The sequence below is a fragment of the Hydractinia symbiolongicarpus genome, chromosome 4 (genome assembly GCF_029227915.1).
Source record: "Hydractinia symbiolongicarpus strain clone_291-10 chromosome 4, HSymV2.1, whole genome shotgun sequence".
NCBI classification, from domain to species: Eukaryota; Metazoa; Cnidaria; class Hydrozoa; order Anthoathecata; family Hydractiniidae; genus Hydractinia; species Hydractinia symbiolongicarpus.
Window position 1 is genome coordinate 17696241 of NC_079878.1, and position 144179 is coordinate 17840419.

Sequence of the window (144179 nt, forward strand, 5' to 3'; positions counted from 1 at the left end):
TTTATTTTACTTTAATTCGGTTAATGCTACGGTATCATCTGTCCGCCGTATCTCTTATGTGTAGGGTAACCGTTGTCTTCATACCACCCCATATAACCTTACCATTTTGACAATTGACTCTCATGGTGAGTGATTGAAGTAAACCTTTCTTTAGTTTCTTATATTGCGGATTTTTCGGTTCAATATATGTAAAATCACCACCATACTCGGATATATGATATGTCATCAGGTTGTTGCTATATTCACCATCTTTAAGATTTAATGAATTATCCAATTCATTAAGATTAAAATGTAGTTCCGTTATACCCCCTAGATTGAATATTTTACCCAACTTAAAGTTTCTAGCTAGTGGTGTTGATTTTACATCACCTCTCACGATTGAATTCAACTCCCTCCCCGTGTAGTGCTGACCCTGTGGTAACCTAACCGTGGTAACTCCATCAGCCAACGGTATATCTATTGGAGCCGTAGCTACATATGTGACATTATCCGAAAACGTCTCCACGATCGCAACCTCCTTTGTACCATGTGAGTTGTCTATCGGTTGATACAAATAGATTTTCTTCTCGCTATTTACGTCCTTTATTGTGATATACATTATTATATTAGAGATTGTGAATATATTTAAATCAAAGAATGGATGACATTTTCAGATATAACCCGAATGCGACATATAAACCAAATGGAGGTCTGGATCTTCAAATATTGAGCGCTAGGGATCTGTACAAACAGGCTATTATTGTGTCCGAAAGTGGTTCTTTCCCCGCTTCCTTTCCTAATATTTTTACCAATTATGAACTTAGTCAGAACGCGCAACGTATGAGAATTTGGAATGAACAACCTTTTAGATTATGGCAAACCCAGCTAAATTTCGCCACTTGGTGCGCTTCAAGTGCCTGTGGGGCAAGTTCCGAACACCTGAAGGATGGTAGATCTATGGTCGGGTCGATATATCGTTTTTATGTGTATTATCACATTAGACGAATCATTAAGCGCCTACAGACACCTCTACCCTTTGAGGATAGTTTTAATCAATATGATAATCCTTATTCAAATGAGGAATTTCTAAAAATCTGTGGTGAGTATGATGTTGATTCCAACCCCATGAAATACAGAGGTCAGTACTTTTTCAGTTCATATCAAAAAAGACGTAAAGACTATCCAACTCCCGGGTTGAGTTATTTCACTAACGACTCAATGACGCGGTGGATTGTGGAAAAATCCGATGGATTTACAAAAACGGGCCTTGTGAAGATCTCAAGCAGTGTTAGGGCCTATGCCTATCTTGTTCTTAGTTCTCAGGCCTCAGCACGCTCCTCCATCCTTGGTAATGATTCAAGTGCTCTGACCGCCCAAAGAGTTTTTATGAATAACCTTGAAGACATTGTTAACCGTAGGGTTGATATTCAGGAGGACATTAAACGTTATCAGGATACGTTAAACTACGCTTCAAGTAAGGTTGATTATTCGGTTGGATAAGGTATTTATATGTTACCTAGTGACATGAATCTCAAAATTAAAACAGGGGTGGTAGGTTACAACAACAAGATTTTGATATCGGGTGAAGATCTGACCATTGGGATTAATCTAAAGGTTAATGTTATTGAAAAAACAGCTGAATCACATAAAAAGATTCCTGATAGGACATCCAGTCCTATTCCTATTCCTGGGACCTCCGGTCCTGATAAACACATTACTGATAAACATATTACTGATAAACACATTACTGCACCTTACCACAAAGATACTCCTCCTACACACGAAGATGAGAAGATCGCTCTTGTGATTGTTATGACAACAGGTTATTTCATATGGTATTTGTTTAGATAAAGAATGACGTCAATTAAATGTCAATCAAGCCAGAATAACAATAGAGAAACAATGCATTCCTTACATACCAAATATCCTTAGCAACGGCTACTTTCGTTTTGACTTTTTTCTTATGTAAACAACTTTCTGGTATGTAAAATCCTATTGTTATAAGCGTTTGATTGACAGATGGTTTTACAAGATAACAAAAACTGCTTGCGTGTTGTTATTTATTTATGTTTTATTATCATTGATGGTATTACCACACTGGCAAGAGGACATTATAGACACACATATCACTATAATTTATAGGACACGACAGGTGAGGGTGGGGAGGGACCCATGGGACGGGGAGGGGGCCCGGGGGACACGGCGGGGGAGGGGGTTTTGGACGGATATTATAGAGCATGCCCGCTTATTTAACGTAAAGTGGTAAAGTGCACATGGATTTATTGACTCCTCTATCGTTGATTTAACGTGGATGATCTATAATTTAACGTGGAATGGTAAAGTGCTAAGGGGTGGTATGGACCTTTTTACGTTGATTTAACGGATATGCCCGCTTATTTGACATGATTGCACTAACATCCGCCTTTTCCTATCTCTCCTCTACGTGTCTACGACCCAGCAAATTTCCGTGGCCTTCCCACAGTTCACCAAGTACTCCATTAAAGTTCCCACTAACCTGTTGAACAATCCTGTGAGTGTAAATTGGGAGGGGCAAGCCTTGGACTATTGGAACATCCAGGTGAATTTCGCTTGTCATTGCGCGACAACGGCGTTGGGGATCTCTGCCAAGCACATGAGTGGCTCCGTACCCCTCGTTCAATCCATTTTCAAATTCACGTGTACTACAACATGAGACGTATTCTCGCGAGAATGAAGATACCTATGCCCTACGAAAGAGGCTTTTCCCAGTACGAGAACCCCTACTCCACCTCGGATGCGCAAATATGTCGTGAGTACGGTGCGGACCCCAATGCTTTGTACAAGTTCAAAGCTCTGGTATCATTGTTGACAAATGGTAGATGGTGGCCGCAGGTTAATGGGGATTGGGCCAAGTTTATCATCCCCACTAGCCAGGGTCTGACATCAGAGGGCCTGATGAAGCTTAGCGAGAGTATTCGCGTTTACGTAATCTTGCTACTAGGATCCCAAGCGAGTGCCAAAGCCTCAATCCTAGGCTCTACCGCCGATAACTTCACGGCTAGACAGATCCTCCTGCAGAAATTCGAGGCCATGGTTCAACGTGAGGAAAACGTAGGTCAAGACATCACCGAGCTTCAAAAGGTGCTCCAGTATGCACGGACTCCAGTAAACTTCGCCGTGATGTCCAGCGTGTACATGCTCCCTTTCAACATGGACCTTCGCATTGGAAAGATTGTGGGGTATAACAAAAACGTTCTAATCACGCCCTCTAACATAGGTGTAGGTGTGGAGCTAGATCTGAACACCAAAGCCATGGGCCATGCTGTCAAGCATGAGGCATCCTTCACCACACCTCCTAGACAGACTATTAAGTCGAAGAAAACCACACCTCGCAGTGATATCACGGGGCATGCGTCCGACGCACCCCTTCTCAAGGAAGCTCCCGAGAGACACGAGGATACCAAGGCTACCGTTATCATGGTGGGAGTAGGATTGATACTATCGTACATATGGTTTAAGTAAGTCTAGTGTTTTAAACAATACACTAGACTCTCTACGATCTCTTACTACCCTTCCTCCCGACGTAAGTCACAACAATACCCACATCAGCAGCCATGGCCATGTACAAGTGCTTTGCCGCGAACTCGACGACTCTCGCTGCAACTCTGAAGAAGAACGAAACCACGCTGCCAATAATCCCTGGTAACGCTGCACCTGCTTTGCCTGCTAGGTACTTCAAAAATCTCCCGAGTTTTTCAAGCTGTTTTTGAACGAAACCCTTGCCACCAGTACTTTCTCCAGTTGTAGCAGCTCCTCCGCCACCTCCACCTCCAGTAACAGCGAGCATGATGGTTGAAATCAGGAGACCAACAGCCGAGACGATACTCGCTATCGTCAAGCCTTGTTCCTTGAAGAGAATTTTGAGCTTTTCCACGAGTGACGTGTCATTCCCCGCGATTTTCATCAGAGTGTCTTTAATGCGCTTCATTTGGCTGTGGTTATTTGAGGAAATTAAACCGTGCGCTTTTCGTGCTTCTTCCTTCCGATCACGGAGTCCCTCTATCTCTTCTCTGGCCTTCGCGATGTGTTCATTCCAAATGGCTAGCTGCTCCTCGGATACTCCAGGTGTGACCTTATTGCTCTCGAGCCACTTCGCCTTGGCTTTTGCTTTATCGATCTCACTGTCGTAGAAGACCATCTTGCCTTTCAAGTGCTTGAGGTTACCCCTTAGCGTTTGAAGCTCGCGGTTTAACCCTTTTCTTTCAGGCTCTGTGATATCCCGGCCAAAGGAAATATCTTCGATGAGGCTTTCCGTCTCGTCTAGAACATTCTCGACTAGCGGCAACATTTCGATGTCATCAGCCCTTTCCTCGATATGGTTCAATTCATTCATAGGTTTCTGGGCCGTTGCCTTACTATCCTTGTTTGGTGTCTAATAGTCATCAAACCCTATCGCTTTCATGCGTGTACTACCCAACAACTTCCGCAGCTGTCCAATAGTTGGAAAATTACCATCTTACAACGTAAGTACTACTTCCGGTAGTGATCTTTTTCCCGTCTACTACAAGCTGGTCATCCTCTCTTAATCTGAACCTATCATAATGTATCGCATCAGGCATAAGCCCAAGCCCATCCCTAAGATTCATGTACAGGCTATCAAACTTTGATTTAAAAAGTAGGGTCTCGGTTGACTCCGTACTCAACTCCAATCGCGGATATGCCCGCTTATTTGACATGATTGCACTAACATCCGCCTTTTCCTATCTCTCCTCTACGTGTCTACGACCCAGCAAATTTCCGTGGCCTTCCCACAGTTCACCAAGTACTCCATTAAAGTTCCCACTAACCTGTTGAACAATCCTGTGAGTGTAAATTGGGAGGGGCAAGCCTTGGACTATTGGAACATCCAGGTGAATTTCGCTTGTCATTGCGCGACAACGGCGTTGGGGATCTCTGCCAAGCACATGAGTGGCTCCGTACCCCTCGTTCAATCCATTTTCAAATTCACGTGTACTACAACATGAGACGTATTCTCGCGAGAATGAAGATACCTATGCCCTACGAAAGAGGCTTTTCCCAGTACGAGAACCCCTACTCCACCTCGGATGCGCAAATATGTCGTGAGTACGGTGCGGACCCCAATGCTTTGTACAAGTTCAAAGCTCTGGTATCATTGTTGACAAATGGTAGATGGTGGCCGCAGGTTAATGGGGATTGGGCCAAGTTTATCATCCCCACTAGCCAGGGTCTGACATCAGAGGGCCTGATGAAGCTTAGCGAGAGTATTCGCGTTTACGTAATCTTGCTACTAGGATCCCAAGCGAGTGCCAAAGCCTCAATCCTAGGCTCTACCGCCGATAACTTCACGGCTAGACAGATCCTCCTGCAGAAATTCGAGGCCATGGTTCAACGTGAGGAAAACGTAGGTCAAGACATCACCGAGCTTCAAAAGGTGCTCCAGTATGCACGGACTCCAGTAAACTTCGCCGTGATGTCCAGCGTGTACATGCTCCCTTTCAACATGGACCTTCGCATTGGAAAGATTGTGGGGTATAACAAAAACGTTCTAATCACGCCCTCTAACATAGGTGTAGGTGTGGAGCTAGATCTGAACACCAAAGCCATGGGCCATGCTGTCAAGCATGAGGCATCCTTCACCACACCTCCTAGACAGACTATTAAGTCGAAGAAAACCACACCTCGCAGTGATATCACGGGGCATGCGTCCGACGCACCCCTTCTCAAGGAAGCTCCCGAGAGACACGAGGATACCAAGGCTACCGTTATCATGGTGGGAGTAGGATTGATACTATCGTACATATGGTTTAAGTAAGTCTAGTGTTTTAAACAATACACTAGACTCTCTACGATCTCTTACTACCCTTCCTCCCGACGTAAGTCACAACAATACCCACATCAGCAGCCATGGCCATGTACAAGTGCTTTGCCGCGAACTCGACGACTCTCGCTGCAACTCTGAAGAAGAACGAAACCACGCTGCCAATAATCCCTGGTAACGCTGCACCTGCTTTGCCTGCTAGGTACTTCAAAAATCTCCCGAGTTTTTCAAGCTGTTTTTGAACGAAACCCTTGCCACCAGTACTTTCTCCAGTTGTAGCAGCTCCTCCGCCACCTCCACCTCCAGTAACAGCGAGCATGATGGTTGAAATCAGGAGACCAACAGCCGAGACGATACTCGCTATCGTCAAGCCTTGTTCCTTGAAGAGAATTTTGAGCTTTTCCACGAGTGACGTGTCATTCCCCGCGATTTTCATCAGAGTGTCTTTAATGCGCTTCATTTGGCTGTGGTTATTTGAGGAAATTAAACCGTGCGCTTTTCGTGCTTCTTCCTTCCGATCACGGAGTCCCTCTATCTCTTCTCTGGCCTTCGCGATGTGTTCATTCCAAATGGCTAGCTGCTCCTCGGATACTCCAGGTGTGACCTTATTGCTCTCGAGCCACTTCGCCTTGGCTTTTGCTTTATCGATCTCACTGTCGTAGAAGACCATCTTGCCTTTCAAGTGCTTGAGGTTACCCCTTAGCGTTTGAAGCTCGCGGTTTAACCCTTTTCTTTCAGGCTCTGTGATATCCCGGCCAAAGGAAATATCTTCGATGAGGCTTTCCGTCTCGTCTAGAACATTCTCGACTAGCGGCAACATTTCGATGTCATCAGCCCTTTCCTCGATATGGTTCAATTCATTCATAGGTTTCTGGGCCGTTGCCTTACTATCCTTGTTTGGTGTCTAATAGTCATCAAACCCTATCGCTTTCATGCGTGTACTACCCAACAACTTCCGCAGCTGTCCAATAGTTGGAAAATTACCATCTTACAACGTAAGTACTACTTCCGGTAGTGATCTTTTTCCCGTCTACTACAAGCTGGTCATCCTCTCTTAATCTGAACCTATCATAATGTATCGCATCAGGCATAAGCCCAAGCCCATCCCTAAGATTCATGTACAGGCTATCAAACTTTGATTTAAAAAGTAGGGTCTCGGTTGACTCCGTACTCAACTCCAATCGCCTACGCGCACCTCCCTGCTCTTCTGGTACTATGCTGGTATCAAGCTGAATGCCCTCGGGCCGAAAGATCTCGCTACTGAACTCCTCAGGCTCGTCCGGAATGTCTCCCTTTGGCGTAAAGTCATCTCCTTCGTATATTGGATTAATCGGCATTTATTCAACCCGGAATTGCCTACTAATAAATGTACGGAATTAAGCTAAATCCGCATAAGGAATTAGAGACAATGCTTGCCATGAAAGGCAAGAAACAGCGTGTTAAAGTCTCCCACAACCCCAGCACGATCAATCAGAACGAAGATTTGTACGTGGACATACCTAATTTGGGTAAAGATGATGTAATTTTCCCAGGTTCTCTTAAACTCCTCTTTGACTTGGAGCTTACTGGTACAAATACCAAACGCACCATCGTTAGCAATATCGGCAAAGCCCTGGTTCAAAACAATCAGCTTAAACGGTCACGAAGTGCAAAACATCTCGGACTACAACATCCTGGCAGTGTAACGGGATCTGTGGCTCCCCAAATTTGAGCGTGAGAACAACCTAATTCTAGAAGGTATCAATCCCAATGATGGTACCATCAGAGCTCTACAGGTGAAGGCTAGCGACCATGTATGAAATGATGAAGAAAAAGCGATCGTGGCAGCTTACGGCAACACCTTTTGCATCCCTATCGGTAAAATGTTCAAATTCACGAGGGATATGCCATTCTATCAAGCAGGCTTACACGACAGGCTGCAGTTTGTAATACAATTTGCACAGCATAGCGACGTAGTTAAAGATGCTGGTACGGCAGCATCAGGGTCTACCCGCTTGTCGGGTCTTTATCTGCTTGGCGCCGCGCATCCGCAATCTCTTCCGGGAACCACGCAAATGGTTTACCCCTTGAATACTTGAGTAGCTGGTAACAGGCCGTGACTACTAACCCACGCTCCAGACACCACTTGAGCAGGTCTGTACATAGCAGGGTCTTCTCCGCTTTCATCAGCCCCAGGAGCTTCCTAGTGCCGGGGATACGTTTCCGCCCGGTCTTGGTCATATACTCCTGCATGTGCTGAGGTATTTGGCTATCAGGGATCTCCTTCAACACAAATAACGGGGCCATTTCGCTGAACTTGTCGTACAGCTCGGCAGGCACTTCTATATCAACTTGGGCAAAACCAAAGAACGATCCATCCCGAACACCTTGGACCAGAGACTCCAATCCTTGAATGGGGTCTGCCATCTTTATCACCTTCTCCTTCCCACAAGAGAAGTCCTGCAGCAGGGTGCTAGGGTAGAGCATGTTAGCGTCATAACCTAGTATGGTCTTGCACTTGTGTGGGCTGTCATGGATGTGAGATCTTATGGCTGTCACATTTCGTTCATGATACCTACAGAAGACGATAGCGGGGCCACCTACCATGCGTGTTTGCAGAAGATCATAAGCCTCGTTCTTGGTACACTCGTCGCACGCTTTTTTAACCTCTATGCAGGCCTTACACCGGGCTTTGACGCAATTGTCTTGATATTTGTGCGTGCAGGGGTCCCCCGGTGCATAAAACTCTATTTGGGGGTTCAAGCGCAGAGACTTGTTCAAGACGTATAGCATCGATATACCTGGTATACCCACGAAGTCTCTCAAAACGTCAATCTCATCTTCATAGTACAGCTTCGACAAAGGGTACCACGTCCGCCAGGTTGTACTCGGCCAACCAGTCCATCATAGTAACACAACGCTTGGTAATCTTCGGACGAGAGGGTGTGTTTACCGCTAAGGTTGCTATAGAAGACCTCATGATCGACGGGGCCGATATGATTCAGTTTATATCTCGACAACCACTCGTATGGGAACACGAGCTTTTTGAGGTTGCAATCCAACGACTTGCACCAAGCTTCATAGCTCATCCCGGGCGCTAGAAAGTTTTTAATGTCTAGGAATTTGAACTTTGAAGTGGTGAGGAACATGTTGTCGTTATCCTTTTTGGTAACTTTGATCTTATCATCGTCATCATCCGCAATTCGCTCGACAAAGTACCGCTTGATCAGGTTGATGTCATACTTACCACTGTTAAAACCTATCAACGTCACTTGGTTCACCCACTCATTCCAGGCGTCCAGGTATCTGTATGGCAGCATGTCAAAATCGTCGGGCCTTGGGTACACTCTCTCAACTTCTTCAACGATGAGGGCCTGCCTTTTCTCCAGCTCCTTAACGAACTGTTTAACCAAAATCTTGGGATCGTGGTGCTCGATGAATGTTGGATTTTCGTTGAGACTGTCGTGAACAGCCACACTTACTGAGATATGCAGGGATAGATATGTTAGATCTGCTGTTTGTCGCTGATTCAATGGTGCTAGGAGGGCCTCAAAGTCGAACACGATGTAGTGGGGGTAGGGTCGAAATCCTTTCTTGAAGCATCTCTTGATTTTGGCTGGGTTCTCGCACTCCCATGCTGTGACAAGGTTATACCCTGATCCCACTATGAAGTCTTCCTTCCACTTAGTTGCAATGTAAAAATTCTTGTCTGCATTGGATCTATTGGGTTGGCAAAGACATCCGTGCCACTTGCAGCCGTCGTATTCGTAGACTGTCTTCGAAATTGGCTCATAACTGTCAACTTTATACACCTCGCGCTTTAGATCATCTCGCAGCACTCGTTCACTTCCATGTCCACAGCGCGCGTGATGTATGTGTCTACCTGTTTGCTCAGCCATCGCTTCCATCTTCTATGGCGACTCGTTTATGGTCGAAAGCAGTGCAAAAAGGGTTTAGACACTATCAATCTTGGTATGCTGGACGGGCACTGTTTTTACATCAAGGATTTAGATGTGCTGACCCAACACTGGGAATGCGAGGTATGTAAACAGAAGTTTAATTACGCCTTTTCAGGAGGTACTTTCAGAAGGAGTTCAGACCATATCCTCACTACTTGGTATTTGATTTCGAAGCTCTTCTATCACCTTTAAATTACCGACAAACCTCTGATCAGACGTATCTTTCAAGACATGTCCCGGTAAGTGTTGGTATTGCCGATAGTTTGAATAGCCACCCGACGTTCATTGAGCACGAAAATCTCAGGGTTTGGAGGAGCTGGAAAAGAGGCATGCCCTCATTGTGAAAGAGGTTGAGAGAATGTACCCGAAGCCCGACGACTTTGACATGCTCTCAAAAGAAACAAGGAGTTGTACGATGAGTGGGTAAATCAAGTAGCTGTAATAGGGTTTAATTCCGGCAAGTACGACATCAACCTGATCAAGCGGTATTTTGTTGAAGAGATCGCGCGGGGCGATAAGATCAAGGTGGCGAAAAAGGATAAGGACTACATGTTCCTCACTACCTCAAGATTTAAATTTCTAGATGTTAAAGATTTCCTTGCCCCCGGCCTAAGCTATGACGGTTGGTGCAAGTCGTTGGAATGTAAGCTCGAAAAGCCCATGTTTTCACGACGAGCCACGAGAAGCTGAACCATGTTGGGCCTGTGGCTCACGAGGACTTTTATAGCCGTCTAAGTGGGAAAAACCTATCCGGCGAAGAGCACGAGACATTACGCTTCGATTTTTACAGGCGAGGCTGTGTCACCATGATAGACTGGTTGCGCGAGTACAACTTAGCCGATGTGGAACCGTTCATTGAAGCCGAGAACAAGACGAGTTTGCAATATTACGATGATGAAATCGATATTTTGAAGGACGCGGTCAGTGTCGATGCGCTACGTATTGAACATGTCTCTACAGCTGAACCCAAAGCTAGAGCTATACGCTCCGGGAGACCCGTGCAGGCATAGGTGTAAGGAATATAGCAAGACTTGTAAAGCCTGGAAGGAGGTACGGAAAACATGTAAAAAATGTACGAGGAATGAGGCCTACGACCTTTTGCGGACAGGGATGGTGGGCGGTCCCGCGATCGTATTCTGTAGATACCACGAACGAGACGTTACGGGTATCAGATCTCACATGTACGGCAAACCCCACAAGTTCAAGACCATTCTAGGGTATGATGCAAACATGCTGTACCCAAGTACCCTTATGCAGGACTTTCCTTGTGGAAAGGAACAATTGATCAAGGTGGCCACACTGACATCGGCACATAACTTAGAGCTACTGGCGCGGGGTGTGATGGATGGATCGTTGTTTGGGTTTACCCAGGTTGATATCGAGGTACTCGAAAATCTGCGCGAAAGGTTTAGTGAAATGGCTCCCCTGTTTGTCGTCAAGGACAAATCTGATGATCAAAAAATAACATCAAAACATTTAACATGTCTGTATGTTATTTACCCTCGCAAGCCCCTGTCAACTATGTTTGAAAAATATTTTAATACTGTAAAATCTTTAGGAAAGTTTTAGTAACTATAGGCCAATTCTAAAGATTCTCATGTAAAAAGCAACATACATACAAACCCTACTCATAATCATAAGTAAACATGACATTTTCATTAGTTTACAGTCTGTAACAGAGCGATCTTAAACATACAATTCTTGTTTCGATCTGTATTGTTTTATGTGAAAATCATTTCTATGATTTACTTGAATATTCACAAGTTATTTTGATTGATTTTTTCACCAATTTTGTTGATTATACCAGATATATATCCATTGTTTACAGTTTTCCAATATATATTATAAGGATTCAGAACAAATCTTCTGTGTTCTTTAATTGATGGTGATTTTCGTTGTCAGAAGAATATTCATCATAGGTACTAGGGCGACATCAAAATATCTTATCCTAAAACAAAATTATATACGTTGTATTGCTCAACAAGATGAGAATAAGAAATATTATAAAACAAACTTGGACTATTCTTAGATTAGGTATTGCTTCATTCTTTTGTTTTTAGCAATTTTATTACAATTAAAAGTAACATGGAAAAGTTAAAGAGATCTTCTCATGTTCTTAAATGTTTTGAAATGAGCAGTGGGATGTTGTATATAAAATGCACTGTTTAAAAGTTCCCACAAAGTCAAAGTTCTTAGGGACAATCACAATAAAAAAGTATATGCTAAACGTATAAATTTGGCGGTGGGACGAAGTAGAATCCTTTGACGTTTAAGTATATCTCATACTGTATACATCGATTTCTTAGAGAACAGAAAGTTTTTCACTCACACCTTTAGGTTGGTGAGTGTTTCAAAGGCAACTTCGGGAACGAAAAGTTTTTAGATGGCGCGCCGTTTTTACATTTTTGCGCAATGCGCGCTTCTATTGCGCCCACAGGTCCAGACCTCCGCACATGTTGGATCTGCCTAAAGTTTGGCTGGTAAGCTCTGCCATTTTGAAACTCATTGCACGTTGTTGAAGTTGGTTTGGTTTTTATATACTTTGTTGTGGATTTTTGGTATGTGTTAGTCTTTCAACTATGGTTTCAGATTGATTATCACGTCATTTTTAAAACATTTTGATCACATCATTTTATCATATTTTATCAGCTTTCGAACAAAAATCATCATTTTTGACTTTGGCTAGCGTTTGAAAATTGACATCATCTGTCTTTTCAAGCTGCTCCCTCAGCACTGTTCAGCTTTATTCAGCCTTCTATGATAAAGTTTGTCAGCCTTCCATGGTAAACTTTGTAAACAAAATATTTTATGCTCTATTATGGCAACTTCCCTATCTGCTGACCCTTCTCCTATCCAAATAAAAACTACATCAGGTTCATTTCATCAAGGTGATCAAAAATTTGGGTCCACTGCAGGTATTCAATGTATGTGTAACTCATTATTGTCAATATGTTGGTCAGCAATTAAGCGAACATCTTCTTGGAAATCATTTGACCTTGATTATGTTTGGAGTGTGGTGATGATAACTTTAAAAATGTTAAAATATACCGGCCTCTCAGTGTTGAAGAATTACCGTCTGTTGTAAACATTGAACAACGGTGTGTAGCTGTAGTGTTAGGGGATAAGTTCACAGGTTTTTTAGGTGATGTTAGATATTTTGCGCAGCTAAATGCCATGAACTCTGCCTCTGTTGGAAACAGTCTAATTTTTATAGCTGGTGGATATAGTGTTTCGATTATTTGGGAAAAAATGTCCATTTATCTATTTGACCCACACAGTAGAGATAGTCATGGAAGTTTCAGCCCCGATGGTTCACCCATATTACTGAAATTCAAGTCGCTTTGTGATGTACAAAGTCGTATTAAAAAAAATTATCGACAAAATCTTGCAGACTTTGAGAATTGCCCATTTGAAGTTCAATATGTTCAAAAGTTGATGACGAAGCCAGGGCAGACATTAAAAAGGCAGTCGATAAGCAACGTGCAAGTTCTAGAAAACAGAAATATATATATATCAAAAAACTTTTTGCGTAAAGAACAATATAATGAAAAACGACGTGAAATACAGGGAAGAAAAACAAAACAACATAGTTGTTTATATATTTCACATAGTATATAGTTTCATGTATATATTTATCGTTTATATAATAACATTTATGAGTATCGAGTCTGAACTGTCAGCTCCTTTTCGCTTCAGTTTTTACATTGATTGTTGTGTTAAAAGTGCTTGTGACTTTTGAGGATTCAAACCTGAAGTACCAGTTTTCAACTCTTTTTGTTACTACTTTTGTTGTGTTACGTTTGCAAGATTTCGAGAAATTTCGAACAGGCAAGTTCCTAGTTTTTGTAAATCCTTCCCTTTCATAAGTGATATTTTCGTTGTTGTTTCTTTCATTAAAATTTGTGTACATTCATGTTTACTTCGTGAATTTTAAGTCGAAGCAAAAGTATTCATTGATTGATAGATTGATAGATTCGCACGCATAATGAACACATGATGGACTTTAGTATCGTTTTTTTTTATTACTATTTTTTTCAGTATTCCATTTTTTCGCTCAATCTGTGTTTTTATATTAGTATTATTATACTCGATTTGGGTATTCTTCTGTTATTTATGGTTTTAGTTTGTCGAAAAACAAAAGAAAATGTTGAAGTTGTTTTTTATTTTGTCTTTTATTTCCATTCAGTCTATTGCCCTCTAAATGCAAGCACTGTTGCTGCCCCCTTACGATAAAACTCTCACTAAGCTCAGAAAAATCTAAAAAAAATCCTCTTTCAACTGCCAGAATGTCATAGTCTACCCTTAAACCATTTCTCTGCGTTCTCGTGGTCTACTAAGTCTGATAGCAAACCCTTGTACGAACCGCGCTTCGAATAGAGAACTGGGAATAAAAACATTGAGAGAGCGCCATCACCCATGCCCATATGTATACGTTCTTATGCGCTTGCGTCGATCCTTAACATCTTCAGAATTTATAGAAGGAAAATTGACAATAGACCCAGAGGAACGCAGTAAGTCCGGGGCGATGAGTAGGCTAGAATGTCAGGGTCAAAAGCGTGTGAGTGTTCAAACCACCCCGGTTTCTTGTTTGAACTTGTAATGTGTACCTGCTTAACAGGGATACATGGCCGAGTGCTTATGATTTCAAGGAGTGACAACATTTAAATATTACCTTTTTTGATTTTGATGTTTAGGGGAGTGAAAGGGGATCTGCAGATCTATGAACATTTAGCTTGGACTCATGAAAGAGCTGTCTCTTAGTTATCTTACAAGAATGTTTTCTCTCCCAAACAGCAACAAAGACACACAGTTGCATAAACGTCTACACAAAGCCTACACGAAGCCTGTGACCTTAAGACGGTAAACAAAAAAACTAACAAAATTCAAACTAATACACATACAGGTAGGTAGCTAGTAATACACTATACCAAATTTAACATACACACCAAAACATCTTTTGACCGCCAAGACAGTGTTTACATAAATTGCCTCAGTTATCTCGTTTAGCATTGGGCTTTTATAAACAAACAATACATTTGATCGAGGTCAAGTTAAAACTTTTTGTTTTGATAAGAAAAAGATTTTAATCACATGTTTTGTAAGAACATCTGGTGGTTTACCACTTTTAAGAATAGTTCTTGACAAAAAAGTGCCTAAAATTCAGGAGCAGCTAAAACTAAAATAAGTATTACTTACTTTAAAGCAATGAATTCATTGTCTCTTGCAGAGGCAGATGAAGGTTTGGTTTGAGACAACAACATGGCACACGTGGCTAAAATATTTCCCTCCAGCATTTCCAATCCTTTCAATATCTGAAAGGGTTTCCAAATTCAAAACTTCTTCATTTAACTTAGGTAGCATACAATTGCTTTGATATTCTTGACATTTAAAGAGCTCCCTGCAATTGGACCTGACCCAGGTAAACCATGTTGAAAAAGAAACATCCACTTGTCCATGTAACCATACCCGTGGTCGTTTTAGGCGTTTAAACTTTTTAACCCACGGACGTTTTAGGCGTTTTTTCTCCACATTCCAGAATTTCATTCATTGGAACTTGAAAACCCGAGGAAATCTTAGGCGTTTTTTCTTCCATCTGTGATTTTCATTCATTCGGAACTTTATAACCCGCGGACGTTTTAGGCGAATCGACACTTTGCCTAAGATCGTCCGGGGTTTGCTTACTTGAGTAAAATATAAAAAATCGATAAAACGCTGCACCGTCATGAAGTCGAAATCGGCGGATGCCAAAAATAAATTTATAAAAATAATTTAGTTTTTTTATAGATTATTCTATCTATAGAATTTTTTTTTCTCTAGTAGGTCACAAAATTAGGCTTTAGGCAATTGCCTAGGCTGCCTAACCCTAGATCCGCCCCTGGTTATTGCGTATTTTACTATCGTCACCTAAATAGGCGCCATTAATTTAATTCTCTCGGATACGGGTTAACAATATCAAATTTTGAAAAAGAAAACAAGGAACTTTTGAGTTTTCAAAAATGCCACTCAAAAATGAGTGGCATTTTTGAATTTATCAGCAAAAATTATATAACATAGGAAATTTAGAATACCAAAAGATTAATAGCACAGGATTTATTGTAATTTAAAGTTTTTAAATTTTACAAGAAGCCCTGGGGGCTCTAAGAATTTCCGCTCGCTACCAAAATATTTGATGACAACCTGCTAATTCGTTGTGTTATCGTGCGAAACATTCGAAGAGGTTTGGTGCTTGAAGCTCTGAAGATAAAACACACAAGTGACATTACATCTTACAACAAACGCAAACAAAACGAAACGTGTCATAATAAACTCACACTTTAAAAAAAATTGCGAACAAAAATTATAGCCTAACATACATGGTTGAAAGTCTTCCGATTGAAACGTTTATGGTCTTAAACGGCATTTAGTTGACAAAAAAACAAAATTTTGATGCCACCATCATGTTCAGCATACTTTTTTTATTAACTGTGCCAAATTTTGTCGAAAATAAAGTAGTTTAAATTTTTGGACCAATTTTGGCCTAAAATGACATTTCAGGTGGCAAAAAATCAAAATTGTGATGTCACCATCATGTTCAGCATATTTTTTTTTTGTGATCTGTGCGAAATTTTGTCGAAAATAAAGTAGTTTTAATTTTTGGACCAATTTTGGCCTAAAATGACGTTTAAAGTGGCCAAAAATAGAAATTTTGATGTCACCATCATGTTCAGCATATTTTTTTTGTGATCTGTGCGAAATTTTGTCGAAAATAAAGTAGTTTTAATTTTTGGACCAATTTTGGCCTAAAATGACATTTAAAGTGGCCAAAAATAGAAATTTTGATGTCACCATCATGTTCAGCATACTTTTTTGTTAACTGTGCGAAATTTTGTGAAAAATAAGGTAGTTTTAATTTTTGGACCAATTTTGGCCTAAAATGACATTTAAGGTGGCCAAAAATCAAAATTTTGATGTCACCATCATGTTCAGCATACTTTTTTGTTAACTGTGCCAAATATTGTGGAAATTAAAGTAGTTCTAATTTTTGGACCAATTTTGGCCTAAAATGACATTTAAGGTGGCCAAAAATCGAAATTTTGATGTCACCATCATGTTCAATATACTTTTTTGTTAACTGTGCCAAATATTGTGGAAAATAAAGTAGTTTTAATTTTTGAACCAATTTTGGCCTAAAATGACATTTAGGTAACAAAAAATCTGAGGAACGTGAAATCCCAGGGTCGATTTTTTCTCAAAAAATGCTCCAAAAGAAAAAACGACGGTTTTAAAGAATTTCCTACGCCTTCGGGCGCGGAAATTCAATAAGAGTTTGACCATAATATCTAACTGCAGTGAAAAATTTTTTACTGCAGTTAATTTGTCGAAGTGGCTACAAGTACGTGACCGTATTTTAATTTTTTTTGCTACAAGTACGTATATGCGTAAAATGCTGGTCAGCGTACATAAAATCACCGCTGAGGCCCTTTGTGCGTGGCGTGGAGAATATTGCAGAAGGTGCGAAATAGCATTCCTCGTGAGTTATTTACAAGTGAAAGAATTGCTGTTGATTAAAAAAATTAATTTATTGAAAATGAATGGTATGTTGGTAGTATAAATTTTAGAACTTTCAAAATGGGATATACATACCTTATCAAAGTGAGGGTAAAAAGTTCTGGACAAAAACTGTATGTGAAATTAATTACAGGAGAACATAATCATCCTGTAACTAAAGTAAGTCACCTTGATTGTATGCACAGAAAAAAATCCGACCGTATATCATACTTGCGGCGAGTCAAATATTCCGTTTTTTCTTACAGGAATGTTTTGATGAAAACCTTTCGCTGCAGGCATCACAAATGTTAAAACTGAAAGCCAAAAAAATTTATTTAAAACCATATTTCCATTCTGTGTGGGAAAAATGTTATCTTGAAAGACCTTCATAACATGAGCTCAAAAACAACGAGAGTGGCCGAAATAATGTACAACAGCTACTCGAAGAAATGAAAAGTGTGCCAGGTAAATTTGAATGAAAGTGAGTGTAGTTACTATTCTTCCATAATAAAAAATTCCGATGCGAAAATAAATGTAAGATAATAACTAACAAATTTTCTTTAGAGGCAACTGTGGTTGCTGGAGACATAATATCTTTATTTCAATCGTCACAGCGACGAAACAAATAAAAAAAGAGATAGGAAATGCCTATGTTAGTGCAATCATGTCAAATAAGCGGGCATATCCGTTAAATCAACATAAATAGGTCCATAAAATCCCTTAGCACTTTACCATTTTACGTCAGAAGAATAGATCATGCCCGTTAAATCAACGATAGAAGAGTCCCCCAATCCCCCCCGGGCCCCAACCCCCAACCCCCCATTACAGTGATAGGATTCAACTGTGTCTATAATGGCCTCTAGCGTACGTAGTAATACCATCAATGATAATAAAACATAAATAACAACACGCAAGCAGTTTTTGTTATCTTGTAAAACCATCTGTCAATCAAACGCTTATAACAATAGGATTTTACATACCAGAAAGTTGTTTACATAAGAAAAAGTCAAAACGAAAGTAGCCGTTGCTAAGGATATTTGGTATGTAAGGAATGCATTGTTCTCTATTGTTATTCTGGTTTGATTGACATTTAATTGACGTCATTATTTATCTAAACAAATACCATATGAAATAACCTGTTGTCATAGCAATCACAAGAGCGATCTTCTTATCTTCATGTGTAGGAGTATCTTTGTGGTAAGGTGCAGTAATGTGTTTATCAGTAGTACTAGTAGTAATAGTACTATGGATAGGAATAGGACTGAATGTCCTATCGGGGGTCTTTTTATCGGTAATAGGACCGGATGTCCTATCAGGAATCTTTTTATGTGATTCAGCTGTTTTTTCAATAACATTAACCTTTCGATTAATCCCAATCGTCAGATCTTCACCCGATATCAAAATCTTGTTGTTGTAACCTACCACCCCCGTTTTAATTTTGAGATTCATGTCACTAGGTAACATATAAATACCTTGTCCAACCGAATAATCAACCTTGCTTGAAGCGTAGTTTAACGTATCCTGATAACGTTTAATGTCCTCCTGAATATCAACTCTACGGTTAACAATGTCTTCAAGGTTGTTCATAAAAACTCTTTGAGCCGTCAAAGCGCTTGAATCATTACCTAAGATAGAAGAACGGGATGAGGCTTGCGAACTAAGAACAAGATAAGCATACGCCCTAACACTGCTTGAAATCTTTACAAGGCCTGTTTTTGTAAAGCCATTAGATTTTTCCACAATCCATCGTGTCATGGAGTCATTCGTGAAATAACTCAAGCCCGGAGTTGGATAGTTTTTACGTCTTTTTTGATATGAGCTGAAAAAGTATTGACCTCTGTATTTCATAGGATTAGAATCGACGTCATATTCACCACATATTTTTAGAAATTCTTCGTTTGAATAAGGATTGTCATATTGATTAAAACTATCTTCAAAAGGTAGAGGTGTCTGCAAGCGCTTAATGATTCGTCTAATGTGATAATACAGTTGACTCTCTCTATCTCGACTACCCTCTATCTCGAACCAAAGTCTCGGTCCCTTGGACATTTGTGTAGGCTCTAAGCTATTTTCCTCTCTTTATCTCGAACCTCTCTATCTTGAATACCTCTCTATCTCGAACCAAAATCTCGGTCCCGTCTGACTGTTTCTCTCTCTATCTCGAACTTTTCCGGATTTAAGAACCTATTTACACTAAAAATCGAATTAAAATGTTCCATTTTCGAACGAAAATGTTTGACGTTCGAATTCTAAAGTCACTCACAAAACATTGTTTACAGTGTTTTGAACCAGAAACCTTCTTGAGGTGAAGATTTCGGCTTTAAAAAGAAAACTCAATAACGTTTCTTTAATTCTTTAATTCAAAAATGTCAAATAATTCGGGAAATCGAGAAAGGAATGTCAAACAAGGAGGCAGCAGAAAAATACGGGATCCCCAAAAATACAATTTCAACTTGGATGAAAAAAAAAGTCTTGTGCATTGAATATTAACATTTTAACATCTCTCATTGACCTCTATCAACTCCCGATACACTGAAGGTTAAAAATACGTTTTTTACGAAAAAATCCAATTTTTGTCAATTTTTCTCTATCTCGAACTTTCTCTATCTCGAACAAATTTTCTGTTCCCTTGCGAGTTCGAGATAGAGAGAGTCAACTGTAGACATGAAAACGATATACCGATCTGATCATAAATCTACCTTCTTTTAGGTGTTCGGAACTGACTCCACAAGCACTTGAAGCACACTAAGTGGCAAAATTGAGTTGGGTTTGCCATAATTTAAACGGTTGTTCATTCCAAATTTTCATACGTTGTTCGTTTTGATTCAGTTCGTAATTGGTAAAAATATTAGGAAAGACAGCAGGAAAAGAGCCATTTTCAGAGACAATAATGGTCTGTTTGTATAGATCCTTCCCATCCAATATCTGAAGGTCCCGTCCTCCATTTGGCTTATAGGCCGCATTGGGATTGTATTTGAAAATGCTATCCATTCTTTTTGAATTAAATAATTCCACTCTCTAATATAAGAATGTATATCACAATAAATGACGTAAATAGTGAAAAGACAATCTATTTGTATCACCCAATCACCAACCCACATGGCACAAAAGAAGTTGCGATCATAGAGACGTTTTCGGACAATGTTACATATGAAATCACAGCTCCACTAAAAGTGTCCATTGGAAAAGACGAAAAGTTGCTACCGAAAGGAAAATACACCGGCAGGGAGTTGAACGCATCTTTAGCGGGTGATGTCACATCCACACCATTAATCAAAGACCCTCGAGTAATCAAAACAAATAAGCTAACCAATATAACAGAACTAGATTTCAATCTGAATGAATTGGATAATACATTAAATCTTAAAAATGGTAGATATAGCGATAACCTGCTAACATATCATATATCTGAGTATGGTGATGTTACACATATTGAGCCAAAAAACCCGCAATATAAGAAACTAAAGGGTGGTTACCTTCAATCAATTACTTTGAAAATAAATGATCAAAATGGAGATCTGGTAAAAGATAGTCTGGGAACAACAGTTGTCCTTCACATAAGAGAGATGGCAGACAATAGGTTTGAATAAAAGGTCATAGGTATAATGAAGTATACGCTAACTGAGATAAAAGTAAAAATAAAATAAAAGTAATAACAGACATGGAATACGGAAAAAGGTTAAATCCTGAACGTTCTCTTAGAACTGCTCATGGTGTAAAAGGATCACACCAAAAAGTAAATGTGACACACAATCCAAGTGAGATTGATCAAAACCAGTTACTTTTGATTAGGTTTCCTAATTTAGGTAGCGATGATGTTATTGTTCCAGGGACTTCAAAAATAAGTTTCGACGTTGAACTCGAGTCAAAAGCCGACACGAAAAGAACATTAGTCTCTAATATTGGAAGAGCTATTGTTAAAAAGTTAGCAATCAAGTTTGAGGGTACCGAGATTTTGAGCATTGATGACTTTGATCTTTTAGGATGCTACAGAGATTTATGGCTAACCAAGTATGAAAAGAGAAATGCAATCAGACAGGGCATCATATCCAATGATGGGTGTACGGAAAACTGTATGAAATTGAGGGTAAGCGCTTCGGATAAAGTCGCATCTGATGTCTCAGACAAAGCCATTGCTGATGCATACAAAAACAAGTTCACCATACCACTAGATTTTGAAATGTTAGATAACACGATCCCATATTATCAAGCTGGATTAGGTAATAGGTTATGTTATGAGATGACATTCAATAATTACGACAGGGTTGTATTATCAACTCCGGCCAAACCTTCCGGTTCTGCCACGGCACCGGCAACGGATGCTAGATACAAAATAACTAACATATCTCTCGAATATGAGATTGTGACACACCCAACCTTAGCCAGATTCATTTCAAATGAATATGAAAACATGGCTTTACTATACGACAGGTTTTTGAGACATAGACAAATTAGAGTGGATAAATCGGACACAACGTTGAATTGGTCATTCAATACACCTTGTAAATCTTTGAAGGGTATATTGGTTTTGTTTGAAGACGAACAAGCCTACAAACGAGATACCGGTAAGTTCTACAATCCGGAAATTAAAAAGGTATCCGCCATAGTTGAGGGTAAGCCTAACCAACTTTTTACTGAAGGGATGCAGCCGTTTGAACATTACAATGAAATTTGTAAGTATTTTGCCGAGGATAAACCAAAGGATGGCAATGCCAGCGAAATCAAAAAACATCTGCAATTACATGATGTAAAAGTCTCCGATTACTTAACAAACAAATATGCTCTATGGTTAGATTTCAGAACCATAGATGAAAACTCCCTGCATGGGACCGGTCGACGGATTGAAAATGCAAGTGAGGGGATCACCCTACAAATTGAAAAAACCGCCGAAACCGCAGGATCCTTAAACGCCTATATATATCTAATCATGGACGCTCAACTAAACATTCAAAACGGTGAAATTATTGATGTACTTTATTAAGATAGAATGGCGAAAAACACACTTTACATGAAAGAGCCCCACACAGCATTATTCGTTGGTCCCACGGGATGCGGAAAATCCAAACGTGTTGTAAAATTATTAGAGAATGAATACTTTCATCACTTCGATTTCATCGTGATTATATGCCCAACATTAAGGTGGAATAAGACATATAGGGACCGAAAATGGTTTTGGAACGACGAATATGTGATTCTAATTGAGCCGGGAGGTATCTTATATCAATGGATTCGAAAGATGACGGATTTCTGTGCCGGATACAAAACCTTATTCCTGATCGACGATATCATCGCAGATGAGAAACTAGACAAAAAGAGACAGCCATTGCTAGAGTTGGCCATTAGCGGACGACATCGAAACCACACTATGTGGCTACTCACACAATCATACACCGCTATACCAAAAAATTTACGAAGGCAAGCTAAAATGTTATATGTGTGGTATCCAAAAGACAGACAAGATCTCGCAACTATTCATGAAGAGAATGATGTCATTGAATCACGATCAGAGATCCAGACGGTTAAGGAAAGGCTAAAAGATGGTAAATACACACATTTAGTCATGAGAATGGAACATCCAAGAACTTACGAGATTTGCTAGATTGGACGTTTTTTGTTACAAGAGTCTTGTAACAAAAGTATAAGAAGAATCTAACAGATCTATAGGACTCCTATAGACTCCTATAGATTTCTTGAAATCTCCTATAGATTTCTTGAAATCTCCTATAAGACTCTCCTATAAGACTCTCCTATAAGACTCCTATAAGAGTCCTATAAGACTCCTATAAGACTCCTATAAGACCACAACAAAATGATAGAATATATCAATTTCATAATACTAGTAGTACTAGTACTAGTACTAGTAGTACTACTAGTAGTACTTAGTTTTTGCTATTTTTGTGTTAAAAAATACCTATCGCTATTGAAAATGGCTGAAACGGCAATTGATAACTTAATTGCTCCTCCGGGTCCTCCATCCGAGGATGGTAAGAGGCAAAAATTGCTGGAGTGTGTGTTAACCGGAAATAGCAAGCTATACCTGGGTAAAATGTATACGGACGATCAAATTCAAAAGCTCAAAGATGATGAGGTGAAGAAACTATTTAGTATATATGAAGCTAAACTATCAGGTCAAATGGTAAAGTCCTTGGGACAATCAATCATTCACATGTATTCCATGGGGGCCTGTACAGTCTTGGGAATAAATTCTCAAAATGCATTGAGCAATGACCTGGAAAATGACCCTTTCCTAAATTCCGCCCTTCAAAGGTTCACATGTGACTTATATTATAAATTCGGCTCATTGTTAGCACCACTCAGTGTTGGTCTCATTACGGGTAGACATTATATCGCCGGAAGAAATTTAAACGCAAATAATAATACTACTAGTAGTAGTAGTAATACAACAGATAATAAAGATGTCAGAGGAACAGACTCCAATTCGGGTGACAACGAAGGACCCTAAAAAGGTTGAAGCGGGTAAGAGGTTGGCGGAATACAACCGTAAACAGAGGGAAGAATATAAAGCGGTCATCGCACAGCAGACGTCTCAGACACAGCCGATTCCTCAGACACAGCAGACGCCCCAGACACAGCCATCTCAAGAAGACAATGCCGGAGAGGCAGAACCTACCATCGTCCCAAATGAAAAGTCTATGAAATACGCTATAGGGGGGATAATAGCCATCGGTTTGGTTGGTGCTTATTTTATGTATAAACAGAAAGACATTGTACTATTTGCTATAACTGGGCCGAAGGGTACCCCACCACAAAAATCCAAAACACCTGTGAGAATAAATAAACTTGAAATGGAATAAAGGGATAATATCGCGATATAATAATCTCACAGTATAGAAATAACATGGACAAGAAAAGTATCGTCAACGATTTATATCACGCATCGGTCGTCTGCGTTTTCGCTGTCGGCTATTCGATGTTAGGAAAAAAGGTGTTAAAAATGTCACCACCATCAATTCAAAAGTTTGACTTGGAAGATACCGGAAAGCTAGTCGCCATCGTCGCCGCTAGTGAAATGTCAAGGGAATACTTAATTAAGCAAAAGATTATACCTGAAACTATCAATATCTAAACATGGCTTCAATTGCAATGATGTTGGGAGGGGCCCTAGCCAATGCTTTGGCTTTTACAGGCTCAAGCTATCTCTTTTCAAGCTTATCAAAAGACAGAATTGATAAGGAAAGAAAGCGTCATGATCTGGCCATAGAACAATTACAAAAAGCCCAGGTTTTGTGGCAACGTAAAAGACAAGACAGAATAGACTTTATCAATAAGCAGCTCAGACTTGAAAAGAAGGCCGAAGGAAAATTCATAGAGCTAAACGATGCAATGCGTGAATATAAAAAAGTGTTTGGGGATAAACTTGAAGGACTGGATGTCCTACCGCGGGAACCTGTATTGAGTGACTTTTATACACCGAGTCAGGATCAACATGAAAGGGAATTGGCCTTTATCGCGCTAAGTATGATCGGTGTCGGTGGTGCTGTGTGGTATTTCGAAAGATAGTACTACCGGTACTACCGGTACTCCTAGTACTCTATGTTACATGATGCGTGTAACATATAATCTATACAAGGATCTAACGCTTTGTCACGAGATAGGTGTATATCAGACCTCCGATTCCAACTATCAAAGCCCACAAGTCTTGACTCAACCAACCAACCACTTCTTTCGCTCGTTTGAGTATCCATAATACGATGGATCCTAATATACCCGGTAGAGCTGCAGCGGCCGTCCCTGCCAACCTTCCCAAGAGAGATCCCAACGCATTCAACTTGTTTTTTATTCAGGACCGGAGGTCCTTTGCACCACCCTTTTCATGATTTTGTGCGTTACCGGTGGATGACCCCCCACCCCCAGGTGACAAAGCTTCTACGAGAAGGTCGATAACCATACCAAATGCCGTTAGTACGCTGACAACAGTGATGCCCTGCTCACGGAATAGGGTTCGTATCTTTTCAGACAGTGTGGTATCTTTGTCAAGTACTTTGGTAATCGTCTCCCTGATGCTTTTTATTTGACTGTTAAGTTTACCTTTGAGAATATCGATAATCTCTTGCCGGCCTTTCAACTCATTTTGCAAACCTTTCAATCTTTCTTTCGCTTCATTTTGTTGTTCCTCGGTCATATTTGGTGTGTTTTCCATCTCTTCCAACTTGTTTTTTTCTCTGTCAATATGCTGTTCGAGCTGAACCTTTTTTGCAACTTCATCCTGAAGACTTCCTCTTATGTTTCTCAATGATCTATCCAATCCTAGCAATTCACGCATAGGATATTCAAAGAGATCACCGGTCTGGGTTGCTTCATGGTCTACAGATTGTTTGACCAATGAAATTAAATCTTCCGTACTTTTTACCACATCCCCAGATATAGCTTCTAATTCTACATCACTTGCTGTTGTTATTTTAGATGACGAGGGTAGTTCTTCATCTATTTTGTTTAGCTTAGCAGCTTGTCGGGCTGTAATCTTACCTTTTGGTATGTCAAAGCCTAAATTACGCAGCCTTCTCTTGCCTAATATATCTGATATAGTACCGGCGGCCCTTAGTCTTCCATTGTTTGTCAAAGGTTCGTTTTTATCTCTGTAGTATAATTCACCATCCTTAATTTCAAAAAGGTCTGTATGTAGCACCTCAGGTTTTGACAGGGATCCTTCAGATAATCTATCATACAACACGTCAACCATTTCCCGCAAAACTCTGGTACGTTGAGTGGAACCTCCTCCGAATGATGTTTCTTCCTCACCTGGTGTATGTACTCGCGTACGGTCCCCGGTGGGTATGAGTGGAAAAGTTTCATCGGTACCTTCATCCGGTCTCCCATGATCTCCAAAAGGGTCAATGTCAATGTCCGCCATTTTTTATTATTTAGAGGATAGTTTTTTCTAAGATAATAACTAAAATGTCCGAGCTTAATATTCATCCAACTCACGATTATTCGAGTGATCAAGACAAGCTAGTTAATTCTCAACTTGGAGATTTGATAAGATTACGAAATAAATTCGACAGTAAGTTGTATAAATACAACAAAGCACTTGACCGATTAGCGATTGCACTCGGCATCTCGGAAAACTTGGTCGTTACCACCGGTATTGGTACGATAGTCCTGAGCGCTACCATTATTAGAATTCCCATTTATATGGGATTTTCCGGTATAGGGCCATCCAGCTCTGTTTCCCGTGAAATTATCTTGGAATATATTAATAAATATAGAAAGAAATTCAACAAAGTTGAGAAATTATACGATACTACAGTATCGTGTATTGATGAGATTAGAAACTCTTCCTATTTCTGTGCACCGAATGATAATATTAGCAACATGGAATTTCAAACTTTGTGTGGTATATACTACGAAACTCTGGAAAAGATAAGTAAAATAGATGGAGAGTGAAAGGTGGTTTTTTTAATTATTTAGAGGATAGTTTTTCTTTGTAATAAACTAAAATGACCAATCTTAAGATTTATCCAAAGTTACCCACCGCTCCCGAGTATTCGAGTGAGCAAGACAAGTTTAACACAAATACAGTTAATTCCCAACTTGATGAGTTGGTAAAATTACAAAAGAAATTCCAGGACAAGGAGTATAAATACAACAAAACACTAGACCGATTAGCTATTTCACTCTACATCTCAGAAACCTTGGCCATTTCCACCGGTATTGGTACGATAGCAACCAGTGCTACCCTTGTTGGAATTCCCATTTCTATAGGACTTTCCAGTGTATCCATAGGTGGAGCTATATCCTGTACCATTATCTCAGCATCGATTAAGAGATATCAAAATAAACTCAACAAAGTCATGAAATTATGTGATGTTGTAACATCTGCTATTGCTGTGTTTGAAAACTCTTTCTCACGAGCATTGAGTAATGATAATATTAGCCACATGGAATTTCAAACTTTGTGTGGTATATACTACGAAGCTCTGGAAAAGATGAGCAAAACAGATAGAAAGATGGAGAGTAAAACACGCAATCAATTTGAAAAAAGTTTAATGGCGGAAGTTCAAAGTCTAAAAAAGGCGTTAAATCAGGAACAAAGTTAGTAATGTGTGCCTGTATACCACTCACATGTTTCATGTGCTATTTGAAAAATTGAAAGTAAGGCGGTTTATGACATTATGCGGCCTTACCTCCCGGCCACCCCACGCGATCCCCGGCACAATCATCTTTACCAGACAGGTAAAGATACTTTTTGTCATTGTCATGACTTCGTCCCCCTCACCAACCTTGCACATAATCAGGAGGTAAATCTGTTCTTCAGGTATTAACATTAATTCCTCTTTTACAAAAGCCTGTCTAGGTCCGTCCTGAATATAGTACATTACACGGTTACCGGGTTGTGCTATTACCTCACGCAATCTATATGTGTTTTTCGACCATATTCTATCGGTTGCCCGTCTCCGCCCATCATCATGCTCTTCACCGGGTTGCAGTAGATATCTATACAAGCCATCTTTAGGTAATTCTACTTCAGGTGGATAACTCTCTTGATTAACCAAAGTCACCTCTTTCATTATAATAGCATCTTTTGGTTTCATACCAATCATCTGCGTCTTTGTATCGTTTAGCCTATCAATCAGTTTATACAGATGCTTAACCCATGTAGATGATACCTTTTCCGAATCATTCAGTTCTTGGGCATCTTGTATTTTGAATTAATTTTCCTCAAGTATCTTGTTCAACGCCTCAACAAAAGCTGTGTGCGTATGCTTATATTTTGTAGTCGCCCTTTTAATTTCAACCTTATGCTTATCCAACAATTTTGATACATCTGCTTTGAATTCTGAACCGTTATCACATTGGAAAGTTTTCGGATAAGTTAATGGTCCTGCCTTGTAGATGTCCTCAATCATGGCGGCAACCTCTTTGGCTTTCTCACTCCTCAAAGGTCGGGCTACTTTGTATCTGGAGGCAGCATCGATTCCCGACAAAATGTACTTATATTTATTACCATACAGTATGTCACCGGGCATGTACAATAAATCGAAGTGATGTAAATCATTAGGGGGGTAACTTCATAATGTGGTCTTTCAACATGTTTTGGGGCGGGTAAATGTACTTGCCAAAATGCTTGTTTTGATAGCCATTTCTTAATCTCCTTTGGCTTGAAACCGAATCCTCTTAAATTCTGAACAGCCTTTTGTCCTTTCCATAAATTTTGAGGTTGATAGTAAGTCTCTTGAAGTTTTGACATGTTTTATTTATGCACACCTTTATTTATCTCCTTTTTGTTATTATGTAGCACGATAAAAGTTCTTAAAAGTATTTTTACTGATTATATATAAAGATGTCTGACGTGGCTACTCAAACTGATCTACATTGTGATACCACCGATGGTGGTGTACCCGACTACAAATTAATGAAACTCAAAGAGTTGAGAGAAGTGGCTAAATCCCGTGGGATTAAGTATATTTATGGAATGAATAAAGCTAAATTGCGTGAGGTGATTGCGAGGAATGATATTGATCCATCCTACAGCATCGACCTAGAAACCAGACAAGAATGGTATGGATACTGTTCCAACTGGAGGGTAAACAACAGAGAAGCATATCTAAGATCTCAAAAACGTTATAATGATAAGAGATCTTTCAAAAGGTGATTAGATCTAGATCTAGATCTAGATCTGGAACGGATTTTGTTACTCGCTCAGGTAACAAATGTTATGAAGGTGATGCTCTCGCGTCCCGATTTTTTTCCTGGGGGTTTACCCACCAGCATTTCCCCCGGGAAACGATCCATGGTGGCGCGATGTTGGTATCATAAACCGCGGTTTACCACCAACTACCCTGTGGAAAATTCCTGTGGTTATGCGGACAAAACCCCTCGCGATCCTCGTCCGGTTTTACGATTATAAAACCATCTTAAAGATTCATAAAATCGTATATCACAACCAGGCATGTCTTCAGGAATCGTTCTGGATTTGATATACAGTAGAGAATACATTGATGACTTTGATCTTTTCAAAGAAAATATGTCCCTGGTGCAAGTAATATTGCGTCCGGAACACATTACAGTATATACTGCTAATGCGGAAACCCCAGGAAATGTTTCATCAAGGCGAAGATGAAACAGTTTGATCGATTACCATGGAGCACGTGGGAACTTTGTTTTTTATACGATTCGTTATACAATTCAACCGAAAGGGGCATCTAAAATTTTTCGCTTGCGAACCTAGGGGACTCAGTCCCACGCTCCGCAACACTTTCTATACTAGTACTAGCTAGCTTTAGGTGTGAGTGAGGCTAGAAAGGGGCTCATTACATGTAAAAAATAGTGATATACTAGCTAACATACCCTTTCTTCGTTTTCTTGAAAATGCCCTTCCGTCCATTACGTCCAACAAGCCAATATGGCCATCAACGCAATTTTCATTTCAAGCGCTATGTATGTGAGACAATGTCACGTGATATTAGTAAGAGTGACCGTGGCTAAAGCCGTATGCCGACCTGATCTCAACTGGAAACGGCATGGTCTCGACGAACCAGATTTTCACGGAAGAAATGACTATAAAAAATATTTGGGTAAGTGGGTCAAAAATCGGACGTTTTGAAATTTGATGTACTAGGAAAAAACGCGGAAATTCGATACGCTCTAATATATTTATGGGAACGAGGAAAATACAGTTGACTCTCTCTATCTTGACTACCCTCTATCTCGAACATCTCTCTATCTCGAACCAAAGTCTCGGTCCCTTGGACATTTGTGTAGGCTCTAAGCTATTTTCCTCTCTTTATCTCGAACCTCTCTATCTCGAATACCTCTCTATCTCGAACCAAAATCTCGGTCCCGTCTGACTGTTTCTCTCTCTTTCTTGAACTTTTCCGGATTTATGAACCTATTTACACTAAAAATCGAATTAAAATGTTCCATTTTCGAACGAAAATGTTTGACGTTCGAACTCTAAAGTCACTCACAAAACATTGTTTATAGTGTTTTGAACCAGAAACCTTCTTGAGGTGAAGATGTCGGCTTTAAAAAGAAAACTCAATAACGTTTCTTTAATTCTTTAATTCAAAAATGTCAAATAATTCGGGAAATCGAGAAAGGAATGTCAAACAAGGAGGCAGCAGAAAAATACGGGATCCCCAAAAATACAATTTCAACTTGGATGAAAAAAAAAAAGTCTTGTGCATTGAATATTAACATTTTAACATATCTCATTGACCTCTATCAACTCCCGATACACTGAAGGTTAAAAATATGTTTTTTACGAAAAAATCCAATTTTTGTCAATTTTTGTCTATCTCGAACTTTCTCTATCTCGAACTTTCTCTATCTCGAACAAATTTTCTGGTCCCTTGCGAGTTCGAGATAGAGAGAGTCAGTAGCTTCGCTGCGCTTGGCTCACTGGCGCTCCCCTTTCACTACGCTCCGCAAAAATACGGTCACGTACTTGTAGCCACTTCGTTAATTTGTGTGGTCATTTCTTCATACAACATCAAAGGTTTGGCTACCAAATAGAGGCAGTTGTACTTAGTGTATAAACTTGAAAATTTGCATGTTTTCAGCGAGTAGGATGAATCGCACGCCTGAATAGCTGTTGCAAGTGTGTGGGCGCGTGCGCGTGCGATCGCACGCGTCTCATGGAATTCCCTGACTAAAGAAAATTCTTTACTATCAATTATATTACTCTGTAGTAATATCGAAAACACAATTTCCAGTGCAACATACGTGGTTGACTAAAAATTTTAAAAAGGGTTAAATTTCTATGTATTTAATTTGAAATCTTTACATCATTCTCACTGTATTTAAGTTTTGCCGCCTAGACATCGAAAAAGCGAGTCCAGCGGCGCAGTTTGCGCATGACACTTAAAACCCGTTGGGTGATTCTGGCTGATTCTGGGTGGCTCTGGCTGATTCTGGGTGGTTCTGGGTGATTTTGAGTGGTTCTGGGTAGTTCCATAGTTTAGTAATACCGATTAAATTTTCAATCCCCTGAACAGTGCTTTATTTCTTTCTCCCTACTTTTATAACTATTATCAAGTTCAAGGACTTAGCAAGTTCATCCCCTCCACTCTCTAAGATAATATTTGTTTTTAGGTATACATTTGTCTCATTGAAGTTAATAACCCTACCCTAGCAGGTAGCTATGGCTATTTAAGCTATGTCCAACTAGTTAACTACACAGAAATTTGACAAGCTGTTAGCATAAAAGCTAACTGTAGCTGAGAAATCAGGCTTCTCATTTTGGAAATATGTGTTTATGTGATCAATCACGTACGTCATCACGTGCGTAGCGTACCTAATTTGCTCCGGGTACGCGATTTTCAAAATGGCTATTTTTTTTTAACAACGCACATGCAAAGGATGTTACGCATGCGATACGGGCTCCAAGGTTAATCTTTGTTGCGCATTCATTTTGCGGTAGAAAAGTGGGGGACGTTTTGAATCGTGAACCCCAAACACGATGATTGAGCGTCTACGTATAGCGACTCTCTCAATCTTAACTTCCTTTTCTACATGTCCGAAATAGTATACACAACTATACTGTCATTTTCATAAATTTATGGTTTATTTTATTTTATGCCTAGTTTTAAAATTAAAAAAAAATCTTTATCCACGTGGCTTAAATAAAACTTCAAAATTCATTCGAAAAGTTCAGCTACATTTTAACAAACTTTATAAAAAAAAAATTATACCGCACAAGGGTTTCGTTTTCAAAATTGTGTGAAAAAATCCATTATAATACAGACTGGCTATATGGTTTCCAATTGTTTTCTCAAATGAAGAAATTATCTACAATTAAATCCATGATAAAATGTCTGTGCAGTTTTGCAAACTTGCTTTATCCGCGCTCTGTTGGCGTTCCGCATGGCTGGATTTCTTGTGTAAGACCTAGTTACCAACGATGAAGGGACCAGGAAAAAAGGTTTATGTCTACGTAGTTCTTTTAACTAAGTCAGGAGTTGGTGAATTAGCTAGGATAGTCAGGTTGGCTATGAATAGGCTAGCTCATGGATTAAAAGGACCAGGACAATTTACGCCTCTCCTGAAAAAGACTGTAAACTAAACATTGCTACCATCACAGCATTATCGAGATAAAGAGCCCACCACACATCGATAAAACAACACAAGGTTTTTTTTAAATATGACTATTTTTTATTAGGAAGTAATCTGTCAACGGAGGTACGCGGTTCTTCCTGTACCTCACGTAATTCAGGTAAGTGATAGGACGTAGGAACGCGATCGCGTACCTCAAAATGAGAAGCCTGAGAAAAGTTTAAACGCACATTAGAATTCCCTGTTGACCAATGTACTGTTGTCTGCAGAGCCATCTCCCTATCCCCACACAAGAGCAGGCGCTTGCATTCAGTTTGTCGCAGTCAGAGATGCCATCTCTTTATCACACGCTAATCATATTGTTTTATTACATGATCAGAACTATATGTATATATATTTACTGTATGATAAACATACGAGAAAGCTAAGCATCATCTTTATATTGTGCAAAAAATTTTGGAGCACTTAGAGCTGTTTAAGCATACAGATTTGACTCTCAGGTATAATAGAAATAGCCCCTATAAAAACCCATGTTTTTGCAGGGGTTTTTCAAGAAAAAAATAGTATCAGTAAAACTTTAGCCTTTGTTCTTATTTTGTTCATATTTTTTGGCCTAATTGTTCTTATAAAATTGTTGTAATAAAAAATTGGTATATTTCAAACTTGAACATTGTATTAAGCAATGATGTGGTCACAAAAACCCACAAAGTATGATCTTTACAATTAAGTTAAGTTCACACTGCAAAAAAGTTCTGTGTTGTGGCGCCTTTTGACACGGCACGTGTGGATTGAAGCTGCAGCAGTGTGTGTTGCTGCATGTTAATATGAGTATAAGTGACGTATGCTTATCTTCAGTTTGGTCCATGACGTGGCACGTTTGGGTTGAAGCCGCATCTCTTATTTTTTAATGGGACTCTAGGCCTATCAATAAGAAAATAACACCAGAGCAATAAATCGCTCCCCCAAGGTTACAATAGTTTTAAGGGCAAGCAATCTGAATAAATAGAATAAGATTATAAACGCATATTTTATCACAAGGTCTTTATATATTTTTGTCCTTTTTTACTGTAAATAATAGAAAGAGAACATTGATTTCCATGTGAGATGAATTGATATTGCTCAGCCAGAAAAACTTTTTTTGGAATTGGGGGAGCAATAAATGGCTCAGCTAGTTTCTTATTTCTCATAATTGGGGGAGCCTTTGCATAATTACTCTCCACTTATTGATAGGCCTGGGCCTCCCGATAACAAAAAGTTCTAGGGACAAGGTTGGTCCAAAATGCTTCAGAATCCATTGCACAATGTACAGTGTGTCAAACATAAGTTTTTTGATTATAAGAATGCGGTTTTCTTGTTTGAGTCGATTTTGATAAAAGTGAGCTTCAGAGACTCTTAGAAGGGAAAAGGAAAGATTAAGAGGGACACTGTTCATTTTTAGCTTGTTTTCCATTTTAGGGTTTATTTCAAGAAACGCTACGAGGGGCAGGTGCGTGTAACACCGTAGCGTCAAAAAGATTATTTTGTGCGACATCCGATCAATATATATTGTAACTATCAAAGTCTATTTTGAGTTAAGGCATCATAATTATGATTATAGGTTCTAAATAAAACTTGAAAATAGAAAATGGAAAATCCTAATGGAAAACAAAAAAGTGGCGAGGCTAAAAAGCACAGACAACGTACAAAGAAGTTGCTTAACTTGATACAGAAACAGGTGTGTTTTTATAATTTGTAATCTGTTCTTCAAGAATTTTCATATCTTGAACAAGAAAGTTTGGTATTTATAGGAAACATAGCATGTTGAAACAAGGTTAGCAATAGAATCATCATCATGCACTAAACTTTTTCAAGAATTGGTAAATAAGCCATGAATAATTATAATAAACACTAAACATAAACACCAAGCATATGAAAAGATATAATAATATTCTCAAATATTCTATCAGGCCTGTAATATAGGCCAGGTCAGTCCTTCACATGCTCTCTTTACCCAGCTTATAGGTACTTTCCACACACTTTTTTAATTTATTTGCGCCTTCGAATTAAAAATTTTAAAAAGGGTTAAATTTCTATGTATTTAATTTGAAATCTTTACATCATTCTCACTGTATTTAAGTTTTGCCGCCTAGACATCGAAAAAGCGAGTCCAGTTAAGTTAAGTTCACACTGCAAAAAAGTTCTGTGTTGTGGCGCCTTTTGACACGGCACGTGTGGATTGAAGCTGCAGCAGTGTGTGTTGCTGCATGTTAATATGAGTATAAGTGACGTATGCTTATCTTCAGTTTGGTCCATGACGTGGCACGTTTGGGTTGAAGCCGCATCTCTTATTTTTTAATGGGACTCTAGGCCTATCAATAAGAAAATAACACCAGAGCAATAAATCGCTCCCCCAAGGTTACAATAGTTTTAAGGGCAAGCAATCTGAATAAATAGAATAAGATTATAAACGCATATTTTATCACAAGGTCTTTATATATTTTTGTCCTTTTTTACTGTAAATAATAGAAAGAGAACATTGATTTCCATGTGAGATGAATTGATATTGCTCAGCCAGAAAAACTTTTTTTGGAATTGGGGGAGCAATAAATGGCTCAGCTAGTTTCTTATTTCTCATAATTGGGGGAGCCTTTGCATAATTACTCTCCACTTATTGATAGGCCTGGGCCTCCCGATAACAAAAAGTTCTAGGGACAAGGTTGGTCCAAAATGCTTCAGAATCCATTGCACAATGTACAGTGTGTCAAACATAAGTTTTTTGATTATAAGAATGCGGTTTTCTTGTTTGAGTCGATTTTGATAAAAGTGAGCTTCAGAGACTCTTAGAAGGGAAAAGGAAAGATTAAGAGGGACACTGTTCATTTTTAGCTTGTTTTCCATTTTAGGGTTTATTTCAAGAAACGCTACGAGGGGCAGGTGCGTGTAACACCGTAGCGTCAAAAAGATTATTTTGTGCGACATCCGATCAATATATATTGTAACTATCAAAGTCTATTTTGAGTTAAGGCATCATAATTATGATTATAGGTTCTAAATAAAACTTGAAAATAGAAAATGGAAAATCCTAATGGAAAACAAAAAAGTGGCGAGGCTAAAAAGCACAGACAACGTACAAAGAAGTTGCTTAACTTGATACAGAAACAGGTGTGTTTTTATAATTTGTAATCTGTTCTTCAAGAATTTTCATATCTTGAACAAGAAAGTTTGGTATTTATAGGAAACATAGCATGTTGAAACAAGGTTAGCAATAGAATCATCATCATGCACTAAACTTTTTCAAGAATTGGTAAATAAGCCATGAATAATTATAATAAACACTAAACATAAACACCAAGCATATGAAAAGATATAATAATATTCTCAAATATTCTATCAGGCCTGTAATATAGGCCAGGTCAGTCCTTCACATGCTCTCTTTACCCAGCTTATAGGTACTTTCCACACACTTTTTTAATTTATTTGCGCCTTCGAAGAGTGCCTATAATGCCACGTTAAAAGGCTACGAAACGGCTGTTGGTTTTTCGACTTTAGTGACTTACACAACAGTAGAGCTAATGGCAGTAAAAACGTTTATGATCACTGAGGACAAAAACGACATCTGAAATTATCTTGAATAATATATTGGGTATCCAAATATAACTAAAAATGACAGAAAAGTTCTCCACATTTATTGTATATCCATAATTTATTCAATAACCTTACTCAAGTTTTCTAATAAAATAAGCTTCAATTTTTTATATATATCCATATTCTATGCAGAAACATACAAGTTTATTGCACAGTCCAAGCAGCAACAATAGTTTTTAAAATATGATTACCTTCTTAAAGCAAGTAACATAACATTTCTTAATAAATAAAACTCCTTGTGTTGTCAAACAAAATTTTGATTTACTATTATTTAATATATGTTACAGGCCGTAGCTTATTTTAATACCAAAAGTATACCGAAGGAAAAGTTCTTCTAAAAAAAAAACAAAAAAAAGTAGCCAATTCATCAATAAGAATAAATTTTTCATAACAAGGTTGTCTAGACGTCTATGTAGTTCTAAAGTTTGTATAATTTATTATGGGTGAAGGGTCTCCTTAAGAGACAAGAGAGGAGTTGAACGTCCTCCACCATACCTTAGTTTAAAGGGGCAATTGTGGAAGTCCCATGAAATGCCACATAGTGATGGTGTCACTTTAAAAAACACCCAGTCCGGTCTGTGAACGGTTGGAGCTAGGAAGGGCATCCAGCTGTAAAACAATGCCAAAACTCTTTATTAATGGCCGTAAGAATAGTTAATCAGACAAACTGCGTAAACGGGGCTGGAACTCTAAGGAGTGAAGGTGTCGCGCACGGTAGGACAGATGTTAGATGTGAGCATCGTCAGACCGTTACCCAGCTATCACATCACAAGGTAGATAACACTAGGTTGAGGATGGCTAGTGTAAATGTTGGTACTCTGAGAGGTAAAGCAGGTGAAGTAGTTGAAATGTTAGAACGTAGATCTGTTGATATGTGTTGTGTTCAGGAAGTTAGGTGGAGAGGAGCTTCAGTGAGATTTGTGGAAGGTAGGAGGGCAAGGTATAAGCTTTTTTGGATTGGTAATAGTGATGGATATGGAGGAGTTGGCATATTCGTTGCAGAGAAGTGGGTAGAAAAAGTAATAGATGTTATGCGTGTTAATAGTCGTATTATAGTGATAAAGTTTTTGATAGGTAATAGGATTGTCACTTTTCTGTCAGTTTATGCTCCACAGTGTGGACTCAGTGAGGAAGATAAAGATAAGTTTTATGATGAGTTAATAGCAGTCACATCAAAATTTGGAGACACTGAACTTGTCATGGTGGGCGGCGACTTTAATGGTCATGTTGGGAAGTCATCTGAAGGTTATAGAGGTGTGCATGGAGGCTATGGATTTGGGAGCAGAAATAAGGAAGGGGAGAGATTGCTTGAGTTTGGAATGGCAACGGACATGGTGGTTTGCAACACATCATTCAGTAAGAGACAGAGTAGGCTGATAACATATGAGTCAGGTGGTTGTAAGACACAGATAGATTACTTTTTGGTTAGAAAGTCAGACAAGAAAGTGGTGAAGAATGGAAAGTTATATCGGGGGAAGAGTGTGTTTCCCAGCATAGGTTGCTGGTTTTTGATATTATCTTGAAGAGTGTCAAAGAAGCCAAGGGAAAGTACAGGCCCCGTCGAAAAGTCTGGAAGCTGAAGGAAGAGATTGTAGCAAGACAATTTAGTGTTCAGCAGTTAGCCTACAATAGTCAATGTGATAGTGACAATGTTGAAAGTACTTGGACTACTTTGAAGAATTGTCTCTAGAAGCTTCTGATGATACCTGTGGGTGGACGAAAGGACCAGCTAGACATAGACAGACCTGGTGGTGGAATAATGAGGTTGACCAGTGTATAAAGGAAAAGAGGAAACTTTGGAAAGAGTGGAAGTCAGGTGGTAGTAAAAATATTTACTTAGAAGCTAAGCGTCGCGCTCGTACAGCAGTGTATAAGGCAACATCAAAAGCAGAGAGAAACAGATTTGCAGATGTGTTAAGAAGGGAAGAACAGCGCAATGAGGTATTCAAGATAGCAAAGCAAATGAAGAAGACTAATCAAGATATTGTAGGTGAGAAGTGTATGCGTAATGATGAAGGTGTTTTGGCTAGCACAGAGGAGTAGAAAAGGGTAGCTTGGAAGAATCATTATCAGAGGTTGCTTAACACTGAGTTTGATTGGGACGAGGATAATTTGTCTGATGATGATGTCGTAGAAGGGCCAGCTTTGCAGATTGAAACAGAATGTGTAGTGGAGGCTATTAGGAAATTGAAGATTGGCAAGGCTGCAGGAGTATCAGGTATTGTTGCAGAGATGGTAGAAGCATCTGGATATATTGGAGTTGAGCTTATTACAAGTCTTGCTAATCAGATTATAAAGGATGGTGCTATTCCGAGTGAGTGGCAGTCGAGTGTAATAGTGAATTGTTTCGAGGGCAAGGGTGATGCATTAGAAAGGGGTAACTATAGAGGTTTGAAGTTGGTTGATCATGTAATGAAAGTTATTGAAAGAGTGATTGATAAGTTACTTAGAGAAAGAATTGATATAGATAAGATGCAATTTGGTTTTGTTCCAGGGCGTGGCACTACAGATGCAATATTTTTACTCAGACAGCTTCAGGAAAAGTATTTAGGAAAGAGAAAGCATCTCTATTTTGCCTTTGTAGATTTAGAGAAAGCTTTTGATAGAGTGCCACGTAAAGTTATTTGTGGGCTATGAGAAAATTAGGTGTGGATGAGTGGCTAGTTACGATGGTTCAGTCTATGTACAGCAATGCTAGAAGTTGTGTCAGGATTAACGATTCACTTAGTGATGAATTTAGTGTAAATGTTGGTGTACATCAGGGTTCTGTACTTAGTCCTTTGTTGTTTATTCTAGTCTTAGAAGCGCTGTCGATGGAGTTCAGAACAGGTTGTCCATGGGAGTTATTGTATGCAGATGATTTAGTTCTCATAGCAGAGTCGATGGAAGAATTAGTTTAAAAGTTTGAGAAGTGGAAGAAAGGACTAGAAGAGAAAGGGCTGAAGGTAAACACAGCAAAGTCTAAAGTCATGATAAGTAGCATTGCAGCCAAGTGTGACCTTGTAGTTGGAAAGTGGCCTTGTGGAGTTTGCAGGAAAAGGGTTGGTAGTAACTCAATTTTTTGTCAGACTTGCAAGCATTGGGTACATAAGAAGTGCAGTAGTATTAGTGGAAGGTTAAGAGCTGGCATTACAGTTTGTATGCAAGCGTTGCAAAGGTGAGATTATAGAGAATGAAGTATTTCCAGCTTTAATGATGTACAACAGTGGCTCGTTAGAGATAGTTAAGAACTTCTGTTACTTAGGTGATATGTTGGGCAGTGAAGGGGGTGTTGGAAGAAGTGTTACTTGCAGGATAGGTTCTGCTTGGAAAAAGTTTAGAGAGTTACTTCCTTTATTGACTAGCAGAGTCCTGTCAATTAAGGTAAAAGGTAGGTTGTATGAGCCCTGTGTAAGAAGTGTTATGTTGTACGGTAGTGAGACATGGGCAGCGAAGCAGGAAGATCTTGACCGTTTAGAAAGGAATGATATGAGAATGGTTAGGTGGATGTGTAATGCCAGTCTGAGAGACAGAAAGAGTTTAGATGAGCTAAGAAGCAGGCTAAGTCTCCGTAGAATTAAAGATGTTATCCAGATAAGAAGATTGAATTGGCTGGGGCACTTGGAAAGAATGGAGGAGGATAATTGGGTAAGAAAGTGTAGAGACTAGTTCCTGGGGCAAAGCCCAGAGGCAGACCGAGAAAGACTTGGCAGGAGGTTATAAGGACAGACTTGATAGAGAGGAAGTTGAGTTTAGATCTAACACAGTCTAGATCAGATTGGAAGAGGGTCATTAATATACCCCGTCCAGCCCATGCTAGCATGGAAAACGGACGTTAAGCCGAGAATGATGATGAGGATGATAATATTGCACATTAACCTTTTGAGTGCTATAAAATAAGTTATTATCTGTCATTTTGGAAAAAGAAGATGAAAAAGAGAGGATTTTTAATTAAATTTTAAAGTTTTTTTTGTTTTTTTGTATTTTTTATATTTGAATAACCATTTCCGAACGGAACTTTTGCCATGTGTACCTTTATGCAACCTGTTTTGTGAAAAAAGGAAAAGAACACCAAAATAAATAAGAAAACACCTGATGACTCATCAGCAGATACAACTGTTTCGGGCAATTATTTCTAAATTGCACTGGATGCCCAGCAGGAGTAGCTAACTCCCACCGTCATAGCTGTGTTTGTTATTGGTATAATTAATGACAATTGTCACAAGTGAAAGGGTTTTAATGGTTTGTACCATAAGTCGAGTTTAAAAGACCAGCTACGAAACGATTTGTAATATAAAATGTCCAGCATAATAGTGTCATTTGTATAAACAATAGTATGAAAGTATAAATAATAATATAAATGAGATAGCAAGCCTTACCTGCAGCGTGAATGTCCAGCATTAAGTGCGTATTGAAATAAATAAGAAACTGTCACAGACAGCACGTAAAATAAATTAATGTTGCAAATATAAATAATATGATGGAGGAAATATAAATATATCATATGATAGAGGAATTACTGTCCAGCAGGTAAAAATGGTTTGATTTTGAAAAAACTATATGAATGAGCTATCCAGCAACAGATGAAAAATTATGGAACACGGCCTGCCATGAAATATTTGGCATAGATATGATGTGTGAATGGATCCAAAGACTTTATATAGTAAAGTGATGGCAATATAGACAAATTTGTGTAGCAAAACTATGTTCTTCCTATTGAGTTATTAATATTTCAATTATTTCTTCACTGTTTTTGTTATATTTATTAAAAACGGTATTGTAGCGACGCATTACTTTAATAATTTGTTTAGAGATCATGTTTTTATTTCCTCCTTGTTTGATCATTCTATGAAAAAAAGTATGGAAGCTCGGGAAATAAAGTCTTCGACTAGTAAGCAGCATTTGCCAATTCGTAAAAATTTGGAAAATATTGGTCCATAAAAGGTAGATGACGGTATATTGCTTTTTTCGATCTGGCATGCGTACTATATGGAATGGAAATTTTTCTCTTTTGTCGAAGAGTTTATATATGAAAATGTTGTCTTTTATTTTAATATCTAAATTTAGAAATGTAGCTTTGGTTCCACTATGTTCGACTTTCAGGTGTAGTTCTGGAGGGTAAATGGTGTTGTTGTTGTTGTTGTTGTTGTTGTTGTTGTTAACAATTTTTATACAGGATAAAGTTTTTCAATATATACAATATTACTATTAACAAACGTCTTTAAAAATAAAAGTTAAAATAAAATATAGTAAGGTAAAAATATATATTATATAAGCAATAAAAATAAAACTAGTTAAAAAGTCTTAAAATTAGCTAAAACTGCCGGATTGTGAGAAAGAATAAACAGCAAATGTCTGTTTTATGAAACTAACAGACTACAAATAAAATTTCACAACTGATGTAAAGTCTCCGCAGGAATAATAAGCACGTTAAATCAAACAGAACACTCTGTACTATCAAATGGAGTATAGGACTATCGGATATAAATCAAATCAAATCAAAGGTTAAAAATCTTCAAAACATATTTTCTAAACAAATTCAAATTTTCAATTTTACGAATATTTATTGGTAGCTCGTTGTATCGTGTAACACTCATTGAAAAGAAACCAGATTTTGCATATTTGAGTTTTGTGAAAGGAATTTGTAATTTATAACCATCAACCATCATTTCTTGTCCCCCTACCATGGGACTGTACTTTGAAGTAATCAATAAAGTTTGCACACGTTTTCCTTTCTAAACATTTTCGCACAAGTAGAATTGATTGTTTCTTTAATACGTTTTCAACAGGTAGTTGGCTTGTTCCAGTGACCGTTTTAGCTTCATTATCAATGGATTTAAGCTTATTTCTTTGAGTTTGGCTTAAATTTAAGTTTACCGTACAGTTGTATGTTATGCAAGGAAGAATCATTCCATTCGTTGAGATAAGTTTGGAGAAAAGACAACATACGTAATTTGGATACTGAACGCTTGTAGATTTTATCAAAATTAGTAGAGAGTAAAAGTGAGCTATCCAACGTAGTTCCTAAGTATTTGTATGTTTCGGTAGCCTGTATCTCAGTGTCATCAAATAACAAGGACATATTTTTACCAAAGGATGATAGTTTTTTCGAGGTACCAAAAAGCATAGTTTCGGTTTTGCCTTTATTTAAGTTGATAACTAGCTGGTTGATTTGGAAATATGTTGAAATCAACTTCAAGTCCTCATTTAGCTGGTACTCGATTGATTCCTTCTTCTTCCCCTCAACATACACCCAGGCCTTTTCAGGAAAATTTTAATACGTGTGTGCCAAAAAGCATGCCTCAAGTATTTAAGGTGTGTTTTTTGGTGTGCTGCACTGGTTAACTTCTTATAAAATATGTCATTTTGCAGGTGCTATTAATAGCACGCCTAAGCCATTTTGCGTGTGTGTGGAGGTGTGTGCGTGCTATTCATCTCCTGAAAAGGCCAGTACACCACAATGTCATCAGCAAAGTTCAAAGAATGCGTGTATTTTAAGCATTTCTCAAAGTCATTGAAATAAATCAAGAAAAGATGTGATCCCAAGATCGAGCCTGGGGCACTCCACAGGTGATCTTCATACGTTCTGATTTATACTATACAGTATTGCTCCCTATTGAAAAGGTAGTCAGCGAACCAATTTCGAGCAGAACCTCTGATTCCAACACTTTTCAACTTTTCCAGGAGAATTGAATGGTTTAAAGTGTCAAAAGCCTTTGATAAGTCAATATAAAGTGCACCTACCAAGTTGCCTTTGTCGACAGCTTTGCGAATATTGTCTGTCAGCAGGATGGTAGCTAGCTCAGTTGAACGTCTTTTCCGATAACCGAACTGATTTTCTGATGAAATGTTGTTATTCTCGAGGTAATCAGATAGTTGTTTATGGACAGCTTTCTCAAGGATTTTTGATAAGGAAGAAAGTACGGAAATCAGTCAATAATTGTTGTTGTTGTCGTTTGCACCTCCTTTGTGAATTGGGGTAATTTTCGCAATTTTCCACTCAGTTGGAACCAGTCCAGTGGAAATCGACATGTTGATGAGGTGAGTTAATGGACCCGATAAGGGTTGGGCTGCATCTTTCAGGATTCCTGGAGGTAGGTTGTCACAACCAGCAGCTTTTCCATTATTTCTTCATTATATATATTCTCCATTATTTATTGTACACAGATCATGTCCTGTGTTGTTGTATTTATATGCTCTGGGAGAACCCTCAGAGATTAATTTTTGAACAGATTGTTTTTCATAGAAGTACAAGAACAGGTTGGCCCAAAAGGGGGCGGGGTCAATACCCATGGGGATGCCAATATCTTGTTTAAAGACGAGATTGCCAATGGTAAAGAAACATTTAGAGATCAAGAATGAAACATGGTCTTTTAGACCCTGTTTGGTAAAAAAAAAATTGCTAACGCCTTTGTTTGTCCAATACACGGACGTATTTGAAAAACCTGTTTGTTTTGCTTTTTACAGTCGAAAAAGAAATCAATTATCTGTGATAATACATGAATTAAAAGGTTGTGAGGTATGTTGGTATATAGAGTGCTGAAATCAAATGTTTAGATGTTTTTCGCGTTACCTCGAGTATTTATTTTATCAATTTTATCAATAGTAGTAAAAGAATTTTGAACAACCCAAAGTTTATTAAACTGAGAATAAAAAATAGCTTTTTTATGAAAGCTTTCAACTTGAGCAAATATCAATTTAAATACCCTAGAAATTACATTAGTCACAGGTTTCGTGCTACAAGCCAATACATGGGTAGTGTATGTTGCTTATCCGTTATATGAAGACCGACTTTTTTGCATTGTTTGACATTCTCATTGAAGATGTTTTCCGCGGTATCGTTAACCTGGAAGTGTGTGTCACTTGCAACGGTTGTATGTATCCGTACTTCAGTTAGTCGATGTGATGCGTAGAAGATAGCAATGGAGCACTAACCCAATGGTCGATGGTTCAAATCCCGCTCGGTCCAAGTTTTCACTTTCGCCGATAGAGTTCACCTCCACTTCAGAAAATTGTATAATGTATATATATATATATATATATATATATATATATATATATATATATATATATATATATATATATATATATATATATATATATATATATATATATATATATATATATATATATATATATATATATATATATATATTAGAGAAAGAAAAAACACATGTATTAGGACAAAATATATTTCGGCTAACAAGCCTTCATCAGTTGTCAACTGATGAAGGCTTGTTAGCCGAAATATATTTTGTCCTAATACATGTGTTTTTTCTTTCTCTTATATATTATATACACATCACATGCATTGGCTTATACATTTTTATATATATATATATTATATATATATATGTATATGTATATGTATATGTATATGTATATGTATATGTATATGTATATGTATCTATACATATGTATATGTATCTATACATATGTATATGTATATGTATCTATACATATGTATATGTATATGTATGTCAAAACTGGCCAACAAGAATTTCTTTTGATGTCTACATTTTGATATAAGTTTATTTTTCTGGTTCAAAAGGTTGTTTCCTTTAGAGGTTAAAATTTCATACTTTTCGTTAAGGCAGATATTACAGTTTTTTGAATTGGGTTTATACGGGGAACATTTTTTGATAATTTTCCATCGAATTTTCAGTGTTTCTTTGTTCTTCTTTAATCGCCATACTTCTTTTGATAAAGCTGTATCATTCATGTATCGTTCTGTGTTGAATGATTTCTTATGGTTTGCGTAACGTTTTTTAAATGCCACTTCGCTAATGCCAATATAATTTGCCTCATACCGTGGATTTTCTTCAGACATCAGATTAGCTTGGTAAACAATGCATGGTGTTAGGCATTGGTGGTTTAGGGGACATTGTTCTTTTTTGATGCAGTTGCAGTTGTGTTCTTTTTGGGAAGGTTTGGTGTTAATAATGTTTTTATTATGGGCATGTATGTGTTGTTTCAAGTTAGGCACGCAACTGTAACTTACTTTAACATTGTTTCGGTTAAATATTTTGTGATACTTGTGTTTTTGAGTAAAATGTTTGTCGATTAGCGATAAAAATTGCTTTGCGATTCTTGTTTTAACATTTACGCTGTAGGGGGGATTAAACCAAATTATATTTCTTTTTCTGTTTTTTTTGTTATTGTTTTTTGTTTTTTTGTGTATGTAAGTTTTTTGAAATAACCTTGTTTAAGTTGAAGGTACAATCCAAATAGTTTACAATTTTCATGTTACTCTGGATTGTTATTGATAATCCACATTCTTTAAATGTTTTTTGGATGTCTTTCTTAATTTTCTCTAGTTGTGGTCCACTTTTCTGCTTAAACACGGCTAATCCATCGTCTATTTCCGTATAGTATATATATATATATAGATGTAGATGTAGATGTAGAAGTTCTTATTAAACAGATACCATTAGAAATATAAATACATGCTCAACATCATTTTACTTTGCCCGATGATGGGAGAAGGATCTCCCGAAACATCGCCTACTAAACTATCATGTTCAAGAAATGATAAACTTTCCACAGTAATATGAATACTGAACAGACAAACCGAAATAATATCTTCAATAATATTCTTATGTAGTTCGTATAATCCGTATCCAAAACTTTGTATCGATTTATTAAATCTTTCGTCTAGTTATATCTTTAATAAAAACTTTTTCGTATTATCAAAATTACAAGTTCGTATAAAGTTTGTATCATTTAAAAATAAAGTTAGTATCATTTCAAAGACGTTCGTGTAATTTGCTTATATGAAGTTCGTTTATTCGCTATAATTGGATATTATCTATAGTCTTTATTTTGAAATTTTTTTCAACAATAATTATAAAGTTCGTTTTGTTATACGAACTTCGTTTCGTAATTCGAACTTCGTTTATTTTAATTGGACGTACTATCTTCAGGGATCTTAAATATTGCCGTAGATCGTTTAAAAATCAAGAAATTGAGGTCGTGGAAAGAAAAAAGTCCGTCGTAGATCATTTAAAAATCATGAAACAGGGATCATAAAAAGCAAAAAGTGCACCATAGATCATTTAAAAATTATGAAAACGGGATCATAGAAAGCAAAAAGTGCGCCGCAGATCGTTTAAAAATTATGAAAACGGGATCGTAGAAAGCATAAAGTTCACTGTAGATCGTTTAAAATTCATAAAAACCGCATCGTAGAAAGCAAAAAGTTTGTTGTAGATCAATATAAATATCATGAAATCAGGATCGTAAAAAGCAAAAAGATAGCTGTAGATCGTTTAAAAATCATGAAAAGGGAATCGTAGAAAGCGAAAAAATCATTGTAGATCGGTTAAAAATTGAAAACCGCATCGTAGAAAGCGTAAAGATTGTCATAGATCGTTTAAAAATCATGAAAAGGGAATCGTAGAAAGCGAAAAAATCATTGTAGATCGGTTAAAAATTGAAAACCGCATCGTAGAAAGCGTAAAGATTGTCATAGATCGTTTAAAAATCATGAAAAGGGAATCGTAGAAAGCGAAAAAATCATTGTAGATCGGTTAAAAATTGAAAACCGCATCGTAGAAAGCGTAAAGATTGTCATAGATCGGTTAAAAATTGAACAAACTTCAAAAGTATTTTTGAAGTTTGTTTTAAGATCATATAGCAATTTACTTCGTCCAAGGTACGTATCATTTCTTTATGTATGATAAAAAACTTTGTTTAAGTTTGTATCCTGTATTAAAAAAGTTTTTATAAACTTCGTTTATATTTTTTTATTTTTCGTATGACATGCGTTTAACGAAACAAAGTACTTCGTAGCGTTCATATAATTATATACAAAAACATACCAACAATTGAGACAATCCCTTATAAAAAATACTTCGCAAATGTCATATTTGTAAAAGTTCAGTGTCTCCAGAGTGCGCCCCCATGGTGGCCACACAAGGGGGAATTTGCGATTTTATAAGTTCAGATTTAATGAAAATGCATTTTCAGCATATTTGAACACTGTAATGGTATGACATATTTGAATGATTTTATAGTTTATTTTACAGTTTTCTTTTCTCCAGCGAGGGATTTATAGACCAAAACAAAGTTGCAGGTACAGGACGTACCTGCAATCAGCACACACATAGTGCTCGGCGATCACGATGTCTGGACATTTTATTTTTGTTTTCAGTTCTTATTACATATTTTTATGGTGGACGAGTTACTAATAACTTCTTTCCCGAAAAAATAATAATAAGAGAAGTGGCAGAAGTTGTAAGGAACTAAATGTTGAGGAAAGCGAACCAAAAAGTTGTCAAATAATTTCCTGTTTATTGCAGAAAACATCAAACTTAAAAAAAATTATGAAAATTTACTGTCATTGTCTTCTTCACTTTCCAGGTCGAACAAAGTGACAGCAGTGATGTCCATCACTTATTGCTTGCTCCGTCTGTAACACTTCTTCTCTTAGAGGGATATTTACGGCGTTTATCAGCATTGAATCTTCAAACTTTTCTGTGTACCAAATTTGATTATAATGATCTGGATTAAAGTTGGTTGTATTAACACCTTCCTCGCCAACTGCCAGTTGTAATTCGAGCAGTTCCTGAGCTAATCTATTCCGCGAATCCGTTTTGATTAACATCAACAACTTTACATAAAATGAATTTAATTTTTGTATGAAATATGTGCAAAAAGTGTTTTTATTACTTTAGAATGGAACATTTGTATTCAAAAATAAATTCTATAGAACTACCAGGTCCTGCTGGTGGCATGTGAAACGCTAATCCTAATAATTATTTATTAAATAATAAATTGAAAAACACCACACTTTCGATCAAGCATATATTGACATATTTATCATGCTTAAAGAGAGAATATAACTCGTTTCCAGGATCCATTTACAAATGGAGCCAGAATCAAAATGTTTTTGTCGTTTTCGTTAAATTTAATTTAGAAAATAAAACTTGTTAATAATTTATTGAATGTCATCTTTAATCATTTAAATTTTTACTCAGTGTTTTATTTAGACTATATGTTTTTACTATTTCCTAAAAATAAAGGCCTTAATATATAATAAAATCATTTTAACTTAAGACCAAAATTGCTGAGTCTGCAGAAATTTCTATTAAAAAATGTATCATAAACAAGAAAAAAATCAGCGTCTACGAGCTCCAACTCTTTACAATCTCGTTACTTTTCATCAGCTTCTGTTTTTAAATGAAGCTTGGGTTAACCCTGTTAAAACGGTGTGCGAATTTTTTTTGTTCATTCATATTTTTTTAACCTAGCCTTTCTTTGTTAGCATTCCCTGCTGCATTGAACGCTGTTAAAATATATTCTGAATAAAAAGATTTCCGCCCACCGTATCATCGCTGCATGGTTCACCAAGCATGTCTGTAGATTTTAAAGTAAAACGAAAATGCTATCAATGTCAGGAAAACGAGCAGCGCAGGTAAACGAGAAAAAAAAACAATAAAAAAAGGACCATAGAAAAAAAGGAAAAAGATCCAAAAGCAACACTCTTAGAAGAAATGCGATTAATGAAGATTTTAAATGCAGATTAATGAAGATTTATGATTTTAGAAAAAGGAAGTTGGATTGGAAATAGAATAAAGTCCCCATTATGCATATCCAAAAGAGGTACTGGATTATATTAGATTTATTGTACCACGTCATGATACTCTTCAATCATTTTGACGCCATAATTTTCAATGGCGTGCGATGGTGTGTGCTCATTTTTGTTCCATTTTTTTCTTGAGTAATCATAGAACTCGCATACAGCAACAATAATTTTGCCATGTTTTGAAAAGCAGGTAATTTGTTGCGACGAAACTAAAATGTGCAATGCCTTCATTATTCATTATTTTTGAAAAAAAAATTATGCGACGTAGCAACAGAACGAAGAAAAGTTATAAAACGCGCATGTTACAGTCATAAAACTCTTTAGTTAATAACATTTTTGTAAATATTTTTGTAAATGTAAATATTATTTTATTTTTAGATTTTTCAAAAAATATATATCATTAAACATTAAACTGTTTTTTTTATAAAAAAAATTTCCTCACGTTATTATTGTTGCTTCGATCTTTAAACATCCCCCAAAAACAAAAAGAAAACTAGCTTTGTGACGTCCTGTTTCTATGGCGATATTTTAAAATTATACAGATTGTTGTCTGAGTTATAAAGCAATGTTTGTTGAAAAAAATTTAGAAAGCAAAGTCTGCATGTGGCAATTGATTACAATAACTATAATTAGATAACATGCTGACTCTGTGCTTGCGAAAGAACATGCTGGAAGTGATTTCATATAACGAAAGTAGCAAAAGCAATTAAAGAAGTAAGAGACAGAAAAGTTGAACTTAAAATTATTTTTTTATTTTTTTTTAATTTAAAAATAGCAACTAAATTAAAAAAAAATTTAATGGTGAATTAAAATTAAATTCTTATGTTTTTCTGTAATATAACTCGCGAGTAACATGATATATATTTTTAAAGATTTACTTGCGAGTAGTTTATTTATTGCGTACTCGCGTTATTAAAAAGATTACTCTTATTTATTTTACTCGCACTCACATTCGCATTGTACACTCAGTCTGAATTATTTTAATCGCATTTATTTGTACTCGTACTCTCAAAGATGTGTTGCTTTACTCGCGATCGGCACTGATTATTCCCCTACGCATTCATTGAACAGAATATTATTTTTTTTAGTGTGCGATTAGCGCACGCCTGAGGTATTTAGTGTTTTTCTTGGCGTGCGAAGATCAAACAGGAGCATTTAAACATGGCATGTATGGGCGTGTGCACGTGCGATCGCACGCCCTTCCTGACGAGGCCTGATACGTGAAATTGTCAGTCTTCCTTGACAACCGATCCTCCTTCCTTCCGTTAGTTTTTTACCTAGATTAGTATGATACATTTCTTATACTGCTGTGACTGGATGTGGTTATTTTTAAAAACTTTTCTGCCTCAAATTTTCTTATTAATGGATAATAATAATATTTTTGGGATGATGGTGATGTTTACATTGTAAACTGTAGATGTATAGTACGATGCAGGAAAAGTAACTATAATAATTGACTGACGTTATTTTATTCTTATAATTTATGCATTTAATAAAGTACAACTTACCTTTTATTTTCTTACAATTTCGCGAAGACCGGTTCCCATGTGTTTTGTAACGTAGGCCGTGCATTCTTTTTCAGTGTATACTGATGGTCCGTAAGGTTGATCATTATTCACATTGTTGTATGATTTGCTATCACCATCACAAATGTACACTTTATAGTGCAATCCTAATTTTTCAATTGAACGATGAAATAATGTTATAACGTCATCGCTCTCCATGGACTAAAAAACACCAACAAAACGTGGACTAAAAACACACAAAAAACGTAGAAGACACCAAAAAATGGAAACGGCTAACAAAATCTAAACACCTCAGACTGGAGCTTAATTTTCTGTTTCTCCTAACATACCTGTGCAGATCCTTCATAATTTTTCAGACATTGGTCTTCGTGTTTTACATAATTCTAATAAATCCACCATATTTATCTCTATTTGTTTTTCTTCTCTTCCATTTTGTCACACTTCCGACATTTTGATGTCTTGTAAATTACATCCAGAATTTTTGCAGTCTCTTCAAAACACACATTGGATATTCTATCCCGGGAAGACCATCCTCGTGTCCCCCATGACCCATCTATACTAATGGACACATCAATCGTTGTGTTTTTTATTTTGTTATCTTCCATGTAGGGAATTTCAATCTCTAAGGTATTGTTTTGCTGTAAAAGCTTCATGTCGTAGATTTTTTTTCAATAATTTATCAGCCTCTTCACTTATTTTTGTAGTATTTTTTTGTACCACGCAATTCGCTTTCTTGGCACGAAAGGATGACTTTCTCTTTTCCTACAACTCATGTCAATTTCCAACTTCATTCATTACAATATCATTTTTTTGTATAGGTTCTCTTATTATGCAGAATCTTAAATGCTAAAACAATATCCCATCCTAGACAATTTCCCGACTATGTTTATATGAGAACTCATTAATTATTTATATAGGTCTTGATTTAAAGATAGCTCGCTGAAACTCAATTTTGTTGGTGAATGATAATAGTAATATGTCAATAAAATTGTGACAGAAGCGTTATAATAGCAATTATATAGATATATAGCTTTATTAAGTAAGCTTTAGTAGCTAAATATGTAAAAAAAAAAAAATTCGGATTTTAAAAGGGTTACTGCCGCCTTAAGAAAGTATTAATTAAAACAGCTCCTACTAACACAATTTTTTTCCAGAAAATTTACTCTATCGAACAACGATAAGCTCTCACTTCCGATTTCATGCATTCAGCAATTAAAAATAAACTTTAAAGGATCTAAGTTTTAAAGTGCCGTATCTTTAACGAAAAACAACCTTAAGTTGTTACAAACTCAATGCACCATTTTCTTGCACAGACTTGGGGTAAGGGAAAAGGGGGCGAAACAAGTGCATTTAAAAAAGGTAACCTTGCTAAAAGATAATCGATGAGCGTTCAAGAAGATGTCAGTCCCACAAAGAATACACCTATAAATCATAGTTGTTTCCTACGCTGACCTAAGATATTTAGGGACTAATTCATTGCTTGATGTAATGCTTTGCATAAATGTAAGAAAATGCTAGAATTCGCATCGCATTGTTGCGGATGAATTATTAACAACAGAAGAGTCAAGGACAAATCTAAGTTTACAAAACAAAATAAGAGTGTACTTTAAGGCATGAAATTTTTGCGGTTTCTGGGTCAGATCCTAAAAATCGCAAAATTTAAATGTCACGAAAAATGGATTTAGACATGAACCACCAAATTAAAATGCCACAAAAAATGCAATTTTGACCCAAAAAACTATTTTTTAACACCGATGAAAAAATGGTTTTAGAATTTCGCCGAAAAAAATTTGGGCTGTAGCATTCTTTCATACATCAACTGAAACAGATGTCTGCCCATTCTCGGAAATGACAGATGACGAGCGACAACTCCTGGGATATGGGCCTTGTGCATCCAATGATGACAGTGATAACAAAGATGACAATGTTTTCGAGTCACAACGAAACTTCACCAACTTATTTGCTGAATTCACAGAATAATTGTTATAATAACCAAGTAAAACGTTTGCTACAAAAATAAATGCATGTAACTCTTTGTTTTTATGTCTGTGTTAACTAATTTCGACACATTCATTCCTCAAACCGCGAAATTAAATGCCGCAAAATTGGAATTCAATGTCATTTCGTAAGCAGTCCTCATCAATTTTAAAAAGTCTTTATGGGCTTGGTCTGTTTTGCTCAAAGCAGTGCGTATATCGGGAACAATTGGTCATTTTCTGACTATTCCTTGAAACTGTTCCTCTTCAGGTTGTCTGCTATACAATAAACAAGCTGCTTTATGCATTTTCCTTTCCAAATGACGATCTATGTAAAGTGTAACAGAATTCAAAGCATTCCGGAGTTGGAACAAGAATCACGTCGCAAGATTTAATCTGGGGGTCTAAGATAAGTTACGGTTCTGTAGTTCTTAATACATTCTGAATTTTAAACATTATAGCTTAAAATTAATTTGCTTTTTTTTGACTGATTAGCACGGAAACTATGAAAGCAGCCTATTTTCTTTTAAAAAATGACGTGCATAACTGGTGAATTAACTAAAAACAAAACAAAAATGTACCTGGTGTTTGTGCCTTCCGTAACATCTTGCACCAAATTTTTGTTACTGTTGATTTTCCATATACAGTCTCAAGTTCATGGCCTATTATATTTTCTTTTTTCCAAGATAAGAATGTACATAAGTCTATGGAAATATATTTTTTTTTAAGCAGTAGCCATCTTTTAATGAAATGCCACATGTAACTAATTTTACTGTGACTTTTTAAATAAACATGGACTCTTCCTTGTGGATACATTTTCAATATGTATACTGATAAAAGAAAGTGATGGATTGTTCTACTTAGAACTCTCTACAATGTCTTTTGTTTGATTGAACAAAAAATTTTATGCAGCACTTCATTCAAACAAAATCTGCTTGAACAAAGAGAATATTTTATTATAAAAACGCACAACACTTCATGTAAACAAAGCCTGTCAGCATTTTTTCAGTGCGTTTTTACTACCGTTAAACGGTAGTAAAAACTCAATCTTGAAATTGAAAATGAATAAAGTAAAAAATATTTGAGGTAAAAAAATCCTTATTTATTTCAATTTTCATCGTGTTGGACCTCGGATGAGGATAAAGAATCTAAACAATAACTAAGGTAGATATTTATTAGTGGTACATTTTAATGTAGATAAGGAATTATGAATAAGGTGTTTGAATACGGAGTTATGAATGGGTTGGAATAGTTCAGTTCTATATGGGGTGTGATATAAGTATAGCTAGGCGGGTGATAAAACACACGCCCTAGTTTCAAACAGCGTGTTGAGAGGCGTTAGCATGCATTCGCAAGCTATTCAGGACCAAGACTGCATTATTAGTACTATATGCACAAAAAAGAGTTCATAGAAAACTTTATTTAAACATTGTTGTTCACCTTATTCCAGCTACGGCAAATTTTTTGCTGTTGTAGTGCAGCGTCTTACATCCAGCCAACTGCCAAAGTTTAATTAAAATTGCTTTTGCCATAATTTTTAGATTTTCAAGGATGGCATACTATATGCATATTTTGATCTTTTTGTTTGGTTCTCTGTAATTAAAATTGTTTGCTTTGTTTTAATTGTTTTGTTTATTTTTTCTGTTTTAGCTTGACTTTTACTTTAGCGATGCAAACCTGCACCATGATAGATTTTTTCGCAAAGAAATAGAGACAAATACTGAAGGCTGTAAGAAATTTTATTTAAAGATTTCTGTATAGCATATTGTAATCTTTGTCCTTTAAATGAAACAACGGATAATTAGTGATTGATGGTTAGTAAGATTTTAGAGATCATTAGTGAATGCACTACAGTCTAAAATCATGATTAGTGGCGTTGAAGCCAGTTGTGACCTTATAGCGGGAAACTGGATTTGTGGAGTTTTCAGGAAATGGGTAGGTAGTAAGGGACCTTCTCCAAGATCGTTCAGTTTTGATACGAATTGAAACGATTTGGAAATTGTAGGGAAATCGTTTAAATATTTTTTTTACATCGTTTTATAATCCTATCATGAAACAAATTAAATGTTTCACGTTTTTGTATAAACAAGGTGAAAATGAAACGATTTGAAACTATCTTGAAACGATTGGGAAAAAATTCTGAAACAATTTGATACGATTGTCAAAATATCATTTGTGATACGATGTAAGGTGTATGAAGTAATTAAAACGTATTTTGAAACTATGTTGAAGCAATTAGAAAGCAATAAAATTGCATATAAATGTAAAATTATTGTTTCTCTTTTCTCTTTTTTTATTCAACACAACATTGACATCATCAACAACATCTTCTATTGTAAATATCGTAAAACAGTTTTTTTAAACTTAAAAATAAACAGTTTTTTTGAAGCTAACAATTTCCTTTAAAATGGAAAATAATTCAGAAACTTATGAAACTGGCGATGGTGACTGGAGGTTCGACAGTGTTTCGAACACAGAACATAGTAACAAAGAGAAAGTTAAACAACTTTATTGAGGTTTAGATTTATTTAAATTCAGTACTGCACCGTTGTTTTGTTCTTGTTTATTTTTTATATATCATGTAGGTCAATTAATAAAAAACATAAAGAACTTTTTAAGATCTTTTAAACATCTAAAAACATTCAGCATTCTTAAATCATATTAAACAATTTCATGTTTTGAAACAGGTACAATTTTACTCGCAATCGCTATGACGTCAATGAACAGCTGGTTTATACAGAAAAAAATTTAACAACGTTCTTCTTTTGTTTAAATTGTTAAGACATATTTTTTTGGTTCAGCCAGGATGTTTCTTAACTTTAAACGGATTCCTGCATTAAAAATGATATTTTTATATGTTGTGGAGAATAAAAAGTTGTGTATCAAGTCCTTTCAAATTTTTTTAAAATCTTTTTTTGTTCTAAAGTTATTTAAAATTTTAATTATTCAAAAACTGGGATCCTATAATGTCATAGGAAAGTTTTGAAAAATGCTGACATTATATTTATACCTGTAATTAAAGATGAAATCATTCTTAAACAACAAAACTTTACACATGTCATGATATCATCCAGAGCATAAGTCCACAGGTCAATGTAATGATCTCACAATGGGGAGAAAAGTTTTGATATCGCTTTTTGGGCTAAAAGATAGCTTGTGATACACTGTTCTTAAAAAAAAGCTGTTAAATTATTATAACCTTAAAAATGACGTCACAGCCTCGATTTCAACTTTCCTTTCCAATTTGTTTTACTTGTATTTATTAAAAGATACGGCCCAAGGCAACTTTTAACAGCTTTTTTGTAAGTCCCTGATATATCAGGCACATATTGCAACAGATAAAATATTTACAGGTTCGCCCATAGTAAGAACACTGTTTTCTGTCATTATATCAAATATTTCGTCAAAATTGAGCATTTTCTTTCACATTTGACGACAGTGTCGAGAATATGTCAAGCTTTACCATATTGTTAGCAGAAGCGCAAAAATTAAAAATGGTAGCTTACAGCGGTAAAATATAAACAAGCATTATTTTTGCTGTACAATAGCTACAGTATTGGAACTTTTTTTTCAATGTGTTGTTATGAGAGCAGAAATAATACACAGTACACATAGTATAAGTTATCGTCACAAAGATGTACATTTTAAGGATTTTTTTGCTATGTTTCTGTATCAGACGTCAATAACTATTAAATCTCTAACAAAAAGGCCAGGCGCTTAATGCATTTGTTGGAAAATTTAAAGAGATGGGTGAAAGCAGGTTTAGGTATCTGGAGGAGTCCAGTTTCAATATCACGGCAACAAATATTACTCTTAAAAAAATTCCACCCCAAATAAATGACATTACATATATGAAAGAAACAGTTGAGTTAATTCTTAAGAGTGCCAATAATAAATGGGATTAAATATAATGATACACTGTTTACTAAAATTTTGACAAAAGTTATCAGCTGAAAAGAAAAGAGAATTAAGGCAAAAGATACAAAAATTAAAAAATGCCTGGAAGAAAAATGTTTTGGTCAAGGCAAAGTCACGGATACAATTTTGGGAATCAGACAGTCCAAAATCTACCTGCAAAAAAGCAAAATCCATTCAATATCTTGAGAATAAAGGAAAACCAGTGTAAAGAATGATTTATAGCTATATATTAGAGCAATTTATAAATATATATATTTGTTATATACATCTATATATAAATATAATGTACAACAACAAATGTGTCAAACAAATTTAAAACTAATTTTAGAACAAGTTAAAAACATAATGGGATTCATGATTTTGTTAAAATGAAATATAACACTTACAGTTAGTTTGATCCTGTCCAACTAGATTGATACTTTGGTGATACTTCTGTTGATATAAACTCAGCGTCCCATGCAGCTGTATTAGTTAGATAACTATTAATGAGAAGATACAACTATCAATCTCCCCTCTTTCTTTATTTGTGTCAACTCCATTGGCTGGTCATCCTCTTTATCATCTGCAATTATTCACTTGCAACATAAACTTGATATACATCGGTAAACCATGGTCGAAGGAGAAAAGTAACATTCTGGATCTAACCAATGAAATACTTTCTAGAACTGGATGTTTATCTATGTACAATGGGGCCAGCAACATAATTATCTCCAGATCTTTGTGAACAAATAAATGAACAAAAATCCAAAATGTTTGTCTATATACAGTAGGGTCAACAGCACATCCCCTTCAAGCTGGAATGGTGTGTGGAAGCTGGCCATTCTTAATTTTTAAACCGTTTTTTCAGAAGCTTCCAAGATGCTCCACGTTTGGTGAGTGCATCACTGATTTGCATTGAACCTTCTATCCATGTAACTTTAATGTCACCTTCTTCCACCATTTCTCTCAAGGCACAGATTTCTAGTCTCAGACGTTTGTCTGATGGTTGCTTTGTTGAACCAAGTGCTTCGTATAATGAGCGACTGTCGGTTATAGCATAGACTTGAAGCTGTTGATGTTTTAATAAGAGATTACTGACCATGTTAGAAACGAAGAGTGCCAATTTTCAGCCGTCACACATTGCTAATGTTTCAGCAGCCAATGCTGACCTTACAACACGTTTGAGTCGAGTAGAATTCCACGCTAGTGTGCAACATCTTTGGAACTTATCACACAGAAGAACTATCTGGCCATCTTGACTTCCAGCATTTGGTAAACTATTGAAGCTGCCATCTGCATAGACTTGGATGTGAATTGAATTATAATCAAGGCAGGGGAATGTCATGAATAATGGATTATTTTGGACTTTAGTGATGACTTTGTTAGCATCAATGACATCTGTGAATGTAGCTTCTTTGATTCTCCCAGACAAGTATGGGTTTGGACATGCATGATAGCCAGCTCAATTGGCCAATGATGGATCTCAGTTCTCCTCTAACATTTTCATTAACAGGTGTATGTTTGTCCATTTTTGATGGTAACCTGATCTTTTTAATTGAGGATGCAAAGTTGTTTTGAGAGAGCGTCATAGAAAAGTCTTCATGTTGTTTCAGTTCAATTCCCAAGTATTTAAATGCTGTGTGATGTTCAGTACTAAACTTCAATATATGTCCCAATCGCTGGATAACCTGTATACGAAAGGTTTTTGTGCCACTCCACATAATGTCATCCACATGACAACGAGGATTCCATGCAACGCATCATCAACACGCCAAAAGAACAACCCATTGTCAAATGGACTTGGGGTAACACCTAATTTGATTGGCCAATTCTTGTCGGAGTCGCAGGTAAAACTGGCGAGGAGCATCTGCAAGACCATAAACACACTTCATGAGTTTCCATAATTTTTCAGTATTGGCTTCTTTAGGTGGTTTTATGAATACTGTACGTTCTATGGCATATCCTTGAAGAAAGGCTGTTTTTATGTCTAGAGAATGGAGTGTCCATTTCATTGACGCTGTGATGGAAAGACAAAGTCGAACACTCTCTCTTGAGCAGGTGGGACTATCTGTCCGATAGTCTTGGGATTCTTGAAAGCCTTTCACAACTAGTCTGGCTTTTGTTGATGGTTTGTTGTCAATAACTTTAGGAGTGATTACCCAATGTACATAAAATTTTGACTTTCTGAGACTTCCATGACTGAAGCTCCCGTTGTTTGGCAAGTTCTATGTCAGTGTCAACTTGGGCAATGAGAATTTCTGATTGTAATACCTCTTGATTGTTGTTGCTTTTGTTAGTATGATGACACGTTGTAACGTCACTACTGAAATCAACTGATTGAAATTCAACTTCGGGCGACTTAACATTCCATGAACACTTTCATTTTCCTGTCGATTTTCCTGATCTGCTATGTAGGGATCCCTTTTTGCATGTATCGTCATTTTTGAGTTGATACTCCACGGTGTCGTTTTTACGCAAAGAATTTACATTTCTGGTTGTCAGATGATGCTTGGTGGACATCAAGAGATTGTTGTTGTTCAAAATCTGTTTCTAATTTTCTTATGTTTGTTGCTGCTGAAGACGTGTTAGCAATGCGGTCTATGCGTGTTTCTGGATCTTGGAGCAGTTGCACGTGGTGTAGGAGGTGGTGTTCGTGCGATTGTTGGTGGAGTAATGGAAACATGATGTGGTTGTTCATCAGAATCACTGTTGTCTTTGAGTGCTTCACTCTGTTTTTCTGGAGTACTTGGTGAACCAGATGTGGCAGCATCTTTTTCTGATGATATATGATTTCAATCATCTTAATCACAGATTGTAGAATCATTGTTTCGCACAGGGGGATTTCGAGCTGGTTGTAGTAAACAATATCTCCAGTGAGAATAACAACGTCACTGTAGGTACGAGTATTGCTTGAAAGGGCACGGCGAAGTCGTTTTGATCTTTTATGGTGCATAAAGGCCTCTCTAGCAGCATGTAGACCATTTAAATTCTGGCGAAGTATATCACTTGTTGGTATATCTCCAGTCAATGCTGGCAATTCATTGTTCATAGCACCAGGGAGGCATGGATTGCCTCCAATTGCCAGTTGATATGGACTGAAACCATGGCAATTGGTGAGGGAATTCTTGGCATTGACACACCAAGATAGGGCGATATCGAAATCACAGTCGGTATCTTCCAGAACTTTGTCCAGCATTGGGGATATAATTTGGTTGTGACGCTCAACAAGGCCATTGGACCAAGGAGATTCAGCTCCAGTTGTTCTCACTTTGATGTTCATTTGTTCACACTTCACAATTTTAACAACTTGATAAGTTTGTGAACTTGTGCATGCGCAAACTGACGGTGTATCTTCAGTGCTTGGTTATGCTTTGATGTTGCTTCCTGAACAGATAAGACAATGTTTGGTTTGCATTTTGTATCAACCATGAACAAGAGTTGTGTTTGTCTGGTGAGTGGAACTGTATAGTGACCACTCTTCGTCACATTGAGGTTCACAACAATGTTAAATACTGACGCAGTATCATCTTTGAAGTCAATGGACATGTTTGCTTTTTTCATAGCTTCTCGAGAAAGGAGTAGTGGAATGTCTTTTTCAACAATGTCAGTGGAAATACCTTTTTCACAGAGACCAAGAAAGGCAGGTATGGTGGCTGTCTGGGTAGACGTGACTTCATTTTCATCTCCAAAGCCACAGATGATGGAAACAGGTGATGTTTTAGCCTTTTTAACATCAGTTTCGGAAGACTTTCAATGAATGTGTTATACCAACTACGACCACAAACTGTTTTCGTAGCACCACTGTCAAGAACAGCAGCATTCCAAGATTCTGCCACCAGTCCAGGAAGATGTTTGGGGTGGTCATAATCACTTTGAAATAATATAATCTTACGATAAGTGTCATGTTCCTGAACTTGATATAGGCTCGGATCATCTTCTTGCTCCTGGAAGTAAACATATCTGTGAGGAATAGGTTGATTTTGCATGGAACGCTGATTATCTTTTTGATGTTTTTTATCGAGGCAATCTGCAGCCCAATGATAAATTGATTCGCAAATTCTGCAACGACTGATTTGCCCAGTGCGTGATGGTGGATTTTTGGAACTTGGCACAAAAGAGTATCTTTTCATCGGTTGTTTGTTGGTTTGTAGCGTTGATAATCTTGATTACTATGTCTGCCAGCAAAGTATGTTGGATAACATCCGTCATTGTCAATGTTTTCATAAGTGACTTCATTAACTTCATGGACTTGTAATGAATTGGAAGCTTGTGATAAGCTTTCTTTGTCTGGGAACATTTTCTTAAGTTGGGCTTTCATGTTGATCAATGTAAGCTCTGTAACGGTACTTTTGGCCAACTTTTCATCTTGGTTTGAGAGATTTGCTGATTTTAAGAGCTTGTAAGCAAGGAGATCTTCGGATATAGTGATACCATGGCTGTGCAGTTTGAAATACAACTTTTCAAACTGGTGAATGTGTTCTTGAATGGAAGTTTCAGATGTCCGCTTGTAAGTGTCAAACTTATCCATAGCTTCGAACTTCTCTGATGTTGTGTCTTTCAAATAAAGTTATCTAACTTTTCTAAAACCTTTTCCAATCTATCATCGCTTTTAATGATTTCTAATTCAAGTTCAAGTACGGCTTCTTCAGCCGACCCATCTAATGTCAATAATACGGCTGCTCCGTGCTTCTTTTTCTCGAGTGTAGTGAACGAGGACCAGATATTCACTTTCTTTTTCCAATCACTGTATAATGAACTTTTAGACAACAAGGGAGGATTTCTGTTTGACGACATTTTGTATCCAAAAACCGTGTAACATCCAGAGTCGGGGATCTTGTTCCAGCTGCTACCACTGTTAAAATGAAATATAACACTTGCAGTTAGTTTGATCCTGTCCAACTAGATTGAAACTTTGGTGATACTTCTGTTAATATAAACTCAGTGTCTCATGCAGCTGTATTAGTTAGGTAACTATTAATGAGAAGATACAACTATCAGATTTCACCATACATTCTTTTACAAAAAGAAACGTTACACTTTAGCAAGGAAAAAAAATACTAAAGAGAAAAAAAGAACTAAAGAAACCTTTAAAATATAATTGCTGTATTATACATCTTTTTAGGAATAAAATAATCACTAGAATCTCAAACAGATGATACACCAATCAAGAGAACAGGCATAGCCTAGACATAAGTAAAATTAATTTCAAAAGAATGCTCCGAGCAAAAAAGCATGGAACATGGTTCGAAGTTTAAATATAATATTTTGTAAACAATATTAACACACAGATAATTTTATAAATTTCAGATAAATAATTCAAAGAATACCTGGAAAACGATGACATTGATAATTCACCAACAACTTTGTTAATTCAAGCCGAACACATCGTAAACACGTAAAATTTGAATCTAAAGAATAATATTTCACATGACATTTCATAAACCAAACAACAGCTCTCTCCTGATTTGTATCCAAACCTGGGAAAAACAGTTTCTAGACAAAAATGTAAAGGTGACAAGTATAAATAACTTGCGGTTAAATGACACATGCAAAGAAAAATATAAAATAAATAACATTGCTAAGAAACTTTTAGAACAATGGAAAACATATGTATAAAATGTTGTTTTATCAGTATTTTTAACCAGTGCTTCTTTTTCTGTGTGTGTAAATTAGCAATTCTAAAAATTTATATATATAATAATATAAATGTATATATATATATATATATATATATATATATATATATATATATATATATATATATATTTATATATATATATATATATATATATATATGTGCTGCGTCACCAACGTTCCTATCCAAATCTTTTCCTTTTCCCACAATAACGAATCATTTTCACCCTTTGTAAGATTTTCAACAATATTAACCACGTCAATAATAATAAAACGAATGTTTCGCAACGCTTCGTTGGTACACTCTTCTGTAAAATGTCGTACTATTATATATATGTACTAGCAAGCTATGCTTGATTTGTCTCAGTAATTTTATTTGTTTGCCGATAAACGTAAAAAAAATTTAACTACCAGTAAAGGTTTTTTAGACATCCAAATGTTTAGAATAAAATAACACAATTTTTTCTAAAAGCTCTCAAAACATTTTACCTATTAAGGTCCATTATGTGGCGCATATATCCACACCCTACTAATGCAAGAGAATATTAGCTAAACTGCTTTTCTAATTAAGCTACTCTATTGTACAGAGGCAGAATTTGCACCCACAAATATTTAGCAAGTTGATGTGCAGTTATCTAAGACCTACATAAAGTTTGTATTTTTGAATGACTTTTTTTATTATTGCTTATATTACTGTTTATATTTACATATATACTGGTTATAAGAATATTTAGCTATAGCTAACTAGCTGTCAAATCATAATGGTAAAAATCCAAAGTTTAGCCAGGCAAACACTTCTGGATTTCTTAGTAAAATGTATTGCTATAATTTTACCTATAGCTAGCTAGTTCAAAAGTTCAAATATATAGAATAAAAAATGTGTCAAACCTTGTTTTCTCTGTGTAAACCTCTCAAACATTCTGTCAACACAAAGATGGTTGCCTTCCTGCCTTTTTCTCCCAAACTTAAAAAGTATTGGCATAACAGCAATGTATACAGCCACAAAAACACTACGTCAAAAGAACATGTCAGCACCAAAACGCAACAAATTATTTTGAAGAAATGCAGTATTCACGTGTTACTCCAGAAAAAATTGAAGACATGCCATAAGTTGCCTGAGCCTTATTATGTCATAAATGATGATGTCATAAGGTCAGCTGGAAATCTTTTAGGCTCAATATCTTGAGAACGAAAAATATTTTTTAAAAATTCCTAATAACTTGATAAAGATTTTTTATCCTCTATAACATACAAAAATATCTTTTTCAATGCAGGAATCCCTTTAAAGAACATTTTTGAAATGGCAAAAAAAAGTTTGTTTTAAACAAAACACAAGAATATGTTGCTCCATTGCAGAAAGCAAGTGGGTATTTGATGTAAAATATTTTTTTAGAACCTTGGATTAAAATTTTTTCTATATTGAACATTATTTTGGCTATCGGAGACAAGAAAGTTAAGACTTAGAAAGTCGTGTTTGGGGTTGACGATTTTAAATGTACCCCAATCCTGTGATAATCAGGTTGTACATGCTTGCCGTCTATCTGTTTGTTTGGAAAGAATGAACCATTTCTACGCAATGCAATCGCAAACTGGTGTACTACTACATAAAAATCACGTAAAAAACAACCTTTGAATTACTCAATTAATAATTAATTCTTTAATTCTTTTTATGTAAAAAGAATTTCAAACAAACACCCTGAGACAATTTAAAAACGATCTTAAATAAATATGCTGAAACAATTTCTTCTGAGTGAAAGATCATAACGTAATATAATGAAACGATTTTGAAACAAATTATGCTATCTGAAACGATCTCAATGAAATATAATGAATTGATCTTGAAACGATTTTGAAACAAATTTAGTTTTTAATGAAGCTACTTGAAACAAATTAGAAAATAATGAAAAAAACGCTTTTAGTAAAACAAATGTTATTTTAAATCGTTTCAAATTCGTATAGCAAGTTATGTTAATTAAAAAATGAAACAATTTGAAATGATCCTGGAGACGATCCCTAACTCAAATTTTATCAGACTTCGCATTGCGTACATAAGAAGTGCAGTGATATTGCAGGAATGGTAAGAGCTGACATTCCGTTTGTATGTAAGCATTGCAAAAGTGTGGTTATTGAGGATAAAATATTTCTGCCTTTAATAATGTAAACCTTGGCTTGTTAGATATGGTTAAGAACTTTGTTGTTCAGTTGATATATTGGGTAGTATTCAAGTTGTTGGAAGGAGTGTTACTTGCCGGAAAGGTTCCACTTTAAAAAAAATCCAGAACGTTACTTCCTTTATTGACTCGCAGAATCTTGTCGAATAAAGTAAAAGACCTGTGTAAAAAGTGTTACGTTGTTTAGAAGTGAGATATGGGCAGTGAATCAGATCTTGTCTGTTTATCTGTTTGAAAGACAGAGTTTAGATGAGCTAAGAACTAAGCTTTGGAGTAATATTGGAAAGGAAAGAGGATGTTAATCGGGTAGAAAAGTGTAGAGACCTCTAAAATGTCTCAACTATTGTCAAAGTGTCAGCCTTTTGTTGTTGAAATCTGCCAGTGTATTGTTAATCTATTATATACACTTTTAGATATTGAGTTAGCAACAATATTAAAATGCAACAAAATTAAACAATTGACGATGGATATGACTGTGCTTGCAAAAGCTGTTGAAAATTCAGATCAACTGCAGGTTTGTTTAATTCTGTCTTTGCATCTTGTATTAAAGGCTAATACGTTTGTCTGCAATGCCCATATTGATATTAAAATTAAGTTTTTGAATCAACATGAGTATCTAACTTTTCCTGGAGAGCATCACTTATTGTTTCTCTTTAAGTTATCTTTTTTCCAACCTGATCTGCAACTTGGGTTGTGGATGGGACCCCCAAAGTAAAAAGTAAAAGATATGTCTGCATGTGACGTTTGCAAAGCTGATGTTTTTATGTCTCATTTGTTACTGGACAAATTAGCTCTTCCTTAAAATTAAATCAAATTAGTGAAGTCCTTGCATTTTGCTTATGTATGTTTGAGGCAAAATAGCTTGGAAACAGGTGGAAATAACTGACATATCCTGAGACTTATATTTGATCAATTCCCCTATGCAGGTGAACTTTGTCAAAAAACCTGTAAACCTTAGTGCCTCTTCAGCCATTTTTTGAAAGATCTCGTATATTATTTTGGACAGTATTTTAAGATTTATGCGATATATACACGTGCTTTATTAAATTTCCAAAGACCATTTTTTTATAAGGACAGGTCATTGATGCAGTTTTGTAAGTATAGCCTCATCTCAACCACGGGCCATTTAAATAGCAAACTTTAATATTATACTACAGCTCAGTGATGATCGAACAAAGTTGAAAAGAATCAAACCATTGCCTAGGCATGAAAATACAGATTTACAAACTGTTTATGTGGTAAGTGCAATCAGATATATTAAGATATTCTTTACTTTTAAATTTCTATTCAGACGCATATGTGTGTGTATGAAATTCTTATTCTTTTATAATTTGCTTTATATTTTCTGTTTTCCTTTTGGTTTAAATTTAGGAACAGTTACCAGCTTATGTTGACCATGACTGGTTGAAGCAAGTATTTTCAACATGCGGAACAGTAGATTACATCAGGTAAATGAAAAAACCATACTGTATATGGTTTCCATTTTTCATTATTGTTGTATCTTGATTGTAAAGACATTTTTCCACTATTTAACGCTGCAGTTTACCAAGATATCCACAAACAAACAAAATTAAAGGATTTGCCTACGTTGAATTCTCGAATCAACAAGGTGCTGAAAAGGCTTGCCAGGTAACATTTTTTTGAAAATTATGTTTGAAGCGAATAAAAGAATATGTTAAACCATGTAAGTTTATTAAATGGTGTACAAATAATTATAACAGATTACCCAATGAAGCAAACTTTGATTTAAAACTTCTGTTGTTAAGATTTTTTGTGCTGATGTGTGGGTTTTCATGACACATATTAGGGGGGTTCTAAAGACTTTGTGGAAATTGGAGAATCGAAAGGCTCTTAATTTTAAGAATGCAAAGGAAGGATAACACTGTGATAACAAAATTGTAAAATAAAATACTTGCAAAAAAACTTTAACTTGTAATTGTCACCCATTCGAAATGTTTTGTCTATATTCCCTTGAAATTCTTTCCAACAGTAACTATGACTTGACTTGCATTATTTTACTTGGCCTGTATTATTTTTATTGGACTTGCGTGTTACAGGCGAGGTCCTATAAAATGACTCGTGTCCGTGCGTGTGTCGGTGAGGAAGTTTTCTTGGAAATGGGTTATTAGTTTTTTATAGAGATAGAGAACAATAGACTCTCCAATGTGATGAAGTCAGTTTTTTAAAATTTTGTGGACTTATGTGCAAAATGATCAAAATGATCCAAAAATATCGTTTTTACGACATTGCTCAGGTTCGGGTTATTAGTCTTTTTTGATCTTTTAAATACAGGAAGGTCCATTGAAGTTTATCTTATTTTAGTTAAACGGAAAATTGGTCTTCATAACCGATTCTTTTTAGAAATTTCCACCAGCTAATTTACACTAAATATATGCTTCTTGGAATGATTTTACTCACTATCTTTGTATTAAGGTGTGGATAGTTTGGTTTAAAGATAAGGTGCTATTTGCTCGCAAGTTTAGTTTATTATGATGGTTATTATTTCTTTCCTTACTTATTTTTGATATACTTTAAATTCCTTCAATCAAAAGTCAAAAAAAAGGAAATGATTTACAGTTTTGCTATACAATGTTTGGAAAGCATTTTTTAAATGAGCTTTTTGATTGCTTGAAATTCCTTAGGTATTTTTACTGCATACAAAAATTAAGCACTCAAAAGGCAGGATTTTTATTGTTATCCTGTTACCTGTTTAACAATAAACTAGAATAAAAATTTTTCAAGACAAGAACTACATAGAACTCATGCTAGCTAGGTTTTACGTGCACAGGTTTATTGAATTTAAATTAAAAAGAAAATTGAATGGGCAAGTGGGGCTTTAAACTTTATCTTTTTCTCCCTCTGTTTTTTTATTCTTCCAGGGCATGCTTGTAACTTAAGGACTAATTAACTTGGAAATAATATATTGACTTCAGTTATTTTATTTCTATAGCGGTTACTAGGGATGATATAACACTTAAATTAGTCTAGTTCCCCCAAAGTTTAGTAAATTTAACCAATTCAGAAAAAAGGGTTAATTACAACACAAAAAATATTAAACCTTAATTAAACATGAGTCGATACATCTTGCTAAACAGCATTTCAAGCTTGCTAATGAAATTTTTTAGAATAATTTTACGTGGAGTGCGTGTGCCAATGTTTTTTTAATTTTTAAAAATTAATTTTTCTTTTTCATTCCTAACCCACCAAGCTATAAGTGTGTTTTTCTATTCGATTTTTTATTTATCGCCTATGAAAACACACTATATGGGCAGGTTAATTTTTACGTTACGTAATAATCCTAGAATTTTGACAAAAAATCAAGATGTCTTGGAATTACCCTGAAAAGTAATTGTTAAACTTAGATTGTTACTCTTCCCCTTTGCAATCCAGTTCACTATGATAACACCTCAACGATATTATACTAGGGTACTACAATAACAAAATTAAATCAAACATTAAGATTATCATTGGACATTGTCTTTGAACAGACATTAAAACTCATTGGATAATCAAACCATCCAATATTGCAAATGTAACATAAAATCAGAGAACTATTTTGTAACTCTTTATAACCCTGTTAAGTTTGATCTCCAGGTAACTGTGGCTATGCGCTCCTTGAGAATCTCCACTAGGCAAACTTGCATGTGTCGCATCACCATACACAATCTTTAGGTTTTCTGGATTACCAAGACTTGGAAACACAGGACATAATTTTTTCGGAGTAGGCGTCTTAACAGCATCTACTATATTTCTAACCGTTAAGATGTTTTCCATAGTAACTCACGCAATAGCTATCAAATGAACAATCAGGTCTTGTTTGTAATGTAACCTACAATAATTGTCCACTTAATGACCGAAATGACTTCTTTTTAACATCGGTCAATTGGTTCTCTTTGTCTCACAGGCTTTTATTATGGTAACTCAATGTGTTTCAAGGTGTCTTCATATTTGTCTTGATCCTGTTTTAGCCTTATTTAATCCAATGTACCTGAAAGAACCACTCTCCAACTTACTAATTTTAAAGATCTTAAACATATTTTGAATTACAGATTCTTTTCATTTCTTTGTTCCACAGAATATAAAGTCACCAACATGAGTTACCACAATACCACATAGCAGGCCATTGTGATCATGCCATAGAAATAATGCATTATCATCTTCTTTCCTCCAAAGTTAAGTAGCACTTTTTAATATTATATCACATTCGAGGTGCATCATTCAAACCATAGAGGCAACGCATAAGCTTTAAGATCTTCCCTTGTGCTCAAAGAACGTATGAAGACTTTTCTTTCTATTTCATCACCTTGTAAAAATGCATGTTCTATGTTCAAACTATCTAAATTTTAACCCATTGTACTAGCAGATACAAATGTATAAACTAAGGTGAATCTGTTCTACCAGTTTTTTTTCTTTAAAGCCCTTTGCCACCTGTCTGGCTTTCAGCATCATTAGATTACTTCAAAATAATCCATATAATGTACATATTTGAGATGCGTTATTTCTGACATTGTTATTATCTGTGTTGTGACTGTTGGTGTTCGTACTGTCGGTTTTGTGAGTATTGGTGTTGTGAGTGTCGATGCTGTGAGTGTCGTTGTTGTAACTTTTTATCAACTAGATTTTGCACCTTGCAAGCTGTTCTTTTTTCATTTTGTGTAAGATTTGACATTTGACATTTTGTGTAAGATTTTAAGAACATTTTTTTTGTATATGCATTGCTTATGTCAGCAAAACATCTAAAGCAACTTATTTTTTTAATGGCCTTTTGCCTAAGTGGATTTTTCAACGAGCCTTATCGATGAGTATTAGTATACCCAATACTATTTTAACGGTAAAGTTTGGTAAATTGCAGAACAATTTCATAAGCGATGTTTTATAGAATTTGTTAAAAAATATTGTGAAGAATATAATCCACTTTGCAAAAGTGACAGACAGACGGAACTGGCGTATTATTATAGAGATAATGTATCACGCTTTTATAATAATCTGGTGTGTGTGCAGGTATTTCAGGTTAAAAAATAGGCCCATTGTTTAGAGAAAAAGATAAATAAAAAACAATAGAGAAGAAAAATAATGACCAGGCCCAGTTTCAATTTTGAAATTCTTAATATCGATGGTCCCCCCATTTAGCTGCTTTTAATGTGCGCAAACTTAGTAACTGCATCTAGACGTCTTAAGTTTTATTGTGTCCAAAATGTATTTTAGCACCTTACTTATTCATTTAAAAACCTTCTCAACCTAGCATGGTTTGTGGTCACAGGTCATGTAGCATACACCACTTTGGTTATCCCAAATGTAAATTAAACAACAAAGTTGGGTGTGTCACTATTGTGAATGTGTTGTAGTTGCACTTTTTTAATAGCGAGATAGAGTATGCAGCTTCTGCATCTTGTTTTTTTTTATTTAATATTCTTCCAGATACTCAACTCAGCTGCTCCATATAAAAACAAAAAACGCCATAGTTCATTGGATTCAAAATTACCCTACGTGGAAGAGAGTAAACCCAAGTTGGGAGGTAAACGAAGGAGATCCAAAAGTTTAAGTGAATCGGTTTCAGAGGACAAGAATTGCAAAGTAAACATTTTAAAACGAAAACGAAGTGCCAGTGTAAGCTCGGAAGACTCACCTGTTAAACCCAAACTTCGAAAGCAAGATCGAAACTGCAAGGAGAGTAAACAAAGCGAGTCACAATCGAGTTTAAATAATTATATACATTTATCTATTAAGGGAAAAAGAAGTAGAGACTCTTCTAACGATGAAAACGAAAATTCAAAACAGGTTAATTATAAAACTACCACAAGTGGTTGCACTGAAACATGTAAAAGTAGACGTAAAGAAGTTACAAGTGAGAAGAAAAGTCAAGGAGATATAAGTAAGAAGAAAAAACCCCGCAAACATAAAAAAACACAACAACACATCAACGGTGATAATGATGCAAGAGAAATATGCGTTCCACCACTTTACGTAATTAGCAAGTACGTCTTTGCCAACTACTTTTTTTCTACAATATTATAGTTATAAGCTATGCATCTCTGTCGTTGTTAAATGAATCTAACATTAAATTTTAAGGGTATAACGTTTCAGGAATTAAGAATAGCGAGAATTCACCAGCATCAAATTTCGCACCAGTGGGACAAGTTTTCCTGATATTTGATATTTTTCTCCCTAAAATCTGTACTGTTTTTTGGACCTACCTGGTACAGGTATGGTCCTATAAAATAACCTGTCTATCCGTTCGTCTGTTACGTGCTTTAGTTTTTTCTGATTTTTTGCACAAAGTTTGAGAACAATAGACCCTCCAATGTGACGAAGTCAGTTTTTTAAAGAAAATCCCATTCACTTAAAAATGGCGGATTTATGCTCAAAATAAGCAAAATTGATCCTAAAATATTGTTTTTAGCTGATTCTCAAGATTGGATTTTTTTTTATAATTTTTGCACAAAGAAAGAGAACAATAGACCCTCCAATGTGATGAAGTCCGTTTTCTTAGAAAAAAACTTATCAGCCTAAAAATGGTGAATTTATGCGCAAAATGAGTGCAAAGGTAGAGAACAATTGATCCTCAAATGTGACAAAGTCAGTTTTTGTAGAATTTTTTTACCCAAAAATGGCGGATTCGTGGGCAAAATGTGTCAATATAGTTAAAAAAAAAAAGGATTTTCGAACTTTTGTGAGGATTGGATTATTAGTTTTTCCTGATGTTTTAGATCCAGGTAGGTCCATTGAATTTTTTCTTGTTCCTACGAAGATTTTTTAAAAAAATGAATGACTAGTAGCACCACCCATATTGTGTATTTTGGGTCTTGTTTTACTAGTCTGAACCACTGAACAAAACTTTGTTTATTAAGAAAAAGTCGTTAATTCTTATTAATACTGAATTTATAAAAAAAACTTTTTTATTGTTTTACAAGCTTATGGGCTTGTATTAAAATGCAAATGTGTCCTACAAGAATGAAAATTTTTGCCTCTCTGAGCACCAAAAAGGGGGGTAGTCGTGTGTTCGAATCTCATCTTGGTAACTATTTTTTTTTTTTTTTTTTTGCTGTTATAAGTTTTATTTTTTAAAAAGATAAGACAAGTATTCAAAAGCATTATTTAACCAACTTGTAAAGTAAAGGTGTTTCCATCTAAGTTTACAAAAGTGAATGTAGGCAGAATTAAGGTCTCTCCAAATGCTTGGAAAGTAGTCTGCGAAAAATAAATTTCCGCAACATTACGTAAGAGAGAAACAAAGATGCTCCACCATATCATTTTATTAAATACAACGATTTTACAAAATTTGGTTAAAATGTAAGCAAAAGGCAAATTATATTGCAAATAATGACGAGAACGGAATTCTTTTCGCTACGCTAATGACACTCCAACATACAGAAATATGATTTCGGAAACACTCCAAAAGAACGTAAATTTTCCGATTCCGTTCTTGTTATTTGTCTCCTTGCCATAAGCGCACAGGATTCTTTTTAACAAAGTTTGCTGTTTGTGACAGTTCTGGTAATATATTTTTTAAACTTTTTTCCTTTTTCGAACAATTAAGATTTACTCGTATATTATTTTTTTTATTTTGCTTTTTCTCACTGAGTGACTCTCTTATACCCCGTTCTTTTGTGGTCTTTCTTCTTCCTGAAATTTCGAGGAATTTTCCGTTCAAGAACATCTCACAAATTAATTTTGAAAAATAACTGCATAGTGTGTAACAAATATTATTGCCTATCTAAATAGCAAAATATGTTGTGTCTAACTTCGTAACAGAAATCACAATCTGATAGACAGCTTTTTGTAAATTTATTTATTAACTTGTTTTATTAACTTGTTTATTTTAAGGACCGAGTGGCTGGTTCTAAAAAAACAGTATAAAAATCTGTGCAAAAAGGAAATATCTCAACTGAAGCGAACAATGAAAATATTAAAGAGTGAGAAAGTTTATCAGGTTGAGCTTAAAGAAAAAATTCAAAAAACTATAATGGAAAAAAAGAATTCACAAAGTGAAAAAACGATTTTGCAAAGCAGGCCCAAGCATGAGCAACAACACAAAGACGAAAATACCAACCAACAAGCTGTTATAAAAAATGATGATCCAGCTTTAAAGCCAGAAAAAACTTTCCAAGTCACTCCTGGCACTGTAGTGAAGATGAAAACAGACTCAAATGAACTAACTAAAAAGACAATAAAGGTAGGTAGCGTGTTTGAGGTAGACATTTTTCTTTTCTTGCAGTGTTGCATTTTGAGCTGTGCTGTTTGAATGGTATGAAGTTCAGCTTTTGAAAGCTTTTAAAGTTAACCTTCACAATTAGCCAAACAAGGTCTTGTGAGAGTAATTTTTTTAAATAAATTTTAAGTATATATATATTAACATAAATGATGTGTTAAACGGTTGTTGGTTCGAACTTTTAAATACTTCTATGAGCAGTACGTGAGAAGTATTTGCTTTTATTACCTTTTCTTTATGAAGGAGGTATTGTCAAAACTGGTGCAAGTTTCGTATGTTGACTACAAGGATGGCGGTAGGACGGTAAGGACAATATTTTCCTTTTAAAGCTCTTAGAAACTTTAATCTGCGAAAGTCAACTTTTCAAAATTAGGAAAATATCAATTTCATCACTGCTACCTCTTTCTTAAGGCTAAAATACACGTTAAGTTTAAATGGACCGTTTAGTTGTAAGAAAAAATGTTTAGTTGCAGGTAATACAAGTAGTATGGTAAGAGCATTATAAGCAGGTTTTTTATCCTTTCACACCTTTACCCCGTCAAAACCCTTCAGGCTCAAGGATGACGGACAGCTGACAAAATGTTGCATGGAGTGCCTTGATACGCAACGGGCTGCTGCCCTAGCAAAACGTCGCGAAAAATATGGTAATGGCATAGTGTGCCCCTATTGTAAAAAACTTAAATTTGACTTTGAGTATAGGATCATAGACAAAATAAGACCCAGATTTAGCACAAATTGCATTGAGTGTAACACACTGTTAGTAATATTGCTGACATCAACAAAATCCCGAGCATGCACAGTTGAGTAGGGGTGAGCCCAACCGTGCCAAGTACAACTTGGCAGACGTAGTACCCTTTATCGAAGCTGTCAACAAGACTCGCAACACATACTATGAAGATGAGATTGACATTTTGAAAGACGCCGTGAGTATACCAGGCATATCGATGCGCTATGTCCTGAACAAGTCCTTGCGCTTGAACCCTGAAATAGAGCTGTATGCATCGGGGGACCCCTGCACAAACAAATGTCAAGACAATTGCGTCAAAGCCTGGTGTAAGGCCTGCATAGAGGTTAAAAAAGCATGCAACGAGTGTACGAAGAATGAGGCTTATGATCTCCTACAAACAGGCATGGTAGGTGGCCCCGCTATCGTCTTCTGCAGATACCAGGAGAGGGATGTGACAGGCATCAGATCTCACATCCATGACAACCCCCGCAAGTGCAAGACCATACTAGGCTACAATGAGAAAATGCTCTACCCCAGCACCCTGCTGCAGGATTTCCCTTTGTGGTAAGGAGAAGCTGATAAAGATGCCAGACTCCGTGGAAGGATTGGCTGCCCTGACGCGAGGCGTTCCAGACGGCTCGCTCTTCGGTTTTGCGCAAGTAGATATCGAAGTGCCTGCAGGGCTGTACAACAAGTTCAGCAAAATGGCCCCGCTATTCGTGGTGAAGGAGATCCCCGTTAGCCAAATACCGCAGCACATGCATGAGTATTTGACCAAGACTGGGCGCAAACATGTTTCAGGTACCAGGAAGCGCCTGGGGTTGATGAAAGCAGAGAAGATCCTGCTGTGTACAGCCCTGCTCAAATGGTACCCAGAGCATGGGCTAAAAGTAACTGCCTTTTACCAGTTCCTCATGTACTCCAGGAGCAAGCCATTCGCGTGGTTCCCAGAAGAGATTGCGGATGCGAGACGCCAAGCAGATAAAGACCCTGACAAGCGTATCGCGTGCGATACAGCAAAGTTGAAAGGGAATAGTTTCTATGGCAAAATGATCGAAGACCTGGCAAGGCACACCAACACTAGCTTCACCAGGGACAAGAAGGTGGTAGATGCCGCAATGAGGAGCCCATACCTTGAAGACCTTGAAGAGATTGGGGACGCGTATGAAGTAAGAAGGGGGAAGCAAGGGGTTGCCATCGATCGAGCCTATCAATGTGGGATATATGTTTACCAATTAACCAAGTTGTGCATGTTAGAGTTTTACTACGATTTTCTGGATAAGTACGTTAATCGCCGAGATTTTGAATATGTGTACATGGATACAGATAGCGCATATTTTGCCATCTCCGGAGAAGAGCTGCGAGAGGTCTTTCGTCCTGAATTACTCGAGCAGTACGATAACGACATAGAAAATTGACTTGTTACTGACAAGCACTCGAGTCGAACTGGAGTGTTGTTCAAACCTGAATTCATCGGGTCTAGGATGATTGCATTAACAGCCAAGTGCTATTTCGTCGAAGGTAAAGAAGGTACTAAATTCTCCTGTAAAGAAATGTCGAAAAGGCAGAATAAAGTAACTTGGTCAAGGTATATGGGAGCACTGAAAGGTGAGCTAGATACCGCTAAAAATGTAGGCTTCCGGGTTCATAACCAGGGGATGGTGACATACCAGCAAAACAAGCTAGGGCTCTCAGGTTTTTACGATAAGAGTAAGGTCCTCGAGGATGGTATACATACAGCGCCTTTGGGATTGTAAGTCGCGTTGAATAAATTTGTGTTTTTCTCACTCCTTTTCAGTATGAATCGGTAAAAACAAGAACAAACTCATTTGCCTCATCTATTCAAAAAAATGATAAACAGTTTCTGAATAATCAAGAGGTTTTCTGTATGATGCGTAAACGACCTAATCTGTGATGCGTGAATTTTCACACAGGTAATACTCAAGGTGATACTGAATAGCTATATACGAAGCTTGATATATAGTAAAATTGTGGTAGCAGGCTTAGACCTGGCTGAAGGGTACGGATGGGCGGGCGAGACTATGCCTTACCTGGAGGCAGCCGTCTCGCCCCGGTTTCTACCACACACTGTGCCAGTTGGGAAAAATTGTGCCAAAATGCCAGGAACGGCCTCTGAAAGTGCTCACTTAAAAAGGTGGGTTTCGTTAATGCGTTGTACAAGCACGACATTCTGTATAGAGTATAAAGAGCAAGTACGCTAAGCCTGCAAAGCAGGACAGCACTGAAAAAACACCTCGGATATGGAAAACCAAAGGCTCTGAGTGGTATACTCGCAGAATCAAAAACCCTCTGGGTTCAAACAACAACAACAAAAACAACAAAACACCAAGAGGGTTCCCTTACGAGGGTTTTGTTTTGAAAAATAAACATGCTATGTGAGATATGCCTATGTCTCGCAATAATTCTTCCGTATATCTTGCTCCTTGATTGTTTCTATCGGTACAGGTTATTAATAAATAGAATGTCACATCTCGCTGATATATTTGATGTTGTTGATACCCCAGCAGAAGCCCTCGTGCAAAAACCAGCAGAAACCATCGACAAGCGACAAGCTTTGAAACATGCTATACGAAAAGGTAAACAGCATCTTTTACCGAGAAAATGGACAGAAGGTTATGTTGACAAAGCATCAGACGAGGCATGCGAGAAAGCGTATACGGAATTCGTTCAACGTGAGATTCGTGAGAAAGGAGAAAAGACCGCCAAGGAACTCTCTGCGCATGCGATCAGCATGTACACGAAGGCTGTAGGGAGTGTAGTTTCATCCAATAATGCCGAGGGTCTGAGACAAGATCTCGAAGCTGACCACATCATCAAAGACTCTGGCGGATCTAGGGATCCTCGTATATTCGGCATTTGGAAAGTTTCTCATGCCTCTTTTAGTCGCTGCGCATACTGTAAACCACTGCCAACTCTCCATGTCCAAGATAGCTGAAGAGAAGGTTAATGAAGAGCAAGAAAAGAATGGGAAACAGTCTATCAAAGATACACATGGGCAATCGTGAAATAGTTGATACATCAAACAATAAGATCCTGTACAAATGCAGAATACGAGCGCGGTATACGGACTGGTGTGGTGTTTACGGAGACTGTTACGCACGCGGTCTAATGATTTTAACACCAGCGGCTGATAGATTCCCCACCGCGGCATGTATTTTAGTGAGGGTTCCATGGATGAATGCGTAAGATATGCTGGCAAAGAAGGTTTGAAGGCTACCTAGAGTGATTTACAAGTTTTGTCGGGTTATAACAAATGAGTGGAGAGTCTACTACTCAAGTAATAACCAAGAAGAATGAAGGTTGTGTTGCTGCTGGCAAGAGACTTGCTAATGGAACCGCAAGGACAAGCTTAGGAAATTAGAAAGTTCTTCATTAAGTGGTGGCCAGGTTCCTGCATCAAGTGGCCAGGTTCCTGCATCAAGTGGTCAAGTCCCACACAAGTCAAACGATGTATATCTCTATAGCGCTGGAGGTCTTGTTGTACTTGCTTGCGTGGCGGCAGTTGGGGTCTATCTTCCGCAAGCAGCAGGGTGGAAAAGAACCATCGCCTGGTGGCTCCGAAGGGGTACGTGCGCCTCAGTGATAGCCTACAGCCCAGCCCAATATTGACAACATTTTTCACATGCGATAATCTATAATATAAACATGAGTTCTAATGTTACGCCCCTGCAAAAAGAGATAATTGATGTTCTGTATGAGACTGTCGTGGACCTTGGGTTCACATTTGCATATGCCATGGTTGGCAAGCGGTTCCTTGGGATAAGTAGTCCCAGCACTAAGTTGGCCAAGATAAATCGTCTTTTTAGAGCCCTTCCAGCCTGTTTTCAAAACACCCGCCAGCAGCTCGAAAATAACAAAGGCAATCCTAACGATACCTTCATCTCCCTCAAAGGACTCAAGTGCATGGAGGGTAATACAAGAGACCCTGATAATAAGGCTAGACTGCAGGCACTTATAGATTTATATAGCACGACGTCTCATTAGATGTGCCCTGTTATTACAGAGGAAACTTAAGGAGCAACGTAAGCTAATCAAACAAAAGGACGCGACCATTGCGATGCAGGATAGCGAGCTTGAATGGCTGGATCAATACATTCAATCAAAACAAATCGGGGAAATTGTTATTATGATTTTTCGCAAGCATACGACACCTAACGACGATAACTACCTTGATTTCCCGTATTATGAAGCGCATATTCAAAGACGCGATATCCCTAGGATGAGGGATTGGTTCAAAGAGAAATTTCCAAAGTCTGAAGAGATTTTCGTTATCGACAACCCCATCGGTATACATATCTTTAACAGATTCATCAAAGAAGGACACGTAGAGCGATACATATGTAACTTCAAACTGATCGATGTGGGTCGAGACGACTTGTACAATCTAGGTGTTCCAGCGCCATATGACTAGGTCACATGTTTTTGTTGCTCTTCCAGAGCCACAAAAATTACGCCTGATAATTCTGCTTGACCACTTCAATCTATGTTAAAATAGTTAAGTATCAAAAAAGAAAAAAAAATACGTAAAAAGCCAGCAATTTAGAAACCTTTACAATATTCGAGTGACCGTGCTGCGATGCTGCATCAAGGCAGGATCTACTACCGCTTATTTTTCACAGTGTTTGGAGAATTTTAGATTTAGGAATGGGCCATACTATGAGGGGTTTGTATATCCAGATGATGACGAGCTTCTAGACAGAGTAGCATCAGGTGAAAAGCCGTGGGCAACAATTCCCTGTGAGGAGGAAGGATAAGGATTCTAGGATCTGGTGGACTTGGAGAAAATTGGCGACATACTCAACATTCAAATCGATGACAGAGCATTGGTTGACATCATCGACCTTCATAGCGAGCAAATGTTATCCAGGGAATCGTCTATGGCTATCCATTCTATACCCTACATCCTTATGATTATACGCCCCTTCATCTGATTGACTCCAGCGATGATGACTCCGATGATGAATAAAAAAGGATGTTGCTTGGAGTAGCTATTAACTACCACAAAAACAAATTTACCACTCTTTAACATGCTCCGGAGGTACTTCAACATCCTCTGGTACTAGCATGAGCTCCTCCGCCACAAAGCTTCAATCAGGCCCCCTCTGCCAGATAGTATAACAGCATCGTACCTGTCACGATACGGTCCAGTCTATACGTTTTCTTGCTCCACCATGCGTCTGTCGCGCGTCTTTTAGCATCATCGTGCTCCTCTCCAGGTTGCAGCAGATACAAGTATAAGCCGTCATCTGGTAGAGGCTTTTCATCCAGACGCTGCTCACTTTTTATAAGCGGGACTTTATCCAGCTTGATGGCTTTCAAAGGCTTCATGTCAAACATGACGGTCTTGGTATTGTTCATGCTTTTGATGATAGTGTATAAATGTTTGACCCATGTGGTACTAGTTTCGTTAGAGGCAAGCTCTTGGGCATCTTGAGGTTTGAACAGTCTCTCCGCGAGCACCTTGTTGTACGACTCGACAAAAGCCGTAAAAGTGTGATGGTACTTGGTAGTCGTGCGCTTGAGTTGGACCCCTTTGCCCTCTAGCAGCTTCGTAACATCTGACTTGAACTCACTACCGTTATCACATTGGAAGGTCTTCGGATAGCGAAGAGGCCCCGCTTTGTAAATATCCTTGACTTTGTAGCGTTGAAGCTACATCGATACCCGTCAAAATGTATTTGTAGGTGCTTCCATATAACTTGTCATGGGGCATATACAGCAAGTCAAACTGATGCATCTCATTGGGTTTTGTAATGGTGAAATGAGGGTAGTCGATACGTTTAGGGCCTCGAATATGTCTGAGCCAGGCGATTTGACGAGTCAGCCAAAGAGTAACGTGCTTCTTAGAGAGACCACTCTCCTTGCCGAGCAGTTTGATAACCTTACGTCCAGAGATGTTCCGGGGTGTAGTAGTTTTGGCTCAATTTCTCCGCTTCTTCCTCGGTAACGATATGTGATTTTGACATATTTATTATATCTCAAAATGCTTAAGCATACTTGTACACCACGAAACCTAAAAGTGCTAGCGAGCCCACGATGAACGTCAGTTCGCCGTCTTTCTGTTGCTGCGAAGGTTCGTAATAGTCCGATAATTTGGGCTCTTTCTCAATAGTCGCGATATAGTACTCTCGCATGCCTTCATCAAATTCTTTCAAAGACTCACCAGCCTTGCGCTTTAATTCACGATGATGGTTATACCAGTCGATCTTGGCTTGCCTGTCCCGCACCCATTTGGCTTGAGCCGCTTGCAATTGTTCCACGTCCTTATCATGCCTTTTCCTCTCTTCCTCACCACGGCCCCATCAATGTACCAAATAGGTAATTCGACCCGCTAAACGCCAGCGCATTAATCAATGCCCCTCTTGCCATAACTGCCAAAGTTGCCATTTATTGTTGGAATTCTCGAGATGTACTGGGTGAGCATAAAATTATAACCTTCTAATATTCTGTACTATGGCACCTCCCGTCTAAGATATTTAGCTGGGCATCTTGAAGCAAGTACACGTAGCATCTGAAATCCGTATCCGTGCCCACAGTATCAGCTTTCTTGGTGATTTGGAGAGTGATCCCGTCCGATAGTTTTTGCGGACGCCTGCCGCTCCATTGTAGGAGATTATCGGGGGAGCTGCGGAAGTTGATGCATAGCGCATAACTACTCCTCATGAACTGGCCTATGGTTACCCCTGAGTTCAAGCCCCCAAAGAGCTGCTCGATTTGCTCGAAATGATCCTTTGGCAGCATAGCATTGCTGTATAGCTCATTAGGCTCCCCCTCGACAGTGATCGCGATCTTCTCGATTTGAGGGTTACAGAACACTTCGTTAGCACCCGCATAAGCTTTGACTTTTGCCGGATCAACAATGGAGCCATGGGGTTTACCTACTATACTACACCGCACAAGGGCAGTAAGGCAGGGGCCCAGAAACTTATGAACGAATTGAACCATATTGAGGAAAGGGCTGATGACATCGAGATGCTGCCACTGCTCGGAAATGTTCTAGACGAGACAGAGAGTCTTATCGAAGATACTTCTTTGGTGGGGATGGAAGCTTCACGGAACGTGAAAGAAGAGGGCTCAACCTCAAGCTTCAAACGCTAAGAGGCAATCTGAGGAATCTGAAAAGCAAGATGATATTTTTCGATAGCGAGATGGACAAAGCAGAGGCCAAGGTGAAGAGGCTCGAGAGCAAGAAAGCTACGCCTGGAGTATCTGAGAAGCAGCTAGCCATTTGGAATGAAGACATCGCGAAGACCAGGGAAGAGATAGAGGGACTCCGTGATCAGAAGGAAGAAACACGAAAAGCGCACGGTTTACTTTCCTCAGATACCCAGAGCCAACTGAAGCACATTAAAGACACTCTTATGAAGATCGCAGGGGATGACACATCTTTACTGGAAAAGCTCAAGATTCTCTTCAAGGAACAAGGCTTGACTATCGCGAGTATAGTCTCAGCTGTTTGTCTATTGGTTTCCACCATCGTCCTGGCAGTTATGGGGAGTGGAGGCACTGCCGGAGGAGCCGCCGGAGGAAGTGCAGGTGGGAAAGGTTTTGTGTGAAAGCAGCTTGAAAGACTCGGAAAATTCCTGAAGTACCTAGCAGGTAAGGCTGGCTCAGCCTTACCAGGGATCATTGGCAGCGTGGTATCATTCCTTTTCAGAGCTGCGGCTAAGATTGTGGAATTTGCAGCCAAGCATATGTACGTGGCTTTAGGCGCCGTGGCGGCATTCGTTGTGGCCTATGTTGGGAGGGCTGGGAAGGGTGGTAAAAATCGATAAGAGTCCAATATGTTTGTACAATATATTGGAACTTACTTCATCCAGAGATAGACCAGAATGAGGCCTGTTGCAGCAATGATCAACGTAGTCTTGTTATCCACATGTGTAACTGCCGATTGGGAGGGTGCCGCTTTTCCCTTCGATATTTCTTGCCGAGGGGACGGCACGGCATGCCGGATGTCGGGCTTGGTAACATCTTGGACATTAATCGTGAGGTTAGTACCGATGGAGAAATACTCTTTGCTGATGAGGATCTTGTTCGTGAAGTTCGCAATATCTCCAACACGAAGGTCCATATCACTGGACACCGTGAGCTACGCTGTAATCTACCTTCGAACGGCCATACTTGAGCACGTTTTGAAACTCGTCAATTTCCTTACTGGTGTTATTCGACCTCAATATCAAGCCTTCAAACTCCGTCAAATAGAGGCGCTGCGTATCGATAGCACTTCCCTGGTTGCCTATAATGCTAGACCTTGCATTTGCTTGGCTCTGCAATATTAGATAGGCATATAGTCGCACGCTTTGGGAGAGCTTCTCTACACCTATAAGCGTTAAACCTCGGGATTTCTCCAGAATCCACCGGCTTCACGAGTCTTTATCGAAATAGGATGGGCCTGATCCGGGATAATCCTCGCGAATGGCTTGCCAGCTGGAGAATAGAGTCTCATTCCACCATTCCTATTCGCTGACACTTATATCAAATTCACGTGCTAGCTGATGGAATTTTTGCATATTGAATGGGTTGTTGAGGCGACGGAATCTATCAGAATCCGGCAGGGGTACATCGAGATCTTCTAGAACTTTACGAATCTGAAAATAAACGTGAAATAAGTACACGCTGCGAACGAGCGGTAAAGAGGACTGTAAATGTTGCATAGAGATACCGCATGCGGATGTGGCGCAGTAGGTAGCAAAATTGAGCTGAGTGGACTAGAGGCTGAATGGGTGGCTTTGTCATTTATTAAACACAGCACCAGAGTGGAACTCATAGTCCGTGAATATGTTTGGGAACTTTACCTTGAACGAGGACCCCTTGGCGTCAATGACAATGTCCTGCGTATGGAGCTGCTCGCCCCTCAACCTCTCGAGATATCTCCCATGATAGGGTGAGTACTTAGCCCTCGGGTTATAACCGTAAATGCTCATGTTTCTTTCAGAAGAAACATGAAGCAATTATATATCACTGACATTGGAAAACCTACGATATTTGAGGAGTACCTAGGGCAGGACACGAGGATCGCTCTAAAATCCATCAGTTTCCACCCCAGGTGGTGGAATCTCTACAAAAAGAGCGAGTTCAACATATATAAAGCTAAGACCGATATAAATATCGGACCGTTGGAAGTCCTCATCTCAATCGAGCCGTGGTTGTATAGAATCGAGGATCTGGCGGCCATAGTCAACAGTCGATCCGAGGGCAAGATCAAGCTCTCTGTGCTCAGGAACAGAGTCTGCAGACTCTGGGTTAGGAAGGGATACGGTGTATTAATTGATCAACCACTGCAGGACATTATGGGTTATGGAGCTGATGCCAAGGTACTATTCACAGAAGGAGATCATGACAGCCGCTACAAGACTGACGTTCACCAGCGGCTGAGACTCCATGTAAGCAGTTGGATACGGATTACTGTCTTTTAAATGGTGAGAAATCCAATATACTGGCAATGCTCCCCATCAAAGAGTTGACTGATTGGGAGGACATGCTTACCTGGACTTTTGATAATCCCATATTCCTCCCACTTAAGAGTTCAACAACAACAACAATAAGAACCCTTTCGTCGGATCACGATGCATATTCTTATAGAACAAATATGAGCGAAATTACAAAGCTTTATCCGAGCCTACCGAGTGCTCCTCATGAGGGGGATGCTGATGAAGGTCAACTGTACAGACTTAAGAAAATACATGTGTAATGAGATTAAAGAGCGGGACAAACTCGCTAAAAAGTTCAAAATGCATGGTACGTGGGTTAGATACACTGACCATGGATTACTCGCTGTAAGTGTCATTACTTCAGGGGTTGGTATTGGCAGCATGTTATCCGGAATTGGTGTACCACTCGCCGTAGCAATGGGGGTACCACGATCGCTGTGGGGTTGGGGCAAGCAGGCCTGAGGAATACGGGCCAGAGGCTGGATGTCAAAAGCAAAAAGCACAAAAGCATCAGGCATCTGGCAGAGACCCAACTTAACTCTGTTGTCGACTTTATCAGTAGAGCTGTGGAAAATGGGGTGATTAGTGATTATGAATTCACCTTGATTATGCAGGAAAAGCAACAATATATGTTGGTGAAGGAGCAAATACGCCAAAGAACCAGAAAGATCGTAGAGTCCCTTAATGAATGGGAGAGACAGCAGCTGGTCGAGAAGGGGCGTGAGAAGGGCAAGCAGGAGCTTATAAAAAAACTTTAATCTGTTCAACATGTAGATAAACCACCAGCTTATGGTGTCTAATATGTCGTTCAACATACCAGACGAGTACTTCCCCGCTATCTCGATCAAAAGTGTGATCACCATCATGCGCTACGCGTTTCTTCTTTTCGGATAGTATGTGCGCATACTGCTCTAGGTTCTCCCAAACTATAGTAACGGATGGTTCGCAATAGGGACTATCAGTTTGAGAGGAGGCATCTTTGTACTTAGCCTTGCGAATTGCATCGATAAGGGCGACCTTATTCATGGTTGAAATGTTATGGATCTTTAGCGCTGTGGCATCCCTTTTTAATTCGGTAACGAACATGTTTTTATATGGTTGGAGAACAACCACATAACGCATTTTTTTTGGATCTAGTTTATGAATTCATCATCCGAGTAGTCATCCGAATCCGGGTAGAGGGTTGGATTGAAATCCTTTATTTTACATTGCATTCTACCAGAGTAATCTGCATGTGATGGTTCGAGCCATCTATGTAAATGCTCGCCAGTTTGAAAATGGCCTGGCACCTGCAGCTTTTTCCCAAAGGGACTTCTTTGGGATTGAAAGCCGTTTTGACCTTGCCTTCCCACTCTTTCACTTTTGAGGTAATATACTTACCGTTTTTAACGGGTTGGCTAGCAAAATTTGCCCCTTTCAAGGCTTGTATTTTATCCATAATGCTATTAAACTTCCCCAGTCATCGGGATTTATCATAAATGTCGAATGGCATGGTGAGTGATGCTTCTTTATCGTAGCGCGAGACGCCATTGGAATATAGTTCCTTGGGTGTTTTGATCGTTAGATGCCTGATCTTGCCATCGTTATTATATCCAATTAAAGTGCGCTCATCCCTGCCCTTTGTTGGCGCTAAAGGGATCACTTAGCACGATATTCTCAATGTTTACATCCTTGATATTTAATGGAGCCGCCTTGGCATAAAAGTCTTGAATTAACATTCTCGGTACCAAATTTAAACTTTTTTTTTATTTTGGTAAAAAGGGAGTTCAACTAGAGTCTGGTACATGGCCAGTTGCCGCCGTTTTACGTGATATACATGTAGTAGCAAGACCAGCACAGCATTTTGCCGTGTATAAGGAGTTGACAGCAGCAGCACCGGTCGTACTCGTCAAGGATAACTTCGCAGTCGTCGCAGTGCCCAATCATGTTTATTTGACCCTTGCACCGCTTCATAATATTTCAAGGTCCTTCTTTTCATCTTCTGCAAAACACCAGTCTATAACTCTGTTGGGATGCCAAGCCATTGGAAGCAAATCCTCCTTATATCTCGCCTTTGTTGCCTTCCGCTGATGATAGTCTCCGAGCAGCCAGGGATCAGTGATATGGTTAAGCATTTCCCGAGTCATGAACCAGAGTGCCCCGGGATCCTTCTGAACCACCTCGGTTCACATCTCCTGGGTCATGAATCGATCTGAAATATACATGAGCGCCCAGGGGTTCTCTTGAACCACCCTGGTACACATTTCCTGGGTCTTGAAATGATTTGAAACATATTTGAGTAGCAAAGGCGCCAAATCAACCGCCCTATTACACATTTCTTGTGTCTTGAAATGATCTGGAATGTCCTCGAGCATATGCGGGTACAGCCCAACTGCCCCAATACACATATCCCGGGTCTTTAAATGGTCTGGAACATCCACGAGCAACAATGGATCCTCTCGAATCGCCCTAATACACATTTCCCGGGTCTTAAAATGGTCCGGTACGCCCCTGAGGCCCAGGGGATACCTGTCAACCACACTGGTACACATTTCTTGTGTCTTGAGATGATCCGGAAAATATTTGAGTAGCAAGGGTTCATCTTGAACCACCCTGTAAATGATCTTTCACAATATGTGTATACATTTATCGTATATTATATGTACAACAAGGCCTCTAATAGCACGATCGAGTAAGGGACACCCCTACTCATTACGCATGCGCTAGATTTTTGTTGATGTCAGCAATATTACTATCGGCGTGTGCGCATGCGTCGGAATTATCGGAATCTGGATGCTATCGGATTTGTTTTCGGATGCCGTCGGATTTTCCGATTTTAGGAGGGTAGGGGCTGGGGCGGTGGTGGACGTGGTGGAGGCAGGGTTTTGACGGGGTAAAGGTGTGAAAGGATAAAAAACCGCTTATAATGCTCTTACCATACTTCTACACACCTGTCTACACGGTAAGTTAAAATGTATAAGTTTTTTAAAACCTCTTTTTTCACAATGAATACGCAAGAAAGAGCACGCATATCTTCAATTGGAGTTATTGCTATAGCAGCAGCAGAAATAATAATAGCTAGAATGTAGTAAGCCCGTAAAGAGTTCATTTTGGTTTTAGCCTCATCCTCTAAAATAAAACGGTATAATAATACTGATATTGATAGGGAGTAAAGAGCAACCTTTAACAGTAGGAGTAATAATTTTTATTTAGCTTTGGAAAGAATTGTTTGTATCTTTAACTTTAAAACAAGGTACCTGACATTCCGTAAAGAAGTACAAGTTTTTTGTATCATTTTTTCTTCTCATTCGGCGACGTAACATCCCATAAACATCGAATCTCCTTCCACTCCTCGGTAAAACGTTCGGTTTTTTTCTTCTTTCTTTGCCTCGCTAGCCATATTTTTAGGTTTTTCAACACTAGCACTGTGATTAGAAACCGGAAGTATGCTCAAATCTTCAGTTTAAGCATTAAATATTCTGTTAATTTCAATAGAAAAAATTTAGCAAAAGTTGAACACCATAATGCTTCGAATAAACGCCCCCCTTCTATTAAACGCCCCCTCGAATAGACGCCCCTCTTTTTCAGTCATTTTTTAAATAAACGCCCCCTCGAATAGACGCCCCTCCCTCATAAGGGGAGTTTTTGCGAGGCGATGGTAAAAGTATACTTACTTACTTTTTTCCTGAATCTTAGGTTTAAGGCTGGAAATTTAGCTTTTCGCTTTTGAAGTTCATTCTCTAAAACATGTGGATATCTTCTGTTGTGAAGATATATATTATAGGTATCCTTAAAAACTGCAAAAGAGACCAATTGTAAAAAATTTAATAAACGCCCCTGGCGTTTATTCGAAGCATTACGGCATGTCCAACTTTTAAAGAAAGTTGTACAATTTTGCTGTTTTTTTTTTACTTTTAAACGGTCCGTTTAAACTTACCGTGTATTTAAAAAGCATATAAGCCAAAAAAGTAACACGCTACACCTGTTTTATTTGCTTTTTCTATATTTATCATATTTACTTCAGGGGTTTATTCGATTTCCAACAGCTGATGCTGTGGAGAAGTTACGTAAAGTTGAATTTTCGACATCTGCGTCTTGGAACTTCACTTTGACTAAAATTTCAGGTAGGGCGGAATACTTCAATTGAAGGAAAGATAGTCCTATTTTTTAACGTTACATATTTCAGTCCGAATTCTCAAACCATATTAACCTTTTAATGGTTGAAGATCATCATCATCATCACCATCACCAGCACCAGCATCACCATCACCATATGCGTACGGTTTTGCAACTTCATAATTTTTTCCGTTAGCCTTATTAAATCTTTGTCTAATAAAAGTTATTATATTATTTCTTATTATTATATATTATTAAAAGTTATTATTAATGCACTCTTGATGATGGACTCTTATTTTTACTTAAGTTTTTCTTTCCATGGTGGGTTAAGTACATGGTAGTGTTTCTGTTTCTTCCTGGGATAGAATAAATTGTACACATTTGCAGCCATCCAACCATATCGTTTAGCGTAGCAAAGAAATGTGTTCATGATGGCACAGCTGCTTTATCGAACAATAAGATTATTTAGCTCTTATGAGGTATTGTCTAAATTTTATCTTCCCAAATGTTTCACATTCAATTTTTATTGAATAATGTTCATGTCAACCGATTTTAAAAGAAACTTGTTACTTGGATCTAAAAAGTTTGAAAGATAAAGTAGCTAAATATAATACTATTGCATGCGTTTATTTAGTTTTACCTGTAGCACTGTCATAAGTTACGAATAAGAAAATGATTCTGGACTGTGGCATAATGAATGCTGGAGTTAATAATTAGGCTTAAAAAATTATAATTGTGTAAAATATTCGTGTCAAGTTCGATTTCTGTTCTTGCAAAGTTTTTTTCAGTATTGCAACCATTTGGGTAATATACTGATATTTTTTTTTGTTGCAACTGTTTTAAAGAAATATAGAAACATGACTGCGTGAGTGATTATCTAGCATCCAAACTTTAAGGATATTGCATTTGAATTAATACATCAATTAGTCAAGCGAGCTAATAATATGTCACCATGTTGACGTGGTTGCATTAAACTCTCGTTTACGATTCAAACGTCCCAAAAACTTTTGGAGAGAAAGAATTGAAGATATTAAAAAGAAACAAAGCAACCGGAATCGGCGGTCTACCGCCTGCTTTGTTAAAGGACAGTTTTGCATCCATATTGTAACCACTTCTGTTATAAACCTATCTCTGAAGACAGCAACCATACCCACAGAACGGAAACACGCGCCAGTAACCCCAATACAAAAGTCCGGCTCGTCAAAAAAAGTTGATAATTACCGTCCTTCCGCAGGCAAAAGAGGTCACTTGCAGCTACCCTGTTCATGGACAACATCAGGAGAGAGATGGATAAATTAAAACTGGTCGGAGACATATCAAAAGCATTCGACACCATTAGTCACAGCACTTTGTTATCGAAGATGGCTGCTTATTATGGTAGTAACGAAACTGAGAAAGAAGGGTTTTGTAATTTTTTGTTTAATAGGCAACAATCTCTTTCGTATGACGATAAATATTTAGACACTATAGGCGTTTTCTGTGGTGTGCCGCAGGGTTCTATGTTAGGCCCAATATTGTTTTTGATTTTCTTTAATGACTTTGAAACTGTTAACAAACGCCAGAGTAATCGAATTTGCCGACGACAAAGTGATTTACGTTGCTCACCATTCTCTCGCCGAAATTGAAAAGTCGTTAAATCACGAACTCCAAAATATTTCTACTTATTTCAGATTAAACGACTCAGTGAAAAGTTAGAAGGGTAAAAGGGGATGCTGTTTGGCAACAGACAGGCTCGCAAAAGCGGTAAAAGTGACGTTCAACCACTCTGAAGTAAATGTTACAGAGACATACAAATATCTTGGAACAACAATCGATCAGTCACTTTCCATGAGCATCAACTTCGAAAAAATGTATAAAAAAGTATGTACTCGACTACGCTTATTAAATTCCTTGACATCAAATTTTCACGACGAAACAGCTTTGGTGATCTTAGAGACTGTGTCTGTTTGTAACAGGCAAAGTAGATATGCTTATTTTCCTTTGATGTAGCCGAAAAAGTTATGTCTCAAATGTTAAAATTTCTGACGTTACGGCGCGACGTCAATAACACTACTTTAACGTCAATATCTTATACTAAATTAATGAAGCCATTACAGTGCACCTAAAACTTAGAGGCCAAATAACTTGGAAACGAGGTGGTGATGTCAATGATTTTTCACCGCGTAGGTAAGTAGGGAGCACCTAGGACCAATTTGGGTAATTTTCCAAAACCTGGTTCCCCAATCCGTTTCGGAATGGACGAGTTAATGACGTCATCAAAAAACCTTCAAACCCTAATATCTCTGCAACCGTTTGTCAAAAGTACATCATCCTATACATTTTCTTGATCAGCGTTTCAAGATCTATGCGATAAAGGCAGCAGATATACAAATTTCTAAAAAAAATTCAGTATTTTAGCAGGTCTTTGCTGACGTCAGCAAAATTTTTAAACTCTATATATCTCATTAACCGCTCATCAATAGCACATGATCATATACATTTTCTTGATCAGCAGTTTTTTTTTTTTGTATCTGCACTGCTGTTGTCAGCAAAAAACTTAAAACAACCTATTTTTCCATTTTTCTTCTGCTTAAGTGGATTTCTCCACGGGCTTTATCGACTAGTCTATATAATAATACGCCAGTTCCGTTTCTCTGTGACAGGCAAAGTTGATATCCTTATTTTGCTTTGATGTCGCCGAAAAAAATCTTTGATGTTGCCGAAAAAAAATATGTCTTCTGTGTCGAAAAATGCCACGAGTTTGCGCTTGCGTTTGTTTGTTGCGTTTTATAATCACGTGATCAAAATAAAAATTTTAATTGGATGAATCAAACCAAGTGATGAAAATAAAGCAGTTCTATTTGTTGAAAATTCCAAGTTTCCCCTGACGATCAAAACAAACGTAAAAAGTTTGTTAAATGAAGTTCCTAGCACAAAGTAACGGAATTTGTCTTTGCATAAAAGATGGCTGTTCTTTTTAAGCATTTGTGTACTCTTTCCTTCAAAATAAATCTTTACAAAAACATTTAAAAAGGGGCATGGTATATAAATGAAGTATAGAAAGGTTTCTGTAAGGTTTGTTTATGTTTTTTTCAGTTTTGATAATATTATTGATGCGAGATATGTTTGTTATAGCTAGCATCATAAAGCCAACCACATCAACAACAACTAGCTGGCTAGTAATATATAAGTATGTAGCCATGTTCTTTAACCTAGCTAAGTTGCAAGTTTATATTTAACTGCCACCTATTAGCTACTGTAGCTAGCTAATGTTTGCTTCAAACTTAAGATTACCAGCAGTACCTAGCTAACCTCTGAGTTTTATGTTGCTTTTTACATCTTAGTTATCTTAGTGGTCTTTGCTAGGAATATGGCTGTAACTTATTTCACTTGATTTTTAAGTTTAAATTAGAAGATATAACAAGCCACAAAACCTTTTAAAAAAGTATCTAAGAGCTCTTTTTTATGCAAATAATGTATTTTTCACATTTTGTGTAACTAAACTTACATAGGTTGCATGAAATAACAAAACGATTTTTATTTAACATGTAGTAATTCTGATAGCTCAAGTGTGATGATTTGTGTTGTTCTAGATGTTCTGACTCAAATGTTTTTGTTTAGGGAAGGTTTACATATTACGTAATCAAGTGGGGAAGGGGGGTCATCGAAATTGCTTACGCTTGATTAAGGGGGGGGGGGAGGGGTCAAGTAGTTTAATGACATAAGCAAATCAAAAAAAATTAACAGCATATTTTATCATGAGTGTGAAAAATATCAAGTATCTAAAGTGTTTGTATTCGCCATATTCTATATTTTATATGCAAGATATATATCTTGCATATAAAATATAAAAGTAAAATATAAAACTGTAAATATTCGTCGTTTTTTACGGATTTTTTGTTTTTTTTGGGGAAGGGGGTTTCAGTAGATGATGACTTAATTCTGGGAGGGGGGTCAACCAAATAATTACGACTGATTGCATGGGGGAGGGGGGAGCAGAAAATCGGTGAAAAATTGATTACGTAATATGTGAACGCTCCCTTATGACATTTCATGTCATTTAAGAAAAGTTTATATAAACTTTTTTGAGGGAGTACTATATGCATGGTAACATCGAAGAAGCTTGTGCTTTTTTTTAATTCTTATTTGAAAGAGGTTTTTGACATTGTGGGGAAAATTTACGTAGCTTTTTTACATTTTTTGATTTTGTTGCAGTATTTACATGGGTTTTTGATTATTTATTTTTTAATTTTATTTTTGGGGGGAGGGGGGAGGTGGTGGAAGAATTTACATTTTTTACATTTAATGTAAAAAATGTACAGGAAAAGCTGGGGTGACTATCCATTTACATATATAGTGCATATACTATATATACAAACTTTTTTTTTTTTTTTTTTTAAATTATGTTAACTTTTGTGGCAAAAAGATCATGCAATTTACCGAAAGAACTAATTTAATAGAATTTAACTTTTCACCTTGCAAGCCATTCCTGTTTTTTATATTCAAATGATAAATTTAACTGACATGATATATACAAAAAGTAAAATTCCCACAAAATCCAGCAAGCGTTATTAAACCCTGAAAATTTTAGGCATTTTCCTGATTATTTTTTTGGTTTGCGAAGTTCTTTTTCTGCAAAAATTTCTAAAAATAAAGTACAGAAATTACCTATTTTAAATGTAAATTTAATTTCTTCTAATTTATGGTTTTGATATTTTCATGTAAGAGTGTGTGGGCAAAGACAAATCAACATGCTAAAAGAACTGATGTTTGTTGATTTAGAATTACTAAACATAACTGTTTTTTAAATTTAGTGTAAACTTTTGTGCATATGCCAATATTCAATACACCAAAAGAGCTACTTTGTTGATTTCGGTTTTATACTCTTTATAAGCTATTTTTTTCTTCTTTTTGACATTTTGGATTAACTTATTGTTGTTATATGCATATAAAAAAATGGTGTTTTGCAAATTTCTGTTTTACAACTCAATTTTCACATTTTATATAAATTCTTTATGACAGGATGGTATGAAATAGACCAAAATACCTGATCTTAGTTGTTCTTAATTTACAGGCTGTGCCTGGTGAAGCTTTAAGGTGAACATTTTGTGCAAGACAATGACATGACATATCTATATGTATATATATATATATAACTGATAGAACTGATTTTTGTTGTTTTAGATGAGATAACTGAAACTTTTTTGACATATTTTTGTTATTTTGTGAGGTCGTCCATACACAAACAAAGAATTAGATTTTGCAAGCTGTGTTTTCTATATTTTTTATAAATTCTTACCGGGGAGGACTCTGTGCAACGAACCGATAAAGACTAATTTTTGAATTTTATGGTAGAATTTAATGGGTAAAAGACAACATGCAAAATGTCAAAAAATACTGATTTGTGTTGAATCAGAAGTACTTTCTACAACCATTCTTTTTTTTTATAATTGATTTTTGTTGCAAACTGTTTTTTTTTTCTTACATTTCGGATTAAAATGTTGCTTTAGAGGGTACATACATGCAATAGATACATATACCAATAGAATTAAATTTTGCAAACTGTAATTTTGTCGTTAACCTCTCATTTTTTATATTTGATTAAATTTTTGTGGAAGACACCGTGGGTATGCTATGGACCAAAACAAGAGAATTTAGTATTATAAATTTGGTGCAAAAATTGATATAAAATGAACTGTTAGATTGATCGTTGTTGTTTTTAGGGGACTCATTATGACTCAAACTTTTTTTTTGCATTTCTAATTTGACTGATTAGCCAAAAAAAATAAAAAAAATTGCCAATTGGATTCACACTTTACTAGCTGTTATTTTTTATATATACTTTATGTGAACATTCGTGACAGAATACTATGTGAGATTTCAAATTTTAACCTTGCAATCCATTTTTACACCTAAATAAAAATTTCTGGCAGAGGCACAATTTAGTGTTTATTTTTCACATTTTGTGTCAATTTTTGGCAGGGTTTGTAATAAACTAACTTTAATATATATATTGACAAAAGTTGTGTTTGACATTCATCAGTTTTTTTTTTGTATGTGACATTATGAGTGATTTAAATGTTATGGGTGAGATGTAGTTTGCAATGCTTTGGTGAACTTCTTTCCTAATAGTTTTTGCATTGTCAGAGGGTCAGGTCAGGTAATCTTAGTAGATTTAGATTTGAAATGTCACATTATACTGCAGTTTTTTTAAATGTTCATTTTTTTTGGATTTACATAATAATACAGATTGTAAGATTCACACTGTTGTATTGTTTGTTTTTTGATGGACATATATCTGTTACATGAATGAAATGAAAAATCACTGGATTTTTCCACCGGAATCAGCTAGTCTATATAATAACACGCCAGTTCCGTGTCTCTGTGACAGGCAAAGTGGATGTCTTCATTTTGAAGACATCCACTTTGCCTTTTTGTAGAAAATGTTTTTACTTTGCTGACTTTGGTTGTTGGTTTTTGGTCTAAAATTGTCGGAACCAACATATTTTTTGGACGATTGTAGCTCGAACAAGCTATGTAACAGGACATTCCTAATCAAAGTAGAATTATCTCACTCACTGTGTAGTATATGTAGCTAGCTAGCTAGAAAATCTGTGCAAAAGAATTTTTCTATGCTAGCATGTAGCTAGCTATTCTATGCTACCTTTAAGTTAATAGTTTTATGCTAGCTAAATAGCTAGTTTTATACTAGATAAGTTGATAGTTTTAGGCTAGCTAGATTTAGGTTTGAGCTAGGCTTAGAAGGGGTTTATTACATGCAAACAAAAGTGATATACACTAGCAATACGTACTCTTTCTTTGTTATCTTGAAAATGCCCTTCCGTCTGTTGCGACGAAAATTCCGTTTAAGGCGTTATGAACTTCTGGTAAATAACATTAAATGTTCAAAGGTTATAAGTCATAGCAGTAAGCTGTTCAACCTCTAAACGTCTTTTTTTTCTGCACCCTTCAGCAATGCGCCAGTGTGCATGTTTTTTTTTTTTGTAAAAATTGATATTTCGTCCAAATTGCTACTATGACTACAACAGATGTTTTTTCAGGCTAAATTTCATCTTCTCTCACTCTCATAGCCTAAACTAGAATTAAGAAAAAAGAGGCTCCTTTAATTTAACAGTTAAGTCTAGTTCTAGCAATACCATAGCTACAAGACTGACAAAGCCTCACAGATTGGTCAAAGATAGTGTTTCAAGACTTCTATTTTCATTAGCTGTTAAAAAAGTACATCAGCCTCACAGATTGGTCAAAGATAGTGTTTCAAGACTTCTATTTTCATTAGCTGTTAAAAAAGTATATCAGACAGAAACATAGCTACAAGAGTACTTTTGTGACTGTGTTTGACCAAGAAACGTTCCGTCTACCTGAAGAATATTATATTATTTACATGCTGCGTTCATAGAAGTGAAGAAAAAATTGAAGCCGTTTTATTGACTTTTCCGAAAATTTCTAAGCCCCACGCGAAATTTTACAACCATGATATCTCAATCTCCAAATATCTTCCACCAGGGGTATTTTGATGAAAATCAATAAACAAAAGACGTGGTTATTTATGTATGATTACGGCAGTCGTAATTGTCGGACAGTGACGTAAATGGTCTATCATAAACACTATTTTCTTTCATTTTATTAGAATCTGAAGAAGAGGAGTATTTTAAGAAGGCTGAAGAAGACAGACGTAAAAAATACGAACAGAATAATAAACGAAAGAAAACACGTGGCGTAGAGAAGTTAACACTCGCATTTCCTTAACCTTGAATTAAGGTGTACGTATTCTCCAATTTTATTTTTTGTGAAAACATAGAGATAAAATAAAAGAGAAAGAGGCACAACGCGATAATTTCTATTCAAAATCCCAATTTTTAAACAAACAATGCTGAAGAAGCGCGTCACTGGGTTCCAGTTCTTTTTGCGCGTTTCTCGCAAAACAACTAATCACTAATTCTTACAGCATAGAAGAAGAATAAAAGAAGATATTTAGGTTTTCCACTGAAAGCTCTTAGGGGTTACCTGCATAGTTTTCAAGAGAATCAGTTGAAGAAAAAGCTCAAAGGTCCAGCAACCATATTTGTTGTTGTCGTATGTATGTATATCACAAACAACTGTGTTTTTTTTAAGAAATACGGAACGGAATACGAATCCTTCAAAGATGCATAAAGGTAAGGGTTATTCTTTACTTTAGTAATAAAATTTAAGTGAATGACGATGACTAATCTAAGTTTCAGGACAAAATTCAACTGTTAGTTTTCGGTGTTGATAGTTGTTTGACCCTTTAAATGCGCTCGATGTGTTATCCTACATAAAAAAGAGGAAATCTCTAAAAAGTCGTGGTTTTTATAAACAACTTATATTAAAACAGCTCAAGCTATCTACTATCTTTTTTCTATTTAGGTATCAAGAGCTGCTCTAAAACATTTAAAAATGATTGGATTGCAGTGGACAAGGTAGATTTATCCCTCAATGAGGCTAACTACATAACATGTAACCCACTATTGTCATATGAATGATTTCTGTCACAAAAAGGTAGTTTTGGAAGTATTGAAAACTCACATTTCACACATTTGAGATTTCAGAATTAGGATATTAAATTGAATTTTTCATTCTGTTTGGGGCAAGTTAGACTTTAACCTCATGTTCTTGCTTGTTCTTGTCACATTTCAAGCCTCTATCCCAGCTTCTATTTGGTAAACAAAAATGAAATGAAATTTCCCAGTGATTTTGCTCGGTCGAAACAAATTTTTCCTTTGAGGAACAATTTTAAAAAAAAATTCTTGAAAAAAAAATGGTTCTGACGTAGAAATAAAAAAGTCACAATTGTAAAATTTTGTTCACTAAGGGATAGTTATATCAAACTTTAATCCGAGAAAACTATGTGACATTTTTTTGTTAAGTCAAAACGAATGTTTGATTTGATATTTTCACAAATCGACACTGAAAATATTCCATAAAGATTATTTATGTGAATAGAAACTTCCGCGAAACAAAGTTTGTGATTTTTGGTCTACATAGGAAAAATTAGGCCCCGCGAAAAAATTGACTTCTATAAATCACGAAATTTTATTCTCGCGAAATATTTGATTTTTCCCCACTTGCATTTGTATATATTTTGTATTGTAGTGTGAAGTAATACATATTTTATTTCTTCGTTATACCCTTGAATTCCCGAAAGTTAATTCTCGCGAAAAATCCAATATCAGCCAATTCGCGAAATTCACAAAATTTTCTATCAAAGATTTTGCAATTGTTTTGCCTCGCAAAACTTAATTTCGCGAAAGTAAATGAAGTTTTTAAGTAAACAAATTGGAACAATTGTGCAAGATTAATTTTCAAGATTGTATGTATATATAAGCGAGAACACAATATAAAAAAGGTCGTTGGTTGTTGGAAAAACATTGAGGCTAAAATTTTGCACGTTTACAGCTGAAATCCAGACGTTCTGATAAGAAAAAGTTGTATATTGTTTTCTTTTCTACTGGATAAAAATCAAAATATATAGAGTGCCATTGAAAATCCCGTTTTACTTTTTCTATATGTGGAGATTTGTGATAAGCTTTATGCTCTATGAATTACCATAGAAGTAAGTATTAAGGTTAGCCATATAATATTAATAGTATAAATATTCACAGTCAGTAAGAGGTAGTGACAGGGAGTGTGACTTTCTTTGTCGATTGCTCATGCAGCTAAGTCATATCTGCAACCCTGGAAAACATAGCCTTTTCTGTCGAAATCTCTCCCCTGATTAGAGTAATATGAAGTGTCACTGAGTGTTAGTAAACTTTACGCCAGTTTTAGTTTAAAATTTATTAGGGAACAGTAAAATAAAAAAGTATTTATATCCTAAAAACGCTAGGTAGATAGGTTTTAGTTTTAGCTCGCTAACATATACCAACAGATACACTTAAAGCTGCAGTATTTAAACTTGTTTGTCGCACTACCACTATCGAACTACCCTCTTTATAAATGTTAATTACGATTTTGGGACACTGTCAGGTTAGAGCTGTAAAAGTCAACATTTTGTGGATTCATTCTTCAAACTTGCATGTAAACATCCATCATTTCGTAATTTGCTCATAACTAATCTCTTTTTTATGTTATTCTGCATTTTTCCACGCGTATTTCGCGAAAATGTATATGGAAATAGGTCTATTGAATCTTTAAAAATATTGCCTTGAAAGATATTTCCCATGCTTTGGTGTGTTTTGTTTTTTCAGGACACAAAATAATATCAGTAAAATTTCAGCCTTCTCCATGTTCTTATTTTGTGTTTGTTTTTTAGCTATTCTCAGCCTTATTGTTCAAAAGGGAAGAATGAAAATTAACTGGATACTCTACAAAATAATAAGTCAAATAACTAGTCATGTTGCGAATGCTATCTATCTATATAATAATACGCCAGTTCCGTGTCTCTGTGACAGGCAAAGTGGATGTCTTCATTTTTCTTTGATGTTGCCGAAAAATGCATGTCTAATATGTTAAATTTTCTGACGTTACGACGCGACGTCAATAGCACTACTTTAACGTCAATATCCTATATTAAATTAATGAAGCCATTACAGTGCACCTAAAATTTAGAGGCCAAATAACTTAGAAACGAGGTGGTGACGTCAATGATTTTTCACCGCGTGGGTAATTAGGGACCACCTATGACTAATTTGGGTAATTTTTCCAAACCCGGTCCCCAAATCCGTTTCGGAATGGACGGGTTGATGACGTCATCAAAAAACCTTCAACCCTTAATATCTCTGCAACCGTTTGTCAAAAGTACATAATCCTATACATTTTCTTGATCAGCGTTTCAAGATTTATACGATGTAGGCAACAGGTATACAAATTTCTAAAAAAAATTTTTTAAGGTTTTGACGGGCCATTGCTGACGTCAGCAAGATATTTAAGCCTTTATATCTTCTTAACCGTTCGTCAATAGCACATGATCATTACATTTTCTTGATCAGCAGTTTAAGCTCTACACGATGGAGGCAACGTGAAAACAAGGTTCTTTTTTGTGGATCGGTTGCTGACTTCATTAAAATTCGAATGACGCTTCTTCTTCATATTTATCCTGCCTCAGTGGATTTTTCCACGGGCTTTATCGACTAGTCTCTTATAATAATACGGAGCTTCTGTCTGTGACTTTTGCAAAGTGGATAAAATTTCTTTGATAAAGTCTATAAAACATCGCCTATAAATTTGTTCTGTAAATTAGCAAACTTTGACGTTAAAGCAATATTGACGTCAAAGGAAAGTATATTAAGATTAGTGAAGCCATTGCATTGCACTTTTAAATTTAAGGCTTAATAACATGAAAACGGGTGGAAATAACTGACGTCATCTCCTGCGTGGGTAACTAGGGACCACCTAGGACCAATTTGGGTAAGTTTCCCAAACCTGGGTCCCCAAATCCGTTTCGGAATGGGTGGGTTGATGACGTCATCAAAAAACCTTTAAACCCTAATATCTCTGCAATCGTTTGTCAAAAGTACATAATCCTATACATTTTCTTGATCAGCGTTTCAAGAGCTATACGATAGAGGCAGCAGGTATATAAATTTCAAAAAAAAATGTTTTGTGTTTTCACGGGCCTTTGCTGACGTCAGCACAATTTTTAAATCCTTATATCTGCTTTTGCGTTGGGATCTTCACTGCTGCCTCCAGCAAAACATCTAAAACAACCTATTTTTCCATTGCCCATCTGCCTAAGTGGATTTCTCCACGGGCCTTATCGACTAGTCTATATAGTAATACGCCAGTTCTGTCTGTGACTTTTGCAAAGTGGATAAAATTTCTTTGATAAAGTCTTTAAAACATCGTCTATAAATTTGTTCTGTAAATTACCAAACTTTGACGTTAGAGCAATATTGACGTCAAAGGAAAGTGTCTATAATAATAGCCGTATTCCGTCTGTCTGTCTGTCTGTCTCTGCGCGGAACATGGCGGAGCAAGTAGCGAGACATACGCAAAATCCCCGCGGCCCTGCAGCTTTGTTCAATCACGAGGCTCCATTTTTACTACTGACCAATCCAAGTGCTTCGCGGCCTCAACATGCCAACGGAGGAAACATGCTACCCCTAAATAGGTCATTTTGTTCCTTTTTTCTTCTGAGTACTTTGTATCCTATAGGATTATTTAGTTTCTGTGTTTTCACATGTTCAGGTGAGTATAACATGACGTTTTCTAGCCATGTATAAATCTTAAACAAAACAATTTTTGAAGTGGCTACAAGTACGTGACCGTATTTCTACTTTTTTTTTGCTAGAAGTACGGCATCCACGTATTTTTACTATTTTTTGCTAGAAGTACGGCATTTACGTATTTTTACTTTCTTTTGCTGGAAGTACGGCACTCACGTATTTCTTTTTTCTAGAAGTCGCTTGGCCAGCGGGTTGGTTGGAGAGTTGACGATAAAAAGATATTTTCTTTTTAGGTTCTCTGTACTAGGAGCTTTTATTTACATCTCTACAACTTTGACTACGTATGTTCAACGGCTGATTATATGTTTTCAGGCTACGGTCATGTTAAGAATATTATCAAGAAGATATGATGCTCATATTAGTAAAAAAAAAGAACATTGAGGCTGCAACGAGTATATGTGTACCTTTGTCAAATAGTTCAGCGCTAGTGTGGGGAATGAAGTGAAATCTAAGTTGTCGAAAGTTATTTTTTGAATAGTATATTACACCGGAAACACCATAAAGTTGTGTGCACTTTACTTGATTTTCTACACACTTTATGGCTGTACTAAAGCGCTTTACCTCCTGAATGTGTGGCACAGTTGACAGTTCTTCTTAATCACTCAATCTGGTGTTTAATGCTGGGTAACAGCCCCTTGTGGCTTAACCCGGCGTTTCAACAGAGTGTATCCTGTGTTTTGTAAACCAAAGCCGCAATAGATTTTTTGAATAGGGTCTTAAGCCTAAACGCATGTGCTGCACGGTTTACCTGTACTAAGCGCTCAGTCCAGTGTCACAATTAATTTGTTAACCTTTACTGAAACTTATTTCGCAAAATAAAATAAAATTGACCAATTGTTTTCCTATGACGGGGTAACAAATGGTTGTAACTTGTGTTTTTATTTTGGCTAAAGTTGCAGTAGAGTTATATTTTCAAAAATACACTACAGCCGAAACACTATAGTGTTGTGTTCGCTTTACTCGATTAACGACATACTGCATACCTGTACTGAAGCGCTCCACTTGACCATGTGGCACAGTTTACGGCTCTTATTAAGCGCTTCACATAGTGTTCAACGGCGTGTCACACCTTGACTTGTGACTTACCCCGGCGTTTCGACGCCGGGTTTCCCGGCTATCTATATTATATTGCCTGTGTACATCTGTTTGTCTGTCACACAAAATGGTAGCTTAGCTGCGTAATAGCGAGAAGCACGCAATGCGGTATAAAAAGGACGGGCGAACCCGTGGATTTTCCACGGGCTAACGACTAGTATATTAAGATTAGTGAAGCCATTGCATTGCACTTCTAAATTTAAGACTAAATAACTTGGAAACGAGTGGAAATAACTGACGTCATCTCCTGCGTGGGTAACTAGGGACTAGCGGGGACCAATTTGGATAAGTTTCCCAAACCTGGGTCCCCGAATCCGTTTCGGAATGGACGGGTTGATGACGTCATCAAAAAACCTTTAAACTCTAATATCTCCGCAACCGTTTGTCAAAAGTACATGATCCTATATATTTTCCTGATCAGTGTTTCAAGATCTATACGATGAAGGCAACAGGTATACAAAAAAATTATGCTTTGGCAGATCTTCGCTGGCGTCAGCCAATTTCTTAAACCCTTATATCTCCTTAAGCGTTTGTGGAAAACGTATGATCCTATACATTATTTTGATCAGCGTTTCAACCTCTACACATTACAGGCAAAGAATAAACTAACTTTCGCCCATTATTTTTTTATCTGCACTGTTGACATCAGCAAAACAACTAAAACAACCTATTTTTTTATTATTCTTCTGCCTAAGTGGATTTTTCCACGGGCCTTATCGACTAGTTATGTAATAATAATAATTTGTTATTTTTATTGCTAGATGTGCCTTAACCTTTTTGTGTAAAACAGTTTATTGAACATATTTCATAAGTTTATACTCGTTGTTAATAGTACAGGGAAGTATCTTTTCCTTAATTTACACACTGTTAGTAACGTTGAGCTTATTTAGTACTGCTATTGTATTTATATATGTGATAAAATCCTTCAGCCATTCTACCTATGACTCAGAATAAAATGCTTTTTATTAACATTTGTTTAGATTCTTTTTCAGGACCTTGCTTAAATTTTTCTTTTGGTTTAATTTGCCGATCAACTAGAAAAATCGTTTTAACGTCCACATTATGTAAACACGTGCAATTAATTATTTCAAAATTTCGATGGCGTCTGCCAGGACCAGTCAGCACACCAAAAATTTTTTTGAAAATTTGTTTACACGCTGCTTTTATTGTGTAAATCTGAAAACGCTGATAAAGAAAATGTATAGAACCATCCGCTTTTGATGAACGGTTAAGGAGATACAGTTAAACTCATGTAATTCGAATCTGCAAGGGGATTCAATATTGGTCGAATTTTGGTGGGGAAGTGTTAACGGGTTTACGGCGCTATTAATCATCAATGTTGTAACATCCTACGAAGTAAAATGACGCGTAGTGTTTGAGAAATAAGTTGCTATTTTCATGTAAAACAAGTGTTACAAATTTTTAATTATTATTTTTCTCATAAAAGTCCATGATTTTGCTCTGACTCCTATTAACCAATCTTCAATGGTTGCTCTTATCGGACATTTGCGACACCAGAGTATCAAACTTTGGATCCGTCTCAAACAACGTCAGTCTCTATTGCGTCTTCAATTTTGTATTGTGACGGTGGCGAAACTGGATTGTCGTTACGACAGTCATCATTGTCATCATTAGAGCTAGCATCACGATCAACAATCTCGACCTCTTTATATTCACTCACTATTTCAGCGACAGACAACGGGCGTGATTCATTGGTCAAAAGCTTTATGTCGAAATCCACAAGGGATTCAGCACCCAAATCCTCAGGAGCCATGTATGGTCTGACCTTAAAAAGTTGGTCTAAATCAAAATTCAGCTCATCCAAAACGTCTTGCTCATCAGCACTTTCATCATCTGAATCATTGGTCCTATTCTTGAAAGGGTCGTCATCATCGTCAACAGCAGCTTTCCGAGCATCTTCTGAAATTCCTGATTTTCGAAAACAGTTAACGATTGTTGTTTTAGATACATCATCCCAAGCTGTCTTGAGCATCATCATGGCTTTTAGGATTGATGTGTTTGGCAGCTCTTGTCTAACCCTCTTATGATCTTTCGAACACCAATGACAAGGGATCGGTATTTGGCCTTTAATGAATGCCATTGTTGGGAATGATGTAAAATATCAACAGACAAACAAAACACTCAAAAAGCATTCTATTCTATTTCAATGAAACGTTCCATTGGTAAAAACGTTCGAATTTCACGGGAAAGTTCAATTATTGGAAAAATTCGAATTTCATTGAAACGTTCAATTGTTAAAAAAATTGAGTTTTAGAACTTTGAACAGACGAAAATTTTCAAAATTCTAATTACATAATCAAAATTTGCTCACGGGACCAAGAAAACTGTTCGATTTACGTGAGTTTGAATTATAGGAGTTTTCTTATAAGGATTTTAGAGTAAACTCGGACGGGACCGGAGAATTCGTTCCATTTATATGATTATTCGAATTATAGGAGTTCGAATTACATGGGTTCAACTGTATAAAGGTTTAAAAATCTTGCTGACGTCACCAAAGCTCCCCCTAAAAGTAAAAAAATATTTTCTTTAGAAATTTGTATACCCGTTGCCTTCATCGTATAAGATCTTGATGTAATTTTAACAAACGGTTACGGAAATATAGCGGTTTAAAAAATTTTTGATGACGTCTATTCCTAAACGTATTCGGGACCCAGGTTTGGGGGACAGGTAAAATATATTTCAAAGAGAACCACATCATTACAATGAAAAAACACATATAGAACCGAAGACATTAAGCGTGGAAAGATAACACTAAACATTTAAAAGTTGACACTACAGTTCTAGTTATCGGAGAGCATCTGCTTCTTTTCGCACTAGTTCAAAATCGGGCATCTCAATAAATCTCTTTTTGTGCGTGCGTGATCCACGGATGGACAGAATCATCCATCTCAGCAGACTGTAATTAACTCTTGTTCCTACATAACTAACAATTAATTCACTAAATTCCTTGTTTTTTTTAGCGTTGTATGCTCTGCTTACTTAGCGTAAAATCTACGACACTCCCGTTCCATTCCTTCAGTGGCGCTAAAAACGAGTGGTGTGAACAAACCATTTTTAGTTTGTATAATTCTATCATATGCTCTTTTCTCCGACTTTTCGTTCGTGGCATACGCCTTTTTCATAGAAATCTTTCTATAGCATTAAGCTTGTGGGTTGTATACCCTTACATCGAGATACGCTCTCTGTCCATAGCATTAGAAATCTCTAGCTGCAATGTCAACACGGACCTCGTCTTGTTAATTGTTGGATGCAATTTGCTCACCAGTCAACGGCTCGAGATCTGGCTCTGTTGCACACATCAGACAATAGCTGGGTTGTAATATCCCTTAATTCGTTGTGTCGTCTTGCAATGAACCCTCCAGTATGAAAGTCAATGCATGCTGCACAGTAAATGGTGAACCGCATGTATGTATGTATGTTTCTTTATTTAACGTTGGTCAAATTTACAAGATAGCTTTCGCTAATAAAAACCAAAACCGCATGGACATCGTTCCGGTAATCTGGTATGTGGTAGGTTGTATCTCAAGCGAATAGCATCCTAGAACGATCTTTTATCTAATGTAAAATTATACTTTTCCAACGAAAGAACAGTCAACCAGTTGTATGCTCCTCTGTCTGTAGAAGTATCAAGTGTGCGCATTTGTAATTCGTTTACGGCCATGGCTTTTACGGCTTTTAACTGTGCTTCATTTCGGTCTTTTTTATCGACTTGAATCTGACTTTTTACTTTTCACATTTTTTCTTCTTTGTTAAGCTTGACTTCTCGTTGTTCAAAAGCAGCGTTGCTTTCGTAATTTTGAGTATAACTTTGGAAGGTTTGCCGTTTGCAATAGACTAAATAGCTGATCTTGTATGACTTAACGACAAATGTTGGATTTTTTTTTAATGTTTGGTTTCCTTTTTTTTTCCCTGGTGTACTTCTTGAATGGCAAAGCAAGTATATAATTTTAGCGTATTTCGCTTTTTACGTAACGGTTGTTAGACGCCTTTGATTTTTTTGGACATTTTCCATTTTTATTTCATAATTTTTTTCAATATTTTTTTTGTTGCACATGCTTATATTTTTAGACGTTTTGTTTCAGCGGTTATAAACATAGAATAATGCAGATTGTGAGCTTCAAATTACTGTGTTGTATGTTTTTGTTTGGTATCCCTTACATCGATTTATGAGAGGTTTAGTGGATTCTTCCACGGGAATTTGGCTAGTCTATATATTAATACGCCTTGTGTGCGTGCGCGCACGGTGAGGCCATGGCACACAAATCACGGGTCACTTTCTTATTTCTCAAGCATTGTCTCTCCAATGCATGGCGTCACGTTAAAATTTACGAAATTGCTACACATTTGTTGTTTATTTTAGAAGTCGTACCGGGTCGTTACGAATAGAAAAATTAAATTTTACCCCCGGTTTACCATGTACATGCGTATCTCATGGAAACAAGTTGTTTATTACCTGAAAAATGAAGACTGAATTGAAGAATGTTGTCTCTTTTTCAAAATAATCCTGAAGCATGCCAGTGTTTACTCATAATCATAAGGTTAGCTTAAAGATTTTTGGGACCGAGGTTGCTTCCTTTTATATGAATGAATTCGAATCTAAAAAATGTAAAATACAAACTGTTGTGTTGTTGTCGAACGAAGTTTGGGCTGTTAGTTAGAAATATTTTTTTTAAAAAAGAAACACGTACGATGATATAGCATCACAAAGAGAATTGATTGGAAATGTATCAAAAAATTATATACGCTTTCAATTTATTCTGTTTGGGATGAAGCGAAGTTTAGTATTCGAAATAAAAATCTGATTGAACTTTCATCCAGAGAACGCTAGCAAGCCGCCTATAGAGAAAGCGAAAGGAAAGCAGGTGTGTTGTTTAGATTATTTGCTAGAGAAATGAATTTGGGTGTATAACGATTTTTTAGCCGTTTTAACTTTTAAAGCTAAATTTTCCCTTAAATATTAAGTTTCTTGTTGTGTCTTGAGCCGGAAAATATTTTCTTAAAGCACTTTTTTTGCAAGAATAAACTCTGAACAATGGGTCAGAAGTTAAGAATATCCTAAGAATATGTCTAAGCTTGATTGTTTGTTCTAAATATGAACATTTGTATGACGCACAAAATTGATTAGAAGTTTACTTTTTTATTGTATATAAAACAAACTGAACTTTTGTCGCTCCAAAGCAGTGGACCGTAATGGAATAGAATTTTCCATTACCTATAGCAAGTGGTAGCAGGCTTTATTTTATTACGACATGATATATTTTCAGGCTAAGAACATATAAAAAATAATGAGGATAGTATTTGCTAAAAAAGTTAAGAACACGGCGAAGACTGAAACGAAAACACACTATTCTTATAAAAACAGCGTGTATCCTAAAGAAGAATTTATATAAACTGTAAAAAGTAATTTTCTGTTTTTACTGTTTTCAACACTACAGAGTGTGGTGATACACTTTTGTTGTCATTATTCTAAACAACAATCAATATAGAAAGTGTTGCGGAGAGGTTGCCAAGGCAAAGGCATTAAGCACGGCAAGGAAAGGGCACGGCAAAGGCAGGCAAGGAAACAGGAAGAGGAATCAGCAAGGCAGGGGTAGGCAAGGCATGGGAGGCACAGACAAGGGCATAGTAGGCAGGTACCAGAAAAGGCATAGGAAGGGTAGGCAAAGGCACGGTAAGTGCTGGCAAGGCAAGGGGACGGCAGGGTAGGGGCAGGCACCTTAATAGAACCTCTTCTCCCCTGCAACTCAAAGATTACGTATACTCAATATGTAAGTCCAAGAGTATGGAAAATATTGAGGTACAAATAGTTCAAATTCAATACCTGAATTTGTTATCAGGTTAATATAGAGTGAATCATCTTAGCAGAATTATGTGTCAATACAAGAATTTAAACAATGATTGCTCATAATGCCAAAAAAAATCGTGTTTTGATGAATTTGAAATTAAAAGTCAACTTGGTTTAAATGAATTTAACAATATGGGTTTTTACTTAATCTTATAACATTAAAAAGTCAAGGTACAGAAATGTAAAAAATGGCATTTTTGTGCTGTATAAACAAAAAGATTACCTAATATCCTCAATATCGCTATATTATATACTTATGAATACCTGGTTGTTGTAGGTGGAAGATAATTATCTTTTTCCTAGCCCTGTCCAGGATTTGAACCTGGATCTCTCATTTTGCATGAGTGTCATAGCCATTAGATCAGCAGGGCATAAATATATATGTATAAACAAAACTTTACAGGTGAATATTCAGGATATACACTTGGAATTTACAGAACACAGCCTAGTTAATTAACCTTTTAAGAAATGCTGGTTAAGCCACAAGTAACTGTGTTACCTGGCGTAAAACGCTCGATGAAACAGTTAATACAAATTGTAAACTGTACCACACATTCAGGTGGAGCGCCTTAGTACAGGTGTGCAGTAATCGAGTGAAACACACAACGTTTAAGGTGTTTTGGGTTTAATTATATTTTTCAGATTCAGAAAATATATTTCCTTCAACTTTAGCTGGAATACTGTAAAAAGACAATTTACATATTGTGCCATGTCATAGCGGAAACAGTCAGCAAGCTTTTTTTTATTTTTCACAAAATGTTCCCGGTGAAACTTAAAATATATATGTACTTTATCTGCAGTGAGCCATTAGTATAGGTAAACAAACCCTTTCAAAAAAAAAAAAATTAGCACAAATTCTGTTAAATAGAAACACAGGTAATAGCTTGTCGTTAACACTGGGGCTGAGTGATTACTACAGGTATACTGTGTTGCACATATACGTTTCAACATAATTCCCATTTCCAAAAAACTATCCTAACTTCAGTTCAAATAAACAGATAGTAAAAAGCCTGTTGTCATCCTACACAGCTAAAACAATCACTCAGCAATTTTATTTTGCAGAAAAGTTTTTGTAACATTTAAAAGTAAAAACACAAAAAGAATCCTGCAATATTTTAGGGGAAACGTTTATTTGAAAGATAAAAAATTAATCGTGACATCGCATAGGCATAATACATTTTCCAAAAAAACTTTTTTGCAACTTTGGTTTAAAAAAACCAGAGGAAACAGCCCGCTGTTACCCTGTTCAACTTAAAATCAGACAGCAGTATATGTTTATTTTATACAAGTAAAAAGTCTTCATAACAAAAAGCTCTTACATAATTCCAAACTAAATAAAAACTTCAAAAGAATAGCAATTAATTAGGCTAGCTTGGTACCTAGCTATATATAAATTTGAGACCTTGTTTTTGAGCTATTGGATTTAAAATATTTGCACCTTAATCAGGGGCGTAGCCAGAAAAAAATTAACCTTAGTCGAACCATTGACCCGCAGGGTCAACATCGCACCGCAGGTGCGATAATAACCATCTGGGGGTTTGGGGGGCGTTGTGAGCCCCCCAACGCGTCCAAGGCGGAGCCCTGGAAGCCAACGGCTTTTTACGCCCTTTAAACACTGAAACGCCATAAAACCGGCTCTCTGACATACGCGATAGACGTTAAGTATTGATCGAATTGATCGAAAAAGGGGAATAAATGACAACATATAATACATTAAAATCTTTATCATCAAGGATGTAATCAAATCAGCAATAAGACAACACAACACCATCATAATGTTTTTTTATAGATTGAAAGTTATTAAAGCAATAATTAAAATGTTCATTCTTCTTTCTTCATATTTAGCACCAAAATAGAGTTTTCTGAAGATTGGAGGTCATTAAAAAATTACCAAATCAAAATCTTCTTTCTTCATAAATATAATAAAAAATTCAAAAATATAATAAAATAGAACCATGGACAAAATGCCTTCATACAAATCATTGAAAACCCTCGTGTTACGTTCCACACATCGTGTTACAAACATTGGGCATAGTTGGGATTATTAGTTAAGTAAGGAACATTCTTGCGTAAAAATTTTAACCTACTTTTGGAAAATTTGTAAAAATATGTTACGTTTGATTCGATTCATCATGTTTCAGAAATAATGTACAAAGCATGATTAAAAAGAAAACTAAATTTAAGCAATGAGAAGAACAAGGATATGTATAAAGCTAATCTGTTTTACTTTAAAATATTAGCATGACAACTATTAATTTTAACAGATACATTGCCAGCGTCGTCATAACATTGACCTTATCAATTCTGTATATATATTAAGAGAAAGTTCATAAGGTTTTTAAAATGACCTTTGAAAAAGACAAACCTGAGAGCCTTCACTACAATGGCAAGTTACAATTGGAAGAATAATCGTGATCACTGAGGTGTGCAGCTTGTCGTAGTGAGTGCCTACATTATATTTCCCAATACCGTTAATAGGTTTAATAGGTTTCGATTTAGAAATCCCTTTGACGAAAAAGATTTTAAGTTAAAGGTTTGCTTTTTACAAATGGAGGAAGTCGCGTCATTAGTGCTAGAAGTGCCACATTGATTAACTAACGTTTGGGCTAATGCAAAAGGAACAACTTCGAGATGATACACACGTTTCCTTTTTCTTTTCTTTGCTTTGTTATCATAACGTATGACAACCTAGCTTAAAATATTGAGTAGAATGCTTAAACGTAGCTTTACTCAAACTTGAAGAAACTGAAGGGATTAGGTTTAAATTGCCCATAGCGGGGAGCTTAAATTTGATTTCGAGTATAGGATAATAAACAAAAAGAGCCCAAGATTTATCACAAATTGTATCGAGTGCCTGCTCAAGAACGCTTATAGGGATGAGCAAAACCGAAAAAGGTATTTCGATTGGTTATATCGTTGAGAAAGTACGAAGCAGTGAATTTAAGTACACCGACCTCCTCATACACCTTTTAATCACAAAAACCCCGCTTCCACCGCCACCTCCTCATCCAAAAACAAGTAAAAAACGAAATCATATGCTGATATCAACAAAAATAATATTAAATATTAATAACCCACACAAAATAATATTAAGATGCATGACGTCATCAACGCATGCGCAAAGGCATATACTCATATTATACAGAATATGAGTAAAAATTATCATGTCCCCTGAATTATTCCAAAATAAATATGGATATTTATCAAGAGCTCAATATCAGGGACATTGAGCGCTACCCCTGGTTTCTCTGTTCTATTCCAGATCACTACAAAACAAAAGACATGTGTATCAATATAGCAATGCTATATAGCAATGGAGCATCTCGTTATGATGATAGTTCCTCACTTACAATGTCATTTAACTTACGGAAGCATCCAGAATGGCTTCAGAAATACCAAAGCATATTGACATGGATTGGGAAAATATATGGTAGTGAATTCACCACCCCACCAGTTAAAAAAGGCTATGTTAGTACCAAAGTAAAGGAATGGAATAGGGAGATTAATACTGATTTTCATGATCAACAAGTACCACTGAAGCAGCCCTGCGACTGCATCTGCATTTTAAAGCTATCAAGTATCTATCGGCAAGGGAATAAGAACTATCTGCAGGTTATGCTCGAGGAGTGTAAGTATAAACCAGTTCAACAATCCAGGACAGGACACCTTGATTCAGATGATGATTCATTCGTCGTATTATAATAAATGAATGATTTGAAAAGAGAAGCGAGAGAGCTGGGTATTAAGGGCTATTCTATGATGAAAAGGACTGAAATTATAGCCGCTATTCACAAAATAAAATATATCAATACTAGTAGTCAAACGGATGGTCCATACTGCAAGCCATGTTCAGATATCGCGGCTGTGAATGTACTCGATGAGTACATCAGAGTCCTCGAGGCAAAACAGAAACGAATAATAATTCATGACGGAGATTTCATGGTTGATGCAACTACTGGTGAATTACTTGTTACCGTCTAATGTAATTAACAATACATTAGATTATGAATACGCTGGCGGTTCGTCTAGGTAGCGCTTACATACTGCGCAGACTGCAAGTTTTTTAACGGTTCTGCTCTGGCCTCCTGTCTTCCCTGTGCTAACAATTCCACGCGCTCGTTATCGTTGATCATTGTCACAGCCTTCTTAGTCCTCTGATGTATCTGCTCCTTTAGCACCATATATTTTTGTTTCTCCTGCATAATAAGGCTAAACTCATAATTGGATATCACACCATTTTCAATAGCCCTGCTAATGAGATCAACTATGCTACTAAGCTTAGTCTTTGCCAATAATCTTATTGATTCATGCTTCTTGGATTTTGCATCCAGCTTTTTCCCAGCGTTCCTTAAACGACCAAGTCCTACGGGGGAGCTCCCAATCCTGATAATAATGCTCCAATACCGACACTTGAGGTTATCACGGAGATACTCAACAATCCGTGATCGCAAAATCTTATCCATGTTCCATGCATTTTAAACTTTTTAGCGAGCTTATCCCGATCTTTAATCTCACCCCGGAAGAAAGCCTCGATCTTTTCAATCTTTTTTAACCTGTATGTCTGCCCCTCATTTTCTTGATCAGGTGCACTTGGTGGTAAGCTCGGATATAATTTCATAATATCAGTCATTTATTCTATAAGCAAATGCATTGTTATTGACGCGAAAGGGTTCTTTTCGTCTTGATTTTCGTTTATGAGCATGAAATCTAACCTGTCTGTTGAACCCTTAATGGGGAGGTAAACCGGGTTATTAAAATTCCAGGTAAGCATATCCCCCCAAGCAGTAAGCTCTTTGATAATTTGATTTATCCATCTGGGGGCATACGATTCTCAGCCTCTGATGAATGTCAGTATTGTACTTGCTGTCGTAGTCACCCGCTGAAAATAGTACCTTGTTATTAAAAGCATACCCCATAAGGTCCTGCAGCGGTTGATCAATTATCACAACATACCCTTTATTAACCCTATTCCTACACACGCTGTTCCTGAGTACAAATAGCTCTATCCTATCCCCTGCTTGGTTTTTGACAATAGCCGAGAGATCCTCGATTCTATACAAGCCCAGCTCAATAGAGATTGTGACTTCCAATGGCCCTACATTAAACGTCCCGTCACTCATCTTGGCACCCGCTTTATAGATATTGAATTCACTCTTTTTATAAAGATTCACCTACCTGGGGCGAATACTAATTTTTTTTAGCGCTATTCTGATGCCTTCACTCAGATATTCATCAAATATCGTGGGATTCGAAATGTAGGTTATATATAACTGTCGCATCTTTCTTTAAGAAACAATGAACAAATATGAATATAATTCAAAAGCAAAGTATACCATGAGAAATACCTGGAGCAGCTAAGAGGTGAAGATCTCACGGTACAAGATATAGTAATAGACGCAAAGGGCTCGTCATTTAAAGTAAGGTTTCCCGATATCTTCGTGGAATATGTTTTCCATGCTAACCTTCCTATCAACGAATGGAAACATCACCCCTTCAACCTCTGGTCTACACAGCTGAATTTTTCTGTATTCGCTGCAACATCGCTTGTGGTATCAGCATGCAACATCTAACGTCTCCATTACCCCTTGTGCGTGCTGTGTATAGGTTCCATGTATACTTCCAGATCCGGAAGATCCTAGAGGAACTTGAGGTATCGTTGCCTGACTCCTCCCGCTTCAATTCAACAAACAATATGTTCAACATGGAAAAATTTAGACGTCTGGCCCGTGAATTTGGTGTATCTCCAAATGAACAAGAATGGAAAAATGAGAGTATTTTCAGTTCGTGGCAAGCCAAGCGATATGAAACTGAGGATCGGGAATGTGGCTGGATTTAACAACAAGATCCTGATCAGTCAGGACCATTTCAAGATTGGTATTAATCCTAATATTAACGCTCCGCATGCTGTTGCCATACCAAGGAAGCATCATCAACCCTCCAAGGTACCAAGGATGCATCCCCCACCAGCTCCATCGTCAGCAATAGCTCATGAGGAAACTAAGGCTACTGTTATCACTGTGGGGATATTGCTAATTATCACCTATATATGGATGAAACATTAAGATTGTCATCTGGTAAGTTAGGTGGTTTACCAGAATAATCTACTATCTCTTCCCACTCCTTCTGTTTCCCACGTATGCAACGACGATACCTACATCACCTGCGATGGCCATGTACAAGTGTCTCGCTACGAACTCCACGACTCTTGCAGCTACACGGAAAAAGAACGACACGATGGTACCAATGATTCCTGGGAGGCAGCTGCCGCTTTGCCTGCCAAATATTTAAGGAACCGTCCTAATCTCTCCAGCCGCTTTTGTACAAACCCTTTGCCAGCAGCACTACCTCCTCCAGCTGATCATGCTGCCCCACTACCACCTGTTAAAGTCAGGACCAGGGTTGATATTAATAAGCCAATAGCACTCACGATGCTCGCGATAGTCAGGCCCTACTCCCGAAAAAGGGTTTTAAGCTTTTCAAGCAGAGTTTTATCGTATCCAGCAATCTTCATCAGCTCGGACTTAGACCTCAGTTGCTTAAAAACCTCGGAGGAAAGACCGTGCCTATCCAGTTCATCCTTCTTATCTTCCTTCAATTTCTTTAATTCCTTCTCAAGATCATCAATATCCTGAAGCCTTCGCACCCCGGGCTTCTGCTTCTTAAGGTCTTTCAACTTACCCTCTTTCGTATTTATCTCGCTATCATATTGTACAAGTTTATCCTTCACCTCCTTAATAGTCTTCTGCAGGTTTTCAATTTCGAGCTTTAACTTTCTCATATCAGGGATCTCGATCTTATCGTCGATGCCCGCGAACGAAGTATCTGCATAACCCTCTATGCCACGAGCAAAATTTTGAATGCCATCAATTGTTTGCATTTCAATCGTCTCGCCCTCCTCTCTACCCGAAGTCTCACCATCCTCTTTACCCGAAGTCTCCTCACCCTTCTTAACAAGAACATCAACCTCCAGCGCAAGGCTCAGAGCCTGTGCCCGACCACCATTATTGGGGGTAGAGACATACTTGGTGAAGCCCATATCGCGAATATCTTGAGCCGTAAGGCCATATTTGTGTAATGTACTTAATGCTAGGAGCCCTGTTTCATTCTCCTTCGTAACCCGTATACCTTAAAAAAAAAGCTGTTCATCTTTACGTGTAAAGCTACCCCTGGTGATATTGATATCTATCCGAGTTTTATCAAGAGGTCGCAGATCTTGATTATTTAGATGTGTGTAGAAAGCACTTACCTCTTCCTCTAGTATAGATTTAGTTATTCTATCAAGTGTATCTCCCGCTGTGCTGGATCCCTGCACGCCTTCAAGCCCATGGAACTCCTGCGGCACAAGGAGTTCACTAGGGACATTCTCGGGCCCAAGATCATCCATCTGAATACCTTCAAAGTCTCCTTCATATCCCGGATCATCAGCCATTTATTTCAACCACCAGCCTACCTAAATAAATGAGTACTTTCGGAAGACTAAACCCTTATCAAAAAGTCAAGACTATGCTCGCTGTCAAAGGCAAGAGGCAGCGGGTTAAGGTGAATCATGTACCGTCCACGATTTGCCAAAATGAGGATCTCTATGTGGAAATACCAAACATGGGTCGAGACGATGTTATATTTCCTGGGAGTATCCGGCTACTATTTGATATGGAACTGACCGGCACGAATACCAAGCGTACTATTGTAAGCAACATCGGAAAAGCCCTTGTGAGGGACCTTCGTATTACTTTGAATGGGAATGAGGTACAGCATATTGCGGATTATAATGTATTCAGTGTCTACCGTGATCTCTAGATTTCGAAATTTAATAGGGAGAACAATCTGATTTTGAAGGGAGTCAATCCAAATGACGGGACAATTCACGCTTTACAGGTAAAAGCGTCTGACCATGTAGGAACAAATGAGGAGCGTGCTATAGCCGCGGCGTACGGAAACACCTTTTGTATTCCTTTGGGGAAAATGTTCGAGTTGACGAGAGATCTCCCGTTTTATCAACATGGACTCCACGATAGGCTACAGTTCGTTCTACATTTCGCTTCATACGATCAAGTCATCAAGGATGCCGGTACACCAGCTGCGGGCTCAACCGCAGCCAAGGCAGCTGACGCTACATACAAAATCTCTAACATTTCGCTCGAGTTTGAAAATTAGTAAATGAGGATCTGGCGAGCGCTATGATGTCGCGATACAGCCGCCTCGTCCAACCATACGAACGAGTATTGAGGAGTAAAGTGGTGACTATAAAGAAAAGTGATCATCCTACAATCTCCAAGTCGATACCCCTGCTAAATCCTTGGTGGGTATATTACTACTATTCGTCGATCCTGGAGTATCCAAGGCTTATGCGGGTGTCAATGAGCAATTCTACAATCCCAAAATCGAGAAGATGTCTGTCACGGTGGAGGGTGAGCCCAATGACCTGTATTCACATGCTATGCTCCCTCGAGATCATTTGCAGCAGATCGTTAAATTATTTGGGTGCCATGATAGTGAAGTGACCATAGGTCAATTTTTCACAGCGCTATGCGCTATTCATCGATTTCAGGGCAACACCTGATCGGGGCCTACATGGTAGTGGGCGGCGTCCGCAAAGGTTATCGGACGGTATAACCCTTCACATGACGAAAATAGCGGATGGCAATGGAAATATTAGGTGCTACTTCTTCCTTATCCAAGACGCGCAATTAAACATCCTGGATGGTAGGTGCCACAGTGTAGAATATTAAGAGATCAAAATTTATTTTGTAGGCCTTGGGTCTACAAAATAAATGGCAACAATTGGTGTACTCGTAGCAGGTGCAGCGATTAATGCATTGGCCTGCAGTGGCTCTAATTTTCTATTTAGTAAACTCAGTGGGCATGGTGAGAAACAGCGACGAAAATACGATAAAGCAATTGAACAACTCCAAGCTGTTCAAAGCCAGTGGGTGCGTGACAGACAAGCGAAGATCGATTGGTACAATCAGCAACGGAAGCTTAAGCGTCAAGTCAAAAGCAGATATCATTACTCCTGAGGAATCTGGAAAGTTAAGTCAAATCTACTACCAGCCCGAACATCTCTGGACTGGATGGAAAGCTATTAAACTACTCTCCGAGCAGAGTGGTCTCTCCAAAAGAGAGTTATTCACTGGTTAACTCGTCAGCTGCTATGGCTCAGGCATATCAAAGGCCCCAAGCGCATCAATTATCCACATTTCACTATCACGAAACCCAACGAGATGCATCAATTTGACTTGCTCTACATTTCCCATGATAAATTATATGGAAACACCTATAAATATATACTCACAGGCATCGATGTAGCTTCGCGCTACAAAGTGGCAAGACCGCTACATACTAAGAAAGCCAGCGAAGTCGCTGATATGCTCAGGGATATTTACAAAGCCGGACCTCTCCGTTATCCGAAGACCTTTCAGTGTGACAACGGCAGTGAGTTTAAGTCGGACGTCACAAAGCTGTTAGAGGCTAAGGGTGTCGAGATAAAGCGTGCAACTACCAAATACCATCACACTTTTACGGCGTTCGTCGAGAGCTACAACAAGGTGCTCGCGGAAAGGCTCTTCAAGCCTCAAGATGCCCATGAGCTTGCATCTGATAAAACCAGTACTACATGGGTCAAACACCTATACAATATTGTAAAAACCATGAACAATTCCAAGACCGCGATGATTGGCATGAAGCCTTCAAAAGCCATTAAGCTCGATGAAGTACCGCTTGCGAAAAGCGAGGAATATGATGGAAAGCCTCTACCTGACGACGACTTGTATTTGTACCTCCTGCAGCTCGGTGAGGAACACAACGATTCGAAAAGACGTGCAACAGATGCTTGGTGGAGTAAGAAAACGTACAGGTTGGATCGTAACGTAACTGGTACCCGTATCCTATACTACTTGGCAGGTAGGCCCTCGCGTAGTTTCGTATCAGAGGAATTGCTACTTGTGCCCGAAGGCGTCAAAAACACCCAGAGCATGTGAAAGAATGGTAAAATTCTCGAGCCCTATGGGCTCGAGAATTTTAAAACCACCAAGGGAAACCACTCAGTTGATACTTAATGTGAACCTTTGGTTCACGTTAATACCTACCGAGCAAGATCCCTTTAATCATCAATAGGATTAAGTCGTGTATAATCAGAAGGATGTAGTGTATAGAATGGATAACCATATACTATACCTTTAATAAAATTTGGCTCGTTATCAATGTCATCGATATCGACTAGGCGCCTATCCTCAATTTGAATTTTTAATATCTCACCAATTTTCTCCAAGTCTGCCAGATCCGAGATCTTTAGGTCCTTATCCTTTATGATTTCATAGCAAATTACCCCCCACTCGTTAACGTTCGCTGATACAATATGCAGACCCCTGCGATCCTCAATATCGTATTCGAGCACTTCATCCTCCTCCTCACACGCAATTGTCGCCCAGGGCTTCTCTCCTGATTGCACTCTATCCAAAAGCCCATCATCCGGATGTATAAACCCCTTCCAGTAGTAGCCATTTCGATAATTAAAATTCTCCAAACACTGTGAACAATAACCGGTAGTGGAACCTGCATTAATACAGCATCTCAGAATCGGTACCGTCACATCGTAATACTTTGTAAATTGCTGACTCTCTACGTACTTTTCCATTTTTCTTTAACACTTAATTATATATTGAAATATTTTGAAAAGGTCAATATATAACTTTCCCAATTATACAAACAGGCATGTTTGGATTTTTTCAACTGATTCTTTATAGACTTCCTGTCGTTAATTATGTTTGTCTCTTCATCCACCAATTTCATGTCACTCCTTTCGTGCGGGTACCACATGAATAACTGTTTCTTCTGCCTCATAAGGTTTTTGGGAATTGCGGTATAACTCTGTGTTATTAGAAATGCTTCCTGTGCCTTCCGCTAATGGCTAATTCAAGCAGGCTCTGGCGTTTTTTATCCATGGATTCATCCGCGATCATGTCATCAACTATGAAGAGTGTGCTCTCACCGGCGAGGATATTTGGTAATTGTTCAATCCATTCAAATAGTTGATCCTGCGGTTCTATCAAAAAAATATAGCCATCCTTCCATAGCGAGGATCTCTCCAAGTACGTTGTGTTCCACCGGATCGTTGGACACAAAACTACTATGTTGTGGAAATGGTGCATGTATTCATTTTCCAAAAGATCGAGAACTCGTTGCGTTTTTCCACATGAGGTAGGGCCTGTAAATATTGTAGTGCATGGATCTTTAACAACATTCATGTTTGTTGTATACCCATGGGCATACAACAAAACCTTGAAGTGTACCTACTTGGATTTTGGGACTATACTCGCGGGAATCCACACCTTGCTTACAGAAATCTCACGACTTCTTCGACCCGCTGTAAATTAGACCACCATCTTCATCACATCATTAGTATCCATCTTGGTAGAGAGGCTAGAGATCCCTAGGAATTTTTTTCCAGCCATCGCGTAAGCGAAAGTAAGACCGAGGTCAACCACGGTCTCATATATCATATCAATTATCTCCTTCTGTTGAGGGGTGACGTTTGAACTCATACTTTATTATATGCTTATCGCATGTGAAATATATCAATCTCGGGCTTTGAAGGCTTTTGCTGATCTTTTGTATTTGTTTCGGCAATCTGCTGAGTACTCGCGGGTTTTTTACGAGTAAAATATTATACACCTCCAATACATGCGATCGCGAGTAGGCCCGCACCAATGTATATTACACCACCTGACTGTACAGAACTCACCTCAGAAGAGCTTTTGACTGGAGGTTGTACAGCACCCTCCTGTTGTTTCATATCTTCCTTTCTCTTCTTCATCAGTGCGGCCAACTTGTGGCCCTGTGCTACTCTACCTGGGTGCTTCACTGGTTTTGTTATTACCCTCTGTTCTTGCGATTCTTCGTTGCTCATTTTTTATAGGCCGCGAGACCTATAAAATTCCTTCACTCATTTGTTATAACCACCAAGGTACTTTCATTTACTAATATGTGGAACCACTATTAAATCATATGCCTGTGGTGGAAATCGGTCTTCTTCCTGTGTTAGAATTTTCAGAAGAGGTATTCCATTGGAATCACCATATATTGAAAGCCAATCCGTATACGGCGCCTTTAGTCTGTTTTTGTTTTTTGAATCTACTATCCTACTCCATTTGTAAAAAAATTCACGATTGCTATTGCATATCTTTGGGGAATACTCTATGTATTCCCCATTGTTTTCTTGTTCTACATCAACATTATTTTCATTCATTTTGGACTGGGTATGATTAATGGTATGTGCCGCAACGAGCAAAGGTGCCAGGAACTTACCAAAGGCTGTGTAGACGAGGATTCCAAGATCAGCCATGGATTCCCTGATAATAGGATCGTTTTCTAAATCATGACGAAGAGCTTTAGGGCTATCGATGGTTACCACGTTGCCTATAGCCTTCGTGTATAAGCTAATAGCGTGAGATGAAAGAGCTCTGGCAGTATTCTGCCCCTTCTCAACCAACTCGCGTTCAGTAAAATCATTGTATATTTTCTCGATAACCTCGGGTGATGCTTTGTCCAGGAATGCCTCAGTATATATTTTCGGTAGGAGGTGCTGTTTACCTTGGCGTATTGCATCCTTCAAAGCCTGACGCTTGTCTATAGGTTTTTCAAGCGCTTCTGCTGGGGTATCAACAACATCGAAAATTTCAGCCAATTCTTGGTGCTTTGTTGTTTTTGTTGTTGTTGTTTGAACCCAGAGGGTTTTTGATTCTGTGAGTATACCCACACAGAGCCTTTGGTTTTCCATATCCGAGGTGCTTTTTCAGTGCTGTCCTGCTTTGCAGGCTTAGCGTACTTGCTCTTTATACTCTATACAGAATGTCGTGCTTGTACTACGCATTAACGAAATCCACCTTTTTAAGTGAGCACTTTCAGAGGCCGTTCCTAGCACTGACATTTAACCGGCATTTTGGCACAATTTTTTTTCCCCGTCTGGCACAGTGTGTGGTAGAAACCGGGGCGAGACGGCCGCCTCCAGGTAAGGCATGGTCTCGCCCGCACTTCCGTACCCTTCAGCCAGGTCTAAGCCTGCTACCACAATTTTACTATATATCAAGCTTTGTATATAGCTATTCAGTATCACCTTGAGTATTACCTGTGTGAAAATTCACGCATCACCGGTTATGTCGTTTACGCATCATACAGAAAACCTCTTGATTATTCAGAAATGTTTATAATTTTTGAATGGATGAGGCAAATGAGTTTGTTCTTGTTTTTAGCGACTCATACTGAAGAGGAGCTATATCTACAACTATTCTTACATAAGTGGAAAGGTGTGCACGTTATCCTCGTGCACAACCCTTTTATCGTAAAACGCTGATAGACCCAGCTTATGTTGCTGATATGTGATCATCCCCTGGTTATGAACCCGGAAGCCTACATTTTTTGCAGTGTCCAAATCTCCTTTTAATGCTCCCATGTACCTTGACCATGTCACTTCGTTCTGCCTTTTTGACATGCCCTTGCAGGAGAATTTCGTGCCCTTTCTACCTTCGACGAAGTAGCACTTGGCTGTCAGCGCTATCATTCTGGATCCGATGAATTCTTCTTTGAATAACCCTCCGGTTCTACTCGAGTGTTTGTTAGTAACAAGCCAATTAGGCACTGCCTCATCGTACTGCTCGATTAATTCGGGACGAACAACGTCACGTAGGTTATTTCCAGAGATTGCAAAATAAGCACTATCGGTATCCATATACACATATTCAAAATTTCGTCGATCTACATATTTGTCGAAAAAATTATAGTAAAATTCGAGCATGCGCAATTTAGCTAATTGATACACAAGGATTCCACATTGATACGCCCTACTTTTGGAAACGCCTTGTTTAAGCCGCCTTACTTCGTATGCCTCTCCAATCTCTTCCAAATCCTCCAAATATGGGCTTCTCATTGCAGCATCTACAACATTCTCATCCTGTGTAAAAGTGGTATTGTTATGTCTCGCCAAATCCTCTATCATCTTTCCGTAAAACGAGTTCCCTTTCAATTTTGCTGTATCGCCCGCAATACGTTTATCAGGGTCCTTATCAGCTTGACGACGCGCATCCGCGATTTATTCCGGGAACCATGCGAATGGTTTACCCCGTGAGTATTTAAGTATTTGATAGCAAGCCGTAATCTTTAACCCATGATTAATATACCACTTAAGCAGGTCCGTACAAAGCAGGATCTTCTCGGCTCTCATAACCTCTAGGAGCTTTCTAGTGCCGGGGATACGTTTTCGCCCGGTCTTGGTCAAATACTCGTGCATATGCTGAGGTATTTGGCTATCAGGGATCTCTCAATAACGGGGACATTTCACTGAATTTTTCGTACAACTCAGTAGGCACCTCAATATCAACTTGGGCAAACCCGAAGAGATCTCCGTCTATAATGCTCTGCACCAGATTATCTAATTCTCCAACAGGGTCTGCCATTTTTATCAGCTTCTCCTTACCACAAGGGAAATCTTGTAGTAGTGTGCTTGGGTAGAGCATATTGGCGTCATACCCGAGTATAGTCTTGCACTTATTTGGCTCGGTATAAATATGTGAGCGAATACCCGTCACATCCCTCTCGTGGTACCTGCAAAATACGATTGCTGGGCCACCTACCATCCCCGTTTGCAGGAGCTCATACGCCTTGTTCTTTGTACAATATTTACAATCTTTTTGAACCTGTTTACAATACTCGCATCGGGCTTTGGTGCAACGAGCCTCACATTTATGCTTACAGGGATCACCCGGGGCATAAAGCTTTATATCCGGGTTTAACCGCAATGATTTGTTGAGTACATACCGCATTGACACACCCGGGATGCTAACAGCATCTTTCAAAATGTCAATTTCATCCTCATAATAAGTGTTGCGGGCGTTGTATTGAATGGGACATCGTCAGCCATGTTGTATTGTGCTAACCAATCAAGAATCGGGACGCATCCTCTTTTAAAAAACTCGTTCCTGAACGTATGGTAATCTTCAAGTGATAGTGTATTTTTACCACTGAGTGTGCTATAAAACGCCTCATGATCGACTGGGCCCACATGGTTCAACTTTTCATAGCATGTTAGCCATTCGTACGGAAACATTAATTTTTTGAGATCACAATCCAATGACTTGCACCATTTTTCATAACTCAAGCCTGGTGCGAGGAAATTCTTAATATCGATAAATTTGAACCTCGAGGTATTGAGAAACACGTAGTCGTTGTCTTTTTTCGCCACTTTGATATTATCATCATCCGCAATTCGTTCGACAAAATACCGCTTTATTATGTTGATATCGTATTTACCGCTGTTAAAACCTATCACCGTCACTTGATTTACCCATTCGTGCCAAGCATTTTGAGTGTGTTCCGGGAGCATATCGAAATCATCCGGCTTGGGATATATCAGTTCAACTTCTTGGACAATCCTCATTTGTCTCTGCTCTAATTGCTCAACGAATTTTTGCACAAGCACCTTTGGATCTTCATTCATGATGATGGTAGGATGTTCTTGTAAGCTATCGTGAATGGCTACACTGACGGGGATATGCTCGGAGATATATGTTAAATTAGGCGTTTGCAATGGTGCAAGAAGAGCTCGAAATCAAATGTTATAAAATGAGGATAGGGTCGAAATTTTTTCTTGAATACCCTCTTAGCCAGTGACAAGATTGTACCCCAGCCCCCGAATGTGGTCTTCTTTAAATTTGGTACAATTGAAATTATTTTTATCTACGTTGGTTCGCTGTGGTTGACATGGGCATCCATGCCATTTACAGCCGTGATATTCGTATACTGTCTTTGTCTGAAGATCATACCCACCTACCCTATAGACCTCTATAATACCGTCGCGTATCACACGCTCTCCTCCATGTCCACAAAGCGCGTGGTGTATGTGTCTACCTGTTTGATCTGATATGGCCTCAATCCATTGGCAAGCTGCGTAACTGAAACCGTTATCGGGATAAAATACCTGCTCCGAGCTACTCTGCATCCGCTCGATCTTTTCACCTCTGCAAATTATCTTTGTCTTGATACCTTCGCATTCATTTTGTTTATGTCGTGTGAGGTTCTCCGATCTGTTGAATCATTGTGTACCTCGCATTCCCAATGCTGCCTTAGGACCTCCATTTTCTTGATATAGAAGCAATGACCATGCAGCATACCAATATTGATTGTATCCAACACATTCTTGTACTGGCCATGTCCATAGACGAGACGCCATGGGGCCTTATCGGTGGTTGTCTTCGGTTCGAAGACTCTGATATTAATTTTGAATTTTGTAGCGATACCTTCCAAGTCCACCAGCCTCGTAGCCCTTACCTCTCCCCTCTTTAATTTGGGTTGCTCGTAATATTCACGAGCTAATTTGAGGACCGTCTTTGTTAAGAATTCTGTCCCTCTTTTTACATCCGCTCTCTCCCTTACAGCTAGACACCTCCAAAAGCACAGGTTGTCCGTTCTGACATCTTCACCATCCATGGCATATATACACATTTTTCCGCGGAGCCAATATGGTAATAGTCCACATGCAAGTAGGGGCTCCCTCGTAGAAATTATCTTGATCTGAACGTGCTTGAATATTATTTTACCTTCATATGTTACTGGTGTTTCTATAGTCCTTTCTGGTGGCAAATAGGCTTTCGACCAATATTCTGCATCCTCCAGATCAAGGCGCTTATTTTCGCATTCATCCAGAAAGGCCTCGATGTCAGCCATGCTTGAGAGTGACCTTGAGCTCTTGGTTTTGTAATAATTTGCAACATCTCCACCGCCTCGGTAAATATCGCAGCCAAATGAGTATATCACCTTCACACGCATGTCTACATGGGGGGTGATTTTTGGCATGATGGCCTCCGTCAATGGTTGGTTAAGGTTATTATTAAATCGCCATGTTTTTATGTGGTTTCCCTCTTCAAACATTTCCACGTCATCGTTAAAATGTTCTGAATATCCTCGATTACCTCTGGGTTCGTGGCCTGCTTCGATTCTTTCCCAAACATGTGTTTGAGGTCCTCAATTCCTTGGTATTCCTTATCTATGGTGACCCGTTGAACCTCATCGTGGATAGTTGGTGATTCTGAAAATTGATCCCTGGCCTTGTTGTAGTAGTAACTAACGGTATCCCGCACGCTCCTTAGTTGTTTAACAAGAGCTTCGCGAGTTGCCGCTACTGGTGCCGACACGGTATTATATATTTTACTGATTGCATTTTTGAACCAACTCATTCCTTTATTATATACAAATTTCATTCCCAACCAGAAAATTTTTTGATTTAGTCAAGGATTGGATATTTTGGGGAATTTCCCTTACTCATATTATGTATGATTTAGCGTATGACGTCATGTATTGTTGTTTATATCATTTAATATTATTATGATTTCGCGTATGCGTTGATGACGTCATATGATTTTGTTTTTTACTTGTTTTTTGAGTGGAAGTGGTGGAAGCGGGTTTTTTGGGGGTAAAGATGTGGAAGGAGCGAAAAACTGTATATCCTCACTCCTTACTACTACTGTCATTATCGCGAAATAAAATAGATACTGGTTGTAAATTTTTATTTGAAGGCAGATGAGGAAAAATCTTCTGATTTAAAACCGTCTTGAATCATAGCTGACCACAATCAGGATAAAAAGTTAAAATATTTCTCTTAAATAAACTGTTATAAAGGCTCATAAGAATAGCTTTATTCTGTATAGCTACAAGATCTGCTGTCTACACAGAGTTAGTTACAGAAGAGGATGAATAGCTAGCTAACTGAAAACTTGAAAGTGCTTTCTACACAAGAAAACAAATCTGAAGATTTACATACAGGTACAAAAATTGGATGGTTCGAGTATAGAGAATTTTTATGAAGCTATATACAAGTTATAAAGCTAAATACGGATCCACGTTTGACAGCAACATCATGCTTTCTTCACCTTCACAACTTCGCTAGCCTTGTTTTTTTTTTTTTGACTTTGTTGCGTATGTTCTATAGCCATATATGGAGCGAATTTTTAACCTCTCTGTGAAATTTACTAGCAATCCTGCGAAAAAGACTAACTGCGAAACAAAGTGGATACTGTTAAATCCTGCGAAAACGACGTGCGAAGCGCGAAGCTTGTGTGTGCCGCCCGGGAAAAGATTTGTGCCGGATCCATGTGTTGGCGGTGGCGGTGGAAGAAACGACGTGTTGAAATGAAAAAAGTAGGTCAGTCGATCGCAGAGCCTGACTAACTACGCCCCTGCTATTATCTTCTATACTCCTGGCCTAATATGATATATATCTTAGACATATTGAGTATACATAATCTTTGAGTTGTAGGGGGGAAGATTTTCTATTAAGGTGCCGTTCCCTGGCCTTGCCAGCGCTGACCGTTCCTTTGCCTACTCTTCCTATGCCTTTTCTGGTGCCTACCTACTATGCCCTTGCCTGTGCCTCCCATGCCTTGCCTACCCCTGCCTTGCTGATTTATCTTCCTGTTTCCTTGCCTGCCTTTGTCGTGCCCTTTCCTTGCCGTGCTTAATGCCTTTGCCTTGACAACCTCTCCGCAATACTTTCTACATTGATCACATTGACATCAAATCGACGTCACTGCAACGACTTCCGTCTAAAGTACGCGAACATTGGTCTCCGGAATTTCGTCGTCACATACTGACCATCATCTAAATAAAGACCATGTTCACTACGCGGCGACGTATCCTGGAACTGGATTTCCAGTGCTTCGCGTACCTTACGATCTATTTTCTTACATACTTGCTTTAGCATTTCTGCAGACTCACGCATGCGAGAGCAGAAATACAACACCACATAAAAACAACAATTTATTTTGCCAAAGATGAAATATCGTTAAAAAAGTTAAACAATTTAAATTTTTCTAACATGACGTTTAACGTTTTTTTAACGTCGTCATATATGTCATCAATTTCGTTCTTTACTCTCCTAATGTTTTATATTGGCTACGTACGACATCATCTTTTTTAACGCAATCCCATTACTGATGTCGGTTGACCATTCCGGAATTAAAGATGTCATAATTCGAAAATATCTCGTACCCAAGGTCAGTGAGGCCGCCTCGTGAAGGTGTTGCGGGTGTAGTGTTTGTTCCCTGAATATCCTCAGGCCTAAGAATTTCGCTACTAAACTCTTCAGGTTCGTATGAAATGTCTTCCTCTGGCGTAAAATCTGGTTCATATGCCGGGTTTATAGGCATTTTATTTCAATCCCAGAAACATATAATAAATATGTTTGGAAATTTACTTAATTCCAATAAGGAGATCAAAACGATGATGGCGATGAAAGGCAAGAAACAGCGTGTTAAGGTATCTCATATACCCAGCACAATCAATCAAAACGAGGACTTATACGTGGATATCCTAAACATTGGTCAAAACGATGTAGTTTTTCCAGGCTCTCTGAAACTTCTATTTGACTTGGAGCTTACGGGTACTAATACCAAACGCACCATCGTCAGCAACATCGGCAAGGCTCTGGTTCAAAACCTTTGCATCAGCTTGAACGGTAATGAAGTGCAAAACATACAAGATTATAATGTGCTATCAGTCTTCCGTGATCAATGGATTTCAAAATTTAATAGGAACAATAACTTAATTTTACAAGGTATCAACCCTAACGACGGGACAATTCGCGCTTTACAGGTAAAAGCTTCTGACCATGTAGGAAATAACGAGGAAAAGGCCATCGCTGAGGCCTACGGTAACACATTCTGCATACCTCTTGGCTCTATGTTCTCGATGACGAGGGATCTCCCGTTTTATCAACATGGTCTACATGATAGACTGCAGTTTGTCATCCATTTTGCACCGTACGGTGACGTGATCAAGAACTCCGGGGCCCCAGCCTCAGGGTCCACCGCAGCTAAACCAGCCGACAGTGGATATAAAATTACCAATATTGCGCTCGATTTTGATAAAGTGACCAATGAACAATGGCGAGTGCTATGCTCTCAAGGTATTCGAGGTTAGCGTTACCATATATAAGCGTATACTCTGGAGTAAAGTGGTGACCTTAAAGAAAAATGATACATCGTACAACCTACAATTGGATACCCCTGCCAAGAGCTTAAAGGGTGTTTTACTGATATTTCAGGACCGTACAGTGGTCAAGGCCTACTCTGGAAATAATGAGAAGTTTTACAACCCCAAGTTCGAGAAAATCTCGATTACCCTAGAGGGTGGGCCGAATGAACTGTATAGCCACGCGATGATGCCGAAAGATCACATGGAGCAGCTGGCTGCGTTGCTTGGATCGCATGACTCGATCGTGACGTTAGGCCAGTTTTTCACTGAAAGATATGCGCTGTTTGTCGATTTTAGGGCAACGCCCGAGGACCCCTTGCACGGAAGTGGTAGACATTTGCAAAGGCTCAGTGACGGTATAACCCTCCATATAACTAAGAAGGCTGATGGAACTGGGGATATACGGTGTTACGTGTACTTGCTAATGGATGCTCAATTAAACATCCTGGATGGTAGATTACACAGAATAGAATATTAAGAATATTAAGAGTATCAAAATTTGTTTTTGTAGGCCTTGGGTCTACAAAATAAATGGCAAGTCTCGCGATTATAGCTGGCGGGGCGCTGATTAACGCGCTCGCATTTAGCGGCAGTAACTATCTCTTCAACAAACTCAGTGGGCACGGCGAAGAAGAGCGGAAAAGACACGATCTAGCGCTCGAGAAATTACAAGCCGCTCAGGCGCAGTGGGTGCGGGATCGTCAAGCAAAATAGATTGGTACAATAAGAGACGAGAAGAACAGCGGGAGGCAGGGCAAAGTCTCAAAGAGCTCGACGAAAATATGAGACAATACTATATAGCGACGATTGAAAAAGCACCTAAGTTATCCGACCACTCTATACCTTCCAAACCTCAACAGGACGGTGAACTCACATTCATTCTCGGATCATTGGCCCTCCTCGGTTTTGTAGCGTACAAATGCATATAATGCAGAGCGTTTTCGATATGTAATAAATATGTCGAAAGTAAAGCATATTGTTACTCCTGAAGAAGCGGGAAAATTAAGCAGCATCTATTACCAACCAGAACATCTATGGACTGGACGGAAAGCCATTAAGATACTCGCTGAAAAATCTGGTATTTCCAAAAAGAAAATCATACATTGGCTTAGTCGTCGGTTGCTCTGGCTCCGACATATCAAGGGCCCGAAAAAGATTAATTACCCGCATTTCAACATTACAAGGCCGAATCAAATGCATCAATTTGATCTCTTGTACATGCCCCATGATAAAGTGTATGGTAATACATACAAATATATCCTCACAGGTATTGACGTAGCTTCACGGTATAAGGTGGCGAGGCCCTTCAGAACCGAAAAGGCCAGTAAGGTCGCTGATATGCTCATTGATATTTATAAAGCGGGGCCTTTGCATTATCCGAAGACCTTTCAGTGCGATAACGGTGTAATCAAATCAGATGTAACGAAGCTCCTGGAAGGTAAAGGAGTGGAAATCAAGAGGGCAACCACCAAGTATCACCATACTTTCACAGCGTTTGTTGAGTCCTACAATAAGGTGCTCGCAAAGAGATTGTTCAAACCCGAAGATGCGCAGGAATTGGCTTCTGATGAAACTAGTACCACATGGGTCAAACACCTGTACACTATTGTGAAAAACATGAACAACACCAAGACCGCGATGATTGGTATGAAACAGTCAAAGCCATCGAGCTTTTCGCAAGTGGTACTTCATGTACCACTTGCGAAAAGCGTGGAATATCCCGAGGAAAGGCCTTTGCCTGACGATGGATTATATCTGTACTTGCTACAACCCGGCGAGGGATACAATGATGCAAGGAGACGTGCGACGGATGCCTATTGGAGGAAAAAGACGTATAGAATCGACCGTATCGTAACTGATACCCGTCTTCTATACTACTTGGCAATGCTAATACCAGAGAATGTTCAGGTACCTCCGGAGCATGTGAAAGAATGGTAAATTTCTCGATTTTGTGTATTATGAACACACAAAACTTATGCCTAATCTTCTAATGCCGGATCACCCAGGTCATAGTAAGATCAATTAACCTAAAATGGCATATGTATCGCTCCATATGACCTTCCTCTTCAAACCTATTAAAGGCATGCATCTCATTGGCGTTATCGATAACAACGATCTCTTCCGAATCCGGATATTGAACCTTGATCCATCGTCTTTTTCTGAAGATTGCCCTCCTTTGAACGCGTGCACAGTAATAGGGAAGATGGTGGTATTTATTGTCTTCCGGTGTTGTATGCTTGCGAAATATCATAACATTATCTTTGCCCGTATCATTGGCATGTGGCACATATCTCTGACGTAATCCCGCAATTTCCAATGTTCGGAGATCGAGCTGGTTTTCTCTCTCCTGGAGGTCTTCCTCAAGGGTAGCGATAGTTAAGTCCCTTTCCTGAAGATCATCGTTGAGTATTGCCAGGGCTTGACGATGTTCTTTGATTTCATTTTGTAATTTTTCCACACCTCTTTTAGTTAGCCATTTTATGACATCAATAGCCCTTGGTTTTCGAGATCTATGTGCAATCTCTAATACACCATCCAATGTAACGAAAGCCTCGTCTCCGGTTACTTCCTTGGACAGTGCGTCTAACGCACAATCTGTTATCTCATGACGAGGCGTGGTTTTTACATCTCTGTATGTCGCCTTTATATCAACAATACCCAGAAATCTTCCCAGATCAGCACGTTTAAACATTGGTTGGCCCTGATTGTTTACCAATATATCAATGGTAGGCAATGTATTAAATAAGGTAAGTGACATTTTATTATTTACATTACTCCAACCAGGGTCCCAATGAGTAGGACGGTTATGAAAAAATACTTGGTATTCCTCTGATACTATACCCTCTCCATGACCTCATTTAACTCCTCCTGGAGGGCTTCTAGTTGACTTTCCAGGTAAGTTATGCGTTCGAGCTCTTCATGGCAATTTTCCAATTGCCTTTTTAAAGTTCTGATGTATGACATATTTATTCTATAACAGTCCAAGCCCTTGGGTGCTCAAGTCTAATATACAAACAGGCATGCTTAGACTTTTTGAGTTGAGCCTTGATCTCTTTCCACTCAGTGGATTCGATCATATTCGTTTCCTCATCAATTAATTTGAGGTCCGATCTTTCCGAGGGATACCAGGTAAATAACTGATTCTTTTGCCTCCTCAGAATTTTGGGAATTGCGGTATAACTCTGAGTCAACAACCATAACGAATGCTTCCTGTGCCTCCCGCTAATGGCTAATTCCAATAGCGGTTGTCGACGCTTATCCAGCGATTCATCAGCGATCATATCGTCAACGATAAATAATGTTTCTTCACCTGCCAGGAGGTTTGAAAATTTGCTTATCCAATCAAATAAATTATCACCTGGATCAATAAGGAACACATAATCATCCTTCCAAAGCGATGGTCTACCGAGATAAGTGACATTCCATCGGAGAGTAGGGCAGAGGATAATGATATTTTAAAAATGTCCCTTGTAAGGACCCTCCAAAAGATCGAGAACACGCTGCGTCTTCCCACAGCTTGTGGGTCCATTGAAGATTGCTGTATGGGGTTGTAAGATAATATCAAGCATGTTTGTTGTATACCCATGGGTATACAACAAAACCTTGCATGTGCTTACTTGGGCTTTGGGACTATACTCGCGGGCAACCATCCTTTACTCACTGCCATCTCACGACTGCCTCGCCCTGCGGTGAAATACGCGATCATCTTCATAACATCGCTGCCATCCAGCTTAGTACTAGGACTCGAGATCCCAATGAACCTTTTACCAACCATAGCATATCCAAATGTGAACCCAAGGTCTACTATGGTCTCGTATATCATATCAATAATCTCCTTCTGTTGAGGTGTAACATTTGAACTCATTGTTTATATTATACCCTATCGCATGTGAAAAATGTCAATCTCGTGGTTGATTGGAGGTTTTTCCTGAACCGCTGGTGCAATCTGCTGGGTACTTGCGGATTTTGTACGAGGAAAATATATTACACCACCGATACATGCGAGTATAGCAATGAGACCTCCCGCACCATATATATATATCCACTGCTTGACTGTATAGAACTCACCCCAGAACTGGTTTTGAGTTGATATTGTACAACACCCTCTTGTTGTCTAATATCTTCGTTCCTCTTCTTCATCAGTGCGGCCAACTTGTGGCCTTGGGCTACTCTACCAGGATGCTTCACTGGTTTTGTTATTACCCCCTGTTCTTGCGATTGTTCAATACTCATTTCTTTATAAGTCTCGCGGCTTATAAAATCTTTTTTTATGATGGAGGGCTTGTATCATTTACCAATTCCCTCGAATCTGGGGAACCCTGTTCAGACATTTGAGTATGATTAATTGTATGTGCCGCAACTAAAAGAGGCTGCGTATAGGACTATACCCAAGTCAGTCATGCTCTCCCTAATAATAGGATCTTCCTCTATGTCTCTTCTCAAACCTTCGGGGCCATCGATGGTTACCACGTTGCCTATAGCCTTCGTGTATAAGCTAATGGCGTGACACGAAAGAGCTCTAGCAGTATTCTGCCCTTTCTCAACCAACTCGCGTTCAGTAAAATCATTATGTAATTTTTCGATAATCTCAGGTGATGCTTTGTCCAGGAATGCCTCAGTACATTTTTTGGCAGTAAATGTGGTTTGGATTTACGAACATCCTTCAAAGCCTGGCGTTTGTCTATAGGTTGATCAACACCCCCCGCTGGTGTATCTACAACATCGAGAATATCAACGAGATTTGACATGTTTATTATTACCCTTCTATATTTCAAATAACAGAGAATAATAGCAATATATGGGAGCAATATAGCGATTAATAGCAATGCCTCCATTTTATTTCTCTTTGAACCGGTAATGTCCTCTAGCCAATGTGCTGATCTGATCCGCCTGAACGATCCTTTTGTCATCAGCTCTATTAAGTGCTATTTTTGTGACTTCCTGCGTGTATATATTATGGCCCTTGTTCTGTATACATCTCCAAGTTTTGTTGATATTAATACCTTCCTCCAAACATCGTTGGTAATCTTCGAAGGTTATACATTTCTTGGTCACGGCCTTCTCACACCCTTGGCCTTACGATCTCCGCCCTATTTCGTGAGACTCTTGTATGCATAAGCTTTTGGTCTCAATGTGATGAATGAAGTCATAACCCCAAGTTCATCCTTCATAAGGCCCACAACTTTCTTGTTTTTGCCGATTGGGAGAGGTCTGTTGTCATCCTTCGTATACGCACTCGTATTGAAGGGTGATTCAACATCATCGGCAATATCCCGATAGAAATCCTCTGTTCGTATGTGGTATACGAACGAATCCGTATCTATATAACACAGCTTTATTTTACTACCGTACTTTGACTGCATGTAGTCATAATGAAACTCGTACATTATGGTCTTTGACAAATCAAGTATTGCCTGGCCAATATATACGGGCTTGTTCATTTTGATTCCCGTCCTGCCCATTTCAATACCTATAAGGTTCTCACCGAAACAAGTACCGCTTTTAAAATTTGGTTGCATAGTGAGTTTTACATAAGCGGCTTCATTCGTGCCTAACTTGATGTTGCGATGGTTCCTGATATTCTCCATCGTCTTTTCAAAGACCGAGAGGTTCATCAACTTTTAAAAGTCCTTCTCAAAATCATTTTTAGCGGCAGTTCTCAGATTCGTGTTGTGATCGATATAACCTCGCAGCCATGCGTTTTGTTTAAATTGGATAGCGCGGTGGACTTTTTTCAATACGAGGCCATGCTTAATAGCTTGATGAAGAGCTGCAATATGAACTACATATTTACGCTTATGCTCGAGATTTGGTATCAATTTCTCGACCCTGTGAATCATTCTACGCTCCGGCAGGAAAGGCAGCTCATTATGTTTGTCATGGAGCTCCTTGGGTAATCGATATCAATCTCCAATAGATATCCATGTTTGTTATCAGATACCAGCTTCTTGATCTTCTTTTCATCTATTATCTCAATATTCGACACCCATTTAAAACCATGGGTTGGGAGGGGTTGTTGCATTGCCCATCCATAGAGATTATTGGCATCGAGGTACTGTAAGTATGACGACTCAACATCTGGATTATATTGCTCCCCCATGTACCTGTTATTCGCTCTCGCATATCTGTGAACACTCTGCGTGATACCACCTCGAATACCCTTTTCAAACATTAACAACATATCAGGATCCGTAAGCAGCTCCAGCTTGATATTCGTGTATTTGAGTGCTGCTTTCCATGCTAAGCCGGGTGCGCTATAGAAATGGGTAGGATCGAGCTTGTAGTTCTCATGGCACACTCCTCGAAAGTTTGGAAAAATATAAGTTAATAATAGGACATCCACAACCAGATATATATCATGATAATCTCCCATATTAACCTCATCGCCATTTGGAGTGATGACATCCCAAACCTTCTGGGCATGTTCGTAGTCATTATCGCTAATCCTTTTCATATTCAGCTTGCTGTAAAATGCCTCCTTCGATGGTAGCTCAGTCTCATAGAATCGTTTGAAGCTATCCATGTATTCATAGGGATAGACACCTTTTCGAAGCATAAACCCGAATACATCGTCTTCAGTAAAGAAGAAGCTCATGGCTGGTGCGTTTGCTTTTACCTGCTCCTTGTCTAACTGCTTCGTGGTATTCGATCCGCAGGCACTACACAAAAAGTTTGCTATATATTTATCATCAATATTCATAAATTCCAGATATGTATCAGAGCACTGTTGACATTTCATGCCTGCAGTGTTGGTACCAACAAGGTTACTTGCCAATTTTTCCAATGAGGATGGCATGAATCGGCAACTATCAATGAACCTGATCTCAACCTTTTTATACATTTCGCCCTCGCCGTATCCCATACCTGCATTGGGTACGGTGATTTTTACGTTGAAGGAGATGTACTTTTCCGTGTTTTCAGCGATGCAACCAATATCCTGAGTATCATACTTCTCTCCAAGTTCTCTTATAAAAAGATGGCCGTCATACCCTGATAGGTTGTGAAATATAATCGGTACATGGTTTGGTATCCTATACTTGAGGTTACATGTGTTGTGAGCCGCTCCCTCATATAAGCCCGTGTAGTGACAATGGCCCTTCACCTTACGGTTCTTCGGGTCATCGTTGAATGGCTTCATGCATATGTGACAACTCGTGGCGGAGTCATGCTCCCTCTTTAGTACCTCCGTTAATGCTATCATAGGCTTCTGGGGAAACAGCGAGTAAAGCCTTTTTACCTCATCTTTCAGGTGGTTGACAAAGCGGGTACATAGTCCTCGTCCCTATATACTGTTAGGGGGTACGGCACTTCTCCATAAGCAAAGGTGGAATACGTACACCAGCCGCATGGTTCATGTTTGTTTGTGTTCTTAGTCTTTGTATCCCGAGCATTTTCCTTCATCGGTATCAGTAGGAATTCGAAGTCCGCGTATATAACGAATGGGACCCTGAACTGGCATTGTCCGTCCTGGTATTATAACCATTTTTCTTTTTCACTTGGCATCGTCATTTTTACGGCTTCGTTGTTTTTGCAATAGGTATAGTGCATATCACGGGATTCTATCGTTTGAAACCGCAAATAAGACAGAAATGCATTTTTTCATGGTTCTTCGATATCTCGCTACCTAATAACCGTGAGAGATTTTCGATGGCTACATAGTGACTCTTTTTATCGTCCGTGAGGAGTAGCAGATTAACCTGCTTATCCCTAGTGTTAAATGCCGATCGACAGAGGATATTTCAATTTTTACCCTTCGCATACAATACGTTCACGGCAATATCGGGATTATTGCGTTCAAATTTGTTAATGTCCTTGATGGATGTTGGAAATTCTATACCATCCTAATTATACCGTTCCTGATATGGTCGAAGCTTGCTTATTCTCTGATGGTTTGAACCTATCTCTTCGTGATGTATGGCGGCGATAATTGACCATTTAAAGCACTCATCATCATTTTTGTTCAGATTAATTTTGGCCCGCTTGCGATCCATTTGGGTGTTTGAAGATATGATGACCTCCTAGTTAACTTCAGTTTATGAAAGTCCACGTCGAGATGTAGGATGCGGCCGATACTAAAACCACTCTTGGGCAACGCGGGATTCTCCACATGCGTTCTGATTTGTGCGAACATTGTATCCATCACTTCATCCACGATTGTTACTAGAAATACTGATGCCATATTGCTGTGAAATACCTTATCCATCTCGATAAACTCATTAGTACCATCGATTTGTTTTTTCCATAGTATCTATAAAGAGCACTGAATTTTCGCAGATCCCATTTCCTCTACCTGATTCTCTATCAAATTTTTTACATATGTTCGTATCATATCAAGATATACATCAATATCTGTTCCATCTATGCCAGCTATGCGGTAACTCCTGAATGTTTTATGTAATGCATGCTTATGCTCCTGAGGCGTAAAATATTGGTTAGGTTGCTCTGAATTATGATCTTCCTTCGCTTCTTCCTCGACCTCGCCAACTAAGGTCTTCTTGGCACCATCATATAGTGAAAGTATTCGTGATTTTATCGATGTATATATACTTTGCACTGGTTTCTTTATAATCTCAGGTACATGTGATAATAGCCAGTCTGACCATTCCCTCAGTTTACTTTTGACTACTGGACGGGTTCTCTTCATCTCATAGCGTTCAAACTCATTCATTTCCTCTAATGTAGGTACATATGGTTCAATGTTCCGCTTAATAGGTCGGGATCTAGCCATTTCATGTTTTTCAAAAATGTCCATGGCTTGTGGTAAGAATGGCTGTGTATTTAATAAAGTAACTAGGTCTGCTTTGCGTAATTTTGAATAACCCGTAAGCCCATGTGTTTTTGCAATTATATGTAATTGTTTTACAGTATTTAAATTTAAATCCATCTTCTTTATTGTATATAATTCTTTTGATTTCAACAAAATTTTGGCACGGTCATGATTTTGAATGAGAATTTCCCTTTACTCATATTGCGTATGACGTCATTTATATTATTTACTATGATTATGTGTTAGTATTTAATGTATCTTACATTTAATATTATTTTGTGTTGGTGATTGGTAGATGACGTCATATATTTCTGATATATATTATTATTATGTGTTAGTTATTGGCATTTATATACCATTTCATACTATTTTGTGTTGATGATTGGTAGATGACGTCATATATTTCTGATATATATTATTATTATGTGTTAGTTATTGGCATTTATATATCACTTCATATTATTTTGTGTTGGTGACTAGCATTATTGGGAATTTCCCTTGGACAACGTCGACTGTGCCAGAACGAAAATTTCTCTATATCTGTGCACGTATTTGACGGTGTTCTATGGCCATTGCGGAATGGAAAACCACTTGAAGCGTCTAGGTCCATTAAGACTAAGAGGACTAGACGGATCCCCATCGGTCTATGCTCGTAGAAGCACGTCATTGACGTGTAAGGCCCCCATTAGGCTGCAAAAGGCCGTACTACAACCTTTAGAGGACAGTGTACCGAGTTGACGGTGTTCTATGGCAATTGCGGAATGGAAAACGACTTGAGGCGTCGTAGTCCATAGAAAGTGGAAGGACTAGACTGATCCCCCTGTCTATGCTCGTAGTTGCACGTCATTGACGTGTAAGGCCCCTATTAGGCTGCAAAAGGCCGTATTACAACATTTAGAAAACTGTGGACGTATTTGATGGCTTTCTATGGCCATTGCGTAATGGGAAACGAATTGAGGCGTCGTAATCCATTAAGAGTGGAAGGACTAGACCTATGGCCACCTGTCTATGCTCGTAGAAGCACGTGATTGACGTGTAAGGCCCATACTAGGCTGCAAAAGGCCGTATTATAGCCTTTAGAAGACTGTGCATATATTTGACGGTGTTCTATGGGCATTGCGAAATAGAAAACGACTTGAGGCGTCGTATTCCATTAGGAGTGGAAGGACTAGACCTATGGCCACCTGTGTGGGCTCCTGGAAGATCGTGATTTACGTGTTAGGTACTTATTAGGTTGCAAAAGGCCGCATTACAACCTTTAGAAAACTGTGCACGTACTTGACGCTGTACTATGGCCATTGCGGAATGGAAAACGACTTGAGACGTCGAAATGCATTGAAAGAGGAAGAACTGGACAGATTCCCAACTGTCCGTGCTCGTTGAAGCACGTGATTTACGTGTAAGACCGCTATTAGGTTGTAAAGACTGTATTATAACCTTTAGAAGACTGTGCACGTGCTTGACGGTGTTGTATGGCCATTGCAAAATGGAAAACGACTTGACACGTCGAAGTCCACTGAGAGTAAAAAGGACTGTACAGATCCCCAGCTGTCCGTGATCTTGGAAGGGCGTGATTTACGTGAAAGGCAATTATTAGGCTGCAAAATGCCGTATTACAACCTTTAGAACACTGTGCAATAACTTGACGGTAATCTATGGCCATTGGGGATTAGAAAAAGATATGATGCGTGCTAATCAATTGAAAGTGAAGACTAGACCGATCCCCACCTGTATAGGCTCGTGGAAGGACGTGATTTACGTGTAAGGCCGCTATTAGGTTGCAAAAGACCGTATTATAAGCTTTAGAAGACAGTGCGCGGACTTGACGGTGTTCTATGGCTATTGCGGAATGGAAAACGACTTGAGGCGTGGTAGTCTATTGAAAGTGGAAAAACTAGACCGATCCTCACCTGTTCGTGCTTGTTGAAGCACATGATTTACGTGTAAGGCCCCTATTAGGCTGAAAAAGGCCGTATTACAACCTTTAGAACACTGTGCACGGATTTGACGGTTTTCTATGGCCATTGCGGAATAGGAAATGAATTGTGGCGTCGTAATCCATTAAGAGTGGAAGGACTAGACCTATGGCCACCTCTCTATGCTCTTAGAAGCACGTGATTGACGTGTAAGGCCCATACTAGGCTGGAAAAGGCCGCATTATAGCCTTTAGAAGACTGTGCATATATTTGACGGGTTCTATGGGCATTGCGAAATAAATAACGACTTGAGGCGTCGTATTCCATTAGGAATGGAAGGACTAGACCTATGGCCACCTGTCTGGGCTCCTGGAAGATCGTGATTTACGTGTTAGGTACTTATTAGGTTGCAAAAGGCCGTACTACAACCTTTAGAAGACTGTGCACGTATTTGACGGTGTTCTATGGCCATTGCGGAATGGAAAACGACTTGAGGCGTCGTAGTCCATAGAGAATGGAAGGACTAGACTAGTCCCCACCTGTCTATGCTCGTAGAAGCACGTCATTGACGTGTAAGGCCCCTATTAGGCTGCAAAAGGCCGTATTACAGAATTTAGAAGACTGTGCACGTATTTGACGGTGTTCTTTGGCCATTGCGGAATGGAGATCGACTTGAGGCGTCGTAGTCCATAGAGAGTGGAAGGATTAGACTGATCACCACCTGTCTATGCTCGTAGAAGCACGTCATTGACGTGTAAGGCCCCTATTTGGCTGCAAAAGGCCGTATTACAGCCTTTAGAACACTGTGCAATAACTTGACGGTGATCTATGGCCATTGCGGATTAGAAAAGGATGTGATGCGTGGTAGTCAATTGAAAGTGAAGACTAGACCGATCCCCCCCTGTCTAGGCTCGTGGAAGGACGTGATTTTCGTGTAAGGCCGCTGTTAGGTTGCAAAAGACCGTATTATAAGCTTTAGAAGACAGTGCGCGGACTTGACGGTGTTCTATGGCCATTGCGGAATGGAAAACGACTTGAGACGTCGAAATGCATTGAAAGAGGAAGGACTGGACAGATTCCCAACTGTCCGTGCTCGTTGAAGCACGTGATTTACGTGTAAGACCGCTATTAGGTTGTAAAGACTGTATTATAACCTTTAGAAGACTGTGCACGTGCTTGACGGTGTTGTATGGCCATTGCAAAATGGAAATCGACTTGACACGTCGAAGTCCACTGAGAGTAAAAAGGACTGTACAGAACCCCAGCTGTCCGTGATCTTGGAAGGGCGTGATTTACGTGAAAGGCTATTATTAGGCTGCAAAATGCCATATTACAACCTTTAGAACACTGTGCAATAACTTGACGGTGATCTATGGCCATTGCGGATTAGAAAAGGATATGATGCGTGGTAATCAATTGAAAGTGAAGACTAGACCGATCCCCACCTGTATAGGCTCGTTGAAGGACGTGATTTACGTGTAAGGTCGCTATTAGGTTGCAAAAGACCGTATTATAAGCTTTAGAAGACAGTGCGCGGACTTGACGGTGTTCTATGGCTATTGCGGAATGGAAAACGACTTGACGCGTGGTAGTCTATTGCAAGTGGAAAAACTAGACCGATCCTCACCTGTTCGTGCTTGTTGAAGCACATGATTTACGTGTAAGGCCCCTATTAGGCTGCAAAAGACCGTATTATAACCTTTAGAAGACAGTGTACCGAGTTGACGGTGTTCCATGACTATTGCGGAATGGAGAACGACTTGAGGCGTCGTAGTCCATAGAGAGTGGAAGGACTAGACTGATCCCCACCTGTCTATGCTCGTAGATGCACGTCATTGACGTGTAAGGCCCCTATTAGGCTGCAAAAGGCCGTATTACAACATTTAGAAAACTGTGGACGTATTTGATGGCTTTCTATGGCCATTGCGTAATGGGAAACGAATTGAGGCGTCGTAATCCATTAAGAGTGGAAGGACTAGACCTATGGCCACCTGTCTATGCTCGTAGAAGCACGTGATTGACGTGTAAGGCCCATACTAGGCTGCAAAAGGCCGTATTATAGCCTTTAGAAGACTGTGCATATATTTGACGGTGTTCTATGGGCATTGCGAAATAGAAAACGACTTGAGGCGTCGTATTCCATTAGGAGTGGAAGGACTAGACCTATGGCCACCTGTGTGGGCTCCTGGAAGATCGTGATTTACGTGTTAGGTACTTATTAGGTTGCAAAAGGCCGCATTACAACCTTTAGAAAACTGTGCACGTACTTGACGCTGTACTATGGCCATTGCGGAATGGAAAACGACTTGAGACGTCGAAATGCATTGAAAGAGGAAGAACTGGACAGATTCCCAACTGTCCGTGCTCGTTGAAGCACGTGATTTACGTGTAAGACCGCTATTAGGTTGTAAAGACTGTATTATAACCTTTAGAAGACTGTGCACGTGCTTGACGGTGTTGTATGGCCATTGCAAAATGGAAAACGACTTGACACGTCGAAGTCCACTGAGAGTAAAAAGGACTGTACAGATCCCCAGCTGTCCGTGATCTTGGAAGGGCGTGATTTACGTGAAAGGCAATTATTAGGCTGCAAAATGCCGTATTACAACCTTTAGAACACTGTGCAATAACTTGACGGTAATCTATGGCCATTGGGGATTAGAAAAAGATATGATGCGTGCTAATCAATTGAAAGTGAAGACTAGACCGATCCCCACCTGTATAGGCTCGTGGAAGGACGTGATTTACGTGTAAGGCCGCTATTAGGTTGCAAAAGACCGTATTATAAGCTTTAGAAGACAGTGCGCGGACTTGACGGTGTTCTATGGCTATTGCGGAATGGAAAACGACTTGAGGCGTGGTAGTCTATTGAAAGTGGAAAAACTAGACCGATCCTCACCTGTTCGTGCTTGTTGAAGCACATGATTTACGTGTAAGGCCCCTATTAGGCTGAAAAAGGCCGTATTACAACCTTTAGAACACTGTGCACGGATTTGACGGTTTTCTATGGCCATTGCGGAATAGGAAATGAATTGTGGCGTCGTAATCCATTAAGAGTGGAAGGACTAGACCTATGGCCACCTCTCTATGCTCTTAGAAGCACGTGATTGACGTGTAAGGCCCATACTAGGCTGGAAAAGGCCGCATTATAGCCTTTAGAAGACTGTGCATATATTTGACGGGTTCTATGGGCATTGCGAAATAAATAACGACTTGAGGCGTCGTATTCCATTAGGAATGGAAGGACTAGACCTATGGCCACCTGTCTGGGCTCCTGGAAGATCGTGATTTACGTGTTAGGTACTTATTAGGTTGCAAAAGGCCGTACTACAACCTTTAGAAGACTGTGCACGTATTTGACGGTGTTCTATGGCCATTGCGGAATGGAAAACGACTTGAGGCGTCGTAGTCCATAGAGAATGGAAGGACTAGACTAGTCCCCACCTGTCTATGCTCGTAGAAGCACGTCATTGACGTGTAAGGCCCCTATTAGGCTGCAAAAGGCCGTATTACAGAATTTAGAAGACTGTGCACGTATTTGACGGTGTTCTTTGGCCATTGCGGAATGGAGATCGACTTGAGGCGTCGTAGTCCATAGAGAGTGGAAGGATTAGACTGATCACCACCTGTCTATGCTCGTAGAAGCACGTCATTGACGTGTAAGGCCCCTATTTGGCTGCAAAAGGCCGTATTACAGCCTTTAGAACACTGTGCAATAACTTGACGGTGATCTATGGCCATTGCGGATTAGAAAAGGATGTGATGCGTGGTAGTCAATTGAAAGTGAAGACTAGACCGATCCCCCCCTGTCTAGGCTCGTGGAAGGACGTGATTTTCGTGTAAGGCCGCTGTTAGGTTGCAAAAGACCGTATTATAAGCTTTAGAAGACAGTGCGCGGACTTGACGGTGTTCTATGGCCATTGCGGAATGGAAAACGACTTGAGACGTCGAAATGCATTGAAAGAGGAAGGACTGGACAGATTCCCAACTGTCCGTGCTCGTTGAAGCACGTGATTTACGTGTAAGACCGCTATTAGGTTGTAAAGACTGTATTATAACCTTTAGAAGACTGTGCACGTGCTTGACGGTGTTGTATGGCCATTGCAAAATGGAAATCGACTTGACACGTCGAAGTCCACTGAGAGTAAAAAGGACTGTACAGAACCCCAGCTGTCCGTGATCTTGGAAGGGCGTGATTTACGTGAAAGGCTATTATTAGGCTGCAAAATGCCATATTACAACCTTTAGAACACTGTGCAATAACTTGACGGTGATCTATGGCCATTGCGGATTAGAAAAGGATATGATGCGTGGTAATCAATTGAAAGTGAAGACTAGACCGATCCCCACCTGTATAGGCTCGTTGAAGGACGTGATTTACGTGTAAGGTCGCTATTAGGTTGCAAAAGACCGTATTATAAGCTTTAGAAGACAGTGCGCGGACTTGACGGTGTTCTATGGCTATTGCGGAATGGAAAACGACTTGACGCGTGGTAGTCTATTGCAAGTGGAAAAACTAGACCGATCCTCACCTGTTCGTGCTTGTTGAAGCACATGATTTACGTGTAAGGCCCCTATTAGGCTGCAAAAGACCGTATTATAACCTTTAGAAGACAGTGTACCGAGTTGACGGTGTTCCATGACTATTGCGGAATGGAGAACGACTTGAGGCGTCGTAGTCCATAGAGAGTGGAAGGACTAGACTGATCCCCACCTGTCTATGCTCGTAGATGCACGTCATTGACGTGTAAGGCCCCTATTAGGCTGCAAAAGGCCGTATTACAACATTTAGAAGACTGTGCACGGATTTGACGGTTTTCTATGGCCATTGCGGAATGGGAAATGAATTGTGGCGTCGTAATCCATTAAGAGTGGAACGACTAGACCTATGGCCACCTGTCTGGGCTCATGGAAGATCGTGATTTACGTGTTAGGTACTTATTAGGCTGCAAAAGGCCGTATTACAACCTTTAGAACACTGTGCAATAACTTGACGGTGATCTATGGCCATTGCGGATTAGAAAAGGATATGATGCGTGGTAGTCAATTGAAAGTGAAGACTAGACCGATCCCCACCCCTCTAGGCTCGTCGAAGGACGTGATTTACGTGTAAGGCCGCTATTAGACTGCAAAAGGCCGTATTACAGAATTTAGAAGACTGTGCACGTATTTGACGGTGTTCTATGGCCATTGCGGAATGGAGATCGACTTGAAGCGTCGTAGTCCATAGAGAGTGGAAGGATTAGACTGATCCCCACCTGTCTATGCTCGTAGAAGCACGTCATTGACGTGTAAGGCCCCTATTAGGCTGCAAAAGGCCGTATTACAACCTTTAGAACACTGTGCAATAACTTGACGGTGATCTATGGCCATTGCGGATTAGAAAAGGATATGATGCGTGGTAGTCAATTGAAAGTGAAGACTAGACCGATCTCCACCCCTCTAGGCTCGTGGAAGGACGTGATTTACGTGTAAGGCCGCTATTAGGTTGCAAAACACCGTATTATAAGCTTTAGAAGACAGTGCACGGACTTGACGGTGTTCTATGGCTATTGCAGAATGGAAAACGATTTGAGACGTCGTAGTCCATTGAAAGTGGAAGGATGAGACCTACGGCCACCTGTCTGGGCTCCTGAAAAGTCGTGATTTACGTGTAAGGCCCTTATTAAGTTACAAAGGCCGTATTATGACATTTTGAAGGCAGTGCACGTATTTGACGGTGTTCTATGGCCATTGCGGAATGGAAAACGACTTGAGGCGTCGTAGTCCATTAAGAGTAGAAGGACTAGACTGATCACCACCGGTTTATGCTCGTAGAAGCACGTCATTGACGTGTAAGGCCCTTATTAGGCTGTATAAGGCCGTATTAGAGAATTTACAAGACTGTGCACGTATTTGACGGTGTTCTTTGGCTATTGCGGAATGGAGATCGACTTGAGGCGTCGTAGTCCATAGAGAGTGGAAGGATTAGACTGATCCCCACCTGTCTATGCTCGTAGAAGCACGTCATTGACGTGTAAGGCCCCTATTAGGCTGCAAAAGGCCGTATTACAACCTTTAGAACACTGTGCAATAACTTGACGGTGATCTATGGCCATTGCGGATTAGAAAAGGATATGATGCGTGGTAGTCAATTGAAAGTGAAGACTAGACCGATCCCCACCCCTCTAGGCTCGTGGAAGGACGTGATTTACGTGTAAGGCCGCTATTAGGTTGCAAAAGACCGTATTATAAGCTTTAGAAGACAGTGCACGGACTTGACGGTGTTCTATGGCTATTGCGGAATGAAAAACGATTTGAGACGTCGTAGTCCATTGAAAGTGGAAGGATGAGACCTATCGCCACCTGTCTGGGCTCCTGAAAAGTCGTGATTTACGTGTAAGGCCCTTATTAAGTTACAAAGGCCGTATTATGACATTTTGAAGGCAGTGCACGTATTTGACGATGTTCTATGGCCATTGCGAAATGGAAAACGACTTGAGTTGTCGTAGTCCATAGAGAGTGGATGGACTAGACTGATCCCCACCTGTCTATACTCGTAGGTGCACGTCATTGTCGTGTAAGGCCCCTATTAGGCTGCTAAAGGCCGTATTACAACATTTAGAAGACTGTGGACGGATTTGACGGTTTTCTATGGCCATTGCGGAATGGGAAAGGAATTGTGGCGTCGTAGTCCAACAAGAGTGGAAGGACTACACCACTCCCCACTGGTCCATGCTCGTAGAAGCACGTCATTGATGTGTAAGGCCCCTATTAGGTTGTAAAGACTGTATTATAACCTTTAGAAGACTGTGCACGTGCTTGACGGTGTTGTATGGCCATTGCAAAATGGAAATCGACTTGACACGTCGAAGTCCACTGAGAGTAAAAAGGACTGTACAGAACCCCAGCTGTCCGTGATCTTGGAAGGGCGTGATTTACGTGAAAGGCTATTATTAGGCTGCAAAATGCCATATTACAACCTTTAGAACACTGTGCAATAACTTGACGGTGATCTATGGCCATTGCGGATTAGAAAAGGATATGATGCGTGGTAATCAATTGAAAGTGAAGACTAGACCGATCCCCACCTGTATAGGCTCGTTGAAGGACGTGATTTACGTGTAAGGTCGCTATTAGGTTGCAAAAGACCGTATTATAAGCTTTAGAAGACAGTGCGCGGACTTGACGGTGTTCTATGGCTATTGCGGAATGGAAAACGACTTGACGCGTGGTAGTCTATTGCAAGTGGAAAAACTAGACCGATCCTCACCTGTTCGTGCTTGTTGAAGCACATGATTTACGTGTAAGGCCCCTATTAGGCTGCAAAAGACCGTATTATAACCTTTAGAAGACAGTGTACCGAGTTGACGGTGTTCCATGACTATTGCGGAATGGAGAACGACTTGAGGCGTCGTAGTCCATAGAGAGTGGAAGGACTAGACTGATCCCCACCTGTCTATGCTCGTAGATGCACGTCATTGACGTGTAAGGCCCCTATTAGGCTGCAAAAGGCCGTATTACAACATTTAGAAGACTGTGCACGGATTTGACGGTTTTCTATGGCCATTGCGGAATGGGAAATGAATTGTGGCGTCGTAATCCATTAAGAGTGGAACGACTAGACCTATGGCCACCTGTCTGGGCTCATGGAAGATCGTGATTTACGTGTTAGGTACTTATTAGGCTGCAAAAGGCCGTATTACAACCTTTAGAACACTGTGCAATAACTTGACGGTGATCTATGGCCATTGCGGATTAGAAAAGGATATGATGCGTGGTAGTCAATTGAAAGTGAAGACTAGACCGATCCCCACCCCTCTAGGCTCGTCGAAGGACGTGATTTACGTGTAAGGCCGCTATTAGACTGCAAAAGGCCGTATTACAGAATTTAGAAGACTGTGCACGTATTTGACGGTGTTCTATGGCCATTGCGGAATGGAGATCGACTTGAAGCGTCGTAGTCCATAGAGAGTGGAAGGATTAGACTGATCCCCACCTGTCTATGCTCGTAGAAGCACGTCATTGACGTGTAAGGCCCCTATTAGGCTGCAAAAGGCCGTATTACAACCTTTAGAACACTGTGCAATAACTTGACGGTGATCTATGGCCATTGCGGATTAGAAAAGGATATGATGCGTGGTAGTCAATTGAAAGTGAAGACTAGACCGATCTCCACCCCTCTAGGCTCGTGGAAGGACGTGA

The 144179-nt window shown here is 38.3% G+C and overlaps 1 protein-coding gene across 7 annotated transcripts; it reads left to right on the forward strand.

The window, feature by feature from the left end:
* The first annotated feature begins 33872 nt into the window (after positions 1-33872).
* On the forward strand, positions 33873-104900 carry LOC130641624 (la-related protein 7-like). Of its 7 annotated transcripts, none has more exons than XR_008982485.1 (15): positions 33873-33991; positions 35160-35190; positions 35302-35418; positions 53619-53697; positions 64084-64184; positions 64828-64908; positions 65042-65118; positions 65212-65299; positions 69089-69645; positions 71495-71843; positions 72123-72182; positions 86062-86161; positions 93781-93913; positions 94266-94306; positions 94539-104900. XR_008982485.1 is itself a non-coding variant. In XM_057448498.1 (13 exons), exons 2-13 carry the CDS (start codon positions 35329-35331, stop codon positions 93785-93787), a joined length of 1644 nt encoding a protein of 547 aa, XP_057304481.1. In that variant the 5' UTR covers positions 33873-33991; positions 35302-35328; the 3' UTR covers positions 93788-93913. The 7 variants fall into 7 exon arrangements, 1 of the variants encoding a protein (XP_057304481.1); XR_008982486.1 differs by lacking the exon at positions 35160-35190 and having other exon boundaries at positions 94539-95783; positions 95828-104900; XR_008982484.1 differs by lacking the exon at positions 35160-35190.
* The last annotated feature ends 39279 nt before the right edge of the window (positions 104901-144179 follow it).

Bases quoted from the DNA above. Each gene is read 5' to 3' on its own strand.
- LOC130641624 (XM_057448498.1), top strand. From the start codon at position 35,329: ATGGAAAATCCTAATGGAAAACAAAAAAGTGGCGAGGCTAAAAAGCAC. The intron at 35,419-53,618 runs GTGTGTTTTTAT...TTTCTGTTTTAG, and splicing joins TTAACTTGATACAGAAACAG to CTTGACTTTTACTTTAGCGA. The intron at 72,183-86,061 runs GTAAGGACAATA...TATTTACTTCAG, and splicing joins ACAAGGATGGCGGTAGGACG to GGGTTTATTCGATTTCCAAC.